Below are 144,179 nucleotides of genomic sequence, written 5' to 3'. Positions count from 1 at the left end.
TGCTGGCTGGAACACTTGCCTCCTGGGCTGTTCTCTACCAGCAGTGATGTTGCTCCTCTACTTGCTGGTTTCTCAACTTATTCTGCATAAAAATCAAAGTCTTCCAAATACATAGTCCAGGCTCAAAATACTGACTGGTATGTAACAAAGGGCGACACAGAAGATCCAATGGTATAACTCTTCCTCCTCTTCTGTTTTGATGCCATGTCACTTCATTTAACTTCAAGAGAAATGCTTCACAGGTGTCACAAACTGCTCTGGTACATCTCAGACTCTAGCCCTGATGATATGGTGAGAGTGAAAGGAAGAGGTAAACGCGAGAGACTGAGATCAGTTCAAGCAACAGGAAAAGGTATGTAATGAGCAAACATCCTGTGCTTTTGCTCTCAAGACGTAACCTAACCACACTAATTGCTGCCTAAAGGCCACTTAGGTTAACTGCCTTTCACGCTGTCTTACACAGCCTTGGTAGTTAACACACTAGTCCTTAAAAAGATCATCTGTTAAACATAATTATTGGTTTTAGGTATAATCAAATAGTATTGTTTCTGTCAACAAATTGATTTATAAATATCCTTTCAAATAGTAATTTCCTAGCCTTTTTCTGTCATGATGGAAGAAAGACAGGAGGCAGATGGCTGAGAACACACAAACCAAACAGGGCTGTGGAGGGCACACAGCTCGAAACAGAAACAGACGATTACTAACATCCTGTAAGAGTGCTGGGAAATGATTGTGATTGTTTTCTGTAAATACAGAGGACCCTTTCTCCCATTTATCTTCTTAAAATAATTTTGTACAAGCCATTTTTTCTTCAATCTAGCATACACTAAGCTTACACTGGGAGTGCTTCAACAAAGATTTAAAAAAATTATTGTTGGGCTGCTGTGTCTGAAAATTTGTGTAATGTTATTGATGGTAACAACTTCTGTAGAAGGGTTTCAGATGACAGAGGGACAACAAAAATTGTTTATACTGGGCACACACACTATCCCAAGCAGATGACTAGGAAATTTGAGAATATTATCTCATTCTTCCTGGGTTCAGTAAATGTTCATACCTGCTAGAAGTCCTTCTAAGTTTCTCCCAGTCCCTTCTCTTCCATTCTCGGTAGTGATCGCAGAACTTTTCCACAGTGCTCAGACTTCTGATTTTGGCATCTTTCCCTACTCTTAGGAAATGACTTTGCCTTTTCCTGTACACAGAGAACAGAAATCATAAAAGGAACTGTCTCAGTTTCCTTCCACAAACTAACTCAGACACATCCAATCTTTTTTTTCTTATCTTATTCTTTTCTAACATGAACACTCTGATTCTTTTTTTTTTTTAATTTAGCAAGAAGATGGGAGGTAGAGACAGACTCCTGCATGCGCCCAACCAGGATCCACCTGGCAAGCCCACTAGGGGGCGATGCTCTGCTCATCTAGGGCATTGCTCTGTTGCTAAGCAACCAAGCTCTTCTCAGCACCTGAGGTAGAGGCCACGGAGTCATCCTTAGCACCTGTGGCCAACTCACTCCAATCAAACCATGGCTGCAGAAGGGGAAGAGAGAAAGAGGGAAAAGAGAGAAGCAAGAAGGGGAGGGGTGGAGAAGCAGATGGGCGCTTCTCCTGTGTGCCCTGACTGGGAATCAAACGTGGGATACCACATGCCAGGCCAATACTCTATCACTGAACCAAACATCCAGGGCCACGAACACTCTGATTCTAAAATATCAATATTGAAACATGCTTGAGGAGTCTTCTATCTTAAAACAGCAAATGAGCAAATGAATAATGAAAACTTCTTATTCTGCCTCTGTATCCCTTTACATTCCTTCAGAGCCAAAATTTTCTACTCACAGTCTCCACTTCTTCCCCTCTCTTCTTGTGGTCACGATGCTGCTTTCCCCAAGGTCTCACTCCTTTGATGTCCCAATTGCTAAGTTCAGTGGATTCTTCCTTATCCTTATCTCCCTTGACTGCTCAGTGCCACTTGGCTACTATTATTTTTTTTAATTGAATTTATTGGGATGACATTGCGAAACCATGCTGGTTTCAAGTGCACGACTCAACAAAGCACCACCTGCCCACCACATCAAGAGCCCACTGCCATAGCTACGTCTCCTTCTGTCCTCATTTGCCCCGCCTCTGCCCACCTCTACCTATGTCTTCTCTTGTGTTAACTTCTGTAACCATATGTTCTCTTAATTTTACTATGGATATCTCTTCTCAGTCTCTTTGTGGAACTCATTTTCTCTGCCCAGTTTGATGCCACATCAATATTTCTCGGGATTCTGGCTTACAGCCTCTCTTTCCACTCTGTGTATTCCCTGGCAGTCTCACTTCAGCAACTGAATTTATAATATTGTATTTATTTTCTTTCCCCTTTTGTTACTATAAAAATTTATGTTCAGGGAGTTTGACTCTTCATATATTTTGTGAATGTTTCTGGATGCCTTATTTATAATATGTGGGTTTCATAGTCCTTTCTGATTATGAGAACCAAGTAGCATCTTTTAGATCAGTTCTGGTTTGGAGGACTTTCCTCAATTCAAATCACTTTTCTTTAGTCTTATTTCAGCTTCACAATTCACATCTCCTCTTTCCTTGGGTCAGGTGTAGCATCAATGATTCAGCACTTTATCTCTCCCTTGCTCTCTGTGTGGATTATTACAGCAACATGTAGTTTTCCAGCTACAGATCTTTCATCTAACATGGCAAACAACTTGTCTTAATGAATTTTTACATGCTTGAACATAGGTTCTCTTTATGAAAGATGTACTCAGATGTTTGATACAAGAGACTTGAGGACATTGTTAGAAGAGGTCAGATAGGGTATATGGACAGTGAGTCTATAGATTCAAATGAGTTAAAACTTAACCCATAGGCACAAATGCATAAACTGTGTCTAAATTTTGAAAGATGAATGAATGTTCTGATAAGATCTTACATATAGGCAATAGCTTTGTAATACTAATACTAAATTAGCAAAGTTTATTAGTGGTCTAGCTAGCATAAAAAATTTCAGTAGGTTTTACTAAGTATAGAACTTACTTGAGATTGTGTTTCTCTTTTGCAAAACCTTATCATAAAGGGTTCCTTGATATGGATTAATAAGCTATTGAAATAGAAATAAATGACCTTTTGAGCACATTATTAACACATAAGTCAGGTCTTCTGTATATAGGCTTACATTTTTCACACGTTACCATATGTTCTTCACACATTGGACACCTCTTATTCAGAACCTTGGCCACCACTCAGTTCCTCTCACACCTGCCTTCAACTACACAAATATATGGTTTATATTTGTATGTATAGTGTATATATTTAGGCAAGCCAATATCCCCCTTTTTAAAAAGATTTATTCACGTGGGGGAAGTCTACCTTCCATTCACTGTGCATACATAACTCAAATGAAATCTAAGGTAGGTTATGTTTTCATGTCTTGGGAGGAATAAACTTCCTAAATGCTTTACAAGGCTTTTATTTTGGCACTGAGACAGGACCACCTTGTGTTCTCCAAGTCTCTAAAATATGAAATTGTTGGTTCATTTTGTTCCTGAAAGCAAATTTTTTAAAACAGCAGACAGAGGTGATCTCAGCATTGTGACATACTGCCTGCCATAGTATGTTCAAGGTAATGAGCATATCTGAAATGGAGGCCACTGGTAACAAGAAGAGTCTTAAATTGGAGAAAAATATGTCCAATTTAGAGCCAAAAGTTGTCGACTTATTAGGAACCAACACTATCTATTGTTTCAAAAAATATGTTCATAAAAAAAAAAAAATAAAAAAAAAATAAAATAAAAAAAAAAATATGTTCATAACGGTAATGTGTAAGGGAAGAGCTAAGTTTTGTAAAAGATGAAGTTTAAAGTGCCCCTCTTGTGCAGCAAGTGACCCCTTAGATGAGACGGGCCACTGGGGTGGAGAGAAATGGAAGTTTCCCACATTGCTGTACATATTTTTAATAAATAAACTAAGATCACTTATTCTTCCTGTGTCCCATAGCCACCTCTCTGCCACCTCACAGTTCACTTTACAGACACTCTGTGACATGTTATTTTTATCTTTGCAGCGCACACATATAGTAAGTAGCAAAAGGCAGCGACAGAAATGCAAAACCACAGCTTTTCTAATCCAAATCCTTAAAGTTAGGAAGTGTCTGGGTTCGCCGTTGTCAGAGCCGCGCTATATTTTTTGGCCAGCAGTAGAAGGCGTGACTGTGTCGGAGCCAGGAGAGACGACGGGTCTGACATTTCAGATGTCCCTTTCATCAAGCCAAATAATTTCTCCCCTCTGAAGCCACCTCTCCCTTTGCCATCACATTTATCTGCACAGAGAGGAGGACGATGAGTCTCACATGAGAAGATAAACGAACTCCCCTTTCTTTAGCACCCTCACTGAGAACAAACAGGCTCCAGATTCTTTATTTTGCAACTGATATAAACTAGTTTTGTAAGATATCATTATAACCTATAAATTTGGTCAACTAGATCAATAGAATTGAGGAATAAAAAGCAAAAATAAAAAGCAAAAAAAAAAAAAAAAGGATTGAATTTACCATTTAATCTTTTATTTTCAACAACCGGAAGAAATAAATCTCAGTATCCAGAATGCTATGTAAACAGGTCTACCTTGTCTTCAGTCCTGACCCGGAATCTGCCACTCGCAGTTGGAAGGGCTCCTGTAACATTCTTACACATCAGCAATGTACAGTTCCGTGTCACTCAGAGACAACCCTGTGTGGGCTATATCACTCATGTCATCTGGCACACACATAAAATAGCATTTTTCACTGCACAAATTTTACTACAACCTCAACCAGATTAACTAGTAAATGGCAACATCTATGACTATGAAGCCTTCTTCTTACAGACTGCAGCAGGAAGGTGCCCAGGAAAAATAAAGTGAAATTATTTTACTTACTGAAAAGATTGGAAAATGCTTTAAAAAAAATGACCTAAATGTATGTCTCATGATTCCTGGATACATGAACATTAAATTCCTTTATAATAACGCTTTTTATATTATCATGTTGAGGCAGACCTCACAATATTTGGATTTACACATCATGTACAAAGGAGGAGCTTTACACACACACACACACACACATACACACACACACACACAAAACTACTCTAATTATATATGATGCCTGTCTCTGCCAGGTGGCATGAATGGTGGCAGAAAGAAGCTATTGCTTGCTTTCTTGGGATTTATTATACCCATTGGTCTAGTTCATCATGAAACTTCATTGTACCCAGATCATGAGGGTAAAGAAAAAAAAATGACATATTTCAGAGCGTGAGTGCCAGCTGGTAAAAGGGCATCCTCCACCAGATAAATCTTAGATCAAAACCATCATGCAGCCTCTTGTTAAGGCTGGACTCCTAAAACTGTGCTTTTCATTTGGGCAGATGATGTCTAGTCCTTTAGAATAACTCTTGGCTGGAATGATATGGATTATGAGGATGGATTCAGACTGCCAAGTTCCCGTCTGGAACGTGGTTGTGTCATTTTGTCCTCTTTTTGTTAACTTTGACCCCTTACTCAGCAAGGTACTTTAAATTCAGATTTGCCCTTGAAAGATTTGGAGACACATTTATGCTACTGTAATAGCTTTCTTTGGCCACACTCTGAAATACTCTTTTGCTGCAGAAACTTGATCATTTCCATCTCTGACTTTTTTGGCTGGTACTTAAATTATGTAACAAATATTTACTAAGTATCTATTATAAGTCAAGCATTTACTGCTGAGAATACAATGATGGACAAGATACAGTATCTACCTTAATAAAAATGATTTTACTACTGTGAACTTACTATTACATTGTATTATTATTATTTTTTATCAGGGGAGAGCTTATTTCTGTGAAACTTTAAGGTTACAAAATTTGTAGTATCCTCTTTAAGAAATAAAATATAAAGTTAGAATGTAAAATTAGGTACCAGGCCTTAGAAAGGGTCTGTGTAAATGGAGTTTCATTAGCTTCCTTCAAATTCTGCCCCTGCCTCTCTCCTTACTGTTTTTACATTTTCCTTTGTTACTCCAACTGCCCCCTTGCCTTGCTCCTGTCTTTATTCTTTTTTTTTTATGTGAGAGAGACGGGGGGGGGGGGGGGGCAGATAGCAGATAGGGACAGAGAGACAGAAAGGCAAAGAGATGAGAAGCATCAATTTTTTGTTGTGGGATGTTAGTTGTTCATTGATTGTGTTCTCATATGTGCCTTGACCCAGGGGGCTCCAGCAGAGCGAGTGACCCCTTGCTCAAGCCAGTGACCCTCTCAAGTCAGCAACCATGGATCATGTCTCTGATTCCATGCTCAAGCCAGTGACCTTGGGATTTCAAACCTGGGTCCCCTGTGTCCCAGGCCAACACTCTATCCACTACAACAGTGGTCCTCAACCCCCAGGCCGCGGACCGGTACTGGTCCGTGGGCCATTTGGTACCGGTCCACAGAGAAAGAATAAATAACTTACATTATTTCTGTTTTATTTATATTTAAGTCTGAACAATGTTTTATTTTTAAAAAATGACCAGATTGCCTCTGTTACATCCGTCTAAGACTTACTCTTGACGCTTGTCTCGGTCACATGATACATTTATCTATCCCTCCCTAAAGGCCTGTCCGTGAAAATATTTTCTGACATTAAATCGGTCCGTGGCCCCCCAAAAATTGGGGACCACTGCACTACAACACCACCTGGTCAGGCAACTCCTGGCTTTATTCTTGTCCTTTTTGTTTGTTTGTTTAGTGTTACTTATGGTCTTAAAACCCCATTTCACTGATTTTCTACTGCCTCTAACTCAATGTGACAGTAACTGTGTAATAAAGAAATACACAATTTTACATATATAATATATATATGTACCATGTATTATATATGTAATATGTATTATATATGTAATATGTATTATATATGTAATATGTATTATATATCTAATATATATTATATATCTAATATATATTATATATATATATTATATATGTATATAGAATGTCCTTAATATGCCAGGCATTGGTCACAGAGCTGTGACGCTATGATAACATCGTAGGTTACATTTCACAAGTTGCATGATTCTAACCAAGCGAGAGATAAATCCTGAGGGCAGAAGGTCCCAGGAAGAGGATTTGCCTAACGTAGCTAGAGGAAAACTAGCTGGGACAGAATTAGATCTGCTATAAGAAGACACATCTTAAATCCCAGCTAGCAGATGAGTAAACAGAAATGGAAAAGGGAAGTACATTGAAAAGCCAAGACAATTGGAAACAAGACGGGGCTTGTACATGTGAGGAGAGGGTACAGGAGCCCCAGTCTGAATTCAAGTGCTGAGGCCCCGGGAACACAAGGTGAATCAAGGCCACATAGTGTGTCAGGTGGGGTGCCTAAAAGGAACTTTACAGAGCAACATGCCAATTCTGAATAGCTCTTTATCAGTTCACCTTGAAATCTTAATTTGGCATCAAAATCTCTTTCCAGAGCTTTTCTTTTTCCATCAGTCTCTTCTCATATCAAGACAAACTTAGGTTATTAATCTCTCATAGAATTGTGATGTTTGACACATATTGTATTACTGGGATAAAAGGAATTATTAATAGAAATTCTAGGAAAACTGTAGGCTCCTAGGAAACATTTAAAATAAAGGAAACAGGATTATTTTATTTTCTAAAAACCCTTTTTAACAAAGTCACAGGAAGCACACACCATATAACCTTGGTTATATCTAATAGTGCATAGTTTGAGCTTAGTATATGTTGGCATATAATATACATTTGCTTGTTAAATAATTAAGTAGCTCTTTGCATATTTGTGGCACTTTCACAAGTTTTATATTATTTTTTTTCCTTATAAGCACTGTGGGCACTGTGGACAGATATACTCTACTTCTTGGTCTTCTATTGTGTTTTCTTTTTTCTACTCTCTTTTATGTTCTCTCTTACACACACACACACACACACACACACACACACACACACACACACACATCAGTTACCCAACAGTATCTGTTCGAATTGACAAATTGTTTACGTTTCTCAAGCACATTCAAGAACTTCAAAGTTAGTTAGTCAACAGTCTCATAAGGAGTTCTGGAAGTGTTGGCTGGAGAAAATTTGAACAGAAAATTCCAGTTACAACTTTGAACAATTTCAAGCCATGCATAAAAGTTTTGACTATATGTCATCAATCATCTCTTCTCTGATTCTTCTCAGCTAAAACAGAAATGCTGAGAAAGAAGCATAATAGTTACTGTTTGGATTCCTCTTTTTAGAACTATTTCCCACTTGGCCAAAGCAAAAAAAAACTCCCAAAAACTACAAATTGGAAAAATAGTAGTCCCTTTGGCTGCATTGACTTTGATTAAAAGTGGAAAAATTTTCACTGTTTTTAAGAAAACACGAAATAACACTCACTTTCTTTGTAATTTTTCTGGTTGTGACTCATTTAGTGAAATACTTAATTGGCCAGCTGTTTTTTTTACTCAGTTGAGGAACAGCCAAGGCTTACAACTATATATCCATTGTCTAGAAAGGAGGCAATTTTCTGAGAAAATATTTTGGGTATAGTTCTGAATAAGTTTTATGGCATAATCTTCTTTCAGTCTACATTTCTACTTCACTTTTTGATCTGCCTTCTTCAGATAGTGGGGTTTTTTTCCCCTTAGATCTTTCTCCACCTTCCTGGAATCATACTTTATCATCTTATACTCCACTCCTGCATATTTTTGTTTTCAGTGATGTGATGAAATCCAATCTGTAACCCAAAGAATGTTATTGACTGGTAGTGTGTATACATGGTAGCCGTCCTTCTGAAAATCCACAGTCATGAATCTCACAGTGGGTATTTCATGTACTAATTGGACAGAAAGGAGTGCATTTTCTGTTTATCAGCAGAGCCAGCTCTTATCTACAGCTAATGCGTGAATGAAAGGAGAAGAAGTTGACTATGGCTTTTGTTTTTAGGGACAGATGAAGATGCATGGACCACTTTCAGATTATGGAGCTTAAAATTAAACATTCTCCTTTTTTACCCTGAGGAGTGCACATTTCTTTCCCTCTCTCTAGAAGACAGACACATTAGATCCTAAAAAATATCTGTGACCCTGAGATATTGCCACATCTCTAATGACATTTTAGTTTGTATAGACGATCTGAAAAGAGTTCTTAAGAATAATCTTTTTGGTTGTTTCCACTGCACACACAAAAATAGAGAAATCACTTCACTAACAAGGGTATTTCCTTAACAGCATGGATTGAGTGGGACGGGTGGTAGCAATGAAAAAAGAAAGCTGATTGCTTCTGTTTGAAATAACTATCTGATTAAAACAGCAGCAACAATAACAACAAAAAGGAAACTACTCTGCCACCAAAACCAAACAAACAAAGAACAAACAAAAAATTCCCACAATTTTCACTTTAGAGGGATCATTTCTTTTGAATTAAAAAGAAAAAAGTAAAGCAGTTACACCATGGGTGTCCTTAACATAAGATGAATTCAACCTATAACTTTTGATTACTCAGAAATTCTGAGAAAGTAAATCCAAATAAGATTAAGAAAGCCCCAGGGACTAACAAGTGGCAGAATATTTATTTGTTTGTACCAAATAGTTGACTGAATAGCAAATAACTATTAGCTTATATTGCAATAAACATAATTATTTAACTGCGATCTAGCAGTTTGCACTTTCTTTTTTTCCTCAGCAGCATTTGAGCATCTGAACGACATCTTATAAAGATAACCATGATCTCCATATCTCTAAGTGCAGCATTGTTTTTCAACAATTTCCTGATCTTTCTTTTTGTTCTCCAAAATGACACTGATACTCACAAAAATATTTTCCCTTATTTAGACAAGAGTAAAGGTTTGCTCTATTTGAAATAGAGCTCTATTTGTCTTTCATAATAGGTGATATTTTTCGAAGCAGGAGAACAGATTTTGACTCAGAATTATGGTTCTCAATCACTGGTTAACTTCACCCTTCCCTCTCCTAGGTCTTTTGGGTGTGAATGTATTAATATTAAGGTTAATCAAGTTATGTCAATTGACATATTTAATTTTTTCTTATTTATATTTTTCTGTGGCTATCTCACTAGAGAATACAATTGTAGCCAGAAAGCCTCATTAGACTTTTAGGGAGCAATTCTCCTTTAAAAAGGGAAGGTTGACAGGACTTTCTAGAATAATTAAAATTTTTTATATATTGTATATTGTACAAGAGTAAATGTATGGCTGGAAGAATTATTTTGGAGGAAAATGGAGTATAAAGGATATATTTGTGCACAAGGGCTTAGGTTATTAGCTTTATGTAAAGTAAGAAGGTCAGAGCTTGTAGTTCCCATGTGATGGGGAGGTTGTAATTATATTTTTATGTTTCTAGGTATATGTAGGGTAATAATTTTCAATATTAATCTGGAATCTTTTTCTCTCTAAATCACTCCTTCTCTTCCTTCCATCCAACTCAGGGAAGGGTGTAAAATGACAGAAAGTAGAAATACCTTGCTAATCTTTTGGGCTTTTTATTTGTTAGTTGGCTTTTCTGAAAATCCCAGAGAGGAGAGAGAATTGGCAGGTTGGACAAAATATCTTGGCTTGAAGCAGCAGGCAGGTCTCGACTCAACCCCTGAAGACCAGCAAGATGTGTCTCAGCCTGGAAGGTGAAAAAAAAAATGATGGGTACAAGCCTGTGTTTGGTCAGGACTGAGGTCCCAGCCACCAACAGCAGTAGTGAGCAGTGACCGAGGCCCCGGCCATCAACAGCAGTAGTGAGCAGTGACTGAGGCCCCGGCCATCAACAGCAGTAGTGAGCAGTGACTGAGGCCCCGGCCATCAACAGCAGTAGTGAGCAGTGACCGAGGCCCCGGCCATCAACAGCAGTAGTGAGCAAGTGGCAAAACTCTGAGAAGAAATGACTGTGAGGGTTAGAGAAAAGGGATCGTGGATAAACTCTGTATGGATGAATACCTGAAGACCAGAGAGGTTCTACTTCTGAATCCCAGAGCACTGTTCGAGGCCCTGCAAGGAGACAAAAAAATTATGAATGGAATTGAGTTCAAGTGTGCTACCACCTCCATTAGAAAGGTGAATCTCAAAATAAAAAATTTTATTTTGAGAGTTTTATAAAGGCTTGTATATTTCTTGCCCAATTGAATTTGTAGTCTGAGCTTTATACCTGTTAATAGTATTAAAAATAAGAAAACAAGCACTTTAACATTAAAGTGATGATACAGGCAGTAGAGTTAAGAAGGGAAAACAGAAAAGAAAAAAGATTATTATACTTAGTAGGTAGCAGACACCTGAGCCATCTGTCCTGGTGTTCTGGGGCCAGCGAACATTCTGAGCTCACTGTTAAGACGGTAAAGAGTGAGCACTAATTGCTTCAATAAATACTGGAAGCCCAATTGTAGCCCCACGGGCACAGAATCAGTAAAATTTCTTGAAAGTCAGCTGGGTAACATTTAGACTGGTGAGGTAATCAGAGCAAGAGACCACCTTGACTGGCTGGCTGGGAGGGGCTTCTTTCCATGGTCCCATGTGCCGTAGCAGGATAGAATAGAAGCAGTTCTTTGAGACGCCCAGTCTCTGCAGGATTGGGTGTGGAAGTCTGTAATCCTCTTTTTACTTGGTGTCAGCTGCCATGAAAAATGAGGAGCACCTGGAGGGAAAAACTAGACTTTTTTTGTGAGGCAGGTAATGCTTGAGCTATTGATGGAAAATACAGACATGTTCATATCTGCACTTAGATTTTGTGGAGAATTTACATAAGAGTAATCCATATAAAGTGCTTTTTTGTAGATGAATCTGTTCCACAGTGCACTACTAATTCTCTGAAAGTCAAAGGACTTATTCAGCCAGTTGGTCTTCAATGTTTTAATATAGCAGTGTAAATTCAGTTCATGTCAAGTTTACTGGGTTTTTGAGCCAAGGAGAGGACTCTGGGTTAAGGTTACTAGGTTGGAGTCTGGGCTCCAACTTTTAGGAGTCAATCTTGAGCATGACCTGTCTGTTTCCTCATTTTCAAAATAAAGATGGACAGCACTGCACAGTGATGCAGAGGGGAACCGTGAGTACAGGCTGCCATTCTGATCTCCAAGGAAGTATGATGGAAGTTCAGAGGAGAAATCATTATTCCTCAGGGACAGAATCAGAGGAAGTGACAGTCCTGAGATCAAAGGTTGAGTAGAATTTCACTGGCAACAATAATAACAACAGAGGCAGATCCCACACCAGTAGCAGCTTAAGCACAGCCATAGGGGTAGAAGTGAGAATGGGTGCCATGGGCACCAAATTAGTCCTGCATCAATGCCCACCCATTACATCCTTGGCAATCTGGAAACTTGCATCCTACTGGAAGAGCCTGTAACTCTGCTGGTGACCTTCTATCCATTCACACAAGGGGCAGGCTACGAGTGAGGCAATGAATGCACCCGGGAGCAATGCTTGGTCAGTGGCAAATAAACTGCTCACAAAAATGAGGGGATATTTCAAAATGAATATGAAGTGATAAAATATTCCCTTATTTTTCTGAGCAGTGTAGATTGGAGAATAAATACCTCTTGGAGGCAAGTGGGGTTGCGGTTTGGGTAAAAAGGAGGGGTGTTTCTCACTGTCTCCCAGGATTTCCCAATGAGATTGAACCTAACCTTCTCTATTCTATACTTGCTTGATAATGCACACCTTATTGGTCTCTTTTCTTCCCTGTCTCCCTTTCCCAAATGTTTAAGGTACTTTTGGGAGACACCTTCCAAACTATAAAGCAATTATATTCAAAGTCTTGTCTTTGGATCTGCTTCTGGGGAAATTGACCTAAGATAGAGACTTTTGTTGGGAACATAGGGAATATGAAGAAGGCAGGCAGGTGTTGATGGGGAAACTGCTGTTTGGAGGTAAATGGTGAATCTAGTAGGACCTGCTCAGTATTTGGGTAAAATAAAAAATGGGAAAATGTGAAGAGTCTAAAGAGACGGAAAGCAGGGAAGAAAGCAGAAGCAGTATTTCATAACTACTTTAAAAAATATTATTTTTCATGAACAATTTTAATTTACAAAAAATATGGAGAGGAATGTATGGAGATTTTCTACATATGTTCTGTGATCTCACATGCAAAACCTCTACCATTACCAATATCACTCACCAGATTGGTACATCTATTACATCAACCTACACTGACATGTCATAATCATGCAAACTCCATGATTACATTACAGTTCATTCTTGGTCTACATACTGTATGCATTTGGACAAATGTGTAATGACATATACAGTGTGTCTATAAAGTCATGGTGCACTTTTGACCGGTCACAGGAAAGCAAAAAAAGACGATAGAAATGTGAAATCTGCACCAAATAAAAGGAAAACCCTCCCAGTTTCTGTAGGATGATGTGGCAGCATGTGCACATGTGCAGATGATGACGTAACACCATGTATACAGCGGAGCAGCCTACAGCCATGCCAGTCGAGATGTGGATGGTACAGAGGAAAGTTCAGTGTGTTCTGTGGCTCGCTAAATTCGAATGCGTGACCAAAGTGCAACGTGAATATCGGCGCATTAAAAACAAGAACTACATGATTCCATACATTGGTGGAACATAAAAACGAGACTAAGAGACATGGACAAGAGTGTAGTGGTTACCAGGGATGGGGGGAGGGAGGACGCGGGAGGGAAGGAGGGAAAGGGTTAGGGGGAGGGAGAGGGGCACAAAGAAAACTAGATAGAAGGTGACGGAGGACAATCTGACTTTGGGTGACCGGTATGCAACATAATTGAATGACAAGATAACCTAGACATGTTTTCTTTGAATATATGTACCCTGATTTATTGATGTCACCCCATTAACATTAATAAAAATTTAAAAAAAATAAAGAAGTGCCACCACATAGGAATAACATTACTTGGTGGGATAAGCAGTTGAAGGAAACTGGCAGTTTGGTGGAGAAACCCCGTTCTGGTAGGCCATCAGTCAGTGACGAGTCTGTAGAGGCTATACGGGATAGCTACCTAAGGAGCCCTAAAAAAATCTGTGTGTGAGCCCACATCAAACTGCACTGAATACGTATGAAACTGGGAGAGTTTTCCTTTTATTTGGTGCAGATTTCACATTTCTATTGTCTTTTGTTGCTTTCCTGTGACTGGTCATGACTTTACGGACACACTGTATTTATCATTATAAATCATACAGAGTTCTAAAACTCTCCTAAAATTTCTCTGAGCTCTGTTTATTTATCCCTCCCTCCAACCCTTAGCTACCACCAATATTTTTACTGCCTTCATAATTTTGCCTTTTCTAGGACACCCTATAGTTAGAATCATATAGCATGTAGCCTTTTCAGATTGACTCTTTCACTTAGTAATATACATTTCTGTTTCTTCCATGTGTGTTTCATATCTGTTGAAATTTCCAACTATGATAGTGCAGTCATATACATCTCCTTGAAGTTCTATCAGTTTTTGCCTCATGTAGTTTGATCCTGTTGCTATGTGCTCATGTGTTAAGAATTGTATTGCCTTCTTGAAGAACTAACCCTTTTATCATTATGCAATGCTCTTCACCCTTGATAAGTTCTGTTTTTTAATGTCTGCTCTGTTGGAAATTAATATAGCCACTGATTACTTTTGATTAGTGTTAGTGTGGTAAATATTCTCAATCCATTTACTTCCAATTGATATGTTTTTAGATTCAAGTTTATTTTTTATAGACAACATAATGTTGGTTCTTGTTTATTGGTCCACTCTGACAATCTCTTTTAATTTGTGCATTTCAGCCATTGATGTTCAAAGTGAGCATTGATAAAGTTTGCTTAATATCTACTACATGTTTTAGTTCTCTTTTTGTTTTCTTATTTTTTGTTCCTATTTTTGTCTTCCACTCTTTTTCTGCTTTTTGTGGTTTTATTTGAGCATCTTATGATTCCCTTTTCTCCCATTCTTTGCACATTAATTATACTTTTTTCTTCAACCTTTTAGAAAACAAATACTATCAACTTTAAAATAAAATAGGTTGGAGAAGACATATAGGCAAAATTGATGAGTCTACAGTAATATTTTGGTAGGTAATAATGAAGCCCAATTTGTTTTAATAGATAATTTAAAGAGAGCCTGTAGAACTTGGTAATTAATTGAATATGAAGTTTAGAACAAGAGGGTGTACAGTCATTGAAGCCAACATTTTTGGTCTTGGCAGATGAATAGGTGATGAACAAATAACAAAGCTAGGTAACAATGGGGAAAAATGCTGTTTTTGGTGCTTGTTGAAGATTCAGATGGCAATATTTAATTTTGCAATTCAACAAAAATTTGTTGAACTTATTTTGAATAAGGCAATGGCTAGGTGCTAGGGCTGAGAAGTCACAGCCTCTGTCTTTCCACAGCTACACTGTATAGTGGGAAAGTTGTAAATATGATATAAATTGAAAAGACTCTGTTCGTAGGTACTAGATAAAACTAGTTTATTTCTTTCTGTAGTAGAAAGAATAACTATTTCTCTAAGATAATGTCTCTCGCTTGATGGAATTTTCTTTTTAACAGGCAAATGGAACTTTGGAATCAGAAACAATAGATTCCAATATTGTGTTCCTAAAAGCCTCACATTAATACCTTTTAAAAAGGGTGAATAAAAGGTGAATAGTCAAAAAAATTATAATTTCCCTGTTTAATTTGATGTAGAATAATAAAACTCATAGGACATGTGACTTAGTGGATTCTCTTATGTTAAATGTTAGTAGAATTTCAATGGCAGAAATTCTTCTTTGGATGTTTTTGCCTAGATTGTAAATAGTAATATTTGTTTAGCTTCCTAGAAAAGAAGAAATGGTTGAATTGTGTTTTGAAACTTGGGAAAAATAATAAAAAATATGTTCCATGCATTGCTTAATGATTTCTTTCTTCCTTTCTTTTTTTCTCTCCCTTCCTTCCTTCCTTCCTTCCTTCCTTCCTTCCTTCCTTCCTTCCTTCCTTCCTTCCTTCCTTCCTTCCTTCCTTCCTCCCATTTCTTCATTCTTTCTTTTTTCTTTCTCTTTCTTTCTTTCTTTCTTTCTTTCTTTCTTTCTCTCTCTCTTTCTCTCTCTCTTTCTCTCTCTCTTTCCTTCCTTCCTTCCTTCCTTCCTTCCTTCCTTCCTTCCTTCCTTCCTTCCTTCCTTCCTTCCTTCCTTCCTTCCTTTCTTCTTCCTCTTTCCTTGCAATATATTCTTTTCTTGCAATATCAGTAATGCAGTACAGAGTCTTGCTAAGATAAAGTACTAAAATATTCCTCAGTATACTGTATAGTTCTTGTGAGTCTTTATTTGTGTAATTAAAATGATACTGTTTGGAAACATTCATCTTTTTGAATATTTGAGCTATTTGTATTCCAGCTTGTAATAATCTAAAAGATATGGTACATGTGCCAATGTGAATTGTATACTCTCATAGCTTTTACCATTGCAATAATAATCCCTTTTTAAAATTATTGGGGCTATAATTTATTTTAAATTATTCATTCCTAATATTGAATATACCTACAAACTTCACTCAGAACCAAATGATCTCTTTCAAGATATTTACATATCTGTGATAATTTTATATATATTACTTCTTGATTTATAATTTTTATTTCTTCAGTCAATCAATTAATTAAGAAGTATTTATAGAACTTCTATTTGGAGTGACAGATCTTTAGGCTGTAAGCCAAGGAGAGAGGCCTCAAAAGAAACCAACTCTGCCAAAACCTTGCTCTTAGACTTCTAACCTCCAAACTTGAAGAATATAAATTTTGGTTGTATAAACCACCCGGTCTGTGGCACTTTTTTTAGGGCTGTCCTAACAAACTAATACAAAGATACCAGAAAAAAGTTTTATTTTCTAAGCACTTAAGATAAAACACATGACTTTTCGTACTAGCTCAATACTTAGGCCAACTGACTTTGAGTGTCATTATTCTTTTCTGTGTAGAAGTATAATAGCATCTACTACATAGGGCTGTTATGGAGATTAAGTGAGATATTTCACGTAAAGTCTAAGCTCAGTACCTAACCCACCAAGTTCTCACAAATGTCAGCATGAAAATAATGGCTCACCTCCAACGAGCACGTATGCCTGAACAGGACAGTTATCCTCTTGAATCCACAGTCAGAACTCAAGTGGCCAACTTGCCAAGGACTCAGGAATCAGGCCCTGCAGCTGGTGATCCGAGGCTTGTGCTCCCAGTCTTTGCACCTGCTCAGTTTTTTGTTTGTTTTTTTTATTTCTGAAGCAGCCTTAAAGTCCACAAAGCAGGGTTGAGACACCGGGATTGATTTTCTGTTTGACACAACAGGCACTGTCTGGTTTATAAGAAGACACTGTACTATTTCCAGGTCTTTTACAAAAATGAGTCAGAAAAATCATTCTCACAGAATTGCTGGATTTTTCTCCTGTGGCGCTGAGTTTGGGATCTGTAGAAGAAAGACATAGGGGACAGGGAGGTGACTGAGAGGAATACTTTTCTCCTCCCAATTTTCTATTTATCCATTTCAAAGTGTCATTACACTGAGAAAATACTGTTTAATTGGCAATATGATAGTTTCTTACATAAGGCCTAGTCTAGACTAGGGATGCTATTTACTGTGATTTTCATTTCCAAGTGCAATGCTTTGTTGTATTTTCATCCAAGAGCAGTTATTTGCTGGTAATGGATTTCTGTAAACCAGATTATGTCCTCCCTTTAAGGACCATTTTGAGGGTATATCTACAACACTTTTTTAGAAGGGGCTAATTATTATTGACAGGATGATAGAGAGACAAAGTCTCCCCTTTCTGGAGAGTTAAATAACCTCTCTCCCAATTTACTTTGCACAGATTTGTTGTTGAATGGGCATTCTTGATTCATGTTTAAACTACAATAAAAATAAATATGGAAAGTCTTGCTTTATGTAAAGACCAGCAATTCTATCATCTTAAAGCCCTTTCAAAATTCTACAAGTATTTGTTTTTGGATTCCAGACTACTCTTAGGGTCACTGAGTTTAGAGTAATCATTTTGCAAGGACCTTATTTGTCTATTAAGGCAGAGAAACAACCTGGGCGCTAAGGTTGAATGTCCTACCAAGCTCAGAGCTTTGGTTACTTATCGGTTTGGGATGCTTCTCTTTTGGTTGCATGGGACCTTGATTTAATAAGGACCTGACTCCAATATCACATCTATTTGTTCAAAAACTTTCCAAGGAAATATTGGACTTTTAATTTTATTTATGGTGTTTTCTGTAGTGAGTTGTATCTATGTTTCTGTGTTCACAAACTTATTTATATTTTCCTTTTTTGTTGTAAGGTAAAAACTTACATTACTTTACCCCTCTCTTCAATAATCTAATAATTATTCCCACACTTTTCTATTCCTCCCTGATTTAAAATGCTTCCTTTGTAATATTTCTCATGTATGTCAAGTATATTTTCAATATTTTCATATATAGTAAGGGTAGTCACCTCTTCTTTATCAAACCATTTTATATTTTCTGACCTGCTTATTATTCCAAATATACTTTTAATACTGTAGTTACATACATAATACTTAAGGTATTTTTTAACCATTAAAAATATCGAGTGTGGAAGGATATCTGGTAAAAAGTAAAAAAGCTTCTTGGTTTTTCGATCCCACCCTGGAATTAAACACTTAATTTCATCAGTGTTCTCCCAGATCTTTTTTAATGCATTTGTATATTATGTGTTTTTGAAATAGTTTGAGATTTTATTTTTATATGAATTATAATAACATGCATATCCACTTCTGAACATGTGTCTGTTGAATACTCACATGGAGCAGGCACTAGGACACACGTGACCAGGACAAGCAGAAATCACTGAGCTTGTGGAGCTTACATCCTAATAGAGAAAACCAAATAATTAAAAATAAACGTATAATTAAATAATTTAATATCTCAGAATATGCTAAATGTTATGGAAAAGCAAAGCAGAGTATGGGGCGAGAAGTTCTTACGAGTGTAGTGGAAAGTTTCATAATATTAAATAGGATGGTCAAGCATCCCAACTGAAAAAGTAATATTTGAAGTTTAGAGGAGGTGTCCCCAAACCTGGTTTTAACACTTAACCCATCTTGAAGTGTTTTTGGTCAACACATGAAGATCTCTTTGTTCTTTCAATTGCTTTTCAATATTCTATAGCATTTTAATGCTTCTTTCTTGGAAACCAATTAGCTAAATAAGAATTTAAAAGATTTAAAAAACAATAAATAATATTTATTTATTTAACATAGAAATATATAATTCAAATTGAGAATATACATTATTGTTTAACATTATTGATATATCTATAAAAAGCTCACCATACATTAGGCATGAATTAGTGTCTCCATCAATTAATTTTTTAAAATTTATTTATAATTTCTTTTTGTTGTTGTTGACAGAGACAGACAGAGAGAAGGACAGAGAAGAAGAGAGAGAGATGAGAAGTAACAAGTCTTCGTTGCAGCTCCTTAGTTGTTCATTGGTTGCTTTCTCATGTGTGCCTTGATGGGGGCGGGGGACTACACCTGACCGAGTAACCCCTTGTTCAAGCCAGCGACCTTGAGTTCATGCTGGTGAGCCTTGCTCAAACCAGATGAGCCTGCGCACAAGCCAGTGACCTCAGGTTTTCAAACCTGGGTCCTCCGCATCTCAATTCGATGCTCTATCTACTATGCCACTGCCTGGTCAAGTTTGTGTCTCCATTAGTTAAAACCAAAAGTAAACAAAAATTAAAGGTAGATATTTATTAGACTATATATTTAAACCACAATGCTATAAATTAAGAAATAATAATAAAATAGGATTCAGCTACATTTATTTATTTAGAAATTTAAAAATAGATAATAAAATTAAAATTGATATTAGAAACTTTTAAAATCACTGTAAACCTTTTAACTGCCTGACCAGGCAGTGGTGCAGTGAATAGAGTGTTAGACTGGGATGCGAAAGACCCAGGTTCAAAACCCCAAGGTCGTCAGCTTGAGCATGAGCTTATCTGGTTTGAGCAAGGCTCACCAGCTTGAGCCCTACGTCACTGGCTTGAGCAAGGGGTCACTTGGTCTGCTGTAGCCCAAGGTCAAGGCACATATGAGAAGCAATCAATGAACAACTAAGGTGCCTCAACAAAGAATTGATGCTTCTCATCTCTCTCCCTTCCTGTCTGTCTGTCCCTATCTGTCCCTCTCTCTGTCTCTGTCACAAAAAACAAAACAAAACAAAACAAAAGCTATTAACCAATTCTTATGAGATACAATAAAAGCAATATTTAAAGTCATTATAGAAACCTTAAACCACCTATTTGAAAATAATATACTTTAAAATAAATATTATACTCAAAATCTAGAAATAGAATTAGTAAAATTCAAAATAGAAAAAATTTTAAGACTTTAAATCACATCAACACTAGTTAAAAATAAAAAATTGTAAAATTAAAAAGAAAAATTTAAAAATAAAAATAATGAATTAATATTATAATATACAAGGTAGTTTGAAATGACCCTCGCTAATCTGCGCTGCAAGTCAGTTGAATACAACATAACATTTCAAATCAGGAGAAAATATTTTCAATAAAAATACTTTTATATGTACAAGTAAAATAATACATATATTGTAAAAAAATTAGAATCCTAATTAAATGTATAGGCACTAGGAAAATGTAAATAACAAAAACTGAGTCAAGAGAGTAGATAATCTTAATAGACCAATTACAATAAAATATAGTCAAAGATATTACCTTGAAGGTACACTAAAAAGTTTGTAGTTTTAACACAACTGATTAAAGTCACCAATTTCTACTTAATCTTACAAATATGAAAAACTAACCTGAAAAATAAGAAACAAAAATGTAAATTCAATTTTGGTCAAAGGAAGCAGACTACTTAAATTCCTGAGCAACAAAATAAGAGGAAGTGTTGCCTAAATCAGTCTACAGAAAATAGGAGTGAAGAAAGACACAGGAAAGAATGTCCATGACTACAGAGTTCAGAAAATGTAGGTTAATGTACCTTGCTAGAATAAGTGCCATGCTCTATTGCAAAAGCAACGTTTTTCTTTGTTGTTGTTGTTGGTTTGTTTTTCTACTTTATAACAGCAGGACCAGGGCCCTAGGGAATGTCAGTGGGAACTTGATTGGGTTTGATGCTGAAGGGAAGGTGAAGAGGAGAGCTGTTTGGAAATTTGCACAGGTAGGCTGCATTTATAGGTAGCAGGGTATCAGTGAAGTAGAGGATATAAGGAAACTTGTGAGCAATTCTGTAGTTCTGCAGACTTAATTCTGGCAGACTGGGAAAAAGTAAGGCTGAAATAGAATAAAATATATTATCTATATATAATTCTTGCTTTTTTTTGTGTGTTTTCTTTTGGATTGGTACATGGTTTTTTTCTCCTCTTTACATATCCTGAAAAGAACTGGTCCTGGACTTTTAATAAAAAGTTAAGTTCCAAAAAAGAAAAAGCTAGCATAGTATTTATACAATAATACTATTTTCAAATAAAGAAGGAGCCCTAGCCAGGTGACTCAGTGTATAAGGTGTTGGTGTCAAGACGTACTCCAGAATTCGTGGGTTCAACCCCCGGTCAGGTCACATTTGAGAAGAAATCAATGAGTACACACTAAATTGAACAACTAAGTGAAACAATGAGTTGATTCTTCTCTTTCTCTCTTTATTCCTTCCCCACTTCCTTTCAAACTAATGGGAAAATTAAAAAAAAAAAAAGGAAGAAGAGGTAAAAACAAATAGCACCTGTTATTTGTTGATAGCCATTCTGACAGGTGTGAGGTAATATCTCATTGTGGTTTTAATTTGTATTTCTCTGGTTATTAGTAACATTTCATAAGTCTATTGATCATCTGTATGTGCTCCTTGAAGAAATGTCTATTCAGGTCCTTAGCCCATTTTTTAATTGAATTGTTTGATTTTTTTGGTGTTGAGTTTTATAAGTCCTTTACAAATTTTGGATATTAATCCCAAATGTATTGGCAAATATGTTCTTTCATTTAATGGGTCCTCTTTTCATTTTATTGATGGTTTTCCTTTGCTGTGCAAAATATTTTTAGTTTGATGTAGTCCTATTTGTTTATTTTGGTTTGTTTTCCTTTCCCAAGAAGATATATCATAAAAAATATTGATATGAGAAATATTGAAGATTTTGCCACTTAGGTTTTCTTCTAGGAAAATATTGGTTTTAAAGTCTAATATTCAATATTTAGTTCATTCTTATGTATGGTTTAAGAAGGTGATCTAGTCACAAGTGGTGAGGGTGTGGAGGAAAGGGACCCTGGTGCACGCTGGTGGGAACGCAGCCTGGGGCGGCCACTGTGAAAAACAGTCTGGAATTACCTCAAAAAATTAAAAATGGAACTGCTTTAATACCCAGAAATTCTATTTCTGGGAATTTATTTGAAGAAACCCAAAATAGTAATTCAAAAAGTATACACACTCTTAAGTTCATTATAGCATTATTTAAAGTAGCCAAGATTTGGAAGCAGCCCTAGTGCCCACTGATAGATGAGCGGATATAAAGCTGTGGTACTTCCACACAGTGGACTACTACTTGGTCATAGAAAGGAGGAATTCTTACCTTTTGTGACAGCATGGATAGACCTGGAGAAAATTATGCTATGTGAAATAAGTCAGAGAAATATGGATAACATATGATTTCACTCATATGTGGAATCTTGAACAAATTGAACTAACAAGCAAAATAGAAACAGACATAGATAAAGAGCAGGCTGACAGCTGTTTTGGGAGTGAGAGGAGTATGGGCATTGAGAAAAACAGAAGAAAGAAGGAGAAAACTCTTATGAATACAGGCAACAGTGTGGTGGTTGCCCAGGGCATGGGGGAAGGTGGAGGAAGGTATAGTGGGTTGGGGGTAAATGATGATGTACGAAGATTTGACTGGAGGAAAGGGTGAACACACAATATGGTGTACAGAGATTTGTTGTAGAATTGGGCACCTGAAACCTGTATTATGTTAACCGGTATCACTCCAATAAATTCAAGTAAAAAACAAAACAAAGCAAATGATAAGTGCAGAATACTCTCTAGAAAAAAAATTTCTTAAACAATGAAAGTCGTTACTAAATGTATCATAGAACTGAATTATGACTTCAAGCAACTGTTTTTATAAAACAAAAGCACAAAAAGGATCTGCAAAAGTTTAGAAAAGAAATGGGAGGACTTTGGAAAAAAGTACACATCTTTCAGAGTTTGGAAAAGAAATAGCCGATTAAAAATAATCAAAGCATAGAAGGTGAAATAAAAGTAGCACTCATGTACACACACACACACACACACACAAACTAGACCATGCTGAAATCACAGTCAACAACACTGAAGGACACAGAGGGTATGAGCGATACTAAGCTAGGGGATAGAATGAAATGAAAGTGAGCAAGTTTAAGAGGATTAGAGAGAAAATTACAAATCAAGTCAATTTAATCACATCTCCACAAAAATAACAGAAATCATGTGACTGAAAATATATTTGAAAATATACTTCGAGAAAAATTTTGTAAAATAAAGAAAATTTAAAGGTACAGACTTAAAAGGACATACAAGGGTCACAGAAAAAATCAACAAAAATTAGACAACAAGGCACATTCAGTTAAAGTTCTGAGACTTGAAAGATCATGAAAGTTGATGTCTTCTCTTGGAAAACATCAGGACAACCTCTTTAACTCCATAGTAACATAAAGTGTTAGAGTTGGTTGAAACAAAGACCATAACCTCTAAAGAAATGGCAATGTGATCCTTAAATTTTCCACCCAGAAAGTCTGTCATTCAAGGATAAAAGGCAATTAGAATTCAACCATATACCACTTTTACCTATCAGATTGGCTAAGATCAACAAGTTTGATAATGCAGTATATATTGGCAAGATTTGGGGAACATAAGCGTTCTTTTTCTTAGCAGGTGGGATGATCTAATGCTGTAATTTCTATGGCAATTTTACTTCTAGGTTTCTTTCTTCAGAAATAATTGCATAAACATATCAGGCTATAAGTACAAGATTTTCATGTTTTATTTTGGCTTAGAAAATGATTGGAAGCAAACTATATAACCATCAATAGCGGAGTGGTTAAATCTATTATTATATAACAAAAAGAAGAAACAAGGTAAGTAATTTTCTATTGTAAAATGCCAGATGACAACATTTTTGATCAAGGAAGGAGCCTTTCTGGCTGCTGAATGGATAGTCAGACTCCTAAAAGATCTTCTTAATAATTAGAAATACAGCTACAATACCCATTTCTCTTCACCTTATCCTAAATGCTTTCAATAACCTGTGGCTGCCTTCCCCTAAGTGCCCTCATATTGTCTCTACCTTCTTACCTGTCAAAACTCTATCTTGAGATACATTCATTGTCTTGAAAGCATAAATGCCTCATAAAATATACTGCCTAACTTTTCTTGGGATTATTTGCTGTTTAAGAGAAGGCAACACTTTTGCCAAAAGAGTAAATATATGACTTTAGAGTCTTGGTGTCAGCTTGCCTTGTGATGAGCTGGTTAGTGGGAGGGTAGTGGTGGGAAGGCAACCCTTTGCATAGTTTCTCAAATCTTATACTCGGCTGACTTATTACCCTGGTCTTGTCCGCAAAGTGTATGTTTGCATACATTGGGAGAAAAAAGAGTTTTTCTATTTTTGAAGTTCTGTGATCTTACTCATCTCCCTTGGGTCCTTGTGTAGAAGGTGTGCTTATTTGTTTGTTTATTATTCTGTCACACTAGTGTGTCACACTGTATTCAATAAATGGCTGGGGAATTCAATATAAGATCTTGGGAAATTCAAATTTTATGTGCAAATTATGTATAAGCATTCTCCCGAGCATTATGGAAGAACATTGAAGATTTTGCCTGAGCTCTTTCCTCAGTTTAAGATTCACTGAAACCCTTCCCTCCATATTCTCTCCAAGTTTCTTTTTCATTTTCTACGTGTCTATTTTCTAAAAGAGCAGCTCAGTTTTGCCTTTTCCACGGAGGTGTGATGAGCTCTCCAAACCCAGGAATCTCTTTCCTGAACCCATATAACCCATTCTGAATGGACCTCTAATGTGGTACTCCACCAGAAGGCAGTGTGTATTCTCTCTATCTCTGGCCTTGCTGATGTGACCGTTAACCTTCAGGGTTAGCCATTTCATGGGTATGCTTCTTTGGTTACAAGGTATTATATTCAGAAATATTTATTTCATTGAACTAAGTCATGTCCCTTCCAGATACAAATGTTTTCTAAGCACTCTTGGCACAAAATTATATTCACATTGTTAATTAATTCTTCTAGAAAATAGATAATTAACAACCCAGTACTTACTAATAGAAAGCTACACTGCCCCACCATGTCAACATTGGGAAATTACTGACTCTGGGAGAGTTTATCCAGTTGTTCAAGATGGACCAAAATGGAGCCATTTCCCTTGTGCTTCCTTGCCATGGAGGCAACCATTCCTGTTTCCCAGAATAGAGTCAGTGCCATTTCTATAATGAGTTTGATGGCTTCCCACCCTTCTGACTGATACCTGCAGTGGTAGATTGGCCTCATTCATTGACTTTCAAAATCAGCAATTCATATTCAGAAAACTCCCAGTTTATAAGGGATGGAAGAGACCATAAGTTCTGCTTTTTGTGTTACCATTTTCCTCTCCTAGCTCAGAGGTCTTCCTTCTATGGTTTTGCTGCTGCTAGGCACAGTGACTCTTCTAGTCTCTTGTTTTATTTTATTATTATTATTATTATTATTATTTTAATCAACACCCAGACCATGGTTCCAGTGACAGCTAGAGCACCACTCCCTGATTATGTATTCGGGATTTGCTATGTTGTGTGGTATCTCTCTAACCAGATTCTAAACATTTCCATGTAAGTAACACATCTTTGTGTCCCAACCCTGCCCAGCCTACAGAACCTACTTCAGAGCTGTTGCGTGACTACTAATGTGTATTATGGAGGGAATGAGACACAGCCCAAACTTTTAGGGAAAGTTAGGCAGGATGGCTCAAATGTCCTGCTGCAAATAATGCATGAGTTCCTGTTTCCCTCTGATTTTTCACTGTCCCACACTTTGTACTAGATGCCAATTGTCCTCTTTCCTATAGCATTTTTGAAATGTGTTCCTCCATAAAATACCACACGCTTTAAATAACCAAGGATATATTTTAGTCCAATTAAACACCTATCCACAATGTCTCATTTGGAAGATCAATACCTCACCAATACTGAGCTATGAAACATGAATTCTTTTGGTTGAGAGAAAGCTGCCTCCCTTATCAATTTATGGGACTTGGCTGTTAGCACCATGACCCTGCTATCTTTCCCATTGGCATAGGCTTTGTTAATTTATTTTGCTAAGGGCAAGATTTAAGCACATAAACCATTTTTATTCCAATAATGAATGCATTAGTTTCTTTCAAATGTACAGGTTTTTAGTGATGCTGTGAAATGTCATAGCTGGTGGTAGTCAGTTCTCAGTGAATGTATCTCTCTTATTATGAACATGAGCATTTCTGAGGAGAAAATATACTAGGAGGCAGCCCAGGTTCTGCTCCATTCTGAGCTCAGATCCCTTACAAGATGGAGCAGAGTTGTCATTTAACCTGACCTGGAAAGGAAGGTGATACTTTAAGTCTGTGTTTACAATGTCCCAAGTACCCACTGATCCAGAACCCTCATCACTTTTTTTTTTTTTCCGAAGTTGGAAGTGGGGAGGCAGTCAGACAGATTCCCACATGCGCCCTACCAGGATCCACCGGGCACACCCACCAGGGGGCAATGCTCTGCCCATCAGGGGGCGTCGGTCTGTTGCAACCAGAGCCATTCTAGCGCCTGAGGCAGAGGCCACAGAGCCATCCTCAGTGCCCAGGCCAACTTTGCTCCAATGGAGCCTCGGCTGCGGGAGGGGAAGAGAGAGACAGAGAGGAAGGAGAGGGGGAGGGGTGGAGAAGCAGATGGGTGCTTCTCCTGTATGCCCTGGCCGGGAATCGAACCTGGGACTCCTGTACACCAGGCTGACGCTCTACCACTAAGCCAACCAGCCAGGGCCGAACCTTCATCACTTTTACAGATCAAACCTACTAATAATTTATTCTCTTCTGACATATCAACTAGGGTGACTTCCAAATTTCATAGTAGACATATTTTATCAGATGAGATCTATGTCTTGAAACACTTAAGTATATCTATATTTGATAATAACAAATACACAGAAATAATATTTTTATATACATTTAAAAGTTATGGTTTCATTGTCTAGCTTAAAAGCCATGCATGCTAAACCAATAGTTACATTGTAATAGCACTCAAGTATTCTTACTAAAATTTAAACAAAATTATTTTTTGGCCCTCATCCAGGTTACACAAGATGTGATGCTTTCAATATTATTCTGAAATAAGACTTTTAATTTTTTTACTGTTGGATGATTTTATCTAAAACTCAGTTCAGCTGTCTAATTTCCAGGGAAAATGGAAATCTCATTGGATTTAAAATTTATGAATCAGTATGTTATCTTTTTCAGTTTATAAAAAATTTGGTAAAATCAAAGGAAAATAAGGTGCACAGAAGTGAATTCTGTGTGTAGTCCTGGAGTTTGTTTAATACTACATGTATACAATTCTTATTCTCAGAGGATAACTTAGAAATGTAGGAAAGTGAAACCTTCTTTTAAAGGATACTACACCTGCCTTAGAATTGCAATCTCCTGGAGAAATATTATGCATTGAAATAATTGTAGAAGTATACATTTATCTTTCCAAGAAAGTTCTTTTATTTATTTATTTATATTTATTTATTTAATTAATTAATCAAGTGAGAGTCAGGGAGACAGAGAGATAGACTCCTGCATGTGCCTGACTGAGATCCACCCAACAACCCCCATCTGTGGCTGATGTTCTGCCCATCTGGAGCTGTTGCTCTGTTGTTCGGCAACTGAACTATTTTGGAGCTTGAGGTGAAGTCATAGAGACATCCTCAGCATCTGGACCAACTTGCTCATTTAAGCCATGGCTGTAGGAGGGGAAGAGACAGAAGGATGGAGGGAGAGGGTTGAAGAAGCAGATGGTGTGTGTCCTGACCAGGGATAGGACCCGGGATGTCTGCACACTGGGCCAATACTTTACCACTGACCCAACTGGCCAGGGCCTCAAAAAAGTTAGAAAAGTTTTTTTGTGCTTTGTTCATAGTCAAGGCAGTTTGAGAGAAACGTCTCTGTTGACCTAAATTGGCTGTTTTCCTGTATGCCAATAATTAAAAAAAAAACAAAACAAAAAAAAACCCCCAAACCCTGAATTTATGCATGACATGCTATCTCATGATAAGTAACAACATCCCTATATATATATAGATAGGATATGCTCTTTAAGAAGTACAAATCATTTTGCACAGATTTTCTCATTAAACATTCAATGCTATTATCCCCAAATTTCAGGAATGTGAAAATTAAGATTGAGAGAAGTGGCATTACTAACCCAAAACCATGTACTTTGCTAAGTAAAGAGCTTAGGAATGGATTCCCAAATGCTCTTTGTACTAGATGCCAGTTGTCCTCTTTCCCATAGCATCTTTGAAATGTGTTCCTCCATAAAATACCACACGCTTTAAATAACCAAGGATATATTTTAGTACAATTAAACACCTATCCAATTTATTTACTGTAGCCACCATGTCTCATTTAGAAGATCAATACCTCACCAATACTGAGCTATGAAACATGAATTCTTTTGGTTGAGAGAAAGCTGCCTCCCTTATCAATTTATGGGACTTGGCTGTTAGCACCATGACCCTGCTATCTTTCCCATTGGCATAGGCTTTGTTAATTTATTTTGCTAAGGGCAAGATTTAAGCACATAAACCATTTTTATTCCAATAATGAATGCATTAGTTTCTTTCAAATGTACAGTGAAAAATTACCCTGAAGTCATTACTCTGGCTCAGTTGGTGGGACTGAGAATGAAGAAATAGTACTGTCAAGATTTTTTTAAACTGTTTTAAAGCCTTCATTCACCCACAGATGTGGAAGATGTACATGCAAGCCATTCTGAGGAGAAGCCTTATTCAATACTCTGAGGAGACACTCTACTTAATGTCCATTTTACTCTCCTATTTGGAGTGATTGAAAGGTTACTAAGTATTCTTCCCAGACTCCTTTGCAGCTAGGTTCTGTCACTTAGACTTGAATGAGTTCCAGAAAACAGAAGTGAAACAGGGGCCATTTGATTGCAGTTGTAGCAGTTGACAGATAAGTTCTAAGAGTTGTAAGGGATCATAATGACCCAACATGACATCACTGTATCACTGTGAAATAGTCATCAGTGACAGTGCCATTGGTGTGAAGAGGCTATGGTGGCTAAAGTGACAGAAGTCGGTAGTTGTACCTGTTTTCTGTCTTTAGAGTTTTATGTATATTACTAGTATGACCTTAAAAAAACTGCAAGTTCAAGAGCAGTCCACTGACATCCATTCCTCCAGCCCTTCCAAAGATTTGGTAAGCATAACTTCCCTGCATAAAAATCACTTTCTCCTTGACGCACTTTCAGTGGTTTTAGAATCTACTGAAACCACAGCTGTTCTCCCACTTTTAAGTGCTGAGGAATAGCTAGTGGAGGGTTGTGTCATCACAGAGTGGATGGTCAGGGATATTTGGGGCCAAATACTGGTTTTGACAATTAGTAACTCTACAATTTTGGCTTTATATTTTCATTTTAAAAATGAGCCTAAAAATACCAACTTAATCAAGTTTATAAAAGTAATATTGTGCATAAAGTGTTAAATCAGTTAGGTTGATTTGGTTTTAATAATAATATTTTTAAAAACCTTTTTACTAAAACTGGTTTAAATAAAAAGAAAATTTATCATCTCAATTGCCAGTTAATATGCAGGATGAGGTCCAGGAACTACATAATCTGTGGCTCAATGATGTCAAATAATTTAATTATATAAACAGGTCAATGACTGTTTTTGAAAAGGAAATTTTATTGAGCTGCGCTATATCATTCTGGTGACTTTTGCATTACAATGGTTGAGTTAAATAGTTACCACAAGAACCATGGACCATCATGTTGGCAAAGCTCAAGTATTTACTATTTGGCTTTTTGCAGGAAATTTGTCCAACCTTATTAAAAACAGTGACACTACTGTTCTTAGCAATAATTTTATTCTAAGGGTGGACCCCTCCATGCTCACAAAATTGCAGCCAATAGCAATCAGAAGAAAACTGAAAGAAACACAGAGACAGAGATAAAGAAAAAGAGAGAATGAAAACCATTTCCTCCTGGCATAGCACACTCTGTCCCCTTCAGGTTTATTGGACCAAATTTTGTCACACAGTCACTTCTGGACAACTAACTTTTCTTAGGAGAACTCCTAAGCATAAATTTGTTTAGAGTAAACAGAATTCTATCTTGGAGCTAAGTATGGGCTGCTTACCTGAAAAAATTGGGGGTTTTATAAGGAAGAAAAATATTTGTTCAGCAATGAACATTATTTACCACAAACACCTAACAGTGCCTGAGAACATGATAGGTATCAATCATTTTTTATTCCTTTGCCCAGCAATGATGGCGCCTTCCTGGGTAGAGTAGAATATTGAGCGCTGGGCTAGGTGTTAAGAGACCTGGCATCTCGTATTGACTTAAGCTAAGACTGTGACCTTGAAAAAATCATTTAACTTTATTTTCTTCCTTGATATATGAAAGATTATGGATTAGACAATATCTAAAAACCATCTGATTATTAAATAAATGTATTCATTAAAGAACCTATATTTGTATAGTGCATTAGAATTTTCAAATCAATTTTCATATATATTGTTAGGAAGCTTGTTGGCAGTAGTCAAAGAGAGAATGTCCCCAAGTTGTAAGATAAGAGTGTATGTTCACTTCTTGACATATGCAAATCCTTTCTGGCATAAATTTCAAGCAGTGGTAGGAGATGACCACTGCCATAGAACCTGTTCAATCATTAATTTATTCATTCAACACATATGACTCTGTCTACTATGTGCCAGACACTGAGCTAAGTAGAGGAGGGACACTGATCTCATGGAGTCTACATTCAAAGGGCAGGGGCAGAATAGTCAGTAACCACATAAAAATACAATTTCATATAGTGACAATGTTTTATGATGATAAGAACGTAGGTGATTAGGATAAGAAATGACTGTGCGGGTGACATCATGTTACAGGGTCAGGGTAGACTTCTGTGTGAGGATCTTTCATCTGTGAATGTGTAAATCTGGAGGAAGAGCATCCATTTCCTTTTAACATATTTTACCTGATTTGGGGGGGTTCCATTAATATAGCTATAATTTTCCATTTTTTTAAACTAACAATTGTCTCTGTTGAGAAGTTCTTACAAGTCTTCCCTTGGGAAAATGATTAGTATTAGAAGCAAGAAGGTTGGCAAAGAGGAAAATTTTAAACAGTTTTTGAGTCACTTCAGAATTATAGAGCATCAGCCATTATAAAAGGTAAGCTCCTGTTTTCTAATTTTGGAAGCATATTTTAAGCAACAGAAACTAAAATACTCAGAGACCTATAGCAATATCTTTATATGCCAATCAAACTACATGACAAGGCACAGAGCCAGCATCCCAGAGTCACCCACTCCTGAAGAACATGACTTCTTAAGCTTTGAATAAAAGGAAAACTATACTTCAAGAGGCAGCAGTACCTTCCTGCTTGGACTCCAAATTGAAAATGGATTTCTCATTTATGCAGGGGTATAGCACTCACTGATATTGCCATTTCTTCATACAACAGGAGATGCTAATGTTACTGCTGAATTAATCCTTTTGCCACCACAGCAAGGGTCTGATGCTACATCTAGTGAACCCCCATTCATGCTTCTTACTCTTGAAGCCCTAAAATGTTGTTTTTTCTTTTGAATGTGTTTTTCAAAGCAGCTTATAAGCATTTAGACTTTTGAGTATATTGTTAACGTGACACTTGCAGAAAAAAAAATTGTGTTAATCTGGAAAATACAAAAGCAGTGTGGGAAATAATAAGCCTGCCTCCAGGCAAAATTGACCCAGTTAATGTTTGTAAAGATTGGCTTGCAGGGATTTTGTTGAAGTCAGTTTGTCTTATCTGTGGCGGAGCCTACATATTGTAGAAGCAAATGATTAATTTAATTAATTGACTCCCTCCCCAGCTCCGCTGCTCCCCCTAACAAGACTTTGAAAATATTACTTAATTCCTAGTGTATAAGTGATGAATTTTTTGAGGTCACAAAAGCCAAAGTATTTTGAGGATAAAAGTACAAAAGAAAAATTGTTTAAAAAATCATATACAGCCTGACCAGGCGGTGGCGCAGTGGATAGAGTGTCAGACTGGGATGCGGAGGACCCGGGTTTGAGACCCCGACGTCGCCAACTTGAGTGCAGGCTCATCTGGTTAGAGCAAAAGCTCACCAGCTTGGACCCAAGGTCGCTGGCTCGAGCAAGGGGTTACTCAGTCTGCTGTAGCCCCATGGTCAAGGCACATATGAGAAAGCAATCAATGAACAACTAAAGTGTCACAATGCGCAATGAAAAACTAATGACTGATGCTTCTCATCTCTCCGTTCCTGTCTGTCTGTCCCTGTCTATCCCTCTCACTGACTCTCTCTCTCTCTGTCTCTGTAAAGAAATAAAATAAATAAATAATAATAATCTTTTAAAAATCATATACATATATGCGTATATAAATGATACAAGGAAAACTGATGATACTATGATAATATGCATGCTTACAATATATCAGACTCCACCTCGTATTGCAAAGTATCATTCAGGCAGATAAATTCTTTAAAATTTTGAACCCAGACCCTAAGTAACACTGCCCTCTTTGGTGGCTCCAATACTCTTCATACCAGCCTGGGTAAAGGAAAATCAATATTTAGTGTGTATATATATGTGTGTGTGGCAAATGATCATGATTATCTCCATTTTAGAGATGAGAAAATTGAGGTGTAAAAACATTTTATGTAACTCTCCCAAAGTCACATCATTCATGAAAGTTGGGTTTCAAGTTCAGGAATTCATAACGCTAAGCTCTCTCTACTGCAGCAGGACAGTTGCTCTAATGTGTCCTTGCAGCTCCCATCATGCCCAGCACATAGGAAACCCTGAAGAATTTGCTGTTAGGAGGAAATGATGGCAGTACTCTACACATTAAAACTGAATGGAATTACTAAATTATCCTCTAATTTCCAATGTTTAATTATTTTCACTCTAAGATTTAACAGTCTAGATTGGGGTTGGCATTTTTTTAATTTTAATTTTTTTAATAACTTTTTTTGTGACAGAGAAAGAGTGAGAGACAGAGAGAGGGACAGATAGATACAGACAGACAAGAAGGGAGAAAGATGAGAAGCATCAATTCATCGTTGTGGCTCCTTAGTTGTTCATTGATTGCTTTCTCATATGTGCCTTGACCAGGGCAAGGGGCTATAGCAGACAGAGTGACTCCTTGCTCAAGCCAGCGACCTTGAGTTCAAGCTGGTGAGCTGTGCTCAAACCAGATGAGCCCTCACTCAAGCCAGTGACCTTGGGGTTTTGAACCTGGGTCCTTTGTGTCCCAGCCTGATGCTCTATCCACTGCGCAACCACCTGGTCAAGCTAATAATTTATTTTTAAAAGGACTAGATAGAAAGTATTTTACAGTTTGTGGTCCATATAGTTGCTGTCATAACTTCTCAACTTTATTCTTACAGAGCAAAGGCAGCTACAGATGATAGTAAATAAATCAGTATAGTTATGTTATATCAAAACTGTGTTTTTAAACACAGGGCTAACCTGTAGTTTGCTGACCCCTTGGTCTAGATCAGGGGTCCCCAAACTACGGCCCGCGGGCCGCATGCGGCCCCCTAAGGCCATTTATCCGGCCCCCGCCACACTTCTGGAAGGGGCACCTCTTTCATTGGTGGTCAGTGAGAGGAGCACATTGACCATCTCATTAGCCAAAAGCAGGCGCATAGTTCCCATTGAAATACTGGTCAGTTTGTTGATTTAAATTTACTTGTTCTTTATTTTAAATATTGTATTTGTTCCCATTTTGTTTTTTTACTTTAAAATAAGATATGTGCCGTGTGCATAGGGATTTGTTCATAGTTTTCTTTATAGTCCGGCCCTCCGACAGTCTGAGGGACAGTGAACTGGCCCCCTGTGTAAAAAGTTTGGGGACCCCTGGTCTAGATAGTAAAACTATTCCATTCTCTATTAATAATGAATATTCCCACTAGCTTTACACCTGTGACTTACAGCATGGCTTCCTGTATCCTTACGGACAGAGGCTCACTTTGATTTGAATTGTCCTTGTATATATACCCTTCTTCACATTTGTGATTGTCTCTCTCAAGGCCTGTTAACTGAAATTATGGGCAGCAATTACAAATTACAAACAAGAAGAAATTTCAGGTTGCTCTTAGGACAATTTCCTTTGTGTTATTCCTTTGAATAAAGCATGGAGTAGGGTCTCTTCCTTCATTTTAAAATAATGGCCTTTTATTAAAATTTTAGTTTTCCGAGCAGTTATGAGTTCACTCGTCCCTCTGCAGTTTCTTTATCAGAATCTTCTCTGCTGCTTTCAACATCGAAGGTGGGATGATTTTTATTAGTGCCTGTTTATATTTCTCTGTATTAGTCCCTGAAAGCAATACCCAGCTAAGAGTTACCCAGGCAACCAGTACACTTAAATTACCTTCTCACTTACCCTGAAAAATTACCTTCCTTCTTGCCCTGAGCTTGTCCTCAGAAGAAAAGATGCATGGCCAAAAACCTCATTTAAAACTTTCAGACAGGAAGCCAGACTTCTGAAGAGTTACTATGAATTCTGGACAGTTTTAAACACAGTTAATTTAAGTGTTTAAAAAGTCATGAGAAAGTGACATGAGTAGGAGCAGGAAAGGGAAGGTAACATATTGGTGGGGTTACCTTGTTTTGGATAGCATTTTAATAGTCCACAAAACATTTTTAATATCTTATTTGGTTTGTCCCACCCAGCTTTCTACAACTGGAGACCTTGGATAGCTTGAAAACTCCAACTCAGAGAGAAAAGTGTGATGTCAGCATGTTTGGTAAATGGTTGAGCTAGAACTTCTTTCATATCAAAATCCATCATGTTTTCTAATTTTCCCCTTGGGAGTTTTCATATTAAACCTGAAACCATCACAAAGCCTATGACTAAAATTATATATACTATAATTTAAATATAATATAAGAATATAATTATATATATAATCCTAACAATAAAAATCTTATTTCTATGAAAAAATGCTTTTGATTCTCACTGTAAATACAAAAGATATTTTGCTCTATCAGTGGAGGTAGCACTTTCTCTAATGAAATTGGAACAGAACCTCCATAAGGCAGTAGATAGAGGAGCACAGGCAGCATAAACATGGCAACTCGCATGGACAGAACCTCCGAACTTCTGCATCACATAAGCATCTTTCAAATATTGTCTGCAACATGGTACTCATGTTACATCATGTCTGCACATGGCTATGGGCAGAAAAGGAGATGGTGTGACATGAGTACCATTTATTTTCTATTCAGATTTTATTATTAGAGGAGTCTTGGATGAGCCATTTACCAAGTGCATTGACAGCATTCTTTGTCATTTATCACAGAGGTCACCTCAGAATCTTTAACACAGTACTCTGGACCTCCAAAGCCAATCAGTAGGATTTTGCACCAAAATTGAAACCTGTTTGCTGTAGATATTCTAAATAGGGTCAATTGTCTCATTATTGGGGTAGGTTTGGGAAGTGATTCATTTTTGCAAACATAAATTGGGGCCTATCTTTACGGTAAAAAATTTTGTTATACAGAGAGGGCATTCAGTTTTATATTAAATGTGAGTTAATATAGGAACTGTACTTAATTCATTTGGACTTCATTTAGTTATTTGTTTTTTATATTCCACTCCAGTCCTTCGATCAGAATGAAATAAAAACAACAACAATGAACTTTAATTTAAATTATTATGTTGGACATGGCATTTAAAGATAGAGAGTAAAATTTTTCTTTTAATCTTATTAGTGGTTCTTTCAAATTATTCCCTTATTTTTGCAACTGATTGAACTTCATAAGCATGTTTTTGTTACAGCATATTTCTACATTTACTTTAGAATTATCAGGTGCTTCTCGGTGATGTTTTCTATTTGCTACATGTTTCAGGTTTGGGTTTAATTTTTGTTTTTACTTTCTGAAGTGTTCTATTTTGATATAGTCATTAGAGATAACTTAAGTATGGAGAGAAGTCTAGCAGAAATATTAAGCATCTTGATACTAAAGTCAAATAATTTAAAAACTGCATTTGAAATTTGTGATTTAATACAGTTATACAATAAATCCTAAACTCAGAAGTTGGTTATTTTCTTAAAGTTTCCTGGTGAATCAGTTACTTAACTATTAAAAGTATAATTTTACACTAACATCCAAAATCTAATTAATACATAGTCGAGCTGAAGGTTTTATATGTAATGAGTAAAAACACAATAATAGTAATGCAATATGAATAACACAATTGAACTAAATAGTTTAATTTATTTTGAATGTGTATAACTTAATAAGAAAAGCTTATTCACTTAAAGGAGAAGGAAGATACACATGAAATATTTTATAGGGCTGATAAATGGAATTCAGGACACTTTAGAAATGTTTGATCAAGAGGCATTTTTTAAAAATTGTATATAATTACTTTAGAAAACAAGGCTTTTTATTTGTATTATTATTGTATTTTCTGCTCAAATTAGGACCATGTCTGGACTCTATAGAAAAAAAGAAAACAAAACAAATTTTGTCAGATAAGTGAGGAGGGGTTGAAAGAGAGAATGAAATGGAAAGATGTTTAAATATGTTTTTGAGTTTGCCTCAGGTGAAATCAACAAAGTTTTAAGTAATGAGATTAAAAGGAAAAAGCAGAACATCACTGGGTTCCACATTTAACTGGAAGGAGAAGGATTGTTGAGGGAAATCTACAATCATGGTTGCTACCATTGGTCTAGGGTCAGCTGCTGCATGTCTCCAATGAGCAATGAAGATGGTATAGATGGAACAGGAACTTTGGAAGACAGTTTGGCAGTTTCTTATAAACTGAACACGCTTTTACCATATGATCCAGCGATCACATTTCTTGGTATTTACCAAAAGGAGCTGAGAAATTATGTCCACACAAAAACGTGCACACAAATATTTATAGCAGCTTTGTTTATAAGTGGAAAAACTTGGAAGCAACCAAATGTCTTTCGGTAGGTGAATGGATACATAAACTGTTTTACATCATGATTGTGGAGTATTATTGAGTTGAAAGGGAAAAGCCATTAAAAACATGGAGGGACCTTAAATGCAATTTACTAAGGGAAAGGAGCCAATCTGAAAAGGCCACATGCTGTATGATTCCAACTCAAAATTATTCTAGAAAAAGAAAAACTGTGCAAACAGTAAAAAGATCAGTAGTTGTCAGTGGTTAGAGGAAGGGAATAAATGAATAGGTGGAGTGGAATACAAAGAATTTTTATGGCAGTGAAAATAATTTGTAAGATAACATAATAATAACACATTTGTTCAAAGCCATAGGATGAACAGCACCAAGAGTGAACCCTAATGTAATCTATGGGCTCAGGTGATAATGATGTGTCTATGTAGGTTTATCAATTGTAATAAATGTACTACACTGGGGGGTAATGTTGATAATAGGAGAGGCTGTGCATGTGTGGGGTTGAGGGTACAGAAAAGCTCTACATTTCACTTTGTTTTGCTGTGAAACTATAATTTTTTTTAGATAGTATAGAATCTAAAGAAAATGATCTACTTATTAGTTCTTCACAGTAAGATATCTCTAGCAGTTAAGTTTCCATAACCCATGGTCTGCATTTGTAAAAAACAAAAATACAAAGAAAAATCACAGTGAACAGATCAGTTAGTACTTCTGTGCATGTATGGAAGAGTTGGGGAGTGGATCACTTTGCCCCTAGTATGGTCTTCCAACAAAAAGTTTGCTGGCATATAGAGACAGTTAGTCGGTGCGAACCGTTTCCAGTTTAGGATGATTTACTGCAATGTGTTCTGTGTTGGTGTCTTTTTTTTTGTATTTAATCTTTTCTTTGTTTATTCTGGGTTCCTCATTTTATTTTATTTTTTAAAATTTATTTATTATGTTTACATAGATTCTAGTGTCTCCCCCAAAGCATCCGCCCTCCCCCATATTCCCCTCAACATCTCCCTTATCCCCCTCCTGACAGCTCCCTCCCCCCCTTCCCTTCAGGTTTAACTCCATTCCTCAGTTCACATTGTTCCTTGGATTTCTCAAATGAGTTTTGTGTTGGTGTCTTTAAGTGATACAACTACAGGTTGATGCTTCTCTTCTCTCTCCCTGTCTCTCTCTTTCTCTCTCTCTAGTATGTGCACTATATATATATTACTTAACTGCAATGTCCTTGGTGGTGAGCACTACCTCTCCAAACTTCTTTTCTTGTTCTACATATTGAAAATCTTTTTTTTGTTGTTGTTTATGACTTTGTAATCACTGGTCCAGTGCAAATTTACTGACGTGCCCCAAGTTGTCCCAATGATTCTTAGGAGAACCAGATAGCTGTTCATTATGGGTGTCTGCATCTTTCATGTGTGTTTAACAGGAACCCTCTCCTGAAATATCAGAGGTTTTTACACATCTCCATTCTGAGTCAGTCTCCATAGAGTTTTACTACCTCCAATGAGCTACTATGAATGATCTGATCATTCAGGTAAATGTATCATAAAATTGCTCTTGATTACATTCATTTTGCTTCATATACTCTATGTTTCTTACAAAAATGTGCAGAAAGAGCTAGGAGTTAAAGGAAAGAGATTCCACAGAAGATATTTCTTGTTTTTGAATTAATTTTTTACAGAATTTATACTTACTGTTTGGGTATTTATGGCTCTTCTTAAATTACTTCCTTATTAGAGGGGAAGAAAGTAACTGAAGTAATTTTGTTCAACTCTAATTATTTTGAGCCTGTTTTCTGGCTTTGAAGGTGCCATAGTGAAACAGTCTTGACATGCAGAGCACAGCTTCCGTATTACTATATTTTATTTAAAGAATTTTAAAATAGTCAAAAACACGAAAGTCTGGAGCTAGATTATTTCTTCCACATTTTCTGAGCAGAGGCTTGCTTAAAAAACTGACAAACGCACAGGTAACAAAATAAATTTAGGAGAATTATGCCTTCCTATATCAATTAAAAATTGATAATTTTGAGATGTGATTGTATTTCCAGTATATTATGAATAAGTATTCTAAAATAGTGTGATGAAGGAGAAAGTTTCCTGGACAGAGTTGGAAGACATAGTAATTGTTTCTAATTCGTTAAATAAATGAATATTATTGGAGTCAAGTAGAGTCTGTCTGTGGAACTAAGGTATGGGTTGTCCTTATTATAAGCAAAGACGTACTAGTGCTGAAGGGGTGCCGGTGCTTCCAGAATGTCTGTGGACAGGCAGGAGAATGTGTCTGCTGTGTGTGCCTGATGCCTGTATCACAGCACATGACAGAATTCTCACTGACTGACACTGAAATAGGAAAGTGTTAGAGAAGGGAGATGACAGGACACTTGGGAGCAGAAGCCAGAGCTAGATATTGAAGCTTGTACCGCTATAGGATAGGGCCACCAGTGTGGTGAGGATGAGCAGGCCTCCTAATTCCTCTGGCCAGACACATTCCATGAGCTACAGAACAGAATGGGGGCTTGACCGTACCCCAGAGGGTCTCAGCATTTGCTTGAAACCTTCTGAAAATCCCCTCCTTTTTATTTAGCAGATGAATGGGAAAAAATGAACACATCTTTCAAAAATAACTGGTAAAATCTGGTGTGATAACTCTAAAAGGATACTATTTTAGCAAACAAGATAGGGAGATTGTTGCCCTCATATTCTGTGCTTTAGTTAGCAATCTAAAGAACCATATTGATATCACTGAGAATAATAATTTTAAAGCTCCATGAGCCAAACCTTATGTAGAGGAAATGTCCTAGACATCAGTATAATGCCTTTGAGCCTGCAAACCTCCTCTGTGGTGATATGAATGCCAGTGAACAAGGAATGCAAGTCTTTGGAATATGCAGCCAACTATATCTTGTGATTTGAAAGATATTAGAAAATAATTTTTTTTTTTTTTTGGTATTTTTCTGAAGCTGGAAATGGGGAGAGACAGTCAGACAGACTCCCGCATGTGCCCGACCGGGATCCACCTGGCACGCCCACCAGGGGCGAAGCTCTGCCCACCAGGGGCGACGCTCTGCCCACCAGGGGGCGTCGCTCTGCCACGACCAGAGCCACTCTAGCGCCTGGGGCAGAGGCCAAGGAGCCATCCCCAGCGCCCGGGCCATCTTTGCTCCAATGGAGCCTTGGCTGTGGGAGGGGAAGAGAGAGACAGAGAGGAAGGAGGGGGTGGGGGGTGGAGGAGCAAATGGGGGCCTCTCCTATGTGCCCTGGCTGGGAATCAAACCCGGGTCCCCCGCACGCCAGGCCGACGCTCTACCGCTGAGCCAACCGGCCAGGGAGAAAATAATTTTTTAAAAAATATTTTTCTGAAGTGAGAAGTGAGGAGGCAGAGAGACAGACTCCTGCATGTGCCTGACCGAAATCCATCCAGCAAGCCCATTAGGGGGCAATGCTCTGTTCATCTGGGGTGTTGCTCCGTTTCAACCAGAGCCATTCTAGCACCTGAGGCAGAGGCCATGGAGCCATCTTCAGCATCCATGCCAACTTTGCTCCAATGGAGCCTTGGCTATGGAAGGGGAAGACAGAGATGGAGAGAAAGGAGAGGGGGAAGGGGGAAGAAGCAGATGGGCACTTCTCCTGTGAGCCCTGGCCGGGAATCAAATCTGAAACATCCACACGTCTGGCTGATGCTCTACCACTGAGCCAACCAGCCAGGGCCTAGAAAGTAATTTTTTTAAAAAATTTCTCCTAAATCCTTTTTCCATCAGGTACCTGAGTTTAAAATTCTATGAATGAACAATATTTTCAGTTTAAAATTTAGTTTTATTTTTAAAATCCCTCTTCTTGATTTTGGGAAGAAATAATTAGCTTTATAAATTTTATATAATTATTATTGATAGAAATAATAATACAAAAAATATTTAAATCACTTAATTGTGCACTTGTCATGTGTCAGTTATCAGAAGAATGTTGTTAGAGGAAAACTAGACATTTAACTTTTATCAATGTCACTATAAAGAATGCACAAAGGAGTACGTGTTCTTGTCCTCGTTGCCTACTTGGTGATTTTACAGAACGGAGTTAATCCTTTTAGTCCAGGCCACACTGTTAGTAATTGAAGGCAGAACATTCACTCCCAGAACACTATGTCTTGATCACCAATACTGTGTTTATTACCTTATGTACTCATTCTTCCATTGCTAAAGATCATGTGAGATATAAAAAGCTAAGACTTTAATAATGTTTCTGCATTGGCTCATGCGTGTGGTTTCCTCTGCCTTTGCTTCCTCTCAGTTGAAATCCTTTCTGATCCTCCTTCCAGGTCAGTTCAAATGCTACCGGTGCCAAGAAGTTTGCCTCAGTACCTCTCATTCATTTTTATCCCATTTGTTGGAATTATTTCTTCCCTTCTGCCCTAAGAGTATGTTCTCTGCACTTAAATGATAGCAGGTCACTTTGGGCTTTTTGCTCATCTCTGACCCATCCTGAGGTTGCAAATTTGCTCAGGAGAATGAACTGTGTTTGTCATTGTTGAATCCCCAGCCCCTTGTTCTCTTACTTTCGGTAGGTACACAATAAACAACTGCTGTGGTCTGTATTTATTTCACAATACTGGGTGAAAGAAACGTAATGCATCTTTACTTTCTCTGAGTCACATCCACCTATAAGTGGAAAGTTAGTTTAGAGTGTGAGGGAGAAAGAAACACAGAAAAGGAAGCTGGCAACAAGTACACTCTAATCTGAGTATTTGATATTTTTGCCAAGAGACAGACCAAAGGAAAAACCTATCACTCTTTCTCTGGAGACAAGGGGCATGTCAAAGAGATTAAAGGACCAGATCGGGAGTGACTTTGGACTGAAGACAGGCTCTCTCTTTAAAAGTAAGTTCTCTCTTTTTCGTATTAAATTTTACTGGGGTGACACTTGTTACCATTATTATACAAGTTTCAGGAGCCCAGTTGGGTTCACTACCCCCCAAATCAAGTCTTGGTCCATCCCCATTTATCATCCCAACACTCTGCTCCACTCCCCCAGCCCCACCAGCAATGTCCACACTCTGTCGTCCATGTCCATGAGTTTTTCTTTGTATTTTTTTCTTGCTTTATCTCTCCACCTCTCCTCTTATTTGTTTTAATATTTAGAATAAAAATTGCCTGATATTTAATAAAAAATGTTAGCTGGAGAAGTGTAGATGGGTGATAGATGGTAATGGAGTGAGACTTGAAGTGGTGAACACACAATGCAAACTGCACCTGAAATCTGTATAATTTTATTAACCAATGTCATCCCAAGACATTCAATAAAAGAAAATTTTAAAAAGTAATATAAATAAAATGTAAAAAAAAAAATTTAGCTGTAATAGTCATTGGTGTATGTTTACTGCACAAATGACTGTAGACAAGGTTCTTAGCTTAAGCCTGATTCCTCATGACTAATCTCTTCACGAAGACTTTAGCATATGACATTTGGGGACACTGGATATACCTGACATACAATATTTATTTGATGAGTGATTTTTGCTCCTCTTTATATTGTTCCAATTTAATGTATCTCAAAGACTATTCTGAACAGAGATCTCACTTGGTAAAAATATGCCCATTTTAACAGAAACATTTTAATCCATACTAGATTTATAGTCAAGGTCTAACCTCTTACTTTGTTAATTTTTTTTTCTTGATTCTCAGTTTGTAGGCTTGTTTTTAATGACAGCTGAACTAACAGTATTATAGACAAAAGAAAAATATTGTTTCTGTTACAGTCTACCTCTATAACCAAGGAAGATATATACCAACATAAATTGACTGGGTTACACACCAAAATGTGGGCACTTTTGCCGTAACACGCTTCCACTCATGCAATCACAATGTCTGTTTTTTCCGGAAACATTTAATTTTCCTTTAGCAGCATCCTTCCAAACACAAAACAATAAGGTTCTCAGACAGTTTATGAAGTGAAGACACAATCCAATATGATTATATTCTTAAACAAATAATAGCAAAATTAGAAGATATGAGAGTGCATCAAGTTCAGGCAAGATTATTTACAAATTGTTGTAAAAGTCTTTGTGAACTTGCTTTTTGGTGTTCCCTTCATTTGTGGAATTTAAGTAAAAATAAAAGAGTTTGTGTTTGGCATATTATAAGGGCAATGAACAAAGTAGATATGAATTTGTTCACAAAATCTCAGAATATTTAAAAGTTTATGTTAGTCTATGGATTTCTAACATATTTGTAATGGGAACAAATGAAAACTGAGGTACATACCTGACTCTTTGAAGTTAGTAAGAAGATAAATTCTGTCCTCCCACAAAACATTTTAGAATGTTTTGTGAAAGTTAAAAATGTACAGAGGAGCCCATCTGTGTCTGAAAGGAAACACAATCTTTTCTCTTAATAAAAATAAAACACTTAAAAAATTAACAATAATTACAATGATTTTTTTCCAACTTGATCTTTTACATATATAGTTTTTAATTCTTAAACAGAGGAACTCAAAACCTGAATCATGGATGACTTTAGATGGAGACTTGTTGAATGAATAACAGACAAATTGAAGGTGACTTCAGAGATAGGAAAGCAAGGTGATCATGTGTATTACCATGTAACATTCCTAATCATAAATTTTACCCAGTGACTGTATTTCAAACATTTATAACTTCCATTTTAGTGAAAACTAGTATAGAAGTATAAATAATGTAATGTAACTTGGATGGAAAGTTGATGCTTTATTGCTTTGTGCTCTCACTACTTTTAGTAATTTATTTTTATGTTCGCATTTATTTATTTTGTTTACTTTGTTTACTATTATCTTTGCTTATGTTTTCTTTATTTGCCTTCTGATGTGTCTATAAAGTTCAGGTGAAGTCCACCATGGCATGACTAATCTATCAGCCATTATAGCTGGTCGTGGTGCTGTGACTAGATATCATCTGGGTCATTGTCAGGGTCAGAGGTTCTTTATTTGGGGTTAAAATGGACACTTCCCATAATTTCACTGTTATTTTAACTAATAAAATGTTAAATCTCAATAAAACCTGAGATTTTATATTAAAATGTTAAAAAAAAATAGCTGTAGAATACATGGCCATAGATTTGGTGGTTGTATATGATGCACCCAAAAGTCTGCTTAATTATGAAATAATTTCAAAGAAGTAGTGAGCCATTCCACCTGAAAGGAAATTAGAAACAAACATCAAAAGTTATAAATTATTGAATAGAAAGCCCATGAATTTATCTCTCTTTGTTATTATTTTTAAGAAATAAGATTCAAAAAAGAAACTCATCTCAGATGCTTTAAAGGTCTACATTTGCTTTGTGTCTTTTGAGTTCATTCTCAAGTTCTCTGTTATATTTTTCTTTGCATAATTACCACCAATCCTATCTAGACTAGGGCATGAGATCTATGTTGACAAAAGTACTAAAGCCTTCATTTGGGCTTCCAATATTTCTTTCTGAACTTCATATCTGCTGGTGCAAAAAAGAGCCCAGAGAATTAAACAATAGAGTCTGAGACAAACATCAGTTTCCTCCTCAGAAGTATTTTTTTTTTTACAGGCTGGATAGCCAAAGAGACATTAAATACCAAACCCAAGGTTGCTTTTCAGACAAAATATGAGGCCAGAATCATAAATCTATAGTTTTTTCACATTCTCAAACAAATAGGGTTACTTTTTGAGGAGAGACTAGTGACTCCTAAAAATTTCAGTTAAGAAGTAATTGCACCTATGAATAAAAAACAGACTAATCAACAAGTAAATGTTGACTTTTCATTGGCTCTAGGCGATCATTACTATAATGGACATTAAAAGAGAAATACATCTATCAGCCTATTAAAATCAATGTTATTATCCAAATGGATTTACAAACATTAACTACATCTTCTCATAAAACGTAAATAAGGTACCCTAGTTCTGACCTTTTTGAAAGTCTGTGTGAAGCAGAAGAGATGTTCATTAATGTTTCTGGCTTGCATCCAGATCTAAGCGAAGAGAAGTTGGCTTATTTATAAACAAAAGTCCCAATAACTTGCCTTTGTAAGATCACAAATTCCTACCATGGATCATTCTGTATTGTCTGATATATGTTCTAAATTTAGGATGCAATTCATTATCTAAATCCTTGCATGCTTCAAGGCTTTTGCTCTTTGTTCTTCAATGTGTAAAAATAAAATAAAAAGTCCCTAAATCTACTGCACAATGGATCATGATAAAAAGCTCTGTGTTAGAAAATTACATGTCAGTACTGTGTAATCTATGGCACCAATTAATCAACAATAATAATTATAAGTTTTTAAAAGCCAGAAAATTTGTTGCCATATTTTAGAGATGATGTTAATTTTTTCATAATCTTTGGAGGGTTTTTTCTCACCTCTTTGGATAAACTCCCCCTTTTTAAGGGCACAATGCTATTTATAACAATAGGTGTTGTAAGGATTGGTAAACTGTGAAATCCTAGATGGAATGGCAGAACAGCCAGCCCCTCAAAGAGAGAATGGACTTTATTCTTGGTGAGTTCCAAATATATAAAAATAAAGGGCTTGCAGTTGCCAGTGGGACATGAACATAATTATGACTTCACAGCTGCTTCTCCTAAAGAAAAAGGCGAGAGAGAAAAAAGTCATGCTTTTTCCTGTACTGCATCTAAAAAGAATATGCACAAAGGGAATATATTTATGCCAGATATAAGAAGCCATAATCAAAGTAATACTGTAAGACCAAAATCATGCCAAGAAATTCAGAAATCTTGACTTGGCAGACTATAAATCAGAGATATGCATCTACAGTACTCTAGTAATTAGAGCAGAGTATGGAAAATTGAGATCCTCAAATATGTTTCTAGTAGCTTGTTTCCCCTGACACTCATAGAGTGGTCTTTCAGCAAAATTGTCATCATCTGCAATATTGGCTTGAAATGTACAAAGTGACCCTGTTTAGAGAAGAAGAAAACATTTGATATGTCTGATTTCAAAGTGTGTGGCTTTATGTAAAGACTTTTGGAAAATTTTGCTTGGGACCTTGGAAATTAAACTTTATGAGTTCTATGAGATAGTCAAGGTTACTATTCATACCTGCCAGGATTGACATATTGTTTGTTCTAGAATAGTTGTTGGCAATATTTTTTTCTGTAAAAATATTTTTAGCTTGTAAATATTTTAAATTTTATAAGTCATAATCATAGACTCTGTCCCAACTATTTATTTCTGCTGTTGTCCCATGAAAGCGACCACAAACAATATACAAATGAATGAGCTAGGAGACTATATTCCAATAAAACTTTATTTACACAAGCAAAAGTTGGATTTGGTCTTAGGACTATAGTTTGCAGATCCCTGATCTAGAAAATTCCACTTCTAACACTGGAATTGCAATAGACAGATGCCTATGTAAATCTTTATCAATAATGATATTTACTTAATGTCATTAAGATTTTTATGAATAATTTAAAAATGGGGGTCATTTTCTTAATATTTTTTGTAAGTCAATTGTGGAGAGATGGTTACCAGTAAAGAGCATTCCTTTATCAAAAATGCTGCAAAAACATTTTGGTTATTTGTTTCCTTACAAAATCATTGTATCAAGAACTTGAATATAGGAACTTATATTGCACCCTAAACTTCAATATTTTTATCATCATATTCCTAGCATCTTTAACAAATGGAAAAAAAAATAAGCAGTCAATCTGATTTTAATATAGATATTTTGGGGCAGGGGGAAAGGGGATGTCAGCTGAATCACAGTTAATTGTAAATCCTCTTGAGACAGCCTCATGAAAAAATAATCTTTTTAATCTGCCTCCTACAGTCATAAGCTATCTCTGTCTTCTGAAGAAATGTCAGATTATCTGAGTGATAACTATAGGTGAGTCCAGGGTAATGCCTTTGCCTGGTTCTTCCAGTAATCTGCTATTGACCCCTATATGCCACTTAACTTCTATTTGATCTATTTCCCAATTTATAAAATAAAGAAGTATAAAGAGATGTCTGTAAAGTGGTTTGAAAGCCTGAGTGAAAGGCCCTCTGAAACAGGATAGCTAAGCTTCAAAGAGTCACGAGGACACTTTAGCTATTGAGAATACATTTTAAATCATGTAAGTGGACACAGTGGTAATTGTGTGGATGTCACATTACTCAGCAGTATTCCAGTGGGTCAAATAGATAAGGATTGCATAAAAATTTAATATATTCAAGTTTAAGCTTTTAATTAAAATATATATGAAAAAATACATAAAAGAATGAGTTTGAATTAAAGTTGTGATGTCAACATAGATACAAATTCCCATAAGCATTTATCAAAGATTTTTTTATATATAGAATCAAAGTACTCTACTTTTTATTTTTTTATTATGTTTTTCTTACTCTATTTTTCTTCCCACTGTCCTCTTTTGTTTGGGAGAACAAACCTTGAACATTTTTAGTAATCCTGCTAATGTTATAAAACTAACGTCATAGAAGCAGCATAAGGTGGTAAAATTGTGCTGACTAGTATGAGTTTGTGGGTCTGTATCTTTTGCTCTCTCTAACCTGCAGTTCCCCCAGCGGTAAGGGAGATGACAACAAGCTTGCAAGAGTTCTTTAGAAGGTTAAATATAATATTGAATGAGAAAGTGTTTAATAGCTATAGGTGTTCAGGAGTCAATACTTGAATTTGAATTTGAGTTTAAATAAAGAACGCTGATTAAGTGAGATACAGACTTGCTATTTTTTTTTATTAAGAAACAGAGAATAAATAAATAATTTTAATTTTCTCAACAAAGGGAGTGCTGACATTGGGGCATGATAGTTTTTATTCTTAATGTTCCCATGGTAAAATATTTAACATCCCTTGTCCCCATCCAAAATGCCAGTAGCCCTCTGCCATGGTCACGGTGAAGATAAAGTACTTACTTAAGGGTTGATACCAAATTTGAATGATAATTTAAAAGCATCTGTGAATTCAAATGGCATTGGAGTATTTGGGCATTAAAAATAATTGAAGATACACTTGTGAATATACCAGCCTATCTGAACCCCTCTCCTTAATGACCAAACATTTGCTTAGAAGTAGGGCAGAACTGAGAATGGGGAATTTTATAAATTAAAATACTCAAAAATAACTGCAATAATTAAAAAGTCACATACACACACCCTGGTTCAGTAATGTGGATCCATGGTAAAATGGTCATAATAGGGCCCTGTACCTCCCCAGTGAGAGAGACTCAAAAGGAGCCTGGCTCAGGACAGTCTAGGACAGTCAGGGCCATCCGAGTTGGTGGGACCCTTATTGTTGGTAGGCTTTAGATGAGTTTTTACACATACAAATTTTACATAGGAGGTTAGTGGGAAGAATCAAAAAGAAGTTCCTTTGCTCCATGCTTGGGAGGTGTGTTGTTTATGAAAGGAATAAAAGGAAGGTGGAAAGAATCATACTTAAAAGATTATTTAGGCATATGATACAGCTGTTGGAGAAGTACTAATTTTTTGTTCCCATTAAAGTGATGGTAAAAATAGAAAAGTGAAGAAAGGTAGTTTTAGTGCTAATGACTGATTCAGAAGGAGGACACAAGGAGAGTTTATACTACATAATTGATGAATAATGTTTTCCCTTGATTCTATTATGAATACTTTGATTCTATTATGAATAAGGTAAGAATTGCTTCTGAGAGTCTATTCTGGCTTTCTTTGAACAGAAATGCAGAGTTGATAGCCAGAGGAAAATTAACCAGCTATTCATTAGTATTAATAGGACCTATTCATCAAGTTCTTAGTGTGTATACAGTTATTGACCAAAGAATTTTATATACTTAGTTCTTCACTCTTCACAATATATCCATCAGTTTAGTACTGTCAATGTCTCCTTCAGATAAAGACCTAAAACTTGGAAAGTCAAATATCTTACTTGAGACCCCATAGTAAGAGAAAGAACCAGGCACCAGAGCCAGGGCTGTCTGTGGGAAGGCTGGGGCAGGAGTGAGAGATGAGAAGTCCCCTGAAAGCAGAAGGGAGTGATTATGAGATGGATCTACTGGCGCCTGTAGTATTTTTTGGTATGCTGGATGCATGGTTCCTGGACTGGGCAGATGCTCAGATCAGAAAGACATCTATTTAATTTAATCAAAACCCTCCAGTGCCCCTAAAGAGAATGTGGTCTGCACCAAGCGCAAATCAGAAAATGAGAGGATTCTCTGCATGGCCTATTAAGGTACTACTTCATCCCCACTCTGTCATGCTCTATTAGCAGGAAGCGACTTTCAAAGGAAAAATTCATAACATACAGGGTGGGCATGGATTTCCCCTTGACTCACTGAAAGGTAAAAGACATTTGGCTCCTAGTCACCAGGAAACAGGAAGTCTCCATGGTCATTTGATCTTTTTGTTGTTGTTGCTCTAAAGAGGCCACAGATCATTGCTTTGCCACTTCAGGCCATTAAACCCATTTGCTCCTTTATATATCTGCTAAACATAGACACTGAAATGAAGAAATACAGCTTAAATAAAGACACCAATAACGGCTTGCAGGAAGTATTAAAAACAATTCTGCAGAAGGTTAGGAGCCATGCCTTCGCCACTATGAGCTTTAAAGGTGCTCCCTCTGATCTGCCGCAAGGTCACTTCACAACTGTATGAAATCAGAAATTTTGAGTGCTACTGGGCACTAAATTTTCACAATGAATCAGCTAAAGGTTACGAAGCACAGAGAATGCTGAAGTCACAATATACTGAGAAGACAGAGGAAACTCATAAGTGTTCTGTCTCCATGTCCTGGCAGGCCACACACAACCTCTTTTTGTGTCTTCTCTATCTCTTGGTTCCGTGAGCTGTGCCTGGGTTTCTATAAGGAGGGACCTACCGAAAAACTCTGAACTTGGTGATTGACTGAGCCCAGTCTGCCAAACAGACCAGAACCACAGATGCAGGAATTTTTTTTCCAAATGCAGGTCATGATGGGCCCTGGTATTGTCAAATTGCTCATCAAAGTTTTAGGGAGTCAGTATGCATGGTGGTTAAGCTCAAGAGTTTTGGGATAAATAGAGGTAGATTTTATTTATGATTTGGTATGGGTGAATTATGTGACAATTGAAGATCTGCTTCACCTCTGTATAAGGCACAGTTTTGTTTTGTAAACTGGAATTCATATTAGTACTCCCTACACAGGATGACTATGAAGATCATATAGTTAATGCAATGTCTGGGCCCCAGTGAGTGCTCATTCATGGAGGTGTTAGTTACACATCCCTGTTCAGTGCACTGGGGTAAATGAAAAAGTGAAAAGCACATGGTTTGCTCTCAGAGTGCACACAGTCTAGCTTGACTGACAAGAAAAGCACATATGCAGAAAAAATAAATACTATAAAGTGGTATACAACAAAATGTTCATTGTTCAGCATTGATGGTAAGGGTTTTATTCATTTATCCATTCATTCATAAAGCATGCACTGAATACTTCCTAAGCTGAAGAGCACCATGCTCAGCACAAAGGGGGGTAATGAAGCTTACTTTTCATAGTTTTCATCACACGCAAAGTACCAGTGTTATCTCTGTTTTTGTTAATGGAAAAACTGAGACTCAGAGACAAAATAAAAAAACATACTCAAATTCTCAGAAGTTGCAAGGAAAGGGATGAAGGTTGGTAAAATGGGTGAAGGTGATCAAAAGGTACACACTTCCAGTTATGAAGTAATTCAATCCTGGGGATGTAATGTAGAGCATAGTGACTACAGTTAACAGTACCATATTGAATATTTGAAAGCTGATGAAAGAATAGATCTTAAAAGGTTACATCTTAAGAAAAATAACGTTTTTGGCCCTGGCCGGTTGGCCCAGCAATAAAGCATTGGCCCAGCATGTGGAAGTCCCACGTTCTATTCCCGGTCAGAGCACATAGGAGAAGTGCCCATCTGCTTCTCCACCCCTCCCCCTCTCCTTTCTCTCTGTCTCTCTCTTCCCCACCCTCAGCCAAGGCTCCATTGGAGCAAAGTTGGCCCAGATGTTGAGGATGGCTCCATGGCCCCCACCTCAGGCACTAGAATGGCTCCAGTTACAATGGAGCAATGCCCCAGATGGGCAGAACATCTCCCCCTAGTGGGCATGCTGGGTAGATCCTAGTCGGGTGCATGCGGGAATTTGTCTCTGCCTCCCCACTTCTCACTTCAGAAAAATACAAAAAAAAATACATTTTAAAGTAAACATGGTGATGGATATTAACTAGACTTACTATAGTGTAGCCAACATCATACTCACTGGACAAAAATTACAAGCATTTCCCTTAAGATTAGGAACAAGAGGGGGTATCTGCTTTCACCACTCTTATTCAGTATAGTACTGGAAACCTTAGCTATAACAACTAGACAAGAAATAAAAGGTATCCAAATTGTAAGGGAATAGTAAACCTGTCATTATTTGCAGATAACATGATTCTGTATATATAGAACCCTTAAGATTGCACTAGAAACTTGCTGAAACTGATCAATGAATTCAGTAAAGTTAGCAGGATGCAAAATAAACATACAGAAATCAGTTGCATTTTTATACATCAATAACGAACTATTAGAAAGGGAAACTAAAAGAATGCTTTCAGGGAACATTTTTAAGAAGCTTGAAGTCATTTTCCCTTCAGATACCACAAAGCGGTCAGTGGTTTCTAATCCTGAGCAGTAATAGACAGGGAAGCTTCTCTACCTGTTGGTGAATGCAGTCGTTGTCTTGTAAGGCCTTCCAATGTAGTCAGAGCTTCAAAGACTTTAACAGCCCTTTCTCCCTAATAACCTGCTATGCTTTCTTCCAGAGGCACTTCTGGTCTTTGATACTTTTTGGCTTAAAAAATTATTTCCCACCATTCTTATTTCTCCTCTCCAAACCTCTCTTTATTTCTTTTTCTCTCTAGTGGTCTGCCTTTGTGGCTGACCTCGATAGGCTTTCTCAAGGGCACTTAGCAGAACTGTTGTCTCAGGCTCCGGTTTTCTCCCTGTCTTCTGACCAATAATAGGACAAAGGACAAAAGACCGTCTCTCCAAGTAACACTTTCTCTTTGTTAAAGCTTTGTTCTGCTGTTTTGGGGCTTTTTCTCCCTGATTCACTGGCCTCACACATAAGCAACTTTCCAATTTCTCTTCTTTCTCTTACTTCCCAACTTCTAGAATGAGTAGTAATACTGTTTCTGGTTTCTCACTTTCAATAAATCCTTCAACACAACTTATTAAAATTTTTGGAGAAATATGGGAGGATGGTAAAATCAAACCAATACCAATCATCATGTCTAGGACCCCTGGTTGGTGACCAGAGATCTAGATCTTGCACTCTCTCTCTTAAGCACCCCAAGACTAGCCAGACCACCAGGTCTGGTAGTGCTAGACTAGCTAGTAGAAGAACTTGGGCTCCCCAAAGTTCTTCCTTCTTAATAATTCCTTTCTCAATGGCATCTAGAAATAGGTTAGGAGGGCTACAGAAAAGGGTCATCAAAATTCAGGGACACACTCTGTTACCATTTATGGGATTCCATGTGGCTCCCCTACTAATTTTGTTTTCACTTATTGCTTTGTTCATCCTAGAACAAGCCTAACTGTGGCACACCACACGACTCCTACTCTCCATTTTTCATGGCCACTACTTGAAGTGGTCACTGATTCTTGACTAAAGTATTCTTATATTGTATTAATTTCCTAGAGTGATCATTACAAAAAAATACTATGAGCTGGGTGGGTTAAAATAGCAGCAATTTATTTTCTTATAGTTATGGAACTTAAAAGTTAGAAATTAAGGTGTCAACAGGACCCTGCTTCCTCTAAAGCAGGGGTCAGGAATCTTTTTGGCTGAGAGAGCCATGAACGCCACATATTTTAAAATGTAATTCCATGAGAGCCATACAACGACCTGCGTACATTAGGCATTATCCAATAAAAATTTGGTGTTGTCCCGGAGGACAGCTGTGATCGGCTCCAGCCACCCGCAACCATGAACATGAGCGGTAGGAAATAAATGGATTGTAATACATGAGAATGTTTTATATTTTTAATGTTATTTTTTTTATTAAAGATTTGTCTGTGAGCCAGATGCAGCCATCAAAAGAGCCACATCTGGCTCACGAGCCATAGGTTTCCGACCCCGGCTCTAAAAGGTCTAGGAGAAAATCTGTACCATGCCTTTCTATATATTATCTTCTGGTATTAGCGACAGTCAGGTGGATTAAGGTTGGTTGAGGCACTGGGAGCAGAAGAAAATATTGGACCCCTTACATTAGAAAAAAGTGTAAAGTTGGGGTTTTGTGGGGCCCTTCAGAAAGAAGTCAGGGCCCAGGGCGCGCCTGTGCGCCCGCCGTTAAATCCGCCTCTGGCGACAGTCATTGGCCTCCCTTGCCTTGCATCTGCATAACTCCAATTTCTGCCTCAGTTCTCATGAGGCATTCTCCCCATGTCTCTGCCTTTTCCTTTTTGCATAAGAACAATAGTCATATTGGATTAGGGCCCACCCTAACAATCCCATCTTAATTATGTCTGGAAAAACTCTATTTCCAAATAAGGTCACAGTTATAGGTACTGGAGTTTAGGGCTTCGATATATCTTTCTGGGGGGCATGATTCAACTCATGAGAATCAATATCCTAATGGATTTCCCTGCCACCAGTGTTTCCTTTCCCTCATCCATCCTCCTTGTACTGCCTGGTTAGCTTTCTAAAGTATGTACCAGATCATTTGAAGTGAGTTTTTTTAAAAAGCTGCCAGTTCAACATTTATTTTAGATAAAATCATTAGAACTGCATGTTAGGCCCTTCTCATCTTAGGTTTCATGTTCCTTTTCACTGTTGTTGTTTTTTCCCACGTCCTCTGTCATCGACAGTATAGACATAACTTTATGACTGTGAGAACGTTCAAACCCTTGTATACTATATTTCCCCATGTAGAAGATCACCCTTTTTCAAAAAGTTTGGGGTCTAAAACTGTGCATCTTATAGAGTGGTTATTGGTTTCTTACTTGCATTTCCTGCTTTTTTTGCTCTTGTTTTTGTGCTCATTGTTGAAGACAGTGATTCTTCATCAGACACAGATGAGGACAAGCTAATGGATGAGAATTTTGACAGTGATAAAGACTTCTACGAATTTTATGATGGGGCATCTTATACATGGGACAATATGGTATTTTCTTGTTTTTGTTCACCTAGCCCCATTTTTTCCTAAGAATGAATCAATATATCCTATGTTTTTTCATAATCTTTTGTTTATCCTGCTACTATAGAAGTTGTCACATTGTGCCATTATCTTCTTCGGTCTGAATTTCCCAATACCTGGTACCTATTATCTATTAATAAATATTGTTGAAAAATCTATTTCAGAGAAGAACAAACTATTTGGTAATTAATTTTGCAAATTTTTTCTTTTTTCTTTTGCTCTTCATCAGTTGTGGAAACTTACAAGAAATTTGTAAACATAACTCTCTCATTCAGATATTTTTAGTGTAGTAGTTAAGGAAACAGGTTTTGGAACAAACCTGCTTCAAATAGAAGGTATATGAAGTTGAGTTCTTTATTTAACTACACTGTTTTTTAATGTCTTCATTTATGAAAAATATGAGTTTCTAATTTATAGGTATTGTGAGAATAAAATTTTTAAAAATCCTTAGAGCAGTGACTGACAAAAATTATATGGTTAATATTTATTGGCTGTTATCTTTATAACTATTAGTACTTTTATTTGCATTAGTCACCTATTGAACCAGAGTTATATAATGTGAGTAATATGAGGTTCTAAGATTTAGTAAATAATTCTTTTTTTTCCACCAGAGATTAAAACCAAAGATCAATATAGTGATCAGATAGACAAAAGTTAAACCTTAAGGTTTATTTCTGATAAAATTGTGAGAGAGTATGACTTAGATCAGGGGTCAGGAACCTTTTTGGCTGAGAGAGCCATGAATGCCACATATTTTAAAATGCAATTCTGTGAGAGCCATACAACGACCTGTATATGTTACACATTATCCAATAAAAATTTGGTGTTGTCCTGGAGGACAGCTGTGATTGGCTCCAGCCACCTGCAACCATGAACATGAGCGGTAGGAAGTGAATGGATTGTAATACATGAGAATGTTTTATATTTTTAACGTTATTATTATTTTTATTAAAGATTTGTCTGCGAGCCAGATGCAGCCATCAAAAGAGCCACATCTGGCTCACAAGCCATAAGTTCCTGACCCCTGACTTAGATGTTTGGCAAAAAGGGCCTCCCAATACTTCAGACCATGACAAAGCTTTTCTACCTAGTCCCTGACACAGCAGAGAACATGGCCTCTTTGCTGACACCTAGTTCCAAAGAAGAAATCCAGGTGTGCCCTATTCCTCCCAGGCTCTTACACGACTCCCTTCTGCCCTGTGCTGGCCCCACCACAGTCTCAGTATGCATGGGAGTGAAGAGAGAGGCCAGAGAGCTATTCTACATAGAATGATAGGAAAGGGGGAGGATAAAGATCCTCTAATGTATTACTGACTTCTTTATTCAATAATTTTGCATATATTATCTTTAATTTTCAAAACAAATCTGTGACATAGGTGTAATTATCATCTTCATTTTAAAGATGAAGACTCTATGGCCCTGAAAAGTTAATTAACTTACCTATAATAACCTCACACTAAGTAAAAGAGGCATAAATTGAATCTAAAATTCTCTAATGGCATGTTAATTCTTCTCTGTCCAAAAAACTAATAATTTTAAATTATATCTGTATATCTATATATAAAAGGATTTTATTTTAATTTTTAAAGTTTCAATCTTTATACTGACAACAAAAGGTATTGTTTAAAAATGATTGTCCCCTTCCACATCTTATATAGTATATTAGTTATTACATACAAATTTGTACAAGATATTCATTGGACCACAAATAATATCCAATGTGATTATTTTAGTTTGCATGCCATCATAGCGAATTGGCAAAACTGTGGCCCTTTGTGGCTGAGGGAAAAGTTTTCCTCCTGAATCCTCTTCCATCATTCTGCTTTATAGTGCTTATTGGTCCTCACTTGCATTTTATAACAGTCACTGTTCCATGTCAGTTCTTATTGAATCATTTCCTGGCAGAATATTTTCTGATTAGACCATTTGCTCAGTTTTCATTTAAGAAAAAAAATATCTATTACTGTGTTTCTAGTCCTAGTTTATCCTTTCTCAGATTCTAGCTGTTCTTGAGTCTGTTAACCTCCACTGCCCCATGAATAATTTTAGACCCCTGGTCTCTGCCCATAGTCCTCTGATGTTTTCATTTTCTTACTTGGCTCAACTGTAAGTGGCACAGACATTAGAGTTTGTTCACTGCTCTACCCCTCATGTCTACATCAAGTGCCTAGCCTAAAAAACACTGGGGAACAAAATTTTTGTTGCATCCACAAAGGCACTTGTTCTTACCTAATTAAAGTGTGCTGATCTCAAATCTGACATTAGATTTTCTCTGTAAGCTACAATTTTTTTGCAATTCAAGATTTTAGGTTTTCATCTTGTAAAATTTTCAGTATTTAGTTTAACATAATGAAGTAGAATGTCTTCTTGGGCATCATCTTTGTGAAAATATAATAATTTAAATAATGCAGTAAATATACTGATACACTAAAAGATATGATTGCATCAGAATTTGTCTATAATTTCAAAATAAAACATATTAAAACACTTATTTTAATCATAAAATTTGCACAAAACTTATTTAAATTCCGTTCAGGCAAAAATTTGAGTTTGTAGCTCTTGTGTTTGTGTACTTGTTGAGGACAATCTCGTTTGATGCTCCAGCAGTAATCTGCTCATTACTAACAGCTCCAAGATTTTCGGGAAACTTATTAAGGTGACCATTCAAGAAGTGAATCTTAACGCTCATGTTACATCCAATGTCATGGAAAGCCAACAGCATTATTTGAACCAGAAGTTCATAGTTTTCTGCTTTTTTGTTGCCAAGGAAGTTCTTTGTAACTGCCACAAGAGACTGCCATGCTGCTTTCTCCTCCTTATTCATCTTCCTGGCAAATTCTTCATCACGTATGAGGGTTCAAATTTGAGGTCCATCGACTACACCTGCTTTTATCTTCTCGAAAGACAAAGCAGAAAAAGCAGAAATAATATGTTGAAAGCATTCACTTTCTCTATTTGAAACCTGAACAAACTGCTTCATTAAGCGAAGTTTGATGTGAAGCAGGGGAAAAATGATCCTGTCTTGATTAACTACAGGTTCATTCACAATACTTTGCATCCTTACTTTCAGAGCTTTACATTTCGGCCACTCTTTCTGTGTCCAGTGTTTCTCCTGAGCTCGGCTGTCCCACAAACACAGAATACAAGGATACTTTGTGAAACCTCTCCGTTGTCCTAGCAGGACATTTGCCATTTTAAGATCCACACAAATGATCCAGTTATGCTCCTCATACTTCAGAAATTTGATGATAATTTTTATGTCATTCTTACTAAGTCATTCAATGTGAGTTGGCAAAACTGCAGAGGGGTTAATGATTGTTTGGTATCAGAAGAAGACCCTTTAGATTCTACTAGCATTTCCTCATGTATTTTATCAAAATACACTTGATCACCATGTTCACTCTCTTCATCCTTAGAAGAAATAAAACCATTAAAAACTGGAACCGGGAGTGTCTCAGAGTGTGGAATAGGCTGTATTGCTGAAGAAATATTAGGATATGTAATCATATGCCATTTTTTCTTGCTGATGCCCTTTGTATGGATCAGACAGAAATAACAGTCACTGCTGTGGTCCTTAGGTTCACACCAAACCATGGGAATACCAAAAAGCATTCCTTTGCGTTTTCCTTTTGTCCAGTCGCGAAGCATTTCCTCACAATTATGACACACAATATGAGGAGCCCAATTCTTGTCTTGATCACCAGGGGGAACTTGAAAATAGGCAATATATGCCCGTGTCACAAATGATGAAATATTGTGCCTTTGACATTGAACTGTGTAACAGCCACATATATAACAGATGGTGTCAGAACTATTCTTACATTTATGCCTACTCGAAGAAGCCATGATTCAATCTTAAAACAAAATAAGAGGGTGTTTTTATCAGATAATAATTTTTTACATTTAAAAACAACTACAATTATGTAAAAGTGATGTTTGTAAAACATTAATTGCCTTGTGGTTATGTTCAATCCAAGAGTCGTTGCCCTTGAACTCCAATTTAAAAACCAATGCATGCCATTACCTATAACAAAAAGAAATTAAAATTGCATAAAAACTAGAGCATGCACCAAAAAACGAATTTAAGATTTGGAATCAGTGATACAGACATATATAGAAACAGTTCTAAAACCTCATGCAATAAAAAATGAAAAAACGTTGTTCCCCAGTGAATTTATCAATAAAGATGTGTTGAATGAGTGTGAAATGATGTTGATGGTGATAAAATTATTCCTTAGCTTTTTAGTAAAATATAGTAACTTCCAGTCTGGAGAAAATCTTCTTTTTGAAGCTATTAATATAATTGACATTTTCTATCACATGATCAAATTTTTTCTCAGCTCTGGTAGCCAAAGATCTTCCTCTTTAATGAATTTTTTTCTACTTAATTCTTTATGGGTTAGAGATACATTGTATATCATTATACTCAATTACAATTGGGAATGTAATATATCACTGCCTCTCTCCAACCACCCCCAACATTAAAGTGTTTAATTTATTTTACAATTCAGGTGAGCCCTGTGAGACAGAATCAGATTCTTGTGGCCTGTAAGTGTGGTGATGATGAGTTTTGGTATAATAGCTGCCGCTTGCTCCTATTAACTGTACTGTTTGGAAGTTGCTCTTTTGTGATAGAAAATTAATAATAGATACCCACATAACACCATCTCATATTGCTCTAAAAGACACTATGTATATACCAATAAAACACAATCTTGATACATGTTCTTACGTGATAGTGACTGCAAATGTTTAGTCATTGTTCCATTTGAGTGCCTGGTGTAGAGTGGATACCCAACAAATTGTTAATTTATATAATAATAAAAATTATGAAACAAGTTTAAAATAATAATGACAATGGATTATAATTACCCTTCTCTTAAATTGATACATGTGCCAGCTGAGGCTCTGAATACAATTTATAAATATTACAGGAGAAATCTTTGGAAAATTTTGCATAAGCATGTGTGTAATACTAAAGATTAGATTTTTAAGAGAAAAAGTTGCATTCACATTGAAAATAAGATGCAGAGACTCATTTCATCAGCACTTGACATGGGGTTCGTTTTGGTTTTCCCAAAGGAAGAGGAGGCAGCAACTGAAATTTGGTCTTACAGTCTCTTTCTCCTTTGATGTACATTAGTTCCCATGGAAACTACATTGGGATGCTTGAGAGTGACATCTACAAATGTAGTGTAAGGTCATTTTTATCTAATGCTTTGAAATTTAAACCATGACTGGTGCTATGTAGTGAACCAGCCTTAACATATTCTGAAGGACTATGAAAAGACAATATTCTGAATGCAAAAACAAGACGCAGGACTGCATTATGCCAGTTCAACATTGTTCTGTTCATAGGAAATAAAAGGAGCTTCATTTCTCCAGTTTGCGTTTAGGAGATCCTGGCAATGCAGCTGGACTCCTCCACATGGAAGGGAGGGAAGCCCCTCCTTCTGGTTTCTTCCTTATTATTGCTGGTAGCTGGTTTGGCCACTAGGTAAGGGCTCTAAATAACACAGTACGTAACTGTATTTGGGCTGCAGTAAAGCGACAGGGGTTCTCTTGCTTCCACACAGTTTCCCACGACCCCTGGCCTGCCCTTCTTAGGGCACTGATGTAATTTCCTTTATTAATTTGCCAGCGCTTCATCTATAAATTCCAGATGCATTTAAAGGGGGATATATTTCTAAGGAGAGAAACCAGAGCCCTGGGATAAAAATGACCTGAGGTTTTTGTGGAATATGATCAGTGTAAGTTTGTAAGGTACTTTTCAGAGAAGAAAAATCAAGATGCTGAGTTCAGACATCTGTATTCAAATCCTGACTTATTTCCTTTCTAGCTATATGCCTTGAGCAAGTCAAAGCTTTTTGGAGCTTTAGTATCATGAGCTGGAGAACACAGTGCAATTTAAATGGGGTCAATGTAAAAAGAAGATAATGTAGAAAAAAGTTTAATACTTAGTTACATGTTAGGAACTCAATATATTCGCATTACATAAATTAATTAATTATCCCATAAAACTATGTTTATACTGATCTTTATTCTCCTTATAGTCCTTCATGCAGAAAGTTGTAAAAGTATCCATCTCTTGCTTAATGTCATAATAAAAATGTGGGTCAAATGGCTATCTCCATTTTACAATCACCATCTGGAATAGGTGGCCTCTGAGGTCGTTTCTGGTGGGGAGAGGGAGGGCTAGAGAGGGCACGAGGGTCCCTGGGCATGCCTCAGCTTGGAAGTGACATGCATCAGCTCTGCTCAGGCTACACTGGTCCCAACTGAACTGCAAGGTCAGGCTGGGGGGTATCAGCAAGCGTGTCAACAACTGTTGCACACTATCTCTCTCTTCTGCATTAAAAAAAAAAAAGATTCAATAAATCACACTGTTTAAACTGATGATTATAGTAAAAAAATAAAAGAATTATAAAACAAGCACTTTTCCAAGAAATGGCCAATGCTATTTCTAATGATATTCTTGTTTGATCTGCTGTTGTAACACTGCTAATTTTACCTACATATAAAAAATAACAATACATTCTTCATTGACATAGTAAGTCACATTGCTTCATGTCTCCTGCCCACAGACTTAAACTTTAAGAGGCATATAAATAAGCAACTTGGCATATGTGACCTCCTGACCATGAAGTGTTAAATTCCAGGAAATATATTACTCTACCACTTTTATTTGTCTGTGAAAAATCACTTGATTTATGCCTGATCCCAGATACAACAAAAATGTGCAGGTATGCCAACTAGAACGATTGGGATCTGTCAAATAAAAATTTTAGTTGCCCTTAAAATCTACAAATAAAAGTAACCTTTGATTATAGATAATACAGCCTACATCATACTTTTATCAGTATTCAGACATAAAACATATCCAAATAATTTAATTTTAATGCAGTACAATGCACCACAGCCATCAGAGAGAAAGATCCTCTGCATGATGAAAAAGAAGGTTTCTTTTGCAAAGGAGTTATTGCAGAAAAGCTATTCTGGCCAAAAGGAGCTAAACCGGTATAGACCAGGTAGATTAACAGAAACGGTCTGTGGCTCAAGGTTTGAAGTTTCTCAAGTTTGGCTTATTTACACTGACCATTCATTCTTCTTTTATAAGCTTCAGACTTCAGAAGGGGTCCTGCTAGGATTATAAACCAAAGTGACAAAATAACCCACAAGATTGTTGGAAAGGAATTCCCAGCTATATTTTCAGACGCTAGAGGTTGGGAACCTTCCAAAATGATTCTCAGCTCTTAGATATTTTAGACAGGTCCACACTGAGGCAGAGTGAGACTCAAAAGCAACCTGAAGAATTTGCATCTCATTAGCACCTCATTTATAGTGTACTTATGTCAAGTCTCAGCCTTAGAGTTCTGGAATTAGCTTAAACATAAAGGAAATACAATCTACTGTAGTCAATATGCAGCCGAGTACTGATTCTGATGTGCATAGTCATAGTGGAAGCATGCCCACATCACCTTTGAACTCAGATCACTCTGAGTATTCTGAGGATGAAATAGTTCTTTAATAATTGTAAGAATTTAAGCCCTGGCCGGTTGGCTCAGTGGTAGAGCGTCGGCCTGGCGTGCAGAAGGCCCCGGGTTCGATTCCCGGCCAGGGCACACAGGAGAGGCGCCCATCTGCCTCTCCACCCCTCCCCCTCTCCTTCCTCTCTGTCTCTCTCTTCCCCTCCTGCAGCCAAGGCTCCATTGGAGCAAAGATGGCCCGGGCACTGGGGATGGCTCCTTGGCCTCTGCCCCAGTCGCTGGAGTGAGTGGCTCTGGTCGTGGCAGAGCAACCCCCCGGAGGGGCAGAGCACCCCCCCCTGGTGGGCAGAGCGTCGCCCCCTGGTGGGTGTGCCGGGTGGATCCCGGTCGGGTGCATGCAGGAGTCTGTCTCTCCCCGTTTCCAGCTTCAGAAAAATACAAAAAAATAAAAAAATTAAAAAAAAATAATTGTAAGAATTTATTTATTTTTTTTGGTCATTAAATTTCATATATTTGTGTTTTGGTTCATTTTTCAAATTGGATTATTTTTAGATATAATTGACATTCTTTTAGTTTCAGTGTATAAAATAATAATTCAATATAAGTATACATTGAGAAATCACACAATAGTCTAGTTAAGATCTATCACCATATATAATACATTTTTTTCTTGTGATGAGAACTTTTAAGATCTACTCTCTTAGCAACTTTCAAATATATATTATAGTATTATTAATTATCATCACCATATTATACATGACATCTCTATGACTTAATTATTTTATAAATAAATGTGTGTATCTTTTGACTCCTTTTATCCATTTTGCCCACCTCTGGAAACTACCTATCTGTTCTTTGTGTCTTTGAATTCAGTGTTTTAATTTGTTTTGAAAGGGGATAGATACCATATATAAGTGAGATCATATGGCATTTGACTTATTTTACTTAGCATAATACTCTCAAAGTTCATCCATGTTGTAAAAAATGTCAAGATTTCTTTCTTTTTCATGGCTAAATAATATTCCATTGTGTATGTGTGCATGTGTGCCTCATATATACTTAGGTTGTTTCCAGGTCTTGACTATTGTAAATAATGCTGCAATAAATATAAGGATGCTGATATTGTTTCAAGATAGTGATTTTATTTCCTCTGGATATACCCCAAAGTTGAATTTCTATATCACATAATTTAGTTCTATTTTTATTTTTTTTTTAAATGTCCATACTGTTTTCCACTGTTGTGGCATCAATTTTACTCTACCGACACTGCACGAGAGTTCTCTTTTCTCCACATCTTTGCTAACACTGGTTATTTCTTGCTTTTTTGATAATAGCTTTTCTAACAAATGAGACGTGACATCTCACTGTCACTTTGACTTGCATTTCCCTAATAATTAATAACTGAGCACCTTTTCATGTACCAGTTGACCATTTGTGTGTCTTCTTTTAAAATACAGTATATATAATTAGATCCTCCTCTTATTTTTTAATAGGACCTTTTTTTCTTTTTCACTATTAACTTGTGTGAGTTCTTTATATATTTTGGATATTAGCCCCTTATCAGATATACAATTTGCAAACATTTTCTCTCATTTAGTAGGCTGCCTTTTTGTTTTGTGGATGGCTTTCTTTGCTATGCAGAGCTTTTCAGTTTAATGTCCAAACTGGATTTTTGATGGCCAAAATTATTAAACCAAATCACTTGGGTTTTAGGACATTATACATCCTTTTGGAACATGTACAACCCCACTATGAAAGTACCCTACACAACTTAAAGTTCAAAAAAGTGCTTTTTTCACCTTTGTGACTCCAGTGCCTAATGCAGTACCTGTGAAATGCAGATGCTCAGTGATTGAGGATGAGGAAATGAATGAATGAATCAATGAATGAGAATGAAATTGCATCACGGTTTATTCCAGACAGATTTCATTTAACACTTCCCTGTGAATCAGAACAAGCCCTCAGTCAAACCACAGACTACATCAGTTGGCACAAGGATGTCATTGCTGGGGCAGTGTCTGGCTTCAGGGAAGCAGGGACACTAGCAAGGCTCAATGAGCACGTTATATCACGTAGTGATTTTAGCCAATTGCTAGCTTGGACTTCTTGTAGTTTCAGGAAAGCATAGCTTGATAATAAGTTTCTAATAGCTTTCAATCACCTATGATTCCAAGAGTGATCAGGCAATGCAAAGTGGCAGATACCTGTAAAATCATTAGTACTGTATTAGGTCTGACAGGCTATGAATCAGATTCAATAGTGACTCTCATAAGCCAAGACTAATGGCAGCCATTCTCACTTTTATAGTTCACTTTGACTGAAGCTTACTTGATTTTAAAAACATGATTGTGAAAAATTTAAAGATGAAATGACTATACATACATGCATACATAAAAACATACTTATGTAGAAACATAGATACATATACTCATATATGTTCCATAATATATACAGAAATGTGTATGTGTATACACATATATATGGAATAAATAAATATAAAATTATATACATGGAATTGTATGGGTTTTGCTATATAAGTATATATTTTTGTTTATACATTGCATATATTTGTGTGTGCATATATATATATATATACACATATATGATATATATAATAGTGACACCATTTCCTTATTCACCCAATGTATAATATGCACCTTAATCTTCAGGCCCGAAATTTGAAAAAAAAAAAAAGTATTACATAAAGTTGCTGAACTCAAGTTTTATTCATTATACAATTCATACAACTCCTCATCACTGTCAAAACTCCCATCCATTAGCTTGTCCTCATCTATGTCTGATGATGAATCACTGTCTTCAACAATGAGCGCAAAAACAAGTGGGAAATGCAAGTAAGAAAATCTATGACTACTGTATAAGATGCACCTAGTTTTTAGGCCCCAAAAGTCTCAAAAAAGGGTGCATCCTATACATGGGGAAGTACAGTACTATGTCTAGGCACTTTGCTATACATTTAGAATATAAAAAGTGAATCTTTTCCAGTCTCTGACTTCACAAAAATCACAATATACTAGGGAAAACAGACTCAAAAACCCATAAATGCAGTTTAAAGGGCAATATAGGTAAATTCTTAAGTGCTTAGGAAAAATATGCTTTAAGCATTCAGCAATGCCTTTTACTTGTCACATGTAGGTCTTTCTTCTTTTATCTAATCTTAATAATCTTCTAAGTAATGAGTTTGCAGATAATTTTTACTTTAATTAAATCTGAAAATGGTTGCAACTGTTGGTGGGAAGGTTTTGATTTATGCCTCTAAAAGCCATACCACCTTTTGCTTTTATCAGCAACATGTGAGAATTTGTTGCTTGAAGGAGAGGATTCTTTTTTAAATTCTTCCCTTTTCTCATATTGCAATTTGCGACATGGAATGATTTATTAATGTTTCTTTTTGTGATTTTTCTAACCTGTCACATTTACAAATATCCTAGTAATAGAGAATGCATATCACTTTGTATATACATTGCAAGTAAATATGCACACAAACATATGCATGTTCAGATGATAAAGATTATAGCATAACTGTCTGTATCATGATCTATGAGTACACATATGATTGTATTCTCTGAAATATTCTGAATATTCTGTCTCAGTGTTTTCATCTGTTACATAGGATTGCCATAAATTTTAAATAAGATAGCATGAGTAAGTGGTTTATAAAGTAAAATATACTATACAAGTATATATTTGCCAAGATGTGAGGGCCATTTGTTCACATGTCAGACTTTCACAGGTTTTCTAAACTACAAGAATAGCATCTACAGATGACCGCAAGAGAACACAAGTGTATCTTTGATGTTCTCTACCAAATTACATTTCCACCTCTTTCAAAAACCTAATTCTATTCCCTTTCCTGAATTGTTGTATGTATTTCAGTTTCTGTCTTTGCTTCTGTCTTTGAATTTGATACCTTTTCTGGAATCAGTATTGGTTCCTCCTGGGTAACTTGTGGAGAGCCAAATTCCCTTGAGTTGCTTATGCTGGCTAATCAATCTAAGTTGCCTCGTGACCACCTTTCCCAATTTGATGTAAAATCCTTCTGCCCTGAAGCTATCCCCTTCTTTCAAGTCCAAGCTCTTGTGATCACATGATGTTTTCATTGGGCTTGCCTAAGCATTTCTAAAAGGTACATTTCTAATAGTGTACATTTTTAGAATGATCCGACCCTATTTAATAATGGAAGAAATACTGAACATTGACCTTACAAAGTAAAGAAGGGTAGGAATTTTCTAGTCATACTCACTTAAAAACATTTTTTTAAACTTTAAACTTCTGTGGCTAGCAGCCTTCAAGACTCATCAGATAATTACGTAGCATTATTTCAAGTTCTCCTTTACAATAAAAAGGAGAACATTGGGTTTAACTAGAATCATGCAGACAGCTAAAATATGGTCTTTTGATGAAATGCTCCTACAGAATGCATTTTAGTGTGATGTTTAACACAATAAACTTTTATTTCAGAAAAACTTGAGTTTAAGTTTTGGCCATGATATTTAATGGATCTGTAATATTGGGCAAGTTACTTGGCCTTTCCAAGGCTCAGATTTCTCATATAAAATAGTCCTGGTTGACTAATTTTTTTGCTTAAAATGTTGAAAGATGCAAAAGAATGTCATTCCACTATAACAATAAGAATTTTAAAAACCAATGAAAGCATTATTTTTCTTAAGATCATTAGAGAGGTGAGACTTCTTTTCACATAATTTGATTTTCAAAGGCTGGGATACCCACTCCAAAGAGAAATGAAACAAATAAACTGCTTCACCTTTGGAGGAACATGGAAGGAAGAGGTGACTGCCAGTAACAGCAGGCAAGGAGAAAATAGCCAAAATTTTAACACATTTTTAAAGGCCAAGTATGAGTTAGTATGACAGTAAAATCCCCAGGAGTTCCAAATACAAGTGGAGTCTGTACTTTCTCAAAAGTGTTTTTCCCAGGCTCCCACTGGTGCTCACAAAAAATACTCAGGGAAGAGAACAACTAACTGAACTCTCCTCTATGGGACATCTTTACGTTTCTCAAATAAAGTAAAAGTCATAAGATCCCTGGGAAGGGAAGGGTAACACTCCTGATCCCCTTTCCTTCAAAAACACAAAGTACTTAGGGAAATGTCTAACAATATAATTGAAAGATTTGTATGGTAAAAATAACAAAATGTTGTTGAGAGAATTTAAAGAAGACCCAAATAAAGAGATATATATGTTCATGATTTTGAAATCTCAATATTTTTGAAATATTAATTTTCCCCAAATTCATCTATGAAATCAGTGCAATCCCAATCAAAATCTCAGAAGGATTTTTAATAGAACTTTTCAGGCTGATTTAAAATTTTATATGGAAAAACAAAGGCCAAGAGTAGCCAAACAATGTTGAAAAAGAAGTACAAAGTTGGATTTATATGGCTTGATTTTAAGGTTTTATTTACTAAAAGGGTAAATAAATTATACTTTAATAAATCTGACTTTAAAAAATGGACATAATGAAGTCCTTACTTCAAAGAGTTGCTTCACGAATTGAATGAGGTGGCAGTACCAGCACAGAGGAAGTGCCCAATAAACAGTAACTGTTGACATTGGCATTTGTTATTTGTTAGAGAGTCATAAAGAATTATTCCTATTCCTCTCCTGCCTCCTTCTCCTGCCATCAATGTTCTTGCATTAAAATGGGTCTTTTAATGTGGGACAGTAAGAGATCTCTATTTCCTGGGTACTCTAGAGATTCAAATCATTACTAAGTCTTAGATATGTATTCTGATATACCAGCCTCAAAACTGGACATCACTGATTGTACCTGGTCAGTGGTGAGTGCAAATGTGGAGGCTTGGCTAAAAGAACCGTGTCCCTGGAGAGATAATATAGCAGCACCCTGATTTCTTCCTCGTAACACACATGCAATTTAAGACTTGAAGCAGATTTGCTATAAAGCAACCCAAGCTTCAGAACCCCTTGCTTGCACTAGTGTCTTTTAAGGCCCCTAGGAGGAGTTCTGGTAATAAATTGACCCAATCATAGGTTGCTGTGGATTTAGTAAAAATAATATATTTTAACCACTGGTTCCTCCCCTCTGTCATACTTTCTTTCATGTCAGATAGGATTAGAGTGGCAATAGTTTGGTTTTTTTTTTTTTGTTTGTTTGTTTGTTGTTTTTTTTTTTTGTATCTTTCTGAAGCTGGAAATGGGGAGGCAGTCAGACAGACTCCCACATGCGCCCGACCGGGATGTGCCCACCCGGGATCCACCCGGCACGCCCACCAGGGGGCGATGCTATGCCCTTCCGGGGCATTGCTCTGTTGCGACCAGAGCCACTCTAGCGCCTGAGGCAAAGGCCATGGAGCCATCCCCAGCGCCCGGGCCATCTTTTGCTCCAATGGAGCACCAGCTGCGGGAGGGGAAGAGAAAGACAGAGAGAAAGGAGAGGGGGAGGGGTGGAGAAGCAGTTGGGTGCTTCTCCTGTGTGCCCTGGCTGGGAATTGAACTCGGGACTCCTGCTAGCCAGGCCGACGCTCTACCACTGAGCAAACCGACCAGGGCCAATAGTTTGGTTTTTTTAAAAATATTTCTCTCTTTTTGCTAGAGGAAGTTGAGTTGAAAATTGATTTTTATTTTTTAGTTGCTTCCAAGTATAATTAACATATTGTTAATCTGGGTTTGAATGCCTTCCAAGAATGTTCCTACTGCCCACTATACTAACTTACCTGGCATCCCAACAGAAAGGTGCTGGGGTGTAGATCATGTGATATGAACATGAACTATAGCGTTCAACAATAAAAGATATTTGGGTAGTGGTAGAGAAACAAAGTTTGAAATATGTGATGATAGAAGATAGTTTGAAATGTTTTCTAAACATTAGATGTATAAAATTTTAAGGAAGAAGTTGGAATAATGTTTTTGGAGATAGCTAGTCAAAATGGACATATTAGTCATACAACTGCAGTGTATACAATTACATTTTCACAGAAGTATACATATGTATATATTTAAAGGGAAATGTGTAGAATAGACTTTATCAGAATTCTTATATTTCTAGGTAGTATGAAATATAAGAATAAACCTGGAGCAGTATGAAAAAGAGTGGGTACAGCCCTGGGTAAGTGCATCCACTGCATCTGATCATACTGTGTGTATCTGATGTATCTTAGATAAACAGAGCCTGGCAGTGCCTGAAAAACCAATGTGAAAAATTGCCACACATGCGGTTTGAAGAAACAAGTGTCCCAATAACAAAGTGTCTACACCCATTAATCAATAATTAAAGGTAGGCAGTATGTAAGAACAATTTGATTACATAGTATCTGGTCAATGCAATATAGAGGACATTTTAAAATGCATTTGAATTTCTCCTGTAAATGCCATAACGTCAATTTATTTTCAAAATTATTGGTCATATTATAAAGCAATGTAAAGATGAAAGATAAAGTATGTGTGTCGTAACTACATGATCTGGGCATATGATGCTTCATCAAAGCCACTAGTAATTATTGTTTCACTACTGTAAGTTTGGTGAAATATTGAGTTTTTAATATATACAACTGTAATTGTTGATACCTCTGTCTATGGATTACTAAAGATGCCTTTTGGGAGTGTCTAGGGGGAGATGGAGTACACTGACAAGGGTCTTTGAGCAGCAGACATTTGTTTTTGTTGAAAACTTCTCCTTTTTTGGCAGTACCTTCTCAGACTGCCTTGCTTCAAGTTTAGTTCTCAGACACCCCCTCCCTTTTACGTCTGCAGACTAGGTCGATCTACTTGCTCTCCTCAAATCCCTAAGAGAACTTCCAATTACTTAGATATCTGCAAATGTGTTTCTTATTGTTTATTTGTAAAATAAAAATGATGCCAGGTGCCACTGTCATTAGTGAAAGGAAACACCCGAACAGAATATCCTTCCTTGTTCTTTCCTGGCAAGATCCTAAGTTAAGAAATGAATAATACTTCATCTTGCAATCTTAGAAGTCTAGATATTTAGACATGACAGCATGTATAATTATTGTGGCATTAAATAGCTACTGGATGTGTTATAAAGAATAAAAATATTTCATATTCAATAATTTTCAATATCCTTTATACCTTGACTTTGAAATATCTGAACCTAGGACTTCTTATCATCCATATGTCCTATTCTGTAAATAAATACTTTGTTTAAGCACCTGAGTCATGTAGATTATGAAGATATTATAGTGCAATTTATATTTTCTCTGTTTTGTGGCACTTCACATTTAGTGCTTTACAATGATTTAAATATGTGGGGGGTTTATTTTCCTCAACAAGAGGTCAGAAATGTGTCCAAGGCTCATATAGTAGCTCCATGATGGCATTAGTGACTCAGACTCCTGTAAACTTTCCACTTTATTCTCATTGTTACCTCAGAATCACAAGATGGCTGCTTCACTCCCAGCACCACATTGTAAGGGAAAATATAATGTGCAGCTTTCTAGCTGCAAGGGAGGCTGAAAGTGAAGTTCAGTATGTGTGTGTATGTATGCATGTGTGAATGCTTATATCTTTAAGGACACCACATTGCTGTCACAAACAAATTATGATTGAAGGAAGAGGAGAATGGCTCTTGAGTAAGAACTAGGTAAGATCTGCCATACATAGTAGTTTTATAGTAGTCGTATAGGATGACTGTTATTATCCTAAAAGAACAGTAAAAGAGAAGTTAAACAACCTTGCAAATAAGTTGCAAAAAGTAAGTTTGCAACCAAGAAATCTCATTTGGTGGGAAATTATTACAAAGAACTTGTCGGTAATATGCTAAAGGAAATATGCAAGAATTATAAGGAACTTTCACAGGCTTAGAATTGTTTGTGCTTCACAATTTTCTCCAATTCATGAGTGTTTTTACACTTCCATCCTGCTAGTCTTCTCTGGATTGCGCTAACACTCCTTGGGGCTTTGTTCTTATTGCCTCCTCTTTTGAAACCTTTTCATCTGGCGTCTAGGCTGTCCAGATTCTCCTTTTCCTTCATGTTTCAGCTAAAATGCCATCTGCTCAGAGAGGCCTTCCACGAGCTCCCCATCTGCTCTTGCCTATTCCCAAGTCACTCTCTATCACGTTATACTGTGGTTTCTTTCTTAGCTTATTACTCTCCAAATTTGTTTATTTGTTTAACCCACTTGTTTATTTACTTATTTATCTCTGCATTTGTCCCCACCAGCATGTAAGTTCCTTGGAAGCATGAATTTTTCTCTTTCTTCCTGTTTACTGACCTTGCCTGGCATCAACTCCAATGCCTGATAAGTGGTAGACTCTGAAGATCTGTTTGTTTAATTTCTGAATGTGAGTACTCGAAAGGGAAAGGGGCTTGTGGAAGTAAGGTAAAAAGATGGGGGTGACATGCATGTTTCTTTCAGATATGGTCAGTATCTATGCTCCTGTAAAAACATGTGGGGGCAAGTGGCTGGATTTGGCCCCAGATAGATGGTTCTTCTACTAAGCACAATAAAGGCAGAGAGCGAGTGCAAACAATTAGCAGACTGAAGTCAAGCTATCAGAGCCTTTTGGCATAAGAGCAGTCTGGTTATTAATGGTGTTTACATGGAATGGTGGGAAGAGAAAGCACAGAATGTGCTGTGTCTCTTTGAACTCTCCGAGTGCTTATTGCATAGACATCCGGCATGTCTGGAAACAAAACACACAGCTGAGCAGAAGGCACCAGTTCTTAAGACATGTGGGTGACATGAAGTGCAGTTCTGAGAATATCCTAATTCAACCCAGAAAGCTCAGGAATGAACTCCTCAGAAATATTTAATTCCATGGTTATGAAGCATTTACTTGAGTTGAATAACTACAGTGTTTTCTCCTTGCAGAAGACTGGGAACACCCTTTCTGTTCTGAGCAGCATTTTCTTGCCCAGTTAGGAATTGTGACATTTTGCCTACAGATGTTATAAAGAACAGCAGAATCCAGTGAGCTTCTGAAGCAATTTGAAAGGTTAAAATTTTGAGTTAAGAATCAAGTTGGTGAATTGTGCTTTTGTCACCGATAAACATTTTATTTTCCTCAAATTATGGGCCAAAGTACATACTGTTGAAAAACTCTCTGTGTTCTTAAATTATGGAAGATTATTTCAATGACATTATATGATATTACATTGACTAGAGTGAGTTTTTTAGAAGGCAAAACCACATGCTATATTCTGTGTGGAGACTTTCCTCAGGCTTGTGTTGACAGTAATCTCAAGGTAATTCTTTGAAATAAAAACCTATAAAAAATGTTGTGACAGGACGAAGAGATAACATGTGTGGCTGAGGAAATAAAACTAAAGTGTTTATTTTTCTGATAAAATAGAAGAGCCTCTTCTTTCCCAGTTGTAACACAGTAACTCAGTTCAGTGAACTATATAATCTCTCTGGAGCTTAATTAGAAACCTTGTAAACTGAGTGCGAGAGGCCAGAATATATGTTGGATGAACACACACACACACACACACACACACACACACATACACACACACACACACACACAAAGGCTTTTGATAAAAACAGGAACTCCCCCTGAATTATCTTACAAGGGGGTCTAATGACTTTGTAATTGAATTATCCAGTTTGGGTTCAGAAAAGAGAAACTTCTGTGCCTATAAGATGATGTGAAATGTGGACTTCACATGTTTCAACAGAAGCATTCTTCTGTTGCTCCCCAAATTTCAGAGGCACAAAATACATTGATCCTGATTCTCCCAGTAGCTGATTTGTGGGCTGTGCATTAAAGCATTCCAGTGATTTCCTAAATTGTACCTAATGAGCTAAAAAAGTTAATACCCAACTTCTCCCAGCGTGTAGAGATACTCTAGTTCAATTAAAAAACAAAACAAAACAAAAAGACAGAAAAAGAAAGAAAAACAAACAAACAGGGGATGTCAGGAAGGAATCTAATCTCACTGTTTCTTTGAGTAATTGCATGCAATAACCCCTCCATCGGTGGTGGGGGCATTACAAGGGGGAGACTCTCTTCAAAGGGGGCTAGTTGATTTCCCATTTCTTGAAAAGATAGAATCCATGTTCTACATGCAGGTGATGAACTGTGGGTCCCATCTAAATATCTTTTTCCCATTTCCTTTTCCTTTTTCTTCCACGTTGTTTTCCCCCTCTTTGCTCTGTCTTAATGTGAAATTTTACTGCTTTTACATTTAATTTATAAATTTCCATTTTGGAGTTAAGATTTAATGAAGGCTGGTCTCCATTTTGAAACCCAGTTTGATTTATTTAAAAAGCCTGTTTTCTGAGCATCAATGTTTGTTGAGAAAAATGCTTCTTGCCCTGGAGTTTAGAGAATCTAATGGTATTATTGAAGGACTGGAATGGTTGCTCTAAAATTTAAAGTGCATTTTTTATTCATGTGATTGTCTTTTTTTGAGGGGATTGAGATTTTCAAACTCTATGACATGGATAATAATAAATAAATGAATAAATGAATGTATTTTTTTAAGTGGCAGTTTGTGACCATAAAAACGTACAAAGGACTAATACTTAATCAAATTCCTTTAGTAAATTCATCTTTTAAATTTACCACATCTCCCATTTTTAAAGTATGTTGGAAGATATGTTCATTCAAATAAATGCACTTGGGAAATATTTTTCTACTTTTGAACTTTTTACATCATTGCATGATGACAATGCAAATAATCCTACGTGTTTTTCAATGTTGGTTTTGTTTTTTGTATGTGTTTTTTAATGCTGGTTTGATGGTTTTTGCCTATTATATTTTAAGGTATTCAATTAGCATTTTTTCTGTAGTACCTTCTCCTTGTAAAAGCACTAAACTAGAGACTAACACATAGTTCCTATCTTTAATAACAATAGTTGAAAAAAATGAAAAGTGAGTTGGGGCCTTGTGTGATAGGGAAAACATTTAAACTGAATTTGATTGATGATAGAAAGTCATTGAGAGTTTCAAAGTAAAAAGAGTCATACTGTGATTGTGCTTTAGGAAAATATTCTGAAAACTATGTAAGAATAAATCACAGAGAAAGTCCAAAAGGCGATGTAGGTTAGTTGTATAAATTACTAATGATTATAATCTTTACCATTTCATTTAATGCCTATTTTGGATTAGAATTTCTACATATATAATTTTTATTTCTCTTAAACATCTTAGAAGAGAAGTATATCCATTTTTAATAATTAAGAATTTGAAGCTCAGTGACTTACTCATAGCCGAGCCACATAGAATTATATACCTTGACTTATACCAGGATATAGCTACTAAGTAGGATATGCAATTTTTAATGTCACGTTTCTCTAAATCCAGAGTTCATAACAGACAGTAAGACCTGCATTGTTCTTAATAAAATGTGCGACTTTGGAAAGGTCTCTCAATTTTCCCAGAACTTAGTTTCTCTTTATGATGAGACAAATCAAACTCTTAAATTCTACAATCTACCCATTCTCATACTTCTAGTTCTCACTGTGGCCAATGCTATGTTACATCCTATGTGAGAAGGGAATCAAATAGAAAACAATATGAAATTTTGTCAGAACTTATTTTTTAAGTAACTGAGTGAACTCTTCAGGCTGAATTATAATGAATTTGAGTAATTTCTAATAATACAACTTTTATAATTAAAATAATATTATGGGAAATTTATATTTACACATGCCAATTCTATTGGAGTAAAATAATATTTCACTGTAATTTTATAAGAGGTACATTTAAAAAGATCCACTCAAAGATATTTCACCTGCAGACATTCTGAAGTTAAAAAAACAAAGTTTGAGAAAACCTATGAAGGCCCTAAAACCCTTATTACTTCAGTTCAGCAAGGAATCAAGAGCAGAGTTCGTCAAAGAAATAATTGAAGACACCCTGGGAAGAGGGGATTGAGGTTTTCAAGTTTATTATAAATCATTCAGTGCCTTTGGCAAAGCCTTGCTGGAAATTATAAAGCTGAATATTATAATGTAATTTAAGTGCTCACTGAGGACTTAATTTTAATTCTGGTGGGAATTTTACCCAAGAAAGGACTGCAGAACTGAATCCCAAGAGACAGATTCTGTTGATCATGATAATGTTTTGCCTTTAGCAAAAAAGGTGAGCTGCTGTTTTGAGCCCAGATGAGCAGCTTTTTAGAAGCACTACCTCTATTTCTTTTATACAGAACGGGAGTAAACCAAGGAGACGATATGGAATATATTCCTCTTCTGGAAATAAGGACAAAAGAGAGTACCTTTATTTGTATAGGACTGAACTCAGAAATCATTTCTGAAATCTGTATCAAGTGTTTCTAAATGGTATAGGCGAGTGCATCAGTGATGGCTCAGTAGGTCTGAACCTGTCTGAAAATCAGAGCAATTGGAAAATGTTTGTGCTCACTCACCTCCTGACAAAGGAAACAATAACTAACACAGTAGGAAGCTACAGCTATCTTCTGACACATTATGTTTTCAGTCCACAAATGTCAACTGAAACCAATGAATGGAGATGAATGAAAAATAGCAGGGGTCCTGAAACACACAAGAGGAGAAAAAGCCCCAGATACCAAAAAGGCCGAGGTTCTTCAAAGCCCAACAAGCTGCAACACAGACCTTGGCAAAGTCAAGAGCATGTGTTCTGTGGTAAGGTAATGGTCTTATAATTGACCAGGCAGAGAAACCTAAAACCTCTCATTTGAGCTATTACCACAACATGTGAATTCTTTGCAAGAAGCCCTTAGAGAGAAGAGCTATAGTAAAACTTAGAATTGACAATGGGGAACATTTTTTTTTCATTTTCTCTTGCATGAGGTTTTAGAACTGTTTCTATATATGTCGGCATTGCTGATTCCAAATCTGAAATCCGTTTTTTGGTTCATGCTCAAGTTTTTATGCAACTTAATTTCTTTTTGTTACAGTTAATGGCATGCATTGGTTTTTAAATTGGAGTTAAAGAGCAATGACTCTTGGATTGAACATAACCACAAGGCAATTAATGTTTTACAAACATCACTTTTACATAATTGTAGTTGTTTTTAAATGTAAAAAATTATTATCTGATAAAAACACCCTCTTATTTTGTTTTAAGATTGAATCATGGCTTCTTCGAGTAGGCATAAATGTAAGAATAGTTCTGACACCATCTGTTATATATGTGGCTGTTACACACTTTAACGTCAAAGGCGCAATATTTCATCATTTGTGACACGGGCATATATTGCCTATTTTCAGCGGTTCCAATTGGTTATTCAACTCATTTGTGAGAAGATTATAATGACATAAAAATTGTGCTTGACTTTCTGAAGTATGAGGAGCTTAACTGGATCATTTGTGTGGATCTTAAAATGGTAAATTTCCTGCTAGGACAACAGAAAGGTTTCACGAAGTATTCTTGCTTTCTGGGTGGGACAGCTGAGCTCAGGAGAAACACTGGACACAGAAGGAGTGGCCAAAACATGAAGCTCTGGAAGTAGGGATGCAAAATATTGTGAATGAACCTGTAGTTAATTGAGACAGGATCATTTTTCCCCCACTTCACATCAAACTTGGCTTAATGAAGCAGTTTGTTCAGGTTTCAAATAGAGAAAGTGAATACTTTCAACATATTATTTCTGCTTTTCCTGCTTTGTCTTTCAAGAAAATAAAAGCAGGTGTATTCGATAGACCTCAAATTCAAACCCTCATATGTGACAAAGAATTTGCCAGGAAGATGAATAAGGAGGAGAAAGCAGCATGGCAGTCTCTTGTGGCAGTTACAAAGAACTTTCTTGGCAACAAAAAAGCAGAAAACTATGAACTTCTGGTTCAAAGGATGCTGTTGGCTTTCCGCGACATTGGACATAACATGAGCATTAAGATTCACTTCCTTAACAGTCACCTTGATAAGTTTCCTGAAAATCTTGGAGCTGTTAGTGGTGAGAAGACTACTGCTGGAGCATCAAAGGAGATTGTCCTCAACAAGCACACAAAATACAAGAGCTACAAACTCAAATTTTTGCCTGAATAGAATTTAAATAAGATTTACACAATTTTTTTGATTATAGTAAGTGTTTTAATATGTTCTATTTTGAAATTGTAGACAAATTCTGATGCAATCATATCTTTTAATGTATTAATATATTTACTGCACTATATAAATTATTATATTTTCTCAAAGATGATGCCCAAGAAGACATTCTAATTCATTATGTTAAACTAAATGCTGAAAATTTTACAATAAGATGAAAGCCTAAAATCTTGACTTGCAAAAAAGCTGTAGCTTACAGAGAAAATCTAATGTCAGATTTGAGATCAGTACACTCGAATTAGATAAGAACAAGTGTTTTTGTGATGCAACAAAAGTTTTGTTCCCCAGTGTATTCCATTTCTTTGTTATTTGAAAATGTAAAGAAAGACTCCAGGTGTATAATATTTAAGGGGGGGCAGAAACTTCTAGAATTCAAATTTACTAGGACTGATTGTATAAATTTTGCATCAAATATCCTGTGGCAGTAAAAAAAAAAAAAAAAAAGAATCCTTGAAAACTTGTGAGAGTTGAAGACAACTGATCATTGATGATGTAATTAGCTTTAGAGTAGCATCCTTCTCGGAGTTTCACCATATCACTGGTTTTTGGAGTGAATATGAAATTTTTAAAAGACAAACATTTCTTAATTAGTGTAGTTAGAAAAGCATGCTTATTTGGAACTGAAGGGGAAGGTAAAAAAAAATGGGAGTTATCCTTCATAACTTTTAAAAGTTTTTTGGTTATTTGAGGCAATAGTACATTTTGGAAGTCTACCAAGGGAAGTCACTTTGATCAGGTGAAAAAACTGAGTTTATTGTATGTATTGGACCTTAGAATTTCCCCATTCTTCCAAGTTCCCTATTTTCATTTATTATCTTCTTTGAAGTAGTCTGTATTAAAAACTTGACTATCTTTCAAATAGGTGAACAGAATAACACTAGTGTCTTGCAAGAGCCAAGAAAGATTAATCTTGCCATTTCATGACATTAGGGGGCCCTGAGTTAATATAAAGCACCAAGTTTTGTAACTGTTTTCATGTTTTAGAAAGGGTGTTAGTATTTTAAATTATTTTATTGTTATAACTAATTTTTAAATTATATTTTCAATAATATTAATAATCTTATAGTCAAACTGGTCACATTTTAAAAATTGTGCGGCTAACTTCATTAATCAGGAATATAGCACTCTAAGTTAGATATAACTGGTTTCAAAGGCGAGAAGGTGGCAAGGGGGAAGGGAAGGGCTTCATGTTATTTAACTGGATTCCCCATGCTGCTCATTTGAGTAGAAGAATTGCATTTGGACCTTAAAGAGGGGAGAAATAATTAAAACAAGTTTTAGAAATTTCTTATATTTGTGGCAGGTATTTTATAAGATAGGCTATTTTTATATTTGTATATAAACCGTAGATCTTTCTCTTCTAAGAATCTAAGATTTTATACAAACTCTTTTCAACCCTATGAAATTTGGCTGCTGGTGAAACAGTATAGAGACTAATATATATCCCCATGTTAGCTAAAAGGAAGCTTTAAAAAGTCGGGTAGGTAAATAGGTTTCATTATTCATTAATAACTCATAGTTAATAAATGGACAAAAATAGATCTTCTCTAATTTTTTTCAGCACTTAGCTTGACGACTGACCCATGATTAATAAAAAAATGACTTCCTTCAAAATTAGATTATACTGACTTTTTTCTCTAGCACTTGAAGTTCCTCTGGGAGGAAACCCAATGAAATATGTGCTACACTGAAATTACTATAAAATATTATGCACTTACAGCTTCCCTTTTAGTTCTACAAAACTTTACTTTAGTCCTATAGATATTATTATCTGATGGATTAGCAAGAGCAGGCAAAATACAAGGGGGCAAAAGTAAGTCTACAGTTCTGAGTACATGAAACAGAGTTGACTCTTGTATTATTTATAATCATTGTATTATTTATCTGTATTACACCTGTAAACCTACTTTTGCACACCCCTGTCTATTGTTGGAGAAAAGCAAAGAGAACAAGATTTGGTGCTACTAAGCTATATTAACAGCTTTCTCTAGCTTTATTTTTAAAAATTGATGCAATAAATGTCATTTTAAATAATTCATCATACATTTAATCTGGTGGAATAGGGCTTTGGCAATTTATTCTTGAACATAATGTTTCTTAATGAGGTTTTCATAAATGAAATTCATTAGTATTTAGGAAAAAGAAAAATAAGTGTATTTGTAGTTTTATATTGTTAAGCTTATGATTTGTTGGTATACTAAAGTAAATAAATATGTTGTTTACACTAAGATTAATTCTACATACATTATAAAAGTGAATTGTTTAATTTTTCAAATTTTATTTTTAATGGGATTATTACTGATTATATATGTATCTAAGAAGTCATTTTTCACTTTTTGTATCTAAGAGATCATTCCTCACATATTAGTCATACGAGATACTAGTTTATAATGTTTTAAATCTTTATTTGGTGATTTTTAATGTTCCCAGAGATTAATTCATCCATTCATTTATTCATGTATTCATTCATGTATTCATTCATTCATTCACTCATTCATTCAAAGATATGTATGACATGCCTAATATGTGCCAGGTACTAATTATGTTCTGGAAGTACAATGATGAAAAGACATAGTTCTTACCCTCCAACAGTGCTGCTGCCTGAGAGAATGATGAAAAGGCATTTTAAAGGTTTAGCAATGCCTAAATTTAGGGACAACACCCTGTAAGGTTGGAATGTACTCCTTCTGGATGTGTATATAAACCAAATTGATGGTCAGTGTATGGTGCTGTAACCCAAAAAGCCAGACTATATGGGTTCAGGAACCAAGAAGTAGAATGGCCCCTTTGTTATCACACAGAGTGACCTACTTGTGGAGTTTGTGCTTCCCATGGCCACAATGTAGGCTCTGCTGGCTTAAGAGTCTGGTTTCCATGGGGGCAGAAAGGCACTTCACTAGGCACTTCAAATAGTAAGTGGTTCACAGCCTTGAAACTATGACTACCGCTTGGTCATTGTTGGCTTTTCATGCAAGTGGCGCCAAAGGCAGAGAAGACATTCATTACGTTGGTGGGATGAATTGAACCTGATTACCATGAGCAGCTATGATTGCTGCTGCATAATCGTGCCATTGGAGGTCATATTTAGAACCCAGGCACTTCACTGGCGCCTTCCTAGTAATAACAGAAAGTGGACTATTGTGAAGACAATGAGCTGACCAGAGTATAGTAATTAAACACTCTAATGTCTTGGGGCTGAAAGTCTGGGTCATCCCACCAGACAAATGAATTTAGACCAACTGGAGTGGTGAGTACAAATGGGGGAAACACAGAATGGGTGTGTGTGGAGGAAAAGAATGGTTAAGTCATTTGTTGCCCAGAAACCAGCTGCAGCAACAGGGACTCTAGCTTTTTCCACTAATTTTTTTTATACAGTATTGAGTCTGTTGTAGAAATTGTCACTACCTTGAAGTCTCTGTGAAAGGTCTAAGTGATACAAGAGGTAGGCTTTGTCAAAAATCTCTTATGTCCCACCTCACATTTTCTCATTCAAACTTTTTATTGCATCCATTTATATAGCAACAAGCTGATAGCAGGTGTAACCAGCTAGCACCTACTCCCAACTTTTGGCTCAGACTATTTTGTGTGGACTACCTATGGGACTAATTAATCACACTCTAATAAGAACCTATATATCACTCAGGTAGATAGTTATGAGCTATTATACAAGGCTCTCTAGAGGGTTCTTAATGATATTAAGCCCTAATTACCCACACTAGTCACCAATTTGATTATGCACTGATATATATTATTTTCCTTTTTTCCCATTTCATCCTTTTCATTTTTTCACTTCTGATTCTTGCTATACTTCCAAAAATAAATTAACTACATGCAAGCTCCAGTCATGGGCTTTATTCTTTATTTTCCTCAGGGAGAGGGGAGATATGGGAAATGATGGTAAAAAGACTTTTGAAGAAAAATATAGTAAGGAATGAGGTACAGTATATCTCCCATCCAAGTACTAACTACTAACCAGGCCCGACCCTGCTTAGCTTCCGAGATCAGACGAGATCGGGCGCGTTCAGGGTGGTATGGCCGTAGACGCTAAGGTACAGTATATCAAGAAGAAAAGAGGAATTGGTGACATTTGAGGAGAGATATAAGAATAAAGAATAGACATGTGAATATTTAATAGAAGAACATTAAAGGCAATGGAACAATAAGTACAAAGACCCTGTGAAAGTTTACCTGGCATATTTGAGGAACAGTAGTGTGGCCAGTGTGACTGGTGCAGAATGAATAACAAAGAGCATAATAAGAAGTAAGTTTCTAGAGCCTATTGGGCCAGATGGAATAGAAGATTTAAGTGTATATATACTAACATATTTACCATCTCTGGGCTCTCATTTATAAATGGGAATAATAATGCTGACTTCCTGTGGTCATGCATAGGAGATGATCATGAAGAATTCAAGATAATGTAGTGTTTATGGGGGAAATCAGCCTGCTTATCTATCTATCTACCTTTCGATCACCTATCCAATTAATCTACATTTCACTTCTTAATTCTCTCACTCTCTTCCATCTCCATCTAACTTGCTAGTACAGCACTCTCTGATACAGTCTGCTGTGGATTTTGGCCATGTGGGTTGCAATGAAAAGGCATTGGAGAGCTGAAAGCCTTCAGGGAATGGGACTCTCACACCTATATATGGGTCACATCACAACATTTGCCTCCTTTTCTCATTCTGTGTCTCCCTTCAGTCTCAGGAGTTCTGTTCTCTGTTAGCCTAAAAACATTGTACTGCAAAGGAAACTTACATCCTGATCACTTAGAGAGGCATAAGCTTACAGCCTAAGCAGTACAATGTACTTTCTTGAAAAGAGTCTATAAAACTTGTGAGGACCTTGACCCTATCATGTATTATTAGTAGCAGGAAAGTTCTTACTTTGTTGAACCGGTTTTCATATTATTCTTTTTATTCAGTCTATGAATAAGATGTGAGTCACTATTATTGGATAAAATAAGGTAAGGGTGAGTAAGCTGACTCTCATCAGAACATGTGTAAATTATTTGGCACTTCCTTGAGCAACCATCTTTATGATATCTTATGAAGCTACTTTCTATTCCACACTTTGGCTACTCAAATATCTGTTCATTTTCTATCTGGCGACTTCACTTCCACTGAGTACAATGCTGTGAATTCTACTGCTTATAGACTATATGAGATCTATTCATTAATCTATTTTCCAGGAAATGGTTAATTTTATAGAGTTGTAAAAATTGTTACAATTGTGACTTTGGAGATATTTATACGTTGTTATCCTTCTTCAAAATTTTTTTCTGATGCTTTTTACTGAGGTAGCGTGGGTCTCTCACTCTTTCTTTCAGCAAGTATCTGATTATGCCTTGTGTAGGATCACGTACTAAGGATATAATTGCATACAGAACTTGAATTTCCATGGAGCTTGGAGTCTTGGAATAGGGCTATTGAAAATCAGTCAAGGCAAAGGAGAAGTACAAGGGTCAGAGGATCTGATAACAGAGGGACGGACTGTGCATAGGCAGTTCTGTGAGTCTGTTGTACGATGCTCCTCATTTGTCTACTTTTCTTGCCATTTAAACTCTGCTACCAATAAGTGGAATAAATTAGTGACAAACTGTGGGAAGACATAATTTGCCTTGTAAAACAAGACAACATGCCCTTGGGAAACTTGGGGAGGAGGAAGTTCAACAGAGGACTTCTGTAATGGGAGAAGTGCCTTAAAGATGGGCTTTCAGAGACTCAACTTGGGTTCTGAATTATGCTGTTGGTTTTAATCTGGAATTAAACTAATAGGATAGCTGCCAAATTATTTTCTCCTACTTTATCCTCCTACTTACATCCATGCCCCAGTAAAACTAAAACCAGATGAAATATAAATTCTCTCTTAGATAAAATTGGCTCTTATTTGGTGACACTTTGAGTTATAGGGTACTGACACAACTCCAAAATTGATGCATAAAATTATAGGTAGTAAATAAAGCCCAAATCACGAAATGTCTCTTGTGGTCTATATATTGCAAAGTTCAGGCTCCCACAAATCATGCCAGGAGTAGGAATTCCAAACATGAGAACTTCAGCAAGAGGAAATCTAAACTAAGAACAAACAAAAAATAAATAGTTAATAGGAATCTTAAAACTGGAGAAGATTTTAATGCCAAGCATTAAAAAATATACCTGAGTAACCCAATGTGAGCATACATTTATATGCTTGTGTTTGACTGATGTTCATCTATATAACATTATAAAAAAAGATTAAAGAAATTTGAAAACTGATTTTGGAATCTGAACAATTGGGACAAACTTTTGAATGCTCATGACACTATTCTAAATAAAGAGATGTTATTGTCATTTCTTTGACCGTTTCAATAATTGAGTATACAAATCAAATACTTTATTTTCCAAAGTAGAATTTTTTGTTTAAATACATTTAAGTACATTCACTGATATGTAAAAATGCCATGTTTTGGGTAAATGAATGAATAATTTTTTAAAGTAAATAAGTATATACCTTTTATCATCACCTTTTATTTTTTCATTATTTTCTTCTTGTAGGACACTTTACCTCCTGGATTCCTTCCCTCCTAATTGACCACTTCCCAGTCCCATTTGTTGGATTCACTTATCTCCTGGTACTCTAAATGGTTAGGGCCTAAGTCTTTGGATGTCTCTTCATCTACATTCATGACCTCAGAGTCTCATAGTTTAAGATATCTCTGGTGAGGACCTGCTTGACCTATAGACTCCTAAATATAATTGTTTACTCAACCCTCCTCTTAGATGTCTAATGTCCAAACTTTTGACCCAACTATCCCAGCAAACTTGGCTTCTCCCATTTTTTTCTCTCCATTTAGTAAATGGCATCTCTATCCTTTCATTTGCTCAGATTAAAAACTTGGAATCATCTTTGACTTTCTCTCACATTTTTAAAATCCAATTTACCAACAAATCTTGTCTACACAATTTCTAAATCTATCCAGAATCCAACTTCTTCATTCTGCCTTCACGAATGATACAAGCCTGCATTTATCTCTTATCTGGATTATTTCAAAAGCTTTTAAACTAGTGCCTTTTCTTCCATTCTCACTGCCAACGATCTATTTTCAAGGTAATTTTGTTGCTCCTTTCTAAGTCATTAGGCAGATCGTGTCACTCTTCTACTTAAAATCAATTGGCAGCTCCCCATATGAACTGGGGTAAAAGCCATTCAGTGTACCCTCTACCATCCCAACCCTCCACACATACACGCCACCACCACTGTATCTCTGTCTTCATCAGCTGTAGCTCTCCTTTCCTTCCTTATTAGGCCTCAGCCGCATTGACCCCCACTGTTCTTCAAACACTCCAAGGTGGCTTTTATCCGGGGCTTTTGAATTTGCTTTTCTCTCTGCCTAGAACAGTGGTAGTCAACCTGGTCCCTACCACCCATTAGTGGGTGTTCCAGCTTTCATGGTGGGCGGTAGCAGAGCAACCAAAGTATAACTAAAAAGATAAAATTTAACTATAGTAAGTTGTTTTATAAAGATTTATTCTGTCAAACTTAGCAAAAATCTGACATAAAGTACTTGGTAAGTAATTATTATTATATGCTTTAACTTACTGTAACTCTGATTTATAAATTTTATAAAGTAAAGTTACTTCCCTACTTTATAAATCACCATTACTGTGGAACTGGTGGGCGGTTAGAAAATTTTACTACTAACAGAGATACAAAAATGGGCGGTAGGTATAAAAAGGTTGACTACACCTGGCCTAGAACATTCCCTCCCAACTCTTGCTTCCTCATTCCTTCTGAACCCTTTGCTCACATGCCACATTTTCCTAGAGGTTCTCCTTGACCATGCCCTTTTTTTTACTTTGTTTTTCTCCATGATGTTTATTATCAACTAACAAACTCTTGCTGTGTTGTATCTTCTTGCTACAATGTAAACTCCACTGGGGCAGATATTTGGTTGGTTTTGGCCACTGTTGTTTCCTTGCAGTGAAACTATGTTCTTAGAGAAAAGTTACTAATATGCACACATTAAAGAAGTTTGCATATTACACATTCAGTAACTGAAAGAGTCTTGTGTCATAATAAGGAATCCAGAAGGACTTGGTTTTGAAACAAATCATGTGCAATTAAGATTCAAAAAGTGCCTTAAAGATCAGAATCTCTACTTAAAATTATTAAAGATTTTAAAGCATAATATCTAAGCAATCGTGAAAAAGTCACAGAAGTTATTCTTCTGAAAATATCATTAACATTTAAAATGTTTGCTATTTGTGTTAACATGATTATCATCAGAATTTGATGTGTTAATAAATCACCAAAAATAACCAAGAGTAGTGAAAGGACTTCCAGAGCCAAATCTGGTTTATGTAGAGTAGAGAGCTGGCTATCATAGAAGACAAGTCTATGATTCACGGTATGAGACAATTTCTCACAACCATTCAAAAGCTCTACAGGTCCCAAGGGACTCCGTATTGAAGCAAGCCAGACATCATGGCATCCATGCAAAATTAGGTGTGACAATTCATTAAAAGTGTCTTTGGAGGGAACTGAGGCTTCTCTTAAATTTGTGGCTGCAAAACAAAAGATGAAATTCTAAAATCATATTTAACAGGCTGACATCCTTTCTGTTGTTTTTTTTTCTTAAATAAAAAAAGGATTTCCAGGCCATAATACCATATTTATTGTCAAACATAAAAATGGTGTGTGTGAATAGGAAATAAATGGAGATGAGCATGAGTGTATCATTGTCCATGTGAATCTCCTAGAGTGGTGCGTATTTACAAATTCTCATGGCCCTGTACTTTTGTGTTTCTGGTATTAATAATCTCTGGAATTTTGGACTGTTTATTTACAATTTAGGAATATAGTGTTTCATTTTTCCTGACACTAATGGGACTTATTAGTGATGGAATCATCTTATTTTGAACACAAACATTTCTCAATAAATTCACAGCTTGGTGCTTTGGCAAAAAGAAAATGCCATTTAAAGGACAGAGCCCACAGACCAAAATATGATGCAGAGAAACAGCAGTGAGGAAGTGATTAAAAATGAAACTCATCTCCCCCCTAGTTTAACAGAATTATTGAACCAATCAAGACTGCAATTTGGGGGCTAATTTCACCTGCTAACGAGTAAGTCATTTACAGCTGCTAAGATTTTGAACTCAGATTTAGTATGTTTTACAAACCTAAAAGCTAATGCAGAAATTTGAGTGCTTTTCACTCTCCTAATCTGTGTCTTTAACTTTGTGAGGAAGGCTGGCTACAATCTTAATTATTTTAGCTCTCTGTTCCTAGATAAAGTCAATTTGCCATGGAGTGATAATTGCTCAGAAATGGAATGCTAGGCAGCTCTGACCATGCATCGTCAGGCAAACACTTCAAAAAGAATATTGAAACTTAAAGAACCACAAAGATTGTGCCTGTGGACGTCTTAGAAGTTCAACTCCAATCAAAGGAACTAGGACCCACTTAAAAATAGTCATCTGCACAGACTGCAGCCTGAAGTTAGAGCTGCGTAATCACCGGCAGTCCCTGCCACGTCAATGCAAGGTGCCCCTTAAAGCAGGGACGCACGCGACGCACAGGGCTACACATTTGGATGATTTATGGCACAGGATCAGAAATCACTTCTGCTTGTTTCAAAGAAAAGAGCAACATACTATTTAAAAAAAAAACAACAACACAAAATCCCATGTGATGTTGATTCCTGGGAAAGCCTATTTTCTTCATAAATACGAAACGTAGGAGAGTGCACCGTGTATTATTTATTCCTGGCCTGGGCATGTGTGTCAGAGTGGAAGGGCTTTTTGTGTGCTGGCACACAGGGTTGGGATGAGACAGGCAGAGCAACACAAATATTCCACTGTTTGCCTCCGTGGACAGCGGGGCTGGAGACAAAGGGGTGAGAGTGCTGGAGAAGCGCTTCTGTGGCAATGCGGGGGAACCACCCAAGGCTGTCTCCCTCTCCTGTCCAGCTTACTTCATTTTTCTAGAGCTGAAGCAGAAGATACCTTTAAAGCACAAAAGTAATAATGATAGAAAGGTGACGTGCCCAGGCACAGTCATAAATGAGCACAGCGCTCCTATAATGCTTACAAAAATGAAAACCTACTCAGAGCTCCCCTCGTCGCCATGCGTACACCCTCAATTAAAACAATGCCCCTGACAGCAGCCAGTATAATCTGCATTTTATTTCACTCATGAGCAAAATAACAAGTTACTCAGGCCTGCGGCACTCATGAGTGATATGGGCCGTGTAATATCCTTTCCATTGAGTTTTCTATTATTAAGCTTGAAATAAAGAGTTCAGAATTAACTGTGACAATGATTTTATCTAGTGTTGGCATCATCATTAGCTTTTGCAGTTTACTGCTAATAAAACTTTAAATTTGCTATTCCTTCTAATAACCTCCTTGCCACCTTAGCTGTAGAAATTAGACAAAGAACCCTGCTGACATGTGGCTAGTGACATTTTCCGGAAGTGTAGAAAACTCTGATGACAACAGTGACTGTTATTTACCAAAGTGTAATAAAGCCAGGCCCTGCTGGCCTTCAGCAGGCTAATTTAAAGCACCTGTTCCTGGGGCTTGACGAGACCTGTAAAAGAACAAAGCACAACATTTTGGTTTCTGTTATTATTGTTCCAAGCATCAGAGTTTTCTTTCATAGAAATCCAGTAGATTCTACAGGAGGAAAAATAACTTGTGACTAGGCCTACATGAGTGACATGAAATATTAAAACAACTCATTATCTCCTTAATTCAGAAAGCCATATGTATTCACCCAAAGCATTAAAAACTGATGCAGTAATAGACACATCTGTGGGTTTGATCACTTTTTATCAAACCTCTAATCTCATTCAGCCCTTCCTCTTTGATATTGGCCATTACCCTTATCCAATAATTAGGGTTATGACTGCTCTGGTGTTTTCACACTGTCAGCAAAATTAATATATATTTAGATGTTATGACTTTGGTCTTCGCTCAGATATATCTGGCAAAGTCCTCCCAACAAATAGCATGTAAATGAGACAACGGAGTTAAACACATAAAGAAAAATAGTTATGAGACTTATAAAATATTTTTAAGGTGTCTGTTCTTAATCACAGAGAAAAAAATTAGTCATTCACCAGACTTCTATTTGGGAAGCTGTGTTACATCCAAGCCTGGCATGTAAATTTCTTCTCTCACACATTTTCATCTCAGAGCATGCTGTGATATTGAAAAGTTTACTGTTTACCTTCATTGGGTGGTTTGGTTATTTTATGAGAAAGTCTCTGCATTCCAGAAAGTTGCTGAATTAAAATGAAGCTTGTTTGTCAGTGAAAAACATGTTGTTTGCGATGATTCCTTTTGTTTATGTCTTCTTAGTCACCTGTTTTCTCACTTTTAAATAATTGAGTTTTATTAAGAAATAAGAGGCAAAGGAGGAAAGAAGATTTCCCTTAAGACACTACATTGAGGATGTTCTCTTAGCCAGCAAGTGAGAAGTCAGCACTTCAGGGATGCTCTGAGCAGGAGCAGCTCTAAATGGCAACAGAGCAGCTAGCAAGCTCTTGAGATTTTCCGAGCTGGGAATGAGTTGTTTATAATTGGAGTAACGAGCTCAGACCATTCTCTGTTGTTACCAAATTGATAATGGCTGCAGCATATGGTAACACTTTCTTCCTAAAGTAACTTCAGGGTTAATCTCCTCCCTTTTGAATATTGTAACCACATCCTGAGTGAATGCTAAGCATGTACCCATTTTGCCTTCCTCTTAATCCTTAATCTAGCTCAACGCAACCCTCATGGAAGATGTAGAGCCGTGATGGCGAACCTTTTTATAAAAACCACCCACTTTTGCAGTGCTGGTCAACCTGGTCCCTCCCGCCCACTAGTGAGCATTCCGGCTTTCATGGTGGGCCAATCGCCGCGCCATTTGGTTGCTCCGCTACCACCCATCATGAAAGCTGGAACGCCCACCAGTGGGCGGGAGGGACCGGGTTGACCAGCACTGCAAAAGTGGGTGATTTTTATAAAAAGGTTTGCCATCACGGATGTAGAGGTTCCACTACTATGTTGTTTGTGCCAGGCTTTCTGAATGAGACAAGGGGTATAAGAGTGTCAACAGTCGGTCTAACTAAGTCTTGAAACAGGTGATATGGGAGATGACTAGGAGGGGGGCAAGTTCTAAAGCAAACACTTGGAACTTGGAGGGGTATAAAATGGTATTCTCTTGTTATGACTTTTCTGATGACCTGGGAAGTTTCCTTATGGCTTTTGTTAAAGATCCCAATTCCCTCTCAAGTCCAGAAAATGCTATCTTGGCATTCTGAGCCTGGAATGAACAGTGTCTGTCTTTTAATGAGCCAGGGCTTCATTCTCTGTGTATGTGAACTATTCTTCTCACATCTGGGATTCATCTGTTCAACCACAAAATATTGGTTAAGAAGGAAGGAATTTAGTAGAGAAAGTGATATTCAAGGCCAGCCGATTTGAGCTGGCTGGAAATTTGAATATAAGAGATAGAAAATGACTGAGAATCAGACGAAAAGTACTGAGAAATACATTGTGAAAAAGGAAGCACCTCCCGACCCTTGTTGCTAACTAACCGCTCAACTTCAATTGATTCCTTCTCATGTCAGAGCCCCAGCCCAGGATTTTGCTTTCAATCCAAGCACCCTGCCCTTGAAATTTCCATTTTGTTCCTCCAAGTTACAGACACGAGGCTCAGGGGGAAAAGAGAGAAGATGGTATTCTGCTTCTCCCTAGGATAATTTGCTTCTCCATGCCCCAACTCAGCCCGCAAAGTGTCCTGTTTGCAAATTGTGTTTAGAGTCCAGTCAGAGATTTTTAGAAAATAAATTGTCACTACATGTGACATATACTCATATGGAATAATGCATTTTGTGTTTTCAAAGTACCTCCTTTCAACAGACCTTTGAAAAAATACAATTGGCTCCTAAATTGTTTTTGTAAAAATCTGCTGATTGTGCTAATTTCTTTAAATTGCCTTGCATTTCATTACCTATTGACATTTATGAGTAATATGTGCTTGGTGTATTCTTCTTTTTCTTTTACTTTTCAATTGGTGAAGAGCTTTTCTAAACTCAATATTTTTCCCATAAAACAATACTGAAATTGTATGTACAGACTTGTCCCCAAAGTGCTTTCTTTCTTTCTTTTTTCTTTTATTTTATTCTTTTATTTTTCTGAAGTTAGAAGCAGAGAGGCAGTCAGACAGACTCCTGCATATGCCCTACTGGAATCCACCAGGCACACCCACCAGGGGGCGGTGCTCTGCTCATCTGGGGAGTTGTTCCGTTTATGTCAGAGCCATTGTAGCTCCTGAGGTGAAGGCCACGGAGCCATCCTCAGTGCCTGGACGAACTTTGCTCCAATGGAGCCCAGACTGTGGGAGGGGAAGAGAGAGAGAGAGAGAGGAAGGAGAGGGGGAGGGGTGGAAAAGCAGATGGCTGCTCCTGTGCATCCAGGCTGAGAATTGAACCCAGGACTTCCACACACTGGGCCAACGCTCTATTGCTGAGCCAACCGGCCAGGGCCCTAAAGTGCTTTCTAATCCAAGTAGCTGCTCTCCACTTGAATTGTTCAACTCAACTACTAAACTGCAAAAACAGGTATCTATTGTTATATACAAACAGCTTTCACTCTGCTAATTAGGGCTAATTAGAGGGCAATTGAACTTTACTCTTCCTGTGTCGTTCTCTCTTTAAACTAGGCTGATGACATTTTACAGACTAATAGAATGAGCAGCCTTCCTGAGCCTCAGATGCTTTTCATATGCTACTGCTACTATTCGTTTTCTTGTCAGTTTTGGTATATAGAAACTCAAGGAGTGCAACCATGTTTATTACACACACTAAGAGAAACTAATTTAACGTGACTAGAGAGAGCCTAGCAAGTTCTAAAGACAAGATTTAGTGTGGAGTGGGAGAAGGTGATGTGGCTAGGTAACCCTTAAAATTTGCATATTCTCTGTATTAAAGATAGATTACTCCCTAAAAGCTAAGGCGCTAGATTTTTCTGTTACTCTGTTCCATATTATTTGCTGATATGATTCTCCTTGTTCCTTTTATGAACCCTGTGGAGTAGTTTTCTTTGCCTCGTTTCTTTGAGGAACGGAGGCTTGGAAATTTTCCTGGTGGGTGAAAAAGCCATGATAGGAAAATCATGATCTTTACTGTCAGATAGCTTACCATTCAATTTATGCTGCATTTTTTTTCTACTTCTTACTTTGACATGGTATGGGAAAAATTGGAGTTTTATTTTCCCTCATTTAGCTTTGGAATAATAGTAACAAAAGGTGTAATGAGACTGAGTTAAGAGTTAAACTTAGTGAGCTCAAGGTTCATTCATTCACCAAAATCTAATTGAAATTTTGCCTTGTGCCGCATATTATTAAGGTGTTAAACATACAAAGCTAAATATGATGCTTTCTATGTCCTTCAAGGAGTGTTCATCCAATGAAGAAGACAGGCAAGGTGATAGGCAATCACACAACGATGGGGTAAGCACTGTGGTATGTACGGTGACTAAAATAGGCCAGAGGTGGGGTCACCTGGCTCAGCTAGCAGGAATTCAGGAAGAGATACTGAAGCAAGAGAAAATTAAGCTGAGTCTTGAAGAAAGGGACAAATTAATTAACTCAAATGACAGGTGAAATTAGGGCAACAACATGCAGGAAGCAAATGAGTAATGATGGATGGTCATAAAAAGAATTAAGAGAATTATAAACATATAAATTATGAATGAGAGCACAGGATTTGGGGGAGTGGCTAGAGAAGTGGTGGAGTAAGGGGTAGAAGAGCTGTAAGTGGCTGATTCAGGTTTTGAATATAAATTCTCTGGTTTCAGTCTCATCCCTTTTCGTCATAATCCCCTCCCAGTTTAGGATGTGTGTGTGCAAGCACGCGCGCGCGTGTTTGTCTGTTTGTATTTGTATAGTCATATGTTGAAATGAGCCCTTCACATGTATTTTGACCACTCTAGAGACTGTGCTCTTCCTTACAGCTAACATGTGGATACACATTATTATACTGTTTTAATGGAACCAAAATATCAACATACTTTGAGAGAAGCCTTTAGCTACATTTTTTACTTACCATTATCTTTACCAAAGAAAAGAAATAAAAAGACAATTTAAGCCATTAGAAGTTGTTTGTAAAATATTCAAGCTTTAAATGTTGTCTTTGATGAGATAGAGCACAAAGAAAGAAAGAAAACAAAGCAAACTTGGGCAACATATACTTATCATTTTATCTGAAGTGAGAATCAACCATCCTAATGGACTTAAGAACTATAAATATTTCTCCAGAGACTGGCAATTTATAGAGAGAATTTTGCAAGTAAGCTACTTTTTGCACTTGGATTTTTATAAACTTAGATTCCTAGATAGGTGGATAATGGAGAAATAGATAATTTATTTGCATAGAGAAATAGCTATTACATTTGTCTTTTAAAACACAATCAATATATGTAAACATAAGACCTGGATTCTGTATAAAATGTAAATTTTGTGGCCCAGACTGTCACTTTCTTAATGAAAATATATAACGTTGTGTATTTTAAGTGTGATCATGTTTTTCTAATCTTCCAACCCCGACCATTTGATTGCAGAAGGCACAATGAAAACATCTAAGAATGAAAAAAATAAACACACAAAACAAAAATAACCTAGCCCATAACTAATAGCTAACAGATTCAAATATTTATAATAAATGGTCTCCTTATAAGAGTGTGATTTAGAAAAAATAGCTTAGAGTTCATATACATTTTAACCTTGTTCTGGCAAACATATGACACTGATATTTCTCCTTTTATGGATACACTACATTTTAATAAAATGTAGTCTATGATTAAATGTTTTTAAAGTAAAATTCTGTTTCCTGTTGTTTGTTGAATATTTCCATAGTTCAAATCAAAGTATTTTTATGGGGTTTTGGGGGGGGAGGAAGGTGAGGAAGAGGTTAGTCATTCCCATGGCTCCTGAGAACATTATCACAGTATTTTTACTTGGAGTAATGTTGTATTTGAAGTAGAAGGCAGAAGTTAATGAATTACCATCTTTTTTGTACTCTTTTGTTTTAATTTGCTTAGCTTCTGTTTCTCAAGATCTTAACAGTCTGCCCCATGCTTATAGATATTATTTTGTACTCCTAACTCCCAAAGCCAAATAACCCACTTACCTCGGTCAGGATGTGTGACACAACAAAGGTAACACTTTCTATGTTGACTGCAACTGAAGAGCTGCCAACCACACTGACGATTCTATAAGACAGAACATATACCTGAAAGAAAACATGCTCCATGTACCCCTGTGATTGGTATTTACCATTTTCCCCTTCAGATCCTTCTCCAACTTTCTTCCCTTTCCCAGTGTCCCAGGAGGCTGATGTGAGGGGACTGTAGAGCGAAGTCTCTTTTCCTCTGGCTTTCAGTAAGGCTCCGCCAGCGAGAGACCCCCACAGGAAACCAGAGGACGTGAGGAAAGAAACACTGAGTGTTTGTTCCCTTGGCTCCTTCCCCTTGGTTCAGAGGCTGGATGTGTCTGGGCTCCTCTCTTACTGGCCACAGTTTCTTAGGGTGACCCTCCCTTCACACACAGGCCTCACCCTACTCCATTACCATTCCTCTTTCTTGTCATTTCAACCTTGATGGTGAATGAGAGGTTCCAGAAGGTCTTCTTCACCCTCCTTAATTAGTTTCTCTTAACCCTGCCCACTCTTTATATCTTCATTAAAAATCTCTTTAGTCACATTTTTAAAAATTTTTTTATTAATTTTCATTTATTGTGTTAACATGGATTCAAGTGTCCCACTCAATATGACACCCTGACCCCCACGCCCATCTTTAGTCATGTTTTTTGAGTGTGCTTTTTCTTGTCAGAATTCAGACTGACAGAATTTCCTAAGCCAAAAATGAAGAAAACAGTGGGGAAAACATCAAATTTCAGCATTGGATAAGCTGAAATTTGTTTCCCTGTATCTCATTATACTATATGGAGCAAATACATGTAAGTATTGATCATTTTAGAGGTCCTTCCATTTCTTCTTCAGAATACTCTGATGATGATAAAACCCTGCCCTCCCCTCAATGGGCCTGTACTTAAGAGACAAGCTTCCCTTACCACGAACTGCATTAATGCCATTTGGGGGTTTGTTTTGTTTCATTTCGTGGCTCATTTCTTGCCCCACACTGCATTGGTCTCCAGTGCTGCTTTCTACTATAAGTTAGAAATGAATTTTTAAAAATAAGCACTTGTACTTTGAACCATAAAACAAAATCTGAGGTTGAAATCAAAGAAAGAAGGTAAATTACTTTTAGTGCTCTGCAAAGAAACTTTCACTTGGCCATTTCCTGTTGTTTTGAAACTCTGAAAATCAATACAGAAACATATCATATTCTGAAGGCAGGTCATCTGTGCACTAGGTGTTTTTTAACAGCTGGCTTTGAAGGGGATACTTATGCCCCCTTGACATGAATCTACAGTTCTTTGCGGTAAGTGTCCCCATGAAACTACATTTTTGCTCGAGCTATCCATCTCAATGGTTATTACTTTTTACTGTTCCAGGCTCCCATCTTCTATTATAGATTCACTGATAGATCAATATGACAGAGGCAAGATAAAAGTCAGTTAGCTGCACATGTCTATTATGAGCCTGGAAATTCAGACACACATCTCTCCTAACAGAAGCCAGGCACGTAACTGAGTCGTTACATGTCTGGGTGGTTTTCTAGTAGCCTCTTTACAAACTCACATTTCTGGACATCTTTCTTAATTGTGAGGTCCTTGTGGCCTGTCAGAGAGTTAGGAGTGAGTGGTTCCCTAGGGGAGAAAGTGATTTTAAAATGCAATCTTTACTTTTGAAAGGAGAGAACAAAACACATTTGCTGCTACATACACTGCAGCAGTAAAAAGCAGTGCTGACATGCTCGGTTTCTGAACCACAGGCAAGCGGACTATAAAACCAAGCAATGGTTCAAAGTCAAGGGAAATGTCTTTGCAGTCCTCTAGTGGGTAATGGGAATGAGGGAACGAGCTTTGGGTTGGTTAGAAACCTCAAGTTCTCTCTGCAGTTGATCCCTTCAGCTATTAATCATCAACCTTTCTGAGAAAGAAATAGAAATCTGCCAAACATTTAAGCCACAGTGGTCTGTAATATCTCCTAGCATCAGTAGGGAGAGAGTGCTGGAGTAACACCTTGAAGAATGAAGAAACGGGTAGCGAAACAGGCTGAGAATTCAAATGCTTTCATATTTTAAGATTTTAAGTCTCCTTGTGAGTTCTTATGGTTAGATTATTGACAAGAGATATGAAACTTGAAAGTCTACCAAAAAGTCATTAAAATCCAACTATAATTCAGGTCTTTTTCATCACTAATTTATTGTCTTATACACAGGTTGAACAAACAATGAGTTCTTGTTGTGTATCAGACACGGTGCAAGGTGTCAGGTTGGACAGTAGCTGTTATTTTGCCATCGAGTAACTTACAATCTGGCGGCAGAGACAGACAAGTATAATGGCAATTATAAAAATGACATACAGATATGACCAAACTATTTTTATAAAGACTTTCCTAAAACTAAGAATTCATACACATTTATGGATCCAAAGAACATATTATAACAGATACCTATGGGGGGGAAAGTGACCAGAAGACATGGGGACAAGGAAATAAATGAATAAATAAATGAATGAATTAAAGCGTGACAGCGAAAAAAGAAAGGCATTGTACAGACTGGTAATACTTTGCTATAAACTGAGTTTGGAAAAAAACCCTTAGAAACTACAGTGCCGCGTGGTGCGTGCCCACAGCGCTTCTGGAAGAATGGCAGCAGGTGCTCAGCTCAGATGTGTTTGGGAAAGGCCCCCTGGCAGAGGCAGCACCCAAGGATTTCCGGAGGACAAGCAGGGGCTCATCAGCTGAAGAGAGGGCAGTGAAGATATATCTGTGTCTATATAAATATTGATATATATATATATCTATTTTTTATTGAGGTGAAACAAACATGAGATCCTGCCTCTTAATACATTTTAAAGTGTATGGTTCAGTATTGTCAATATAATCACAGTGTTATACAGCAGGTCACTTGGACTTTTTAGCTTTGCGCGGTTGAAACTTCATATCCCTTGAAAAGCAACTCCCCGTGTCCACCCCCAGCATATGTATGTACTGTCATTTTAAATTTCTCTCCCTCTACCAGCCACAAAGACAAGAGCACACTTACTTAAAGCCATGAGGAAGAACGGCAAGCAGGTTACTACGTCAAAGAGGAAGGCTCGCAAGATGTCACATAATTGTCAGATCATAAAGGCCTTTGCAAATTACATGAAGAAAATTTAATTTTCCCAGGAGAAAAAGGAAGCCAATGATATTGTGGGGGAAGGGCATTAAATAATCAGGATATCCACTTCACAACCATCATTCCTGTGTCAGGTAGGAGGGTGGACAAGAGGAATGAAAAACCAGAAATCCGTGAGTACTCTGGGAAAAGTGATAATTGGGACAGAAATAATGCAGGCCTGAATGAAGGCAGTGGCCCCTGTGGGTGTGAGGGGAGGGAGATGAAAGGCTCTTGGGTGAGAAGGACTGCCCAAGGAGGCAGGACAGGTAAGTGTGTTGCACACTGTCCGTTTACTCAGTTTCACAAGAAAAACAAGTTACCCCTCAGACCTGCTGCTTGAAGAAAGGCAGTAATCATTGTCTGGAGCAGCTTTGAGGCCGCCAGCTTGGCGGCAGTGCTCTCACAGAAGCTGGCCTCTGTGTGCAAACCCTGAGAAATGACAAGCGGTATTTTTCTTCCTCACAGATCAGTTTAAGAGCAAGTGAAGCATGAGTATCACAGAACACACGATAAGGAAAGGCAGCGCCAGACTCTGTGCAAATTGCTGTCTAGTACTGAGCATAAAGAACTCTCCATTATTTCATTTTTAAAATATGTTAAAGTAAGTAACATAGGAAGTCTATAGTAAGTAGTAATGTGGTTCTTAAGAAAAACAATATAAAGTGTTTTATATTGGCCATAAACATTTTGCAATCAATACCAACATTTCAATCAAATAAAAAAAATTATGGAAGTCCAGGAGTTTGAGAGATAGAAAAAGAGGATAAAATAAAAAGCAAGCTATGTTTTGGTCAGAGGTGGGATATGTGTTTATGTATTTTTAAACAGCTTTATTAAGATATAATTCACATACCATATAAATCACAAATTTAAAGTTTACATTCAATACCCTTGAAACCTGTAAATTTTATTAACCATTGTAACCCCAGTAAATTCAACAAAAAATAAAGTTTACAATAAAATGTGTTTTAGTATATTCACGGAATTGTGCGAACAACACCACAAACTAATTTTACATTTCTATTACCCCCAAAGAAATCTTTATTCTGAATTAGCAGTTATACCCCACGTCCCACAACGCCCTCCCCCCCGCCACACATTGCCCAGTTCTAGGCAACTTCTAGATTTACTTATTGTTGCTTTTTTTTTTTTTTTTTTTAGATTTTATTTATTGATTTTAGAAAGAGCAGAGAGAAAGTGAGGTGGAAGAGGGGAGGAGCAAGAAGCATCAACTCATAGTTGCTTCTCATATCTGCCTTGACCAGGCAAACCTGGAGTTTTGAACTGGTGACCTCAGCATTCCAGGTTGACACTTTATCTACTTAGCCACCACAGGCCAGACCTATTGTGGACATTTTTGTAAATGGAATAATCAGTATGTGATCTTTTGTGACAGGCTTCTTTCACATAGTATAATATTCTCAAGGCCCATATGTTATCACCTAGACCAGTACTTAATTCTTACTGATTGTAGAATAATATTTCATTGTATAGATATGCCAAAATTTGTTTCACATTCATTAGTTGATGCCCATTTGAGTTGTGTTTTTGGCCATTTTATGAACATTTGAGTACAAGTCTTTTTATGGACCTAGGTTTTTATTTATTTTTGATATATATATACTACTAAGAAGTAGAATTGTTATAATCAAAATTTCAATGAACTACTAAGTTGTTTTTTAAAGTGGCTGCAGCATTTTACACTCCTACCAGCAACATATAAGGGCTCAAATTTGTCTGCATTTTCCCTGTTGTCTCTTTGATTATACAGTCATGCAAGCAGGTGTAAAGTGCTATCTCAATATCCTTGTGATTTGTATTTTCCCATATGTTTATACATTAAATCTGGTAACTTAATAATCTCTTTTTTTTATATTTTCTATTCATTGATTTTAGAGAGAAATGAAGGAAGAGAGAGGTAGAAAGAGAAAGAAAGATGGATTTGTTGTTTCATTTATTTATGCATTCATTGGTTGATTCTTGTATGTGCTCTGATTGGAGATAGAATCCACAACCTTGGTGTATTGAGACAACACTCTAACAAACTGAGTTACCTGACCAGGGCCTTCAATAATCTCTTTTTTATTTTTACATAGTATATTTATTGTGCATATTTTTAATGTTATAGAACTTTGTGAAAACTCACCAGTAATATAATGTAATAATACTGCTTAACAAATAGCATAAAAACCAGGGATTGAAACATTAGGCACCTCTTAATTTGTAATCTGTGAGTTATGCTGGGCTCAGTTAGGTGGTTCTGGTCTGAGGTCACTCAAGTGCCTGGGGTGATCTAAGGTGGCCTTCACAGGATAACTCAGCTCTCTTCCACGTATTTTCTTCCCTCTAACAAGCAAGACAGCATGTTCTTCCCAGACAGAGGCTGAATAGTATAAGTAGATGTAGCAATGTGCATCTGGTATATCTGTTTACATTTCATTGGCCAAAGCTAGTCACATGGCTAACCTCAGCACCAGGTAGCAAGAAAATATGCTCCTTTATTAATGCAAAGGACTGCAAAGTCTTATGGGAAAGGACATGGCTATCATGAGGGTGAAGCATCTAAGCCATTCATGGTATCAGTCCACCAGAGAAGTGATGCCCTTCAGGAAAGAAATGGATTAAATGGGTAGATCAGCACCCATTGCTCTATACCAGGCTCACATTTACTATAGGGTACTGTGTGAAAAATAGAGCCATTATCTACTCTTTATAGGGTTAAATGTTCTCCTTATAATTGTGATTCTATTTGTTAAAAATAGGAAAGCTATTTGTGTGGCAAATGAACATTCTATTGTTTGAAAACACCTCTAGTGCCACAATGAGAGCTTAGGACAATGTGGATCAAACAGCAGCAAGTCCTTTGAAATATTCTTGAAAGTGTTCAAACATGGGATAGATGACATTATTTAAGTATTTATAAATGTCAAATCATCTGTTTTAGGAAAAGCTAATAGAATGTCTTGCAGACATTTCAGGTCCCCCCACCAAAATTGCTTCTGTAATCTATTTCTACAGAATTGGCAAATGTGAAAGAAGACTTATTATGGGTCAGTACCAGTGAAAGAACTCTCTGCACAGAGATGGGATTCACAGTCCATTAAGCTTCAGGTCTGCCCTGATGTGGAGTCCCTCTGATGTATTACGTTTATATCCTATTTTTGTTGACTCAGTTACTCTGTCAGCAAAACCAAACATTTTGGCTTGTGGCCCAGCCTCGAGCTGTCTACAGAGGATATGTTTTTGCCTTTACCACCATGACAGTAATGAGCAACTGGCATTAGTTTGATTTGCATAATTGTGTGCTTCCAACTTAGACTCTGTGTCAGTAGGAGACAAGTTATTGTGATGATACCCACAGCATATTATCTGTTTTGTGCCATCAGCATTTATTTATGTAAATTCCATCATTATAAGGGGTCATTTTCCAGCCTTCCACCACAAAATCACATTTTGCACCAATAAGCAAGAAGAAAATACCATAGGAGAAGAGCTGGGCTTACTTTGTCATTCACAGTTGTCAAGGAGTCGCAAACAGCATTTTGGGTGGGTGCTTGATTGTTTGTTTTTTTAGGCTAGTTTGCTTTAAGGACTGTCAGGTACAACGACAATTTAAAAATCTGTCTATAACCATTTGGAACCAATGCCACCAGGCAGACATATTCTCTTTCTCTCTCTCTCTCTCTCTCTCTCTCTCACACACACACACACACAACACACATATACACAACACAGAGCCTAACCAACTCATCTAAGATTTTCTTTAAGAATAATTTATGGTCTAAAAAAATATTTTGTGTTCCCAAGTCGAACATTTTCTTTGATAAGAAGCAGAACTCTATAATTTATTCATGAAAGAGATAAAAAGATAGAATAATTGACTAGGATTCCCCACTTGTAAAAGTACCTGAAAGAATGAACAAGAATTATGTGGAAACCTGAGATTTCATAAACCAAACTTCATAACTCTGTTCACAAAAGAATAGCCAAAGTCAAGTGTGCATTTTGTCATTAGAGGCAGAAGTGTCTCTTAAGTGTTGGTGTGACTGAAGCAGTAATTTATACATTTCTTTGATAGTTATCTCTAGTTAAGCACAAAGGGATGTCAGCATTTAACCCTACTTCAAGGAATGACAATGTAGAAAAAAATGAAGAAGAAAAAAAAAAAGAAGGAAAACCCAGCGCTCAACCATTTTAAATCTAGTTGACACCTGTCAAAAGAAACTGACTAAAAGAAGGATAATTAGAATATTGCTTTATTGTGAGCGCTTAGTTTGCTGCCTGGCCTGTACCATGCTTCAGGCTGGTCAGAGAAGGAAAGAAGGGGAAAAACAATAAAAATGAAAAAAATCCATCCAAAATCGCGTCTCACACTTCGGCAACCTCAGGTTTAACAGTTATCTTTGCAGAGACTCTTACTGGGCGTCCAACTGATCATTCAGCTCAAAATAAAGCTAGAAATTATTTTTAAAAGAGTGCAATGTAAAAACAACATTTGGAAAGTTTATTAAGATAAATTGATGGGATTTCTCTAGATACTTTTCCAACCTTCAGTGCTAAATTCAGAAACAACAGAAAGATATTTTATCAACCCCTAATTTCTTCGTATGATCATTTTTTAATTATTCTATTTTTGTGTATCCTTTTAGTTGTATGTGTGTGTGTTTTCACTTAACTTTTGACACTTTGACAGGTAGGAGGGCACTGATTCACAGGTATACCATACCCAATAGCATAGAATATTTTTTTCTTTAACTCATAACTAAAATATATTTCTTATGACTTTCCCCCCATTCTCTCCATTGCAATTGCCCTTCTCAATAATATTATCCTTTATTTTGTGTTTTATGGGTGAAATGTCTCATCTAAAACATGTTGAATGCCCTACCACTTTGACTACTATTTTTGACCACTTGTATCAAATGAAACTGGGTGAGGAATACAGTGATCAAACAACAGACACCACACAGACTACACGGTTAGGAATTATTAGGATTAATTTGCAGCCATCTATACTATGTATGTGACATTTGTCAGCCTTTTCACATGTTAGCCTCAGTTTCCTCATTTGTAAAATGCAATGGGGCTCTGTGATCTTTGAAACACCATGAGAATTTAGTTTATCATTTGCTTGACTTCGCATTTGGATAGTACTAGGAATGGAAATGTTAGGTCTCCTGATGTTATTTTTTTGTGTGGGCTAACTCTCAAAGGGAGACAAAAATGTGCTCAAAGAAGCACAAAGCCAGGCAAACAGAGCACACATTCTCTTAGGAATGCCCTCTCAAAAAGTGTTCAAACAAGTGACTGAGGAGAACGGCAAAGCTGCTCATGGAAGAAAAGCTGGGAGGAGCAAAGATGTGGCCACTGCTTCATCCACCATGGGTGAGGGACACCACACACACTCTGCAGGGACAAAGCAGCCTTTCCGAAGAGCCGCCTTGTACATGGAGAAGTGCAAGTTGAAAGACAACATGAATTGTTACCTAAAAACCAGAGGCCAGAACAGCAACCCTGGGAAAAATAACGCAAACCCCCAAGTGGGACAAGACAACTGCAGGATGCAGTTTAAGGAACGGAGGGAGGTGCCTGTGGGGTGCTTGAGCAGGAAGAACTGAGGGAAATGACAGTAGCAGTCAGGAAAAGTTAATATGTTTGGCCACAGGGACTGACAGAGGCATCTGGAAACAATGAAAGGCAGAATTTATTTCTCTCTACAAGTTTTCTTTGAAAATAACCCACTAGTGGAACAAAAACCATAATAACAATATCCTTAACATTTCATGCTTTGTGTTTAAAAACAGATCTAAGAAACAAACACAAAATTCTGGCTTTGTTAATTAACTGGAATTTTGATTTACAAAGCAATACTTTACAAGCTTTCTGATTTCATGAGGTCTTATTTCACTTTGGAGAAACCATGACCATAGAAGAGGATTTAATGAATACATACATACATACATGTCAATATATCAATATATCTATATCTATATATATATATATAGATATAGATATATATAGATATAGATATATATGGCTACCCCTTTCTCAACCTTTTTTGGACATATGGAAATATAATGGAAGGAAAGAACAAAACACTCAATGCTGTCTTTTCTTGGCTAATGACAAAGGAAAAAACCCACATGGATCATTTATAACATGTAATGTCCTCATATCAAAGATAACATAATCAGAGGAGAGTGGCTTGCAAACTACCCAATTGACTCAGCAGGTATTACCAAAATATTTGCAGGTTGCTTGGTAACTCAATTAAAATCTATTTAAATCCCAGATCATTAGTGACTGAAAATCACTATTATTTGATGGCTCATCTCAGTCCAGTTCTTAGGGGAGATTTTCTTACATTAAAAAAACCACCACATATTTGGCACTAATTGGCTCCCTAGGTGGCAATCTCCGCCTATAGGCCAAGAATTGAATGGACCTGGGAGGTTAAGCTCTTCCCCACCCTGTGGGCTGGTGCTTCTCTGCACAGGATGAAGGACATTTGTGGGTTAATGTAAGATTTTCACACAGATATTACCTGTCTTTAGATAAATTGAGATGTTCTGTATTTAAGGATATTGTATTGGTGTCAAGTTCTTTTTTAAATTAAGTTCTATTTGGCACTTTCTTATTAATAGACCTCTTTTCTCCTCCTTCCCCAAACTTATAATAATTAACAGGAAGAATATTAAAATTTAGCATCCCAAATGAGAACCTGCATGACAGACATTGATGCTATCCAAAAAACAGGCCTACATTAAAAGGGAAATTGTTTCTTCACTAAAATTAATGGGTTGGTAACCTTGTTCCTTTGCTGAATATGATAGAAACTTCTGTAAAGAATGACAGAGTTCCACAGCATATATATATATATATATACATACATACATATATATGTATATATACATACATACATATATATATGTATATATATATACACATACAAATAAAAACTTAGCATTGAGTTTTTCTGTGTGTTGAAAATTGGTCTGAAATGGAACTTTTTTAGATAATGGGTTTTCCATAGATGTAGAATTGAAAGTAGTGGGCAAATTCAAATTTAGTGAAGAGACCTACATATGGTGAACATATGGTTAGAGAATTCTAGATTCACTACTAGAAATGATATTTTAATTACATATGTCGATCTTGGACATTTGACTGTGAAGAAAAGCATGATGCAGAGTATTGTGAAATCAATTCATCACATTTGTGGTACAATAACTGACGTACACACAAAGGATAATGAGGGCAATGGGTAATAACAAGAAGTCATGAGAATAAATTTAATATATAGAAGTGGACTAAGAGCAGAGCTGGCTCTGGGGGCACCAAGGCTACCTCCTAGGTCCTAGTGCTCTTTCCCTACAAAGCTGAAAATAAGGATTTGCAAGAACATTTTTTAGCTCAGCAATTGTGAGATTTCTTCAGAGAAAGCCCTTGACATTCTCTTTCTACTGAAATCTACTTTTGGTGTACTGGGATATGAAAAGTCAGTTATATTTTCTCTTCAAGATTTTTAACAAAAATTGTAAAATGACGACACCTGCTGAATTTATTGGACTGTAGCATTTTTCTAACATGAATCTCTGGGGATTCACTACAAGAAATATTTAACTAGCTATATGGATAGTTTTAGTTTCATTTGGTCACAGTGCTATCTAGAAAGAAAATAGACTTATTGAGTGATCATGAAAGAAACAGTGGGGAAACCCTTAATATTTTTATAACAATAAACTTCATCAACATAGACATGAAGACCACAAAGATGCAGTGCCTGACTGAGTTGGTAAAGTGTACTAGCTTCCAAACACGAACGAATCAGAAAAATTGAGGGGTTTTTTTCTGAGTTATTGACCGAGAGTAGTGGATCATAATGATTTCTTATTTTTCTACCTTTATTATTAATAACTATTTTTAAATTTGAAACTAGCATCTCACAATTTATTTTGAGCAGGTGATCTTTCATTCAATTCCTTGCAGCTTAGGCTTTGAGGAGGCAAGTTCCCAAGCACTGTTTTTCAACTGATTTCTACGGGAATATGTATAATCCAGTTAATTCCCATGAGCATTTAATAGACATCACTCGTTTTCTACAGTGGCTGTGGTATGTTTACAGCCCACATTGGTAAAGATGATCCAGTTTGAGACGTACTCGAAAGTGTCATGGAGCATAGAAGACACTGCAGGGGTTATTTCAAAGCACATGTTTTTTGGGTTTTTTTTTTTGTATTTTTCTGAAGCTGGAAACGGGGAGAGACAGACAGACTCCTGCATGCGCCTGACCGGGATCAACCCGGCACGCCCACCAGGGGGCGATGCTCTGTCCCTCCGGGGCGTCGCTCTGTTGCGACCAGAGCCACTCCAGCGCCTGGGGCAGAGGCCAAGGAGCCATCCCCAGCGCTCGGGCCATCTTTGCTCCAATGGAGCCTCGCTGCGGGAGGGGAAGAGAGAGACAGAGAGGAAGGAGAGGGGGAGGGGTGGAGAAGCAGATGGGCGCTTCCCCTGTGTGCCCTGGCCGGGAATCAAACCCGGGACCCCTGCACGCCAGGCCGACGCTCTACCACTGAGCCAACCAGCCAGGGCCCAAAGCACATGTTAATCCATGAATTTCTTACAACACAGCAGTTTAGCAGGCAAAGTTTAAAAAACAGTAGTCCCAAGAGTCCAATGGAATAAAAAGTTTGGTGTTCAATTAATTTAGAGAATGTGGCATGCTCACCCTTTCATTGGAGAGTCACAGACCATAATAAAGCCTTTGAGAAAACCCAAAGTAAGAGGCAGGCATTGTTTATTTCCTCAACCTAGATTTTCCTACATGACTTTGACCATAAATCTATTTTTTCCCTTAATTCTATTTACTTGTATTTCAAAGAATAAAGTCTCTAATAAAGCAACTAGGCACCCTCTGTACAAATACCCAGAGATTTTCTGAGAATATGTGATTGTATTAGTAAGCTATTTCTTGTATTGAATGGGTATTGCTTCCTTGTTGCTTTCACCTATTCATTGTTACCATGTACTGTAAAAACACATAGTGAATATCGACCTGTGGCAATATCCTAAGTGTTTTAAGTCAAAGAAACAATTTTTCTCTATGACTCCTCTCCTGTTAGTTAAGCAACCTCAGACCTTGACTCATTCCTTCTATGCCACAGTTTCAAAAACATTCTTCATTTCTGAACATACTTCAGTTCACTGCCACCCCTCTTAAGGGCAGCACAGCGATAGATACAATATCCCAAAGGGCTAGAACAGAGCAGAGCAGAGGGAGGCTATCACCTCCCCTATGGAGTAGTCAGTAAGTTACCATGGAGTCAGGGTTACTTGCTCTGCTTTGGCTAAGAATGACTGTAACAGATGTTTAGTGTGGTGGGCAGAATTCTAAGATGGCTCCAGGATTTTCTGACCCTCACATGTTCATTTTATGAACAGCCCCTGGGACTATGAATATGGTAAATTTTACTCACATAATTAGATTAACTTATGACATAGTTGACCTTAAGATAGGATAGCCCTGACATGATCAAACAAGCCCTTGAAAAGTTGAAAAATAAAGTTTTCTCTGCCTGCTCCCAGACCAGTAAGTCAAAGTTTCAAAGCAGGAGAAAAATTCAAAGACTTGTTCCTAGCTTGAAGCTGGAGGGCGGACCACATGGCGTGGGATGTTAAGGGACATTTTGGAGCTCAGAGCAGCCATTGGCTGGTAGCCAGCAAAGAAATAGGGCTGCAGTCACAAAACCATAAGCACCTGAATTTGGCCAAACACCTGAATGTTCTTGAGAGTAGATTCTTTTTAAATAGTTGAGATGAAAAGTTAGTCTAATGCCTTGATTTTAGCATTGTAGGGCCCTGAACAGAGAACAGAGTAACATTATGCCAGATTTAGTAGTTTGTAGTAGTTTGTTGCACAGCAATAGAAAACTGATAAATCCAGATAACCAAAGCTCACCATATTTTGTTTGTGTATGTGTTTTGTGATATATGTCAATAATGCATTTTCTATTTTCTCTGCATGAACGACTTTAAGTATCCTACATATATAAATATTACTTGTATGCCTCATTTTCTTTGCTTCCAATAAGGTGCTGTCAGGTTTCAACCATTTTTCTGATTCACAGATTTCCCCAAAAGTTCATATTTTATGGACATACAGAATTATCTCACTTTTTATAATTCTGTGGACTTTTCATTACGATAAGCTCTTTCAATTCTAGATTCTAAGCTAAAAACATGTGACACACTGATTAAATATTTATAATAACTATTTACCTTTTCCCACTAAGACTATAAGGTTACTCTGATGATTACCCAAAACTTAGTATTATAGTGCTGATTGATCTCTAGTATTGATTATGACCTCTTTTGTCATTTGCTTCTTCTTATGAGTTACCAGACATCTTCTGCACTATTACCTTTCTTACTTACATTTTTTTTTGTTTTTTATAATAAGTAAATTTAATGATTTCTTCTATTTCTTCCCTTACATTTTACTTTGAACCTAGACAGTTCTTATAGCACTTATTCTTTGACCAGCTATCTTAGCCTATCATCTTAGCCTATTAAGCAATAGTCTAAGATACACCTATCTGTTCCATGGTACCCTTTTGTACAGAAGCTCTTTACTGCCCCTACCTCATTTCTCTTGCAGAATCCCAGCCTTAAAATACGTGAAATGGCGAGTTGTTACCTGGGGTCCCATACTGTTTAGTGTTACATTTCTAAAGGTATTTGTTAACCCTCTTCTTTTGGTCTTTCTGTTCTGTATGAATAAGTCATTGGAGAGGGGTGCTGGCTCCTCCTTCTCTGTTGAGTCTACGTGCCTACATCTCAGTTTGGAATTTAGACTAATGTGCATTGAAGGACAGTATATTTTGAATCCCATTTCCTGGGATTACTACAGTATTCTATGACTGGCTGGCTAACAGTAATCTTAGTAAACAAGAAAACATCCCCTTCCTTTTTGTATTTTTAATGAAAATTAAGGACTTATACTTTGAAAATTATTCCAGCTACTATCTAATTTGAAACTGTCTAGAGACTATGCTACTAAAATTCAAAGATTAATAATTATTATAAGCTGAATGTGTCTCCCACTCCAAATATATATGTTAAAACCTGATCTAACCTGAAGATATTTGTGAGAACTTTGGGAAGTGTTTAGGTCATGAGGGTGAAGCCCTTATGAATGGATAGTGACCTTATAAAAGAGACCCCAGTCAGCTTCCTCACTCCTTCCTTTATGTGAGGACAACGATGAGAAGATGACTGTCCATAAAAAAGGCTGTTCTCATCAGACATTAAATTTGCTGGCATCTTAATCTTGGCCTTCCTAGTCTACATACAGAACTGTGAGAAGTAAATATCTGTTCTTTAGGCCACCAAATTATGCAAAAAGCCAGAATGACATTTGCCTTAAATTGCAACATGGTTCCCAGCTCTCAGGAAAAGCAAAGGAATTATCTGATTCTTCAGATAACAAACTTTAGAGAAAGTTCTCTCTTCGGTCTTGACATCCCAAAGAGTAATTATTGAGTTCAAGCACCTCCATTAACCTTTGGTTTACTCATATACTGTTATCTTTTGTCACTATTATTTATTTTCATTGCAGCTAATTTAGTTCTGAAACTTGAGTAATTGATACGTGTGTGTACATATGCATATATGGAGTGATTTGTTTAGTTATCATATTTTCCAGGAATTTTTCTATGTTTTCCTCTTTGCTTATTCATTCTGAAACTCATTATTTTACTTTCCTATTATCTTAGAAATGTAGAAAATACATTTGAATTTTTCTCCAGAAAATTTTTAGTTAGCATTTTCCTAATTAAATTCAACATTTTTGTGAATATTTACTTTTAATATCTATAGTCCTCTTCAATTTTAATTCCCAAACCCCAAATCTAAACATATTCTTTAACTTCACAAATTTGGCCACTCATCAGTAGATATTCTCTTCCATCCTCTTTATTCAATAACAGTAAGTAATCATTTGAACATATTTATGTGACTTGGATAGCATTTTCCATTTTTTATACACTCTTTAATAATAACACAATGTTTTCTTCCGTTACGTACTTTAATCTAATAGCACAGTGACAGCTAAATGTGTTCAGCTCTACAGTCACTGAGAAAAAAAAATGTAGAGAAAGGTCATTAGGTCATTTTGAATACTTGTGAGCCAGTCTTTTCCTTTAGCATTGAAACAGATGATTGTTTCCTTGGTTGAATTTCAGATGAAATGGGCGACATGAATTTAAGGGGCATGTGTACTGAAAATTAGTATTTTTAAATGTCAAAATCATGCTTCACTCAATGGTGAGCCATGACTGAATGGAGAACCAAATCATGTGTTCATCTTTGGCTTGTTAGGACATTTATAGTCCTTTATTGGAATAATGGCAAGGATCTTCTGCGGTCATTAAGTTGTTCTTTGATTGCTCCTTGACTTGCTTATTATTTCCTTTGCCAAAGACAGCTGAATTTATATAATTTAAATCTGTGGATCAAGTGACTACATTGTTTAAAATGATATAGTAGTATCACTATTTACATTTTACTTCACTCACCTTGTAATTAGATTAAAATAAAGTATCTTTTATTTTATTTACTCTCATGATACAGTTTAAACTTTTATCTTTTATTTTACTTCATGGAAATAAAAATCCCAGAAAAAATAAATGAAGACAGGAAGATGAAAGAGAAATTTGTAATTATCGAGCATATATTCTATAACAATAATTCTGCATGTTGGAAGCCATGAAATTTTTAAAACAATTTCACAAAAATGCATTATTCTATCCACATTATGGATAAGAAAATAGATCCAGAAAGATCATTTGGTGAAGATCATATATATATTACATACAGGTGCTTCTCTGCCTTACCAGGAAGTATACAGATTCCAAAGCCCAAGTTATTCCCAAAAAGCCTTCCACCCTGTCACCTGAGCTCATTCCTATGTTAAGAAAAGGCTCTTGGGAAAGCAAATTGAGGTTTCCAAGGTCTCGTTAACGGTCCCATAATTCAAGTACAGCAGTTTATCCCATTTGTAAGAAACAGGAAATTTCTATCTTGTGGTTCTGATTCATGTATACCCTAATCTCAAAGAGGTCTAATGTTTTATCAAGAGCTTTGTGAACTGAAATCCAGATGAGGTTTTTTTCTTCTTCTTTAAAGTTACTGGAAGTAAAATGTTTATATAAACAACATAGAAGTGCTTCAGACTTTTAGATTAAAAACAAAACTTCAATTCTCAAGTTTATACTATAATGATGTGTCATAGATGTAGTAAAACATATTTATTGTTTATGCTTTTGATTGCCTAAAATTAGCATTATAAACACAAGTATGATTTTTCTCCTTAGCACTTATGAAGGGAGTGTGTGTGTGTGTGTGTGTGTGTGTGTGTGTGTGTGATGCATTGGTAGAGTACTTAAAAAAATACCAATATTTCTAGAAATTTTTTTCTATACAAGTCAATATTGTATATCAGACCATTACTGAAGTTGTACTTGAATACACAATGCCACTGATTTCATGCAATGTTAAAGACATAAGTTTTTTTGTTTTTTTTTTTGGTATTTTTCTGAAGCTGGAAATGGGGAGAGACAGACAGACTCCCGCATGCACCCGACCGGGACTCACCCGGCATGCCCACCAGGGGCTACGCTCTGCTCACCAGGGGGCAATGCTCTGCCCCTCCGGGGCATCGCTCTGCCGTGACCAGAGCCACTCTAGCGCCTGGGGCAGAGGCCAAGGAGCCATCCCCAGCGCCCGGGCCATCTTTGCTCCAATGGAGCCTTGGCTGTGGGAGGGGAAGAGAGAGATAGAGAGGAAGGAGGGGGCGGGGGTGGAGAAGCAAATGGGCGCTTCTCCTATGTGCCCTGGCCGGGAATCGAACCCGGGTCCCCCGCACGCCAGGCCGACGCTCTACCGCTGAGCCAACCGGCCAGGGCCAAGACATAAGTTTTTAAATCATAGAAAGCCTGGTATTTCAGAATCATTAAAAGTGAACTTCCTGGCCAAACTTGTGGTGGCACAGTGGATAAAGCACTGACCTGGAATGCAGAAGTTGCCGGTTCAAAACCCTGAGCTTGCCTGGTCAAGGCACACATGTGAGTTGATGCTTCCTGCTTCTCCCCCCCTTCTCTCTCTCTCTCTCTTTCTCTCTCTTCCTCTCTCTCACTACTCTCTAAAATTAATAAGTAAATAAAACCTCTTAAAAAAACTAAACATCAAAAAAAGTGAACTTCCTAATTCATTAAAAATAGTTTAGACTGTAGTGGAAACAAAAATTGGTTGGACTTTAGTGCACTAAGGAAATAAATCCTTTTCTGTATAGACTGAGTTCCTAATGTCACAAGTCAATTTAGAAATTATGCACAAGAAAATCTTTTTTCATTCACTGTACCAATGTATTTAGCTTAATCATGAGCATCAGTGGAGACAGAGATTGAAAAATAAATTGTTCACTGTCTCCTACACAAAACCCAAATAAGAAACTTTATACTCTGCATAAACTCCATCTCTGAAATATGCTTTTGAAAGGCCTGGATAATTATATGTAGCATTATAGAGACTCTTGTGTTTATAAATATTTTCAAAAGCCTTTGAAATTGTTTGTAAATCCAAAGTTTATAAATGACTTATGAAATCCACAAATTTGCTAAATATGTTTCTGCATTTTTGTATTATGCTCTGTGATTTTTCTTTCTATGTGGTGTAAGTAAAAAAATGATATACAATATGGCTAGATGAAACTAAAATTTCCAAACAAAATAAGCATCTGTTTTTCTAATTTAGTTTTTGAATTATGTTGGTTTCACAATTGATTATACTGCAAACAATGTGGTTCAAATGACAATGACATTGATTACAATTCTATGTTGCACTAAGAGCAACTTTTATTCATGATTGTCAACTCTCTTAACTAGCAATAACTAAGCCTTTCTGCACCTCTGTACCTTGGGTATTGTTTTACCCAGTCTGATGCATGTTGATCTGTAGCTCTGCAGTTGGCTGACACAGTTTTCATGAAGTCAGAGATGGTTAGAATTTTAAAGACTGGGTTGAAATAGCTTATCTTTTGGTGTACACTTTAAAATTTTGAAGCAAGCTACTTATGACTGTGCTCATCTTTCCAGGACTTGGAAATGATTCTTAGCTCAGGGACCATGGGCCAAGTGAGCTTTGCCTCACCATTAATTTCTACTTTCTTTATGCTTCTGTGCAGTGTGTTCCTGCTTCCTCCCTTAGTCAGTAGAAGAAGCTCTAGTATAAGTGGATAACAAGCCTCTGAGTATTATCCTGCCATCGAGGTCTTTGATTCATGGGATAGTTTCCATTAGTTGCTTTAGTTCAAAATTACACTTTGTAGATCATCTAAACATTCATACCAACACCCTAATTTATTATTATTTTTATGTAGGTTGTGTCCAAATAGACTATGAATCCTTCAAAAGAAGGAGAAATTTTTCTTTTTTTTTTTTGTATTTTTCTGAAGTTGGAAACGGGGAGGCAGTCAGACTCCCGCATGTGCACGACCAGGATCCACCTGGCATGCCCACCAGGGGCCGATGCTCTGTCCATCTGAGGAGTTGCTCTGTTGCAACCAGAGCCATTCTAGTGCCTGAGGCAGAGGCCATGGAGCTATCCTCAGCGCCAGGTCCAACTTTTTGCTCAGATGGAGCCTTGGCTGTGGGAGGGGAAGAAAGAGACAGAGAGGAGGAAGAGGGGGAGGGGTAGAGAAGCAGATGGGCGCTTCTCCTGTGTGCCCTGGCCGGGAATCAAACCCGGGACTCCTGCTGACGCTCTACCACTGAGCCAACTGGCCAGGGCCAAGAAGTAGAAATTTTGTATTCTCTGTATCTTCACCCTGTCATTTGTTCTTTCAGCAAACAACTACCAAGTAACAACTATGTTTCAAATAGTACAGAGTCAGTCCTGGCTCATAGGACCAACTAAATACAGCCTCCTAGTTAAAATACTTATTGTTTCAATAAGGTGAAAACATAAGAAAAATTCACTAGAGACTGAGTTGACCAGTGTACTCTACTGAATTATTTTCATAGTGCAATATAATATCTATAATATCAAAGCATTTACACTGTAATTTCTGTAGTTACAACATCTTTTCCTGATGACTACCATTTTGTACTTTCTCTGTTGAGTGGTAATCGTATTACTTTATGTACTGGACATGGGAAACTCTGAATCATCTCCCAAAGGTTTTGCTTTTACTATGAAACCTTCAGTGATTTTATTAGTTTTTAGTTGTATATTAAAATACCACTTTTGTCTTATAAGTAAGTTAAACTTAATGGCCATTTTTTTAAAATGACAAGAACAATATGTTATAATCAGGTATTAAATGGGGATCATTTCTTGACAATGAAAGTAGATTAATTTTAACGTGAGCTTTATCAAATGGTATTATATACCACAGCAAGAAGAAATTGCCAGCTGAAGTGTTTAATTACTACCTCACTAAGAGAGCCAAAAATGGTCTATTACCTGATTCCTTTTTCATGCCATTTTGACATTACCCAGACATGCAAACTGTACTTGAATGGTCTCATAATTCAATAGATAACCAACCCAGTTCTGGAATCTGGCAAACTTGGGTATAAAACCTGCTTTTGGCTTCTTATGAATTGTATAATCATGGGATATTATTTTGTCTTATGTAAAACTCAGTTTTGTCATCGAGAAATGGAATCAAATAGTATTTTCATGAATTAATTCCTGGGAAACTTAGAAAACAGTCTAGTGCAAAGCAACTACTCAAGAAATGTTAACTAATGGTATTATAATGGGCATCTTTTTTTTTTAAATGAGAAGAGGGGAGATAGTGAGACAGACGCCCGCATGCCCCCAGCAGGGATTCACCCGACAGCCCACGTGGGGCCGATGCTCAAATCAACCAAGCTGTCTTCAGCTACTAGGCCGACGCGTGAGCCATTCGAGCCACTGGCTATGAGAGAGGAAAAGAAAGAGAAGGGGGAGAGGAAGGCGGAGAGAAGTAGATGGTTGCTTCTCTTCTGTGCCCTGACCAGAAATCAAACCTAGATGTTTGGCACACCGGGCTGACTCTCTATCCATTGAGTCAACTGGCCAGGGTCAATCGGTTTCAAATAAATTTGTGCAAAATTTATTGGAATATATGAATCAAGTTATATAAGATCACAGATAAATTAGTAAGTTATTAACTGGTTAGGAAACAACAGATACTTTTGGTGATTTTCAATATATCACTAGTACACAGAGTCTCGGTACATAGTTTTATTGAAGAAACCATAGAATCACTTAGTAACTATAAGAGATATTTAGCCATCACATCATCACAGCACCACTATGACATACGTAGGTAATGTGGTACCCATTTTACAAGTGAGGAAAGTGAGAGTCAGAATGAGACAGTGATTTTTCAGGCTAGAATACCTGTGAAAGGAGCAGGCCTTGATTCTAGGTGTATTACTTTCACATGTTGTATGCTGTCCAATAGCCTGCCATTCTAATTAACACTAATTAAATATAATTAGCAATTAGTTTTGTCAAAAGAGTCAAATCATCACTGCTGATCTAATAATTAAATGCCTATTGCTTGCTAAATACTATGCAACAGGTTTTAGTACATATTTTTATAACACAATTTTTTCAGTCATTAGCTATACTTGTTGGGAATCAACTCGGCTGTTAGACTAGCTATCAGAAACATTCCAAAGAAGTTATATTTCTCATTATAATGAGCTTACAATGTCATAAAAGAAAGGCACAAGTAATCACACTTTTATACAACAATATACTGTGTCACTACAATGAATTTTTATTCCAGTATCCCCATCTTAAATATAAAGAAAGGAGACTTAGTAACTGTCAGACAATAATTAATATAAGGAACAGCCTGCCTTTAAACATAAACCGTTCTATTACTTATCCTCTAAATTTTTTTCTATATACTCTGCCCACAGTCATTGCCAGCAATGGATTTTTCATGCTTAGAAACACAACTCTTCACATAGCTGCATCTTGATTGGTGTGGTTCTAAGCCTGTCTAGCTCTGATCAAAGAGACTGTTTTATAACATACAATAGGAAATATGGAAGATACTGTTGTGTACATACTAACCACCATTACCCACCTTCTTCTTTATTAAAAATAACAATTTTGTTCAGGTATCTCATAGCCATGGATTTCTGCATTCTCCTTAGCTCCAGGAAGTAAATTATAATTAGCCAAAAAAAAAACAAACAGGGCAAGTCTATTCTCCTGGACAGTTAGGATTAGTCTGATCATACAGTTCTGGCAAATAGATTGAGAACAGACATCAGCTGGGAGCCATCTGGATAGAGTCCATTAAAGGGGTACACAGAAGGAAAGATTCCATTTTATGCTACCCTAGATTTTGTAGCCATCTTGGGTCCATAAAATGCAGACCAACTTATTGAGGATGACAGATAATAGAGAAAGACATTAGGTCATTGATAATATCAATACATCACTGCATTAGTCAATCCTCATATCACTTTACCTCTAGACTTCTAATTATGTGAAATAATAAATTTTTGCTTATTGCTAAAGCAACTTTGTGTGAAATTTTTTTGTATTTCTAGGAAAGAAATCTAAAAATATATTTTTGTGGGATTCCTCACATAAGATCTTAAAAAAATCTTTGTTTTCTTTTTTGAATTATTCTCATGTTCCTCTTCTATTTTTTTTTTTTTTTGTTTGTTTTTTTGTGACAGAGACAAAGAAAGGGACAGATAGGGACAGACAGGAAGGGAGAGAGATGAGAAGCATCAATACATTGTTGTGGCTCCTTAGTTGTTCATTGATTGCTTTCTCATATGTACCTTGACCATGGGGCTACAGCAGACTGAGTGACCCCTTGCTTAAGCCAGCAACCTTGGGCTTAAGCTGGTGAGCCTTGGTCAAATCAGATGAGCCCATGTTCAAGCTGGCAACCTCTGGATTTTGAACCTGGGTTCTTCTGTTCTAATATATATTTCAATCACATGTATATCTTAAATCATTTTATTGAAGGACTTAAGATGAAGTTTAAATTCTTTGATTGGTCCCAACTTTGGATATCAAACATTGAATTGTGAAAAAAGCTATAGTATGAGGCACTTAAAAGACACTTGAAGAAACTTATAAATTTTTTTTTCTTCAAAATCAGTATCTGGTAACTGGTTTGTGTTGTAAAAACAGTTATGGCTGAAGAGAAAATGGAAGCAGCCAACTTGAGACACACGTTAATAGAATTAACCCAAAAGATGGCAATGCTGCAAGAACCTGTGATTATACAACCAATGCCTGGAAAGAGGTCCCCTGGGAAGAACGGCTTTTTTGACCCACACCTGTGAGTGGTAGAAAATGCCACCCCCCACTGAAGGACTCACCTACTGGACCTCTCTATGCTAAGCAGCTCAATTGAAGAGATGTTTCCAGAAGTGAATTTGCTCCAGACTGTGGTGCAGCTTCCATGATGAATAGCAGCCCAAGAAACCCTTACCCTTGTAAAGTGAAGCCTCAAGGCAAGGTGAATATGTCTGCAGAAGGGCCCCTTCTTTTCCAGAGGTGCCCCTCATAGCGTCCCCTATGGGAGGGCCTATGCCACCACCTATTTGATGTGGACCACCTTCTCAACTCTGCAGGCCTCAGCCATTTTCATCATCAGGTGGTCCTGGCCCACCTCTAAGTTTAAGATCATTTGCACCAGCATTCTACCGGAAAGTGGGATGTGACTTTTGACCCTTCAGAATTTGTACTAGTATACACACATTAGACCATTAGGCTCTCCTGGCCTTCAAAACTCATGTTTTTAAATGTCTAAGCCCCTTTTTAAATTAAAACATACTTGAAATGCTTGGAAAACTATCTTTTACACTAAAAACATGTTTTCTTATCATGCAATGGTTTTTAACCTCCCTTTCATTTATTATATTTGAAATGTTCATAAGCAAAATACATACATACATATACATATACACATATATATACATATATACGTATGGTCTGACTTTCTCAAAGTAGAGCAGAAACAGGGCCATAAAGCCAATTGCAATATATAAATTTGGGTTGCAAATCAATCAAAAAGCGATTCTCATTTACTCAACCTTATTACAAAAGTAGAAGACAGATGCAACTAAGATAAAATTTATAAATAAAACCATCCAAGAGAAATAAGAGTAACTTGTTATGCAGATATGCTAAGCTATATTATTCTTATTTTAGTCAATGTATAGCAGTACTTTAGGAGAAGTTGCAGAAAGTAAATATGTGTTTTGCTATCATTTTTTGTTTGGTTGTATAATAAATATTTACATACAAAAAAATGGGATGCAACATAATTTTTTTTTACACAGTGGCTACCACATAGAGATGGCAATTGGTAGACAAGTAACTGAAAAGCTGCAATTTACTGCCATAAATCTTAAATAAAGAAGATGCAGGCAATAATTCCAGGAATGCCTAACCATCTGAGAATTGATGGTAGAGGATTTTGAGTGGGTTAGAGAAAAAGGCCTTCCACAGAGAAAGCAGCACTTGATTTGAATCTTAAAGAATGTAATGAGGGAGTTGTAAATAGCATAGGGTAGCTAGAATGCATCCTCCATGTAGAAGTGGCAGGAAATTAAGCTGGAAAGGTAAGTAGAAACCAAATTGTGAACAGGGAAATATTATAAGGAATTTTACATTAAGGTAGTGAGGAGTGGACAGTGGAATTAGGTAACTGGTAAGGTGATTATTTAACTTACTAAATGTATTATCCAAACTAAAATAATTTTTAGAGTAAAAGGGTGTACAATTAATAACTATGTTAGATAATAAGTATAAATGGGGACTGTTTGGGTTAAACTAGGGTAAACAGGCAGTCTAGTCAAACTGGAATATATTCAAGAATCTTTATTTGACATAATTAATGTACATAATGGCCAATCTCTTCCAAAGGTGGTGAGTGAAGACAAAGAGCGTAGGATCATCTTCAGGTGTCTGAGACAGAGAAGACTGATGGTAATTACTTTCACCGTATTAACAAATATGAAAGAAAGATCAAGATTTCAACAAGGGAAAATGAGTTATATTTTCAATATGTTGAGTTTGAGATGCTGGTAGGAAATTTACATAGCCATGTCTATAGGAACCTGAAAGGTGGATTAGGAAATCAACAAAGAGATGTTCAGTACTAAGATGAAACTTTGAGAATCATTAAAATCAGATGTTAGTTGAGCTGTAGCGAGAGTTACTTTTGTCTTTTTGTCTCACTACACAGAGTGAGAAAAGGTAACCAAAGAAAATATTCTCATAAAAAAATGTGTCATATGAAAGAAGAGCACCCTGTGAAGGAAATTGAAAAAAGTAATCAAAGAGAAAAAAAGAAAATAAAGAGTTCTGTAATGGAAGAAAAGATGAGAATTATTTTAGGAAAGATGCCCAAGTGCCTTTTGCTTTATCTGGAAACAGATCTCCCTTATCTGTGAGAACCCCATCTCCTGTGCTCCCTGCCCCCCCCCCACACACACACACACTTTCACACCAGGTTGATCATTTAATACCAGTTATTATGCTCATCCTTCTCGGGTAATGATGATTGCTTCAAGGATAGTCACATTACTTAAAACTTTTTCTCCCAGGTATTTTTTCTTGATTGAATTGGCACATGGAGACATCTTGCTGAAAAAGAGAACATTCCAATACCAGAATTCAGAAGATACTGTCCAAAAGATCCTGACTGATATCTATGACTCAGCCCTGATTCCTCTACTCCATATACCCTATTTTGTTTTTCCTTAGACTCTCTGGGTTAAAATAAATTTCAAAATTTTACCTAGAATTAGTTTCTGTGGCTTGCAATCAAAGAACTCTAAATCATGCTAAAACTGGTCACTGCAAGTGGAGTGTTACATGTAATGGTATCTAACAAGTTGTTTGTTGAGTAGAGGTAGGTGGAGGACAATTAAGTTCCTCTCCCAGAGACACCAACAGACGACTAAAAATACAGCCAAGGCTTCAATCCACCTACTATCTGATGTGTTTTGTGAATTAACCATGTGCTAATGAAATTGGAATGTTAGCATACTTGATATAAAAAAATGTTAGGAAGTTGAAGTGCGTAGGCTTCTCTGTGTTGTCTTCAACATGATTCTATGAAAAGAAAATATTTCATCTGCGTTGGTTCATGTAGAAGTAAAGAAGTAAGGCTATTCAACCTTCCCAAGGGGGGTCATTTATAATTTTGGTTAGTAGTTCAACAAGCTTAAATGTTTGCTAATAATTTCTCCGGTTAAATGAAAACAGCTGACTCTCTCTTCTTACTAAAATTACTGTGAACCCCAGCAGGAGCCAAGAGATGTGGTGGTAGATTCATGCAGGAACAAAAAGAAGCTAAAGAAGGTGATGAGACCCACTGACTACCCAGTTTTCTACCACAAACCTCCTGCTGTATATTTTCTGGTTGGTAAATAAAAATTATTATCACTAATGGGAAAGAAAAGAAATTCACTCATGTATAGTAGTGGCAAGTGGGAATATTAGATTAATAGTGCTTTACTATTAATTGGTGCCTTTTGCTTAGTACCCCCCCACCCCAAAGCAGATACAAGATAGTACTTAGGTTCCTTGATTTTTTTAAGTGAGAGGAGGGGACACAGAGAGATAAACTCCTGCATGCGCCCCTACCAGCATCCACCTGGCAACTTCCACGTGGGTCAGATGTCCAAGTCAACCGAGCTATCCTTAGCACCTAAGGCTGACACTCGGACCAACCAAGCCACTGGCTGTGGGAAGGGAAGAGGTTGAGAAGGGGGAGAGGGAGGCAGAGAGAAGCAGATGGTCGCATCTCCTGTGTGCCTTGACCAGGAACTGAACCCAGCACCTCCATATGCCGGCCAAGCTCTAGCCACTGAACAAACCAACCAGGGCCTCATAGATTTTGACTTATGAAAACTCTAAGTTTGGTTACTAACCCAGGAGTCACAGAAGTACAAACAACCTAGTAGTTGTCTAAAGTCATCAGTAAGTTGTATAACAAGGGATCTCCAAACCTCACAAATGGAGGCTTGTTGTTAGCTCAATGCTTATACCAAACCCCAACCACCAGAAATTGATCTTCAAAAAACAAAAATCTCCCAAACAACCCACACAAAACTTTTATGTTTTTTTCTCTTTATGTGGGAATAGAGGGCAATGGATAAGTAGAAGCCTCCTTTGGAGCCAAATCACAGTCAGATCAGCTGACCAAGGAGCTCATTCCTCTGCTTGGTCAGAGATAGCAATCCTTGAGCTTGAAGGTATGCTCTATGTCCTGATCCATTTTCTCAAATATCATACATAACAATTTCTTTTGCATCTGTGCCTTTATATACTACATTCCTTCTGCATTTGTCTTTTTCACTTTATTTTCCAAGACAATCCTATGCATTCTTCAAATCTAAGCATCTGATGAACATCCTAAAAACCAACCCTCCCTAATCGCAATCACCTACCTCAATCTAAAGCCCAACTTTGTGCTCTTGATGCAGCTGGTACTTTCCTGTATTTTTTATTTTATTTTTTTTGCTACATGGTCCTTCTCTTCATTATGAAATTATGCCTTATTTTATTTAGATCAGAATAAGTTTTGTTGCCCTTTGGTTTTTCAAACCTTAGTCCAACATCTGCCTTCAAAATTAAAAATAACAAATATTATTAAATGTTCACCAAATGCTCTTTGAATGCATAAAGAAATTAATAGCATAGACAATTCACTCAGGAATATTTTCTGTGAAAGAAATGTGTAGATTAAGAACTCAATAATTAATGTGAGTATTTAATTGAGTTCTTACCACATCCCAGGCACTCTTTTATGGGCTTTATATTTTATTACTTATAGAATCTTCAAAATAATCTTTCTTTAAAGTAGCTACAATTATCATTACCAGTTTACTGATGAGGAAACTGAAAAATGGAGAAGGTAAATAACTTGTTTTAAGTTATAAAATTAACAGTTTGAGTATTAAACACTATTAATACTCTTAATATCCAGGTAGTCTGACTTTTTCACCTACCTCTAATAACCATTTATTTTAATATATTTTTATTTAATTGACATGCTGTACAGATAAAAATCAAGCCAGCAAGGCTTTGAGTTTTATCTAACTAGTTTTGGGGGGCTATCTAAACAATATATTTGTACTACCTTAGTGATTATAGTCTATACGATCAAAAGTATCTTTTGTATTCTGTCTGACATATAAGAAAATGCCAAAATAAATTAGATTACAAGTCAGGCAAATATTGTCAGAAATACTTGTATAAAGTTAATAATTTTTAAATATGTCATAGTAATATTTCAACAGTGATTACATAGATATCTTTTCATGATTGTGCCACTGGTGGTTCTTCAGAATTAAGTAAATTTGGCTGTTTAGTTTGTTTAATCAAAACTAAAGGTTTGATTAAATAAAAGAAAAATCTTAAAAATTTACATATTTTTTAAAGTAAATCAAATTAGTTTAAATTTACTGCCTGGATTATACTGACTAGTTAATTACTGTCATTTTCTTTATGACTTGATAACCCTCCAAAACTTCCCCTACTTGCAACATCATTTTAACCTAATTCTTTTTTCTAAACATCTCTTGTATTGTGAAATAATTATATATTTTCATTGTCAACAACTTTTGAATAAATAATAAGTGACATTTTGAGATTTTTTTGCTGATTTTTAATTTTGTAAATTTAAAGTTATATACATTAATAGACAAATGTATTTAGACAGACACAGACATTGACATAATGAAGGTATTTTTAGACATCTTTACTTTTACTTAAAATAAAAAATTTTCTTATTATGAAATACTTTCTAAAAGCTATCAAATAGAACATTCTATGGGTACATTGAATTAATTCACTATTCCCTAATTGCTCTATATTAAGAGTATACTAAGGATTTGTTTTTATAATTAGATAAATGGTAAAATTGCTATATATAAATCTTTGTTTACATTTCTGATGATTACTTAAGGATTATTTTTACAAATGGAATTACCACATCATAAAATATAGAGCCTGACCAGGCAGTGCACAGTGGATCGAGCTTTGTACTGAGACACGGAGGACCCGGGTGTATAACCCCGAGGTTGCCAGTTTTAGCGCAGGGTCACTGGCTTGAGCATGAGATCAAAGACATGACCCCATGGTTACTGGCTTGACCCCAAGGGTCACTGGCTTGAGCCCAAGGTCATTGGCTTGAGCAAGCAGTCCCTCGCTCTGCTTTAGCCCCCCAGTCAGGGCACATATGAGAAAGCAATCAATGAACAACTAAGGTGTTGCAACAAAGAATTGATGCTTCTCATCTCTCTCCCTTCCTGTCTGTGTGCCCCAATCTGTCCCTCTCTCTGATTCTCTTTCTGTCTCTGTCAATATATATATATATATATTTAATATATATATATTTAATATATATATTTTAACTTTATTTATATGTATTTTAAAGTTGCTTTTTAAAAAAATTATACTAAATTGCCATCTTACTCAAAGGTTGTGAGAATATCTATTTTATACCTTAGTCCAGTGGTCCCTAACCCCCGGGCCGTGGATTGGTACCGTTCTGTGGGCCATTTGGTACCAGTCCACAGAGAAAGAATAAATAATTTACATTATTTCCATTTTATTTATATTTAAGTCTGAACCATGTTTTATTTTTTAAAATGACCAGATTCCTTCTGTTACATCCGTCTAAGACTCACTCTTGACGCTTGTCTTGGTCACATGATACATTTATCCGTCCCACCCTAAAGGCCTGTCCATGAAAATATTTTCTGACATTAAACTGATCCATGGCCCAAAAATGGTTGGGAACCACTGCCTTAGTCCACAATAAAAAATATGATTAAAAACTTTGCTAATTTGGTGAGCTAATATTTTATCACACTCATACTTTAATTCATATTTCTTTAATTGTGAGTTTAATATATTACATATTTATTAAATATTTGCTTATTTTCTATAACCTAATCTTTTTTCATATTATTTATGGTGAGTTTTTCATATTGATTTAGATAGTATGGTTATTAACATTTTGTTCACTAAATTTTGTGAACACTATATTTATGACTTATTATTTTAACTTTATATGTATATTTGGGTTTCCTTTACTTGCTCTCTGCTAAATGATTTGACTATTATGATCTTCAATGAGATAAAGCTCCAGAATTAAGTCACTGAAATTGTGCCAATACTGCAACAATTACCTTAGGTATTGGCAAATAACTGAACAGCTGACTGAATTTTTCATTTTTTAATTAGTAATAGCAATTCCTAGTCTCCACTTTAATATTTAGACTATGTGTTTAGAATAAGTAAACACTCATTTAAAATGAAAGAAACTGAACAATTGTGTACTTTTCTGATTTTGTACTGCAAACATTCTGTTGAGTACAGAGATAAAATAAGGTCTGGCCTTCATTTTCTGCTCTAATCATTAACTTTATTAAAAAAAATTCTAAGCAATTAAAATGCTATAAGTTGCAAGATCCTATATAAGCAAATCCTGTGGCTCTGATTTATTTGCTCTTCACTTAAGGGTGTGATTTTACTTTCAAAAAGGTTTACACATACCAGAACATATGCAAATCTCTAATCTTCACCATATAGAAATAACTCTCAAATATGCAAAACATAGATGTTCTTGAATATTAGAAGGAATTAAGTTTGGTGCATAAGCTATTAAAATTATATTCTAAACAAGGCAATAATTTAATTAGTCCCTTACAGAGAGACTTTAACAAAGCAAATGACAAAACCTAATACATTATAATCTTAATAAAATATTAATCTCCCCCAGTATTCATATTTGTTGTTCTTACATGTTGTTCTTGTTTATATGTGATATGTTACAAATTGTTGTACAATTGCAAAGTATGACTCTAAACTTATCTAATTTGAGTGGCAGTTATTTTTGACTAACTGCTCATTTTCAGTGTGTACAAAAATCATATTGTCCTTATCATCTCATCTTTCAGTTAGACTCATATTACAACAATGTGGTATGGCTGTTTGGAGGTGAACATTGGAAAAGACTGTTAATAAGGCTAATGACTACTGTCAAATGTTTTTTCACTGAAATGTTAATTTAATGTGTAATGCTGCTGGCCAAGGTCAGGTAGGTCCGCACTGGATTTGGGCAGATCATAGAGAAACTGCAGAGCCAGAAAGCATTGGGCCATTCCATTTAATAAGGTCTCACAACAGTGGACAAGCACACAGGCAGGGGAAAACCACTTCTCAGGCAAAGAAAATAGCAAGAATGGCCACTCACAGTCGTAGGCAGGCAATCTGCCATCCACAATCCCCCTGAGTGCAAGCACCCATAGCCTTACATGGCCATACACACACGGTGCAGCCACGTGCTCATGCACCAATCAGGCAAAGTGCTTGCAAATGGTAAACCAGAGAGCAAGGCTAACTCAGTTGCTCCACATTTTACCCCTTTGGGGTTGCTCACTTCACAGTCTACATGACAGGAAACAAACAGAGACTACAGCAACAACAGAAGTTACACAATAATTACAAAAGTGCCCTTCTCAATGTCACCCTCAGCACTTTGCCCAGGGTGTCAATTGGAGGACCACTTCTAACTCCCTACTCCATGGTAAATGGAAGGGCCTATATAGTCCAGGGCTATGTCCATTGAAGAAAATGTCCTTGGTGCATCTCTGCAACTGGATGAGAGTAGCTTCCCAGTGCAGGGGGGCTGCCACAGGTGCCGTGGGCCTCCCCCATCAGGGTCTTTCATAGTACTGTCCACAAGTGATGTGTCCACCCATCAAGGAGCCAGGGCCCCCGTCAGGTCATGGTCCAAGAGTCCATTATAATGTTTAATGATCAGTCCATGACAGACAGCCTAGCTGTCAGTGCAAATCACCGAGCTCTGCATATTAGAAGTGGATTGTGAATTTCACATGGGCTGTCCAGCCCCCTTCCCGTTTTTGTTGGATGGGTCCCTTGGCCTTCCCTCTGGGACAGCGAGTCTTGGGGATCCTGCAACCTGAATGCCAGCCATTTTCCTGATAGATGCTAGTGCCACCTACTTCCCCTACTTTTTCAGTGGCTGGAACCTCTGTTTTGACTCAAGTTGCTGCCAAAGCTCCAACAAGACTTTATTAGGCTTGCCATCTAATTTCTCCCTATCTGGCCTGGCCACAATCAAATCTACCCACATCTGTGCTTGGGTAATTTTCACAGACCCCTTTCTCTTGCTAATTGGGGGGACAGCATGGGCAGTAACCCTCCCAGCCTTATGGTCCATCTCTGTTTCCAAGAACATGATGCCATCCACCCTTATGTCCTGCAACCGCACCAAGCAGGCTGCCAGGGACTCAATGGATTTCTGCCTGAATTTCACCCCCAACTTCATCAGCTCAGCCTGGGTGTTGGCTGGATCACAAAGTTCTCCGCTACCTGGAGAAGGAGTTGTGCCTGTCCTTGAGGGACTATTGGCTGCTGGGTTTTTACCCCCTTGGCAATCACTGGCTGGGCTCCAAGTCTGCTGACAGCAGTTGTGGATCCATTCCCACTCAGAAGAGTTGGAAACACCTGTTCCCACTGACTTGGAGCTATTCCACTGGCAGGAATGCTCCTGCAGCTGCTGGCTCTTGGCCTGAAGCTGAGACTCAAGCTTCTGAACCTGCAGTTGTCTCTCCAACAGCTGCTGGTGCCAACATTCAGCTTTCAGGACTAAATGCAACCCACAAACCCACAATTCCTTCTCCAGAGATCACTCCAGTTCCAGGCACCGTTAGTGCTCAGCCTGCATCTCACACTGCAGCTCTCAAACCCAGTTGGCCTCCCTCTCCAGCACTCACTCCAGTTCTTGCCATTGTTGCTGCTCGGTGTGCAGCTCATTCTGGAGCTTTCAACCTCACTCAGCTTCTCACACAAAGCTCTTGGTTTCTTCTCACAGGATTGTAAAAAGCATCCAGCTCATGGTCCCCTCCAGGAGAGCTACTAGGAACAACCACTCCTCCATTGCACCCCTCACAGCTGTCAGTGGCTCTATACCAATCATTATAATTTTCTTGCAATTATTTTTAGAACCAAATAAACATAATATCTACAGCAAGAGAAATGCTCAATGGATGTGCATTGCTGTGCCTATTATGCAGTTAGTGAAACAATAAAAAATAGCACAGTAAAGATATAAATGTTGTTGGAAAGTTTGGGCTACATTTGTTAGTAGGGAACATTTCAGATATCATGACAATAAGCTTAATCACCTAAAATCTCTTTTTTAGTTAAGGTGGATGGCTGGGTAGATACCTCCCATGTCCTGACACCTCAATGAGTCACATTCCCAAAGCTCCACGCTTTAAAGAAACAAATGAATTTTTTTTTTATCAGTAGAGTTGTCCTTCTAAGATCCATCTTCTTCATTCCAATCACCACCACTAGTCTAGTTAAAGGTCTTGGTAGCTGTCACCTAGATTATTAAAGCAACTTTCTAAATGGTCACTTTATTTACAGTCTCACTTACCACCAGCTATATTTATTTAAAGCATAAACTTAGCCACAGCATTCACATAATTTAAACTTTCCAGGAAAGAACTGAAACCATCATACATTGCTGATGGGAATGTAAAATAGTGTTGCTACTTTGAAAAATGGCTTGGCAGTTTCTTGAAAAGCTAAGCATAAATCTACCATATAACCCAGGAATTTACTTCTCAGTATCTACCCAAGAAAAATAAAAACATATGTCTATGCAAAGACATGAATGTGTATATTTATAGCAACATTATTCATAATAACCAAAAATGATAAAAATTCAAATGTACATTAACTAGTGAATAAATAAACAAATTATGGTATATCTGTACCATGGAATAGTATTTGACAATACAAAGGAATAAACTACTGACACATGTTACAGCATAGGTGAACTTCAAAACCTCATGCTAACTGAAAGAAGCTAAATAAATATGACTACATGTTGTATGATTTCATTTATGTGAAATACCCAAGTGGAAATTCCGGAATATAGAGAGCAGACTACTGTTTTCCTGGGCCTGGGTGCAGGAATGTGGAGTGACTACAAATAGGCATGAGGAATATTGGAAGGTGATAAAATGTTCTAAAAATAACATTGTGTTGATAATTGTACAACTCTATAAATTTAACAAAAATTATTAAATTATACACTTAAAACAAGTGAATTTAAAAGTATGTAGATTATATCTTAATAAAACTATTTAAAAACAAACAAGGGAGAAACTATGTATCTTTAGAGACAGGGGACATATGAAAATTCTCTGCATCTTCCCTTTAATTTTGTTCTGAACCCAAACTGCTCTAAAAAACAGTCTTAAATTAGTTAAAAACATAAAAAGGACTATAAGAAAAATATTTTTTAAAAATTAAAAGTAGAGATTCTTGGAGAGAAATTTAAAAATGGAAAACTATCTAAAAGGAAGAAAGAAACAAACAAAATTCAGCACCAATAACAGAGGGCTCTTTGGAAGCTCCTCAACCCAAGGTCCAGCTCGGGTTCCTTCATACTGTTTGCAAGATGCTCCTGACTTCTGTCTCCTGCCTAATTCTCTGCTCACATCTCACTGGTCTCCATATCACTAAATATACTCTTAGAGTACTGCTGGTAGTTCCTTGCCCGTTCTAGGCCATTTCTTGAGTCTATGACTTTGCTCATTAACTTATACATGATGTGTTACTCCTAATATCCACCCACCCCAACTCCTTTGCCAAGCATTCTCCTTACCTACTCACTAAGCTTCAGCTCATGCCACATCTCCAAAGAAACTGACCTTGGTCTTCATGTTATCCTGCCAACCACCTGACCTCAAAATGAAGTATTCCTCCTAATTCTTCCATAATATCTCTAAATATCAAACAATCTATATTTATATAGCTGATTATTTATGCCTCTGCCTCCTTCTTTAGACTCTGAGTTTATTATTATTACGATTTTAAGTTATCTTTAGATCCTAGCACAGTGGTTGGCATGAAATAAGCACTCAAAATGTTTGTGGAATAATGAACTAATATATATATATATTATATACAAATATGTGTATATACATTATATATGTGTGTACGTACACACACACACACGCACACACACACACGGCTGCCAGAGAGTCAGAACCAGTATTTATGGGACAGTCTCATCTAGCCTGACATGAACCTCTTCTTCAAACTTTTTTTTTTTTTGGCAGCTGGATTTCAGGGGAGATGACATAATGCCATCTACATGAGATCATGGGTTAAAATATTTTATTATGAACTTATATCAGTTTATGTTTTCCAAAATGTGAAATGGCAATCTTTTGACCAAATCCATCACTTGCACATAGGATGGATCAAGTGTGTGCGTGTTATGACTGGTGACTCACAATGATGATAGATCACACTGCCTCAAAGGCTGTCACTTCCTGACATGATTTACAGTTCACAGTAGAGACCACAACAGAAGATGGACGGCCACTTGGGGACCACCTGTTACAGGTGAGGAATGCAGTATCATTTTCTGCTGTTAGAAAATCACCTCATCAGGAGGGTTTGGAAGCTAGTCAATAGGCGATGGGTAAACAAATAAGCCAGGCGAACTAAATACTTCTAAATGATAGATTTCAGACATGGGAGTTCAGATAAATCTAGGAGTTTCACACTGCTTCATTTAGTATTACTAGAACTATAGGGGATTGTGGCATTATTAAATTCTGATGTATATTAAAATGAAGCCACAAGAATAAACACAATTTCTTAGAGCAGTAATTCCAAGCCGATATTTCCTATATAGTATAAGTGACTTGTTTGTTTTAGGACTCTAGGGATTATGATTGAAAACAAAATGCATAGTAAATGTTCTAATACAAACTCTGAGGAGAAACATGTTATTTATTTATAACCGCACAAGAAAATATAATTTAAAAGACTTTTAGAAAAGGGTAGAGAGAACACTGTGCAGCCCTATGAATTGTGGGTGTAGACTCACAGATTGTTGAGTAGAAGTTTGTGCAACCTATAGAGCTATCTATTTCAGATTTATGGAGAGGATGGTGATATTTTCCGAAAAGTGCATGGAACTTCCTAAAAATACAGAAACCTTCTGGTTACACAAAAAACTGCAGCTTCTAGTGATAGCAGCATGGAAATTTAATTGTCCTGGCTCTGTTTTTAACTCTAAAATTTATTAAAGAACACAAGGAGTAATTAAGAGTAAAGAGATTTCTGCCCTGTTCTTTAAAACTAACTTAAAACCAAAACACAGAACAAAGAAGCAGAAATGAAAACTTGAAGTCTGCCAAAGTGTCATGGAATTTCTGAGTGAAATGAGGAAAACAGCCAGAGGTGGGTGCTTTCATGTATGCAGGAACCAGGCAGAATTATCCAAAGATAAGTTGCACTTTCTCAAAGGTCAAGTTAGTGACCTTTTCTTTGGAACAGCAAGGGCTCAGTTGCTTTGTGGGCTGTTGGGCCATACCCAACTCTGTTAGGCAGAACGGAGCAGTCAACCTGAGTGAATGAAAGGGAAAATGTGGTAGCAAGCAATCTTTTAGTTCATTATTTGGTACACAAAATTAATATATGCTTCAAATCACTGCTCAAAAGCTGATGGCATATTTTGCTGTGAAACATGAACAGTACATGCTAATCCAGGGAAAAATCAGAGTCCTAGGAGAGGTCTTCTGTGGGAGATATTTGAAGACAGATCTGAATTTAAGCACCCTGAATATACAACTCACTACACTGACACTCTTCTTAACATTACCCTCTAATGCATAGCTGGCCTTGGGAAAAATAAAAACAATGAAGATAAAAAGGAAGCACACTAGAGATGTATGAAAAGTTCTGGAAGAGAAAAAATAGAAAAATGTAAGATCATGTCAAAGATATTATGTCATAAAAGACATAATAATTATAAGAAAGCTCTTCCCTTGCAATTCAAAAAAATTTTTTTAAATATAGTCTCTAAAATACATAATCAATGTAACTGCTGAAAAATCTAGAAGCAGAGAATATCCTTTCTAATTAAAACATACATATACAAGAAACAGAGACATACAGCAAAAATAGAATTTAAAAGTAATAAATAAATGGCCCTGGCCAGTTTGCTCAGTGGTAGAGCGTCGGCCTGGCGTGCAGAAGTCCCGGGTTTGATTCCCAGCCAGAGCACACAGGAGAAGCACCCATCCGCTTCTCCACCCCTCCCCCTCTCCTTCCTCTCTGTCTCTCTCTTCCCCTCCCGCAGCGGAGGCTCCATTGGAGCAAAGATGGCCCGGGCGCTGGGGATGGCTTCTTGGCCTCTGCCCCAGGCGCTAGAGTGGCTCTGGTCGCAGCAGAGCCACGCCCCGGAGGGGCAGAGCATCGCCCCCTGGTGGGCAGAGCGTCACCCCTGGTGGGCGTGCCGGGTGGATCCTGGTCGGGCGCATGCAGGAGTCTGTCTGACTGTCTCTCCTCGTTTCCAACTACAGAAAAATACAAAAAAAAAAAAAAAAAAGTAATAAATAAATAACATTAAACTATGCAAAGTATGACATGAAGTAAAATGCCAGGAGTAATTATTATATGAGTAAATATAAGTGGAATAAAATAATTTATTAAGAAATCCTTAACTGTGATCAAAAAGTAACATAACAGTTATATTTAATATTCACCTAAAACTAAAATAAGAGTTGAATGTAAAACAGAGGTTAACAGATGCAAACTAGAAGCAAGTAAGGGTCATGTACTGTAATTAAAATGATATGAGGTCTATTTGAAGAAAAACACCTTAAACTATCAAAGAAAAGTCATTTACTAATAAAGAGATCAAAATCTACAATTAAGATTGTTTTAGGAAATCTTCATAAGCTATATACTATAGCATCAAAGTTCAAAAGGTTAAAATTTTGGCAAATATACCATAAGCAGTGGGAAGAAATATGATAATAGGAGGACACGTAATCAACCTCTCTCAGGTACTGACAGATGTATTAAACAAACATTATGTAATGTTTAAAGGAAATAAAAAACATGATTAAAATAATTATTCTTAATAAACAACAAAATTTAAACGTGAAATTAGAAGTCAGTTTTTTTTCCAATTGCCATTGAAAATTTATGGGTTGATCATGTTTCATGCCGCAAAGAAAACGTCAACAAATTTTACTAAGTAAATATTATACACATTATATTTTAAATCATAATAAAATTGTATCAGTAACAAATATAAGAAAAAAAACCTAAACCACATAGAGATTAAAATGTATATTAACACGACACGGGTTGAAAAGTAAAAATTTATGTTGTAGAATAAGTAGGAATATTAATTATAAAACTTTATAACTCTTTAGTTCTTATAAAATAGGTTTAGTTCCAGTGATCAAAGTAAAATATATTGCACCAAGTACCCATGTTAATAAATGAGTAAATAAGTGAATTAAAATTTTAGTATAAGTACAATAAAGTTTCATAAAAGTATTAATAAGAAGAAAAGAGAATTAATGAAGGTATATAGGTTAAGACAATAAGCTGGAACTATAGTAAATTACTATTAAAAATAGAAATATAATTAAATATACATAAAGCTGAGAGCTGGATCTTTGGTATGAAAAACTCATTTTAACTAAGAAACAGTTATCTATTATGTAAATTATTTATGGAAAAAAAGAGAAAGCCAGATAACTGAAAATGGGTATTGCCTTGGCCTGGTAGCTCAGTTAGAACACTGCTCCCATATGCCAAGATTTTGGGTTCCACCCCTAGTCAGGGCACATACAAGAATTAACTGATGAATGCATAAATAAGTAGAACAACAACTCAATGTTTTTCTCTCTCTTTTCCTTCCTCTTTCTCTAAAATCAATTAAAACATATATTTTTAAAAATGGCTATATAATCACAGATACAGAATTATAAAATGGTAAGCATCTGAACTTTATAGAAATAATTTTTACAACCTCAATGAAATAAATGATTACTGAGAAAATATAATATAAATGACCAAATCTGATACCAGAGGATTCAGAGAATCTAAAGAGGTTGATTATTCCCTCAAAGGGCACCAAATCAGACAGAATCACAGATAAATTCCATAATAACATCAATGAGAAGGAAAATATTAGAGGTGGAAAGGGGAAAGAATCAGAGCAGGAGCCAGAGGGAGCATGAAACAAAAAAAAGTTTCCAAATTTCTCCTGTGAACCACCATAACCTGGATACTAAGGAAGCCCTGGAAAACAAAGCACATACACACCCAAAACTAACAAACAACACATATGAATAATTCCTCAAAGATCCTACAAACTCCATGGGCTAATAGAGTACAAAAACACTTCAGTAGAATCATATATCATAATATCATAACCAAAAATGGTTTCTCTAGAAATGGAAGAATTCAATAATGGGAAGCATTTGTACATAATTGAAGGGGTAATTAGTTATTTCTATATATTAAGAAAACATATATAACAAAATTTTTTCTCTATTAAAAGTTTATTTTTAAAATAAACTAAAATGAAATATTAGTTGATATATGGAATTTTTTTAATTTTAATGGAGTGACATTGATAAATCAGGGTACATATGTTCATCTCCAGGATATTTTGATATTTGATTATGTAGCATACCCATCACCCAAAGTCAAATTGTCTTCTGTCACCTTCTATCTGGTTTTCTTTGTGCCCCTCCCCCCCCCATGGTAACCACCACACTCTTGTCCATGTCCATGAGTCTCATTTTTATGTCCCATCTATAAATGGAATCAAATAGTTCTTAGTTTTTTCTGATTTACTTATTTCACTCAGTATAATGTTATCAAAGTCTATCCATGTTGTTGTAAATCAGGGGTCCCCAAACTATGGCCCGTGGGCCACATGCGGCCCCCTGAGGCCATTTATCAGGCCCCTGCCGCACTTCTGGATGGGGTATCTCTTTCATTGGAGGTCAGTGAGAGGAGCACAGGATGCGATGCTGTATGTGGCGGCGCCGCAAAGCGCGGCATGGCTCATGTACAGTACTACTTCCGGTGATGCAGGATGCACGCATCATGGCTCTGGAAGCGCATCATATCACTTGTTAGGGCTAGCAATGACAAATATGGAACCGGACATTGACCATCAAAAGCAGGCCCATAGTTCCCATTGAAATACTGGTCAGTTTGTTGATTTAAATTTACTTGTTCTTTATTTTAAATATTGTATTTGTTCCTGTTTTGTTTTTTTACTTTAAAATAAGATATGTGCAGTGTGCATAGGGATTTGTTCATAGTTCTTTTTATAGTCCAGCTCTCCAACGGTCTGTGGGACAGTGAACTGGCCCCCTGTGTAAAAAGTTTGGGGACCCCTGTTGTAAATGATCCGATGTCGTCATTTCTTATGGCTGAGTAGTATTCCATAGTATATATGTAGCACATCTTCTTTATCCAATTATCTATTGAAGGGCTTTTCAGTTGTTTCCATGTCTTGGCCATTGTAAACAATGCTACAATGAACATGGGGCTGCATGTGTCTTTATGTACCAATGTTTTTGAGTCTTGGGGGTAAATATATGGAAATTTCTTGAGTGCCCAGACATGTATACACATAAAAACACAAGCCACTATCATCCTTACTGATGAAACACTAGAAATATTTCCATTAAATCTAAGATAAACACAAAACTTAGAATCATAAAAAAAACAGGTAATAAATTCAAGTATTCAAATATCATATGATCATATCAATTTATGTAATGAAAGTATTTGACAAAATGCAACACCAATTTATTATCAAAACTCTCAACAAGTTAGGAATAGAAGTGAACTACTCTGACTTAATAAAGAGCATCTACAAAAACCTTACTACTATCACAAATAATAATAAAAGACTAAATTCTTTCCCTCTAAAAGTAGAGGAATAAGTCAAGGACATTCATTCCTATCTCACCACTCTTATTCAACATAGTGCTAGAAGTTCTAACCAGTGCAATAAGGCAAGGAAAAGAAATAAAAGGCATACAGACATGAAATAAAATTATAAAACTGTTTTTATTTGCATGGTTAACTAAGTGTAAAACTGTAAGGAATCTACAAAAAATGTTTAAATTACTTCTAGAACTAAAGTGAATTCAGCATGGTTTCAGGATATAAGACCAACATAAAAAAATCTATTTTATTTTTATATATTAATAATACATATGTGAGGCCCTGGCCATTTGGCTCAATGGTAGAGTGTTGGCCTAGTGTGTGGATGTCCTGGGGAGAAGAGATCATCTCTTCTCCTCCCCTCCCCCTCTCACATCTCTTTCTCTCTCTCTCTCTTTCTCTCTTCCCCTCTCGTAGTCATAGCTTAATTGGTTCAAGTGCATTGATCCTGAGCTCTGAGGATGGCTGTGTGGAGGCTCCATGTCAGGCACTAAAAATAGCTTAGTTGCAAGTATGGTCTCAGATGGGCAGAGCATCAGCCCTAGATTGGTGTTGCTGGGTCAGGGCATCTGCAGGAGTCTGTCTCTCTATCTCCCCTCCTCTCATTGGAAAAAAAAAATTCATATTTGTAAAATGATTAAAAGTTTAGTACTATTTACTCCAACTACCACAAGACCCCAAATATAATGAAATAATATAACTTAAGAAAACATATATGTACAGAATAGGTATGCTGAAAAAAATAAATTGCTGATGAAAGAAATCAGAGAAGACCTAGAGAGATATACTACACCAAGGAAGGGAAGACACAACATAATCTAGATATCTTTTCAGCAAATATTGACCTACAAATTCAACACAATTCCTATAAACATCCTAGCAATGCTTTGTAAATGGAGAGATCATTCTAAAATTTACATGGAAATGTGAAAGAACTATAATAGCTAAAACCATTTTTTGAAAGAATGCCACTGGAGAATTTAGTTGTATTATATAAGTATGGTAGCTAAAATGGTGTGATATTGACAGAGGGACAGATACATAGATCAGCTGGGCAGAATAGATAACCCACAGTGGGAACATATAAATATGCTTGATTGATTTGTGACAGAGGTGCAAGATCAATTCAATGAAAGAAGGATGACTTTCCAATGGAGCAATTGGACCTCTGTTGGGTAAACAAGTGTGTTGGGCTGGCTCACTTGTACTTTGCCTGATTGGTGCATGAGCACAGTGCAGCACTGTGTGTGTATAGTCTATATAAGGCTACAGGTTCTTGCCCTAGGGCACCAGATTGTTCATTGCAAATTGCCTGCCACCATTGGGAGAGGCTATTGTTTTGCTATTGTTTGCCAGAGAAAGGGAGTCTGGAGAGAGGGGGAAGTGGTTTTCCCTGCTTTCATGCTTGTCTGCCATTGAGAGACTCTAATAAATGGAATGGCCCATCATCCTCCATTCTATAGTTTCTTTACTCTCTGCCCAAATCCAATGCAAATCTGCATGGCACAACCACTGACTGGCCTTACAATATCCATAGGAAAAAATTAAATGTAAGTAACTTATATAAAAAATAACTCAAAATGGATCAGAGAATAAAGTATAAAACATAAAAGTAATAAAACTTCCAGAAAGATTATAGAAAAAAAAATTTCAGCATGTATAGACTGGCAGCGTGTTCTCAGACTTGACCACAAAAGCATGATTTATAAAAGAAAAATAAGATAAATTAGATCAAAATGATAAGTATTTGTTCTGTGAAAGACCTTGTGAAGTGTATAAAAAAACAGCTACATATAGGAAAAAATATTTGGCAATCACATATTCAAAAAGAAGTAGAACATAGAAAGAACACTCAAAATATGACAGTGAATAAATCAAATTAGAAAATGTTCAAAAGAGATAAAAAGAATTTTGTTGAGGAGGATATAGAAATGGTAATAAACATATGAAAAGATGATCAAGGTTATTGGCCATTAGAGTGATGCAAATTAAAACCACAATAAGATATCATTAAATAATTATTAAGATGCTAAAATGAAAGTGTGACACCAAATGGTACTGGCAGACATGCCAAAAAGTTGTATCACTTATACATTGCTGATAGGAATAAGAAATGGTATAGACACTCTGGAAAGTATATGATAGTTTCCTACAAAACTAAACATATGTTTACCATATGACTCACTCATTTGTATGGTTAAGCATTTTTCCCAGAAGAAAATGGAGAATTACGTTCATGCAAAAACCTGGACAAAATTGCACATATCAGCTTTATTTGTAATAGCACCCAAAACAACCCACATGTCCTTTAATGAGTAAGTGGTTAAAAGAAACTGTTAAAAATCCTAACCATGGAATATTATTTAGCAATACAAAGGAATGAGCTATTGCAACACACTTGGAAGGATCTCAAGATAGTTATACTGAGTGAAAAAAAAAAAGGCATTCTCAAAATTTTCATACTGTATGGTTTCACTTATATAACATTTTGGAAATGTCAATATTATACAGCTGGAGAACAGATTTATGGATTTCAGAGGTTAGAGAGGGGCAGAAAGAGGAAGGTGGCTGTGAATAAAAAAGGTTAGCAGGATGATCCTAGAGCAGGGGTCCCCAAACTACAGCCTGCTGGCCACATGTGGTCCCCTGAGGCCATTTAACCGGCCCCTGCAGCACTTCCAGAAGGAGCACCTCTTTCATTGGTGGTCAGTGAGAGGAGCATAGTTCCCATTGAAATACTGGTCAGTTTGTTGATTTAAATTTAATTGTTCTTTATTTTAAATATTGTATTTGTTCCCATTTTGTTTTTTTTTTTACTTTAAAATAAGATATGTGCAGTGTACATAGGGATTTGTTCATAGTTTTTTTTATAGTCCGGCCCTCCAATGGTCTGAGGGACAGTGAACTGGCCCCCTGTGTAAAATGTTTAGGGACCCCTGTCCTAGAGACAGAATTGTACTGTGCTTTGAATGCAGTGGTGTTTACCAAAATCTAAAATCATAAAATTGCATAGAACTAAACACACACACAAGTACAGGAAAAACTGGTAAAACCTGAATAAGGTTGATAAATTATATCAGGGTCAGTTTTTGTGATATTGTACTAGGTTATAGAAAATGTTACCAGTGAGGAATATTAAGTGAAGGACATCTGGTATGTCTCTGTATTTTTTATATAACTGAATATAATCCTATCATAATCTCAAAATAAAAAGCTTATTAAAATGTCACCGTGGTTAATGATAAAAAATAAAATTGAAAAAAATAGGTCAGAGTAATGGCAGTGTGAGAGATACTCCTGATTTCTTCACTTGAAATTTCAACAAATTGAACAACTATAATGCAGTGAAGAAATCCCAGCTGGGCTTGCAGGTGTGCTGGAATGATCCACTCATCAAATAGACTAAAGGTGAATTGTAGTGAAAAGGGTGTTAAAAGATAAAAAGCTCTGGAGAGGAGAGGAGACAAACCTGGAGTGATTGTTTTTTTTCTTTGCTGGACTATGGGGAAGAGGGAAGCTCAGGCTGTTTAGACTTTATCTGAGGGGTACAGAGATGAAAAAATCAGAGTGACTGGGTCTTTTTCTGTCGAGAGAACTGGTGAGATGGAGGGGCAGAGGGAGAGATAAACCAAAACTACCAGAGCATGGGGTCACAATCAGTGTTACTACAGTCTGCCTGCTGCCTGAACTCGGCAGAGACAAAGAAAGCTAGTGCAGCCCCCCCCCCCCCAGCCTCCCAGATTTCGCCTCCTTCACTACACGGTCTGGAGAGTGGTAGAGACAAACCCCACATCTGGATTTCCAGAGCCATGTACTCCTCTGCAGAACAGCGGTGTTCCACATCTGGCTCCAAGGTCAGGTGAGATGTGAAGAGCAGCACCTGAGGCCTGAGATAGCCATTGCTAGAGCCACAAAGCTGGAAGCTGAAGCTATGAATCCAAAGCCAAAAACCCTCACAGCACACTCCACTCACTAATGCAGTGGTTCTCAAACTTTTTGAAGTCGAGGAGCATTTAAAATCCTACAAATAATAGCAGGTGCACTATATACAAATTTATGAGAAATATGTTATAATAATTAAATCAAATATTAAAAAATATAAAGTCCAAGCATGCTTTTATGATAATTTAATAAAATAAATATGACAAAATTAAATTTTTTAAATAATTTTATTTTTTTAATGGGGTGACATCAATAAATCAGGATACATATATTCAAAGATAACAAGTCCAGGTTATCTTGTCGTTCAATTATGTTGCATGCCCATCACCCAAAGTCAGATTGTCCTCTGTCACCTTCTATCTAGTTTTCTTTGTGCCTCTCCCCCACCCCTTTCCCTCCCCCTCTCCCCCCTCCCCCCATAACCACCACACTCTTCTCAATGTCTCTTAGTCTCACTTTTATGTCCCACCTATGTATGAAATAATGCAGTTCCTGTTTTTTTCTGATTTACTTATTTCACTTCGTATAATGTTATCAAGATACCACCATTTTGCTGTAAATGATCTGATTTCATCATTTCTTATGGCTGAGTAGTATTCCATAGTGTATATGTGCCACATCTTCTTTCTCCAATCATCTATTGATGGGCTTTTTGGTTGTTTCCATGTCCTGGCCACTGTGAACAATGCTGCAATGAACTTGGGGCTGCATGTGTCTTTACGTATCAATGTTTCTGAGTTTTTGGATATATACCCAATAGAGGGATTGCTGGGTCATAAGGTAGTTCTATTTTCAGGGTTTTTTTGTGTTTTTTTTTAATATAATTTTATTTTTTTAATGGGGCAACATCAAGAAATCAGGATACATGTATTCAAAGATAACATGTCCATGTTATCTTGTCGTTCAATTATGTTGCATACCCATCACCCAAAGTCAGATTGTCCTCTGTCAACTTCTATCTAGTTTTCCTTGTGCCCCTCCCCCTCATCCTTTCCCTCTCCATCTCCCCCCTCCCCCCGTAACCACCACACTCTTATCAATGTCTCTTATTCTCACTTTTATGTCCCACCTACATATGAAATAATGCAGTTCCTGTTTTTTTCTGAGGTACTTATTTCACTTCGTATAATGTTATCAAGATCCCACCATTTTGCTGTAAATGATCCGATGTCATCATTTCTTCTGGCTGAGTAGTATTCCATAGTGTATATGTGCCACATCTTCTTTATCCAGTCATCTATTGACGGGCTTTTTGGTTGTATCCATGTCCTGGCCACTGTGAACAATGCTGCAATGAACATGGGGCTGCATGTGTCTTTACGTATCAATGTTTCTGAGTTTTGGGGGTATATACCCAGTAGAGGGATTGCTGGGTAAAAAGGTAGTTATATTTTCAGTTTTTTGAGGAACCACCATACTTTCTTCCATAATGGTTGTACTACTTTACATTCTCACCAACAGTGAATGAGGGTTTCTTTTTCTCCACAGCCTCTCCAACATTTGCTATTACCTGTCATGTTAATAATAGCTAATCTAACAGGTGTGAGGTGGTATCTCATTGGAGTTTTGATTTGCATTTCTCTAATAACCAAAGAAGATGAGCATCTTTTCATATATCTGTTGGCCATTTGTATTTCTTCCTGAGAGAAGTGTCTGTTCATGTCCTCTTCCCATTTTTTTTATTATTTCATGTGGTTTTTGTTCTTTGTTTTGTTGATATGGTGTATTACGTTAACCGTTTTACATATGTTGAACCATCCTTGAGATTCTGGAATGAATCCCACTTGATCGTGATGTACTATTTTTTTAATATGTTGTTGTATTCGATTTGCTAGTATTTTGTTTAGTATTTTAGCATCTGTATTCATTAGAGATATTGGTCTTTAGTTCTCTTTTTTTGTGCCATCCTTGCCTGGTTTTGGTATGAGGGTTATGTTGGCCTCATAAAATGTGTTTGGAAGTATTGCTTCTTCTTCAATTTTTTGGAAGACTTTCAGTAGAATAGAAACCATGTCTTCTTTGAATGTTTGATAAAATTCGCTGGTATAGCCGTCTGGGCCTGGACTTTTATTTTTGGGGAGGTTTTTAATGTTTTTTTCTATTTCTCCTCTACTAATAGGTCTGTTTAGGCTTTCTGCTTCTTCTTGACTCAGTCTAGGAAGGTTGTATTGTTCTAGGAATTTATCCATTTCTTCGAGGTTGTTGAATTTAGTGGCATAAAGTTTTTCATAGTATTCTATAATAATTCTTTGTATATCTATGATGTCCGTGGTGATTTCTCCTCTTTCATTTTGGATTTTGTTTATATGAGTTCTTTCTCTTTTTCCCTTGGTAAGTCTTGCCAAGGGTTTGTCAATTTTGTTGATCTTTTCAAAGAACCAGCTCCTTGTTCTATTAATTTTTTCTATAGTTTTTCTGTTCTCTATTTCATTTATTTCTGCTCTGATTTTTATTATCTCCTTTCTTCGGCTGGTTTTGGGTTGTCTTTGTTCTTCTTTTTCCTGTTCCTTAAGGTGTGAAGTTAAGTGGTTCACTTGGGCTCTCTCTTGTTTGTTCATATATACCTGAAGTGATATGAACTTCCCTCTTATCACTGCTTTTGCTGCATCCCATAGATTCCGATATGTCGTATTGTCATTTTCATTAGTCTGTATATATCTTTTTGATCTCTGCACTTATTTCTTCTTTGACCCATTCATTTTTAAAAAGTATGTTGTTTAGTTTCCACATTTTTGTGAGATTTTTTTTCTCTTTTTTTGCAGTTGAATTCTAGTTTCAAGGCTTTATGATCAGAAAATATGCTTGGTACATCTTCGATTTTTCTGAATTTGCTGATGTTGTTTTTGTGGCCCATCATATGGTCAATTCTTGAGAATGATCCATGTACACTGGAGAAAAATGTATACTCAGTCACTTTGGGATGAAATGTCCTGTAGATGTCTATCATATTCAGGTGCTCTAGTGTTTTGTTTAAGGCCACTATATCTTTGTTGATTCTTTGTTTGGATGACCAATCTAGAGCCATCAGCAGTGTATTGAGGTCTCCAAGTATGATTGTATTTTTGTCAGTTTTTGTTTTAAGATCAATAAGTAGCTGTCTTATATATTTTGGTGCTCCTTGGTTTGGTGCATATATATTAAGAATTGTTATGTCTTCTTGATTCAGTGTCCCCTTAACCATTATGAAATGGCCATATTTGTCTCTGAGTACTTTTGCTATCTTGTAGTCAGCATTATCAGATATGAGTATTGCTACGCCTGCTTTTTTTTGGATGTTATTTGCTTGGAGTATTGTTTTCCAGCCTTTCACTTTGAATTTGTTTTTATCCTTGTTAATTAGATGAATTTCTTGTAGGCAGCATACAGTTGGATTTTCTTTTTTAATCCATTCTGCTACTCTGTGCCTTTTTATTGGTGAGTTTAATCTGTTTACATTTATTATAATTATTGACACTTCTGAGTTCCCTATTGCCATTTTATACATTTCTTTCTGTTAGTTTTGTGTCTTGTTTGATCCTTCTCTTTCGTTTTTCTATCTTTTGTTTTTATTTGGTTGTATTCCATACATCTTTCCTCTGTTGCTATCTTTTTTATCTCATGTGCTTCTGTGGTGGTTTTTTCAGTGGTGGTTACCTTTAAGTAATGAAAAGGGTTCCTACCCTGTTCATTGTAGCGCACTATTTTGTGAGTACTTTTGCACTCCATCATCCTTTGCTACTGTTAATCTCCATCCTCTCCCCCCCTTCTTTTTGTTGTTGTCACAGTTTAAATTTGGTTTTATTGTGTTCTTCTTGGAGCTTTTACTTGTGGTTTTGTTTTTTATTTTTGTTCTTTGTATCTGATTGGAGAACCCCCTTTAGTAATTCCTGGAATGGGGGTTTTCTGATGATAAATTCCCTCATCTTTTCTGTATCTGTGAATGTTTTTATTTCTCCTTCATATTTGAAGGATAGCTTTGATGGGTATAGTATTCGTGGCTGAAAGTTCCTCTCTTTCAGGACTTTAAATATTGGGGTCCACTCTCTTCTAGCTTGTAGAGTTTCTGCTGAGAAATCTGATGATAATCTAATGGGCCTTCCTTTATATGTTGTATTCTTCTTTTCCCTAACTGCCTTGAGAATTTTTTCTTTGTCATTGGTTTGTGCCAATTTCATTATGATGTGCCTTGGAGTAGGTTTGTTGTGGTTAAGAAAACTCGAAGTTCTGTTTGCTTCTTGAATTTGAGGCTTTAGTTCTTTCCACAGACTTGGGAAGTTCTCATCTATTATTTGTTTGAGTATGTTCTCCATTCCATTTTCTCTCTCTTCTCCCTCTGATGTACCTATTATTCTTATGTTATTCTTTTTGATGGAGTCAGATAATTCTTGTAGGGCTATCTCATTTTTTAAAATTTTTGAGTCTCTTTCTTCTTCTCTCTGTTGTGCTTCAAGTTGTTTGTCTTCTATTTCACAAATCCTACCTTCTATCTGGCCTGTTCTATTAGCTAAGCTTGTTACCTCGTTTTTCAGCTCGTGAATTGAGTTTTTCATCTCTGTTTGATTTGTTTTTATAGTTTCAATTTCCTTGGAAATATATTCTTTGTGTTCATTGAGTTGTTTTCTGAGCTCCCTAAATTGCCTTTCTGTGTTTTCTTGTATATCTCTGAGTATTTTTAGGATTTCTATTTTAAATTCTCTGTCGTTAAACTCCAGGTTTCCAATATATTAAATTTTTTCTCCATACATTTTTCCTCATCTATCTGTGTTACCTCTCTTTTGTATCCATGATATTCAATTTTGTCTTCCTTAATGGCATCTGAGGGTGGTTTTGTTGATAGTATTAATGAGATTTAATAAAGAATACAATGATAAAAAAATAAAAAAATAAAAAAGAGTTGTTTTTTTAAATTAATAATGAAATAAAGAAAAATAAAATAAAATAAAATAAAAATTTTAAAAAAGGAAATTATTCTCCCCCTCCTTTTTTCCTCTCCTCTCCCCTCTTTCTTGAGAAAATCTTGTGGTGAGCTGTGAATTATATTGTACTAAATAGAACAAACAATGTCTGTAATGGAGGGCCTGAAATGGGGAGAAGTAATAAAGGGGCAAAAAAAAAAGAAAAAAAAGGGGGGTATGGACCCACAAATAGCAAATAAGAAAAAAATTTGGGTCAAGAATAAAATGATTTGTTTGTAGGTGTTGGTTGACTAAGAGTTATGTTAAGAGGAATAAGAGGGAAACAGGAAAATGGGGGGACAAATTAAAAAATTACTATTGTATTTAGTGGAACAAGAACTAGATAAAATGCAGAGCCAGTGATGGGAGCACTGCTAGTGAGTTAAAAAAGTGAAGTAAAAACCCCCCATAATGGCACAAACATAAGTTTGAGACCCAGATAAGATAATTTGTTCGTTATTGAGATTTGTTTTTTTGGGGTTTTTTTTTTGTTTTTTGTATTTTTCTGAAGCTGGAAACCGGGAGAGACAGTAAGACAGACTCCCGCATGCGCCCGACCGGGATCCACCTGGCACGCCCACCAGGGGCGATGCTTTGCCCACCAGGGGGCGATGCTCTGCCCCTCCGGGGCGTCGCTCTGCCATGACCAGAGCCACTGTAGCGCATGGGGCAAAGGCCAAGGAGCCATCCCCAGCGCCTGGGCCATCTTTGCTCCAATGGAGCCTTGGCTGCAGGAGGGGAAGAGAGAAACAGAGAGGAAGGAGGGGGGTGGAGAAGCAAATGGGTGCTTCTCCTGTGTGCCCTGGCCAGGAATCGAACCCGGGTCCCCCGCACGCCAGGCCGACACTGTACCGCTGAGCCAGCCGGCCAGGGCTCGTTATTGAGGTTTGAATGAGAGGAGACGTAAAGGAGAATGGAAGAAACTAATATAGATGGAGAAAAGAAAGAGAGAGAGAGAATAAAAAGAGGAAACCACTTAAAGAATAAAAAAGAAAAAAGAGGAGAGAGAGAGTTAAGGGTTTTGGAGTGCAACCCTCATAGAGAGAAAGGAAGAGGAAAGAAAAGATAATGGGAGATGTAACACTTATGGGTAGTGTAGTTCAAGAAGAGGAGAGATTAAGACCAGCAGAGAGTTAAATGACCAAATTGGAGGAGGAAAAAAAAAATCAAGAATGAAGATAAGAGAAACAAATGAACAAATATAATAAAATGGGATAGGTTATAAAGTCTGCGGATTATTCTTGATTTTGAGAGGTTATCTTCTTGCTTTTTCTTTTCTGTCCCTCTTCCTGGTTGGTGACTCTGTACCCCGGGTTCTGCCCCTTTGGCACGCTCAGGTAGAAGTTTGCAGTTGATAAGTTTCTATGACGATGTCATGTATTGTGCTTCAGTCTCATTGGCAGTCGAGGCTCATTAGCATTTATAAGCTCTGACAGTGAGAGAGTCCGTGTTCCTGGAACCCCTCTCCTAGACTTTCCTTCCTCAATTAGTAGCCTGATAATCCAGCTATGGGGTTGCTGCTGCCTCTGCCTGGATAGTAAGAGGCTCAAAGAGCTAGCAACTCCCCACTCTATTCCCACTCAGCACAGGGCTCTGGGTAAGGCTCAGTCAGTCAGAGCTGCTAGCATAATCAGGCGGGGCTTCTTCCCACTCAAAGACCTCTGGCTCTGCCACTCTGTCTGGTAACACGGGTGCGCGCCCACTCCCGGGGCGCTTGGAGGAAACTCTCACTCACTATTTGTGCGCAGACTAGGATATCAGGCTGGCAGTCTTATACCCTGAGTGAAACCCCCGCCCGCACGGAAAAGCTCCAGCGTTGGAATTGGCTCTCACACCCTCCCCGTGCGTGGCTTTTTCAGGACATTGGGGCAGCCTGGAGATTCCACTTTTGGCCCACACAAAGGCCCCTGACTCTGCCCTTCTGTGGGATAACACGGGCGCGCACTGCCGAGGCACTCGGAGGAATCTCTCGCTCACTATCTGTGTGCGCAGACCAGGATATCAGGCTGGCTGCCTCATCCTCTGAGTGAAACCCCCACCCGCACAAAAAAGTTCCACCATTGGAATTGGCTCTTGCTCCCTCCTGGTGCACGGCTTTTTCTGGGTGCTGGGGTGGCCTGGAGATTCCACTTTTGGCCCACACAGAGTCCTCTGACTCTGCCCCTCTGTGGGATAACACAGGCACCACTTCTGAGGTGCTCGGAGGAATCTCTTGCCTACTCTTCGTGCATGCACAGACCAGGATATCAGGCCAGCAGTCTCACCCTCTGAGTAAAACCCCCGCCTGCACAGAAAAGTTCCAGCATTGAAGTTGGCTCTTGGTCCCTCCCCGTGCA

The 144,179-nt window shown here is 36.8% G+C and overlaps 1 long non-coding RNA gene and 1 other non-coding gene across 2 annotated transcripts; both read left to right on the top strand.

Moving 5' to 3' along the window:
- The first annotated feature begins 41,848 nt into the window (after window positions 1-41,848).
- Window positions 41,849-117,916, top strand: LOC136397720 (uncharacterized). Its single transcript, XR_010749906.1, has 3 exons — window positions 41,849-42,016; window positions 117,041-117,103; window positions 117,724-117,916. It is a non-coding gene; the product is annotated as an uncharacterized lncRNA (long non-coding RNA).
- TRNAA-GGC (transfer RNA alanine (anticodon GGC)) lies at window positions 61,816-61,892 on the top strand. The gene has a single exon. It is a non-coding gene; the product is annotated as a tRNA-Ala (tRNA).
- Window positions 117,917-144,179: the final 26,263 nt, after the last annotated feature.

The sequence above is a fragment of the Saccopteryx leptura genome, chromosome 3, assembly GCF_036850995.1.
Source record: "Saccopteryx leptura isolate mSacLep1 chromosome 3, mSacLep1_pri_phased_curated, whole genome shotgun sequence".
Classification (NCBI taxonomy): domain Eukaryota; kingdom Metazoa; phylum Chordata; class Mammalia; order Chiroptera; family Emballonuridae; genus Saccopteryx; species Saccopteryx leptura.
Note: the sequence above shows the minus strand (reverse complement) of the source record. Positions and strands in the feature narration are given on the sequence as shown.